This window comes from Eleutherodactylus coqui, chromosome 2, assembly GCF_035609145.1.
Source record: "Eleutherodactylus coqui strain aEleCoq1 chromosome 2, aEleCoq1.hap1, whole genome shotgun sequence".
NCBI lineage: Eukaryota > Metazoa > Chordata > Amphibia > Anura > Eleutherodactylidae > Eleutherodactylus > Eleutherodactylus coqui.
Genome location: NC_089838.1, coordinates 313,620,199 through 313,735,227, shown reverse-complemented (window position 1 = coordinate 313,735,227; position 115,029 = coordinate 313,620,199). Strand labels below are relative to the sequence as shown.

At 45.9% G+C, this 115,029-nt stretch overlaps 4 protein-coding genes and 4 non-coding genes across 8 annotated transcripts; 7 read left to right on the top strand and 1 right to left on the bottom strand.

Annotated features, from left to right (window-relative positions):
- The first annotated feature begins 4,397 nt into the window (after window positions 1–4,397).
- Window positions 4,398–26,542, top strand: AP1M2 (adaptor related protein complex 1 subunit mu 2). The gene is made up of 12 exons (XM_066593590.1): window positions 4,398–4,552; window positions 7,434–7,590; window positions 10,022–10,089; window positions 11,333–11,463; window positions 13,480–13,627; window positions 13,819–13,945; window positions 14,804–14,946; window positions 15,959–16,030; window positions 18,694–18,852; window positions 19,148–19,273; window positions 20,316–20,391; window positions 24,011–26,542. Exons 1-12 carry the CDS (start codon window positions 4,511–4,513, stop codon window positions 24,031–24,033), a joined length of 1,272 nt encoding a protein of 423 aa, XP_066449687.1. The 5' UTR covers window positions 4,398–4,510; the 3' UTR covers window positions 24,034–26,542.
- Window positions 26,543–34,329: 7,787 nt separating this feature from the next.
- Window positions 34,330–41,533, top strand: CDKN2D (cyclin dependent kinase inhibitor 2D). Its single transcript, XM_066593587.1, has 3 exons — window positions 34,330–34,452; window positions 37,430–37,596; window positions 38,457–41,533. The coding sequence occupies exons 2-3, from the start codon at window positions 37,456–37,458 to the stop codon at window positions 38,799–38,801; spliced, it is 486 nt and encodes a 161-aa protein (XP_066449684.1). The 5' UTR covers window positions 34,330–34,452; window positions 37,430–37,455; the 3' UTR covers window positions 38,802–41,533.
- An 11,197-nt stretch (window positions 41,534–52,730) lies between these two features.
- KRI1 (KRI1 homolog) lies at window positions 52,731–79,999 on the top strand. Its single transcript, XM_066593585.1, has 19 exons — window positions 52,731–52,834; window positions 56,662–56,729; window positions 57,923–58,028; window positions 60,102–60,192; window positions 60,289–60,343; window positions 60,689–60,738; window positions 61,888–61,984; window positions 62,277–62,354; window positions 63,931–64,064; window positions 67,021–67,147; window positions 68,065–68,160; window positions 71,851–72,021; window positions 72,137–72,212; window positions 73,207–73,322; window positions 74,508–74,658; window positions 75,934–76,064; window positions 76,388–76,452; window positions 77,167–77,262; window positions 79,372–79,999. The coding sequence occupies exons 1-19, from the start codon at window positions 52,759–52,761 to the stop codon at window positions 79,907–79,909; spliced, it is 2,322 nt and encodes a 773-aa protein (XP_066449682.1). The 5' UTR covers window positions 52,731–52,758; the 3' UTR covers window positions 79,910–79,999.
- Window positions 79,927–102,130, bottom strand: ATG4D (autophagy related 4D cysteine peptidase). The gene is made up of 11 exons (XM_066593586.1): window positions 102,022–102,130; window positions 100,334–100,566; window positions 99,940–100,023; window positions 94,725–94,898; window positions 88,154–88,478; window positions 87,659–87,723; window positions 87,459–87,586; window positions 85,697–85,775; window positions 85,124–85,200; window positions 83,900–84,019; window positions 79,927–83,652 (listed from the first exon to the last, which is right to left on the bottom strand). The coding sequence occupies exons 2-11, from the start codon at window positions 100,515–100,517 to the stop codon at window positions 83,479–83,481; spliced, it is 1,410 nt and encodes a 469-aa protein (XP_066449683.1). The 5' UTR covers window positions 100,518–100,566; window positions 102,022–102,130; the 3' UTR covers window positions 79,927–83,478.
- Window positions 95,153–95,293, top strand: LOC136613458 (U4 spliceosomal RNA). The gene has a single exon (XR_010790697.1). It is a non-coding gene; the product is annotated as a U4 spliceosomal RNA (small nuclear RNA).
- A 372-nt stretch (window positions 102,131–102,502) lies between the features above and the next one.
- LOC136613307 (U4 spliceosomal RNA) lies at window positions 102,503–102,643 on the top strand. The gene has a single exon (XR_010790563.1). It is a non-coding gene; the product is annotated as a U4 spliceosomal RNA (small nuclear RNA).
- Window positions 102,644–104,333: 1,690 nt separating this feature from the next.
- Window positions 104,334–104,474, top strand: LOC136613529 (U4 spliceosomal RNA). The gene has a single exon (XR_010790763.1). It is a non-coding gene; the product is annotated as a U4 spliceosomal RNA (small nuclear RNA).
- A 3,466-nt stretch (window positions 104,475–107,940) lies between these two features.
- LOC136613517 (U4 spliceosomal RNA) lies at window positions 107,941–108,081 on the top strand. The gene has a single exon (XR_010790752.1). It is a non-coding gene; the product is annotated as a U4 spliceosomal RNA (small nuclear RNA).
- Window positions 108,082–115,029: the final 6,948 nt, after the last annotated feature.

Below are 115,029 nucleotides of genomic sequence, written 5' to 3'. Positions count from 1 at the left end.
TTAAATGCCCCCCATCACTTTGGTGAAGTTGCAATCCTGCCGTGTGGCTTTTAGCCGCATCGGGGGATTGGCGGGCGTTTTCCTGCGATTCAGAGCAGTTGGCGAGGTGTTCTAAGAGAACGCCCAAAGATGGATCATGCTGCGTTTTGTTTGTTTTTTCCCGCACATGTACATGACCCTATTCAAAAGCACGGGGTTCATATTGGTGCATCACATAGTAACATAGTTCGTAAGGCTGAATGAAGACAATGTCCATCTAGTCCAGCCTGTCTATCCTACTGTGTTGTTGATCCAGAGGAAGGCAAAAAAAACCCAAGGCCAGAAGCCAATTAGCCCTTTTGGGGAAAAAATCCCTTCCCGACTCCCTAATGGCAATCAGACTGTTCCCTGGATCAACCCCTAATAGTTCCTACCTGCCTGTATACCCGGATTAACAATTAACCTAAGATTTATAGCCTATAATATCCTTCCTCTTCAGAAAGACATCAAGTCCCTCTTAACCTCCTCTATGGATTTTGCCATCACCACGTCCTCAGGCAGAGAGTTCCACAGTCTCACTGCTCTTACAGTAAAGAACCCCCTTCTGTGTTGGTGATGAAACCTGCTTTCTTCTAGACATAGCGGATGTCCTCTTGTTACCGTCGCGGTCCTGGGTGTAAACAGATCCTGGGAGAGATCCTTGTATTGTCCCCTCATGTACTTATACATGGTTATTTGGTTGCCGTCTTTTTTCCAGGGTAAATAATCCCAGTTTTGGTGCCTCTCTGGGTATTCCAGTCCCGTCATTCCATGTATTACTTTAGTTGCCCTTCTTTGAACCCCCTCCAGTACTGTAACATCTTTCCTGAGCACCGGTGTCCAGAACTGTACGCAGTATTCCATGTGAGGCCTGACAAGTGCCTTATATAGTGGGAGGATAATGTTCTCGTCCCTCGCCCCTATACCTCTTTTAATGCATCCCAAGACTTTATTAGCTTTTGCAGCAGCTGACTGGCATTGGTTAGTCCAGTTTAGTCTACAGTCCACCAGTACCCCCAGGTCTTTTTCCACCTCACTTTTCCCTAGCTGTACCCCATTTAGTGTATATTGGTGTCATCTGTTTCTCCTGCCCATGTGCATAACCTTACATTTATCCACATTGAACTTCATTTGCCATGTTTCTGCCCAAGCCCCCACGCAACACACAAATTTCGTGTGTGTTTTTTTTCTCAGCTTAGGCTGTGCTCGCGTGGCATCTGCATTTCAGCGCCTGAGCCGGGTAGGTCCTGGCATGTTGGTCAAGTTTATTCGGGTCACCTGATGGCTGGCAGGAGTTTTTGTTAGGGAGCTTTTAGCACTTGTGGAAGCCTGAGGCTGCGTTTTCACATACAGGTACTGGCTTATTGGCAAAATGGCGCTTGTACTGGCGGCCGCAGCTGGATGGAAGCACAGCCACAAGCCGCTCTGTATGTGGGAACGCACACTAAAAAAAGTTGTGATTGGTTGTTATGGGAAACAAAGGTGTTTTTTTTTTAAAAATTTCAAGCCGTGTTCCAATATTGGGTTTTAGGAGAAAAGTCACTTATTTTTTCCAAAGCCTGATGCTATCTGTAGGTCAAAAGGATTCTACAAAATGCACTACAGTGTGGGGTTTGGGGAGGTATGCCTCTCTTTTCGTGTGTGTGGGGTGGGGGTGGAAGTAATGGAATGCAGAATGTTTCTTTTTCCTCTTTGGACTAGTGTGGGACACGCAATGTGTGGGGTCCGTGGGCGGTTGTGGGATTTGCACCCACATGAATCTGGCGTAAGACCGCCTTCACACAGGCAGTAAATGCTGCAGCAGCTACAGTACAAGTGGAGGAGACTTCAGGACCCTTCGTCACCTTGTGTGGGAATCTTCTGTGACAAATCTGCAGCGGTTTAAAAAAATAATAATAATAATATATATATTAGTGGCTTAAGAGTGTTAAGGCAGCAGTATGGAGTCCTAAGCTCTCGCTCACGGCCTGAAGGTTGAGGGTTCAATCCCTGCATGGTTCAGGTTGACTCAGCCTTCCATCCTTCCAAGGACGGTAAAATGAGTACCCAGCTTGCTGAGGGGGTAATAAATAAATTACCTGGAAGCGCTGCAGAATAAGTTGGCGCTATACAAATAAGATTTATTTCTTTATTATATATAGTAAACTCTAAAACGTCCTACATGTAGGATTGGAGGAGACGGGACGAGGCCGCTTTCCTTGCATCCTGCACTACTGGAGGCGGAAGGATCTGTACCGGCCTCCCATGTGCCGGTTCTAGTACTGGGGTTGTCTTATGGGGCAGTGGTGTAGTTATAGAGCGCCCCCTATAACTACACCACTCTGCACCCCTCCTTGCACAAGCTATAACACACTGGGGGACACTATCCAAACTAGCACAAAAGTGGAAATAAATGAGGAGCTTGTGTCTGATAGGGGGCCGCAACATCACATCGGGGGTCGTTCCTCATCCAACAATCCAGAACTGCAAGGAGAACAGACGGCCGGCCAGTTTGGACACACAAGCCTCACATTCGTGGGAAAATTGCACATTCCGGGGGCGCGATATGGGCTGATTTTTCACAGCCAAATTTTGCAGTCGCCCGTGTGAAATTAGCCTCAGCGGGCTGGACCCGTGCTCGGAGCGAGGGCCATTTCTGCTGCAGTGCTACTTATGTTAAAGCTTGGCAGCTCTGTAGTGCTGCTGATTTCCAGTAGGGGGCAGCGCTCTACTCATCCAATGTCTACCTTTAGGATCCACAGTGCAATACGGGAGGGGATGCTCCCTTTAACTGCTCCAACTACCCCACTAAACAGCGCCACTTTCTGCCGCGATCACACCCTATTCCTTCCTGTCCCCGCTGCCAGCATCGCGTGACGTTCTCAGAAGTGTCTGGCGCCGTCCCAACTTGTGGTCAAATTGTACCAACTGTTAGGATGACAAACGCTGACGGACATCCTGCCGCCGATGACACAGCGCAGCCTTAACCCCTAACAGTCACTTTGGAAAAAACCTCCAAAAATGTCCCTTTTTTATTATAGAACTTGAATTTATGTCTGATTTAAATATATATTTGGCGCAGAACTCAAGAGGCTGTAAGTGCGTTTTAACCCCTTAGTGCCATAACAAATGTTAGCCTTTTTTAAGACTAGATGCCATGGTCAGCAATGACTGCAGCATCTGCAGGGTTAAACGGCATAGTGTGTGTGGGGGCTTATCTCCTTTTCTGATTGATTAAATGAACAAAAGTCCTTGTTACCCTCCCCCGGGGACAGGAGGAGAATCACAGGTCTTCTCTACTGCTTCCTTCCCCTCTGCACACTGACTGAGAAGTGACAGCTGTAATTCAGTATTCCCGGCCCTACTTCAAACGGCTGTTTGGCTTTAACATGACACCACAAGCAGCTTGGTAGCCCTATACATTTGGATGAACAGAGCTTATCCTTCTTCAATGTATAAAGTCTGACATTGACTTGCAGGAATGCTGCCTTTCAACAGGTGGCGCTGCCGAGGTATTATTCCATCTCCCTTATGTCCTAAATATTGCAATGTACGTTATCACACACGGTCGGCCTCTTGGGGACATTTCACGGAATATTCCGTCACAGCTTTAAGGAATACGCCCTCCTGCGGAATATTCAGCCCCAAAATACGCGCTGCAGATATTTGCGCACGCAATACGTAAGGAACAGAGCCACTGATTTCCTTCGCATGCGCGGATTTACCTGTACATTTCAGTCGCACGAAGAAAAAAAAAGCGCAGCACGCTCTATTTTCCTGCACCAAAAGCCCCCTAGAAGTCAATGGGGGTGCGAAAAAGCGTGCGCAATACTGTAAGAGATGCGTGAAACACTTCATAATGAAAAGAACATACGGAACTCATTAGACTAATTAGCCATTTTAATCGGAACGCGTTATTTTGCTGCGTGCAAAGGAACATGCCTTGGGGCGGAAAAAGTACAGTAAAGTACATTGATGCGCGCACAAAAAGAGGAACGTTCATTCCACTAATACGCATACGCTCACGTGAAGGGGGTAATGCAAAGCCACTATTCTCCCTTCTGTGTGTGTCAGTCTACACTGCCATGCTGGATTAATATTCACAAACCAAAATGCCATCGATAGCGAATGGCTGCGGTGCAAGGGATTGTGGGAAATGCATAAAATTCTGTGAAAGTCCATGGGAAAAGCTGCCAGCTGCTGTGCGACCTCTAGCCTTGTGGGACTACAACTCCCAGCCAGACGTGATGGGACTTATACTTCCTTCCAGGATATAAATGGGCTCTATTATAAGTCACAGTTGAAGAACTTGAAAAGTTTCTTCTCTGCAAGTACTTATTTAAAGGGGCCGCACCCGCTGCACCTGGGGGGGAGGGGCTCACCTGGCCGGTACCTGCCTGCTGACGTACGACAGGTGCTCACAGGAAGGAGGAAGAGGAGGGTGGCAGCCATTAGGAAGCTGACACTGCGGCAGTGACTTCCAGCATCTGTCCCCCTCCTGTATATTGTCACCATGTCTGCTTCTGCCGTCTTCGTTCTGGACCTGAAGGGCAAGGTAAGTAAGTGCCCCCGCCGACCTACCTGTAGCGCCGGAGAGCGCACGACCGCGGCGTCTGCTCAGGGACTACATTTCCCATCATGCCCTGCAGGGTCTCTAGTGGGTGGGGATGCTGGGAGATGTAGTTTAGGAGCCATTAGCTCTATAGAAAGTCGCAGACAACTTCTGTGTCGTGACAGGAGGACGGAAAGTAAATAGAATCGAAGTAATGGGGATTTATAATGTACACTGGACTGTAATAGGCCCCATTAAAGTGAATACAGTATAAGAAGCGGGGATGTATAATATACACTGGACTGCAATAAGCTGCATTAAAGTGAAGCTCCATTATTATGCATATAAAAGGGGTATATATTGTTTCTTTTCCATGCCCTGCTCAGTGGGCTACAGTGTGACATGCTGGGACTTGTTGTCCCCACAGCAGTACACGATTGAAACTTATTGCCTCTATTATTTGCGAGGTGAGATGCCCCCTACCTCCGCCCCCCTCCCCCCAATACCCCCAATACATCCGCTGAATACACGGGACATAAAGTGCCCTTTTACACGAAGAAGGAAATCGTTGGATCGAGCGAATGCTGACAGAATCGTCTGCCTTAAAATGCCGCTGGTTTACAAGCGCAGATAGTCGTGTACGTAATTTTGTCGCTTACTCTGTTGCTTTTTACACGTTTTTTTTCCCCGCCTGCATGAATCGACCCTTCACAAATAGTAGGTTGTATTTTCGTGTGACTTTTTTTGTGCGTCTAGCAGCGCACAGCTTTCTCACCCGCATGAATGCACCATACATAAACGACAAACCAGAAGGGAGTGAACTGTGGGTTACTGCGCCCCCCGCAGTGAGGAGAAGACTGAATGAAGCTCTGGCTGTGCTAGCGCGCTGACGCCCCATTCACTTTCAGTGGGACTGCAGAGGTACCAGAGTGACCAACACCTCATTCATTCTGACATCACAGCTGGGAGAAGCGACCTCCGCAGTGCCAAGCAAAGGGGACACAGGACCCCCATTACAGAGATCGGCAGGGGCCTCAGTGGTGAGACCCCCACTGATCAGCAAGTTATGAATTATCCCCTATCCTGTGTATAAGGAACAACTTGTTGGATTAATGCCTTAATTTAGGTGATATTGAATGGATATCGATGCCTCATCAACCAGGTCCACCCACTTGTCTGTACGGTGCACCGGAGAAGAACCCAACATGAAGCAATTCAGTGTTCTTCCAAAGCTCTTCTTCAGGAAGTGGAATGAAGAAATGTGTAGTTGTCCAATCACAGTGGACAACACCCTAAGGGTTCCTGTCCACGGGCGATAGTTCATTGCGGTCCCCGTGGCGATAATCCGGCCATGGGTAACGCAGTGAACGCTTTCCATAGCGTTGCTGTAAAGCGCAGCTCCAATGTCCATGAGCGGAGAATCATAGCGATTCTCCACTCGCAGGATTCAAACCGCAGCATCTGTCAGATGGGCTCAGCGTGGAGATCTGACAACTCTCCTCCACGGCGGAATATCACTAGCGATTCCGTCACGGCCATGGACAGGGGGCCTAAGTTACAGTAAAAAAGTAGCAAATCATAAGGCGCAATGGCGGATTTAAATTGCAGAATCCGCACGGGGCACCCACATGGAAGATCCGCAGTTCAAACTGCCCATAGGGAACCACTGATGTCGATGGAAGCCGTCCAATCCACGGCGCATGTGCAGTTGACACTGCAAACGGGTCACGGATTCCGCAGGAAAGCAGGAGTGTGCGGGGGGGAAAAAAAAAAGTATTGCGCACGTGTGCCGGCCGGCACATTTGCAGTACAGAAAAAGAAGACGCGGACATGTAAGCAGGGTCCTCAGCCGGGTGGGATTCCACTGTGGTCTCCCGCATGCAGAGTCTGACCCGCCCGTGGACGGGAGGCCTTGTGCATACATTAGCTACATTGATGAGGGTAAGGAATTAGGATACAATGACTATATGGTCTCCGGGAAATTCTCAAGGACCGTTCAGTCCAGTATAGTTGCTTCACGAGCTTCGGACTAACCGGTGTTAACCCCTGAATGACAAGTGTAATGCAGGTCATCTTTGTACTTTCACACATGTAATCTTGGTATTGTGATTTGGCTGTCCATTCGCAGCTCTGAAACCGTCGTACAACACGTGTCGCTGCGTCGCCCCGGCCTCGGACCGCTGATTGTATAACCCCTTAATAGCAGATTTCGTATCTAAAACTGCAGAACTGCAGGGCTAGGCTGCATGTTTTTGCCGCAGATCTATACATTATGTGAATGGGCCGAATCCTTGTGTGGGACTTCAGACGCGGAAAGTGGCATTTCGCTTCTTTATTTTTTTGCAACGTGGTTTTAAAAAGAAGCCGAGGAAAAAAATCTGGATTCCCGTTCAAATGAATACGATGCGGATTTTGGCACAGAATCGGCACCAAGATCCGCCTTGTGAGCGTACGCTTAGATTGGGGTCTCAGCATTCCGGATTTCCTTATCTTTTTATTGATTCCAGTGGGCCACCATGTGACTCCCCTGTAATAACCACGGATCACAGGGGTCGTTGGACTTCATGGTCGGGAGTCTTATTGTGCGGATTCTGCACCGAAATCCGCACGTATTCTGTGCCTAACCAGTTTTTGATGGGACTCCATGCCATAGTTCATCCTACATGGACTCAGGCACCTGTCACATAGTATAGTGACATGCCGCTTATTTGTCATGGATTCCATATCAAATTGGGAATCCAAGCAGAATCTGTATCAAATTTGCAGTTAAATGTGGAGATTTCTGATGGCCAATTTTCAACGTGGATTTTGCCTGTATGACTATACCCATAGTATGTGAACCCCTCCCTCACCTTGTAACTGTGTATATGTTCCTCTCATGCAGCCCCTCATCTGTCGCAATTATAAGGGAGACCTTAATATGACTGAGATCGATCACTTTATGCCGCTGCTCGTCCAGAGGGAGGAAGAAGGCAACCTGACACCGCTTCTCATCCACGGGAAAGTCCACTTCTTGTGGATCAAACACAGCAACCTCTACCGTATCCTGCTTGCAATAGTAGATTGTCCATCATATCCGGTGTACGCTGTCCTACCAAAAGTAAGTGGACACCTGAGCAAGAATCACAAGTAGTAGTCATTTCCATAGGTTAATACTTAGTGGGGCTCCTTTGGCCCTAAGGACATCGGATACTCTTCGTGGCATACTTTCTACTAACGCCTAATACACTTCAGCTGCTATTTCCCTTCATTCATCCTGCAAACATTTGGCGAGTTCTCTCAAAGAAAATGGACAAAGAAGATGCGTCGCCCATCTACAATGGTGCAAGGAGGGATGTCATTGTACAATTGAGCAATGGGAGAACATTCTATGGAGTGATGAATCGCACTACTTCATCTTCACATCAGAAGAGGTATTTGGATGTTGAGGATGCCTGGGGAATGCCTTCTGACGGAGTGTGTTATGCCAACAGGTAAGTACGGTAGATGTTTCGTTATGGTCTGGGGATGTTTTACGTGGCATGATCTCCATCCTCTGGTTGTAGTGATACCATGAACATGGAGGTGACCCTGACATTCTAGACAATAATGTGCTGCCGACAATGTGGTAATACTCTAAGGGCTCATGTCCACGGGCAAAATGTGATTTAACATCCGCAGCGGATCTCCCGCGCGCGGATCCGCACCCCATAGGGATGCATTGACCACCCGCGGGTAGATAAATACCCGCGGATCGTCAATAAATGGCATTTTAAAAAAAATGGAGCATGAAAAAATCTGGACCATGCTCCATTTTCATGCGGGTCTCCCGCGGGGACGGCTCCCGCGGGCTTCTATTGAAGCCTATGGAAGCCGTCCGGATCCGCGGGAGACCTAAAATAGGAATTTAAAGCATTTACTCACCCGCAGCGGACCGCGAAGCTCTGCTCTTCCTCACGGCCGCATCTCCCTTGCTTCGGCTCGGCGGATGTGCCCGGCGCATGCGCGCGGCACGTCGGCGACGTGCCGCCGGCGTCAGGAATTCATCCGCCGGCCGAAAATGAAGATCCGGCCGTGAGGAACAGCTGACCTTCGCCGCCCGCGCCGGATAGGTAAATGCTTTTAAATTTCTATTTTCAGCGCTCATGTCCGCGGGGCAGGAGGGACCCGCTGCAGATTCTCCATGTAGAATCTGCAGCGGATCTGATTTTCCCCGTGGACATGAGGCCTAAGAATAGTCGGCCATACTTCCAACAAGACAACACGCCTTGTCACAGAGCCAACGCTGTTTTACATTGGTTTGAGGATATGCATGTTCCATGATTGGACCGACCTGAACTCTACTGAACACCTCTGGGATGAAGTGGAACATCGGGTCAGGAAATATGAACCCCGTCCATTTTCTTAGAGAGAACTCATCAAATGTTTGCAGGAAGGATGGAGGGAAATAACAGCTAAAGTGTATCAGACGTTGGTATAAAGTATGCCACGGAGAGCATCCGATGTCACTATGGCCAAGGAGCCCCACTAAGTATTAACATATGGAAATAAATACTACGTGTGATTCTTGCTCAGGGGTCTACTTACTTTGGTAGGATAGTGTAGAAATGATTGTATATTATATATTGTATCTCCCAGAGGCCGGTAATCGCTCTGTACAGTAGTTGTGAAATTACAACTCCCAGCTCAGGGCTGTCGGGGCATGTTGGGAACTGTTTTCACAACCACTGGACAGCCGTGGGTTGGATACCACTACGATAGAGAAATTTTGCAATGACTACTTTTTGTGAGACCTGCACACGGCACTGAGTAGAGGTTGTCATGGCCAACCCAGGAAACTGTATAAGGCCCCCTGTCCACAGCGGTGAATCACGCCGTCTGAAGCTTTCTATAGCGTTGCTATGGAAAGCGCCAGCCCCGTGTCCACAAGCGGAGAATGATTGCGATTCTCCGCTCGCGGGCGGCAATTCGCAGCATGCTACAAATTGCCCCGATTCTCCACGGTCAGCATATCTTTTAGATTAGGCGGATCGCGGAGATCCTTCTGCGGCTTCCGTGGCAGAGATCCGCATCGGGATACAGCAAGGCCCGTGGACAGGGGGCCTAAGGAAGGTCACACTATTGTCTTTATCATGCCTCATGTTAGACCATTGCTGGAGAGAATGGTTTACACAGGAGCCTCCATTACTTAAAGGAGAGCTTCACCTAAAATCCTCTTCTACTATAGAAATCTCTACACAAAGGGGTTTAGTTTCAGTACATGTTGTTAGAAAAACATGACTGCTCTCTTTTGCAAACAGCGCCACACCTGTGTACGGGCTGTGTCTGGTATTGCAGCTCAGCTGCATTGAAGTTAATTGTGTGTGCTATTGCAGCTGTGGAGAGGTGTGGTGCTGTGTTTGGAAGAAAGCAGCCATGTTTTTCTAATCCTAGACAATCCTTTCTATGATGTCTGTATATTGTAGGGTTGAGTTCCTTAACTCCTCTCTTCAGTGGTTGCATTAACCAACAAGAATGCCAATGCGGCTCTAGTCTACTCCTTCCTGTATAAAGTTGTAGAGGTAAGTGATTATTATCACTGCAATAATAATATAAAGCACCAGGGGCCAACAACGAGGCACATATAGCTGCAAAAGGCTACCCTCCCTATTAGGGCGGCTTCACACGGGCCGTGAACGAGTCTTCTTTGCGCTCGTGTATGCTTATTTTACTGAGCTTTTTCCTTACATGTTTTTTGCGTGCGTGACACTACCAAGTCCCAATGGCTATTTAGCCTAATGAGCTCCAGATGTGGTGTTCTTCCCGTGGAATTGCTCAGCGTATCGCGCATCTCCTTGCGTATTGGGTGCACATTTGCACCCCTCCCCCTGTAGATTTCTATGGGGGTCATTGGTGTGCAAATGTGCACAAAAGTGCTGCGATTTTATTTATTTTTTCACTCGTGTGGAAAAAATGAAATCTGAACATACCCATTGAAATCAATGGGTTCTATTCTCTGCGTATAGTGTGTGCAAATTTTGCGTGCACAATAATGCACGTAAATACACCAGTGTGAAGCTGTCCTTTTAAAAATGCAATAATCAAAGATACTTAAAAATATCCCCAAATAGGCAAACCCATAATGATAGAATACACAACTAATGGGTATATAGATATATGACCTCTTATGGTCTTGTAGGGTGACAGCAGGGTGAGCCTCCATGGAGTAGGGTCGCTCTTGTCAGGGCGATCGCCCCACAGCTGTGCAGGGCAATTGAAGGGTATTAACATGGATAGTATTTTATCAGTGCATCGCCTGAGGCCCACGCTGATCCTTCTTGGGATGACACATATATACATTGTATGTTGAATTCCAAAGTTTGAGTCTACAGATCGTGAGTACTGCATGAACCCCTGTTGTTGTATAGCCCTAGACCTTGAGTGTATAACCATTACTAATGTATTCTATCATGTGCTTGTCTACCGAGGCGTATTTTTAAAGGTATCTTTGATTAAAGTACTGTATTTTTAACAGTAGGGGGGGTATCCTTTGCAGTCATATAGGTAGGTGATCATGTACAGAGCCTTGTGGGCAAAATACTGTAAGTCACTGAGGAAGGAGTGAATGTAGGATAACTTACTGTATTTTATACTACTATAGCCTTGACCTATAATCCAACTGCCTGTCCTGGAATGGAAGCTTCATGTTTCCTTTGACTTCTCAGAGCAGTTACTATAGTAAGAGCCCTCGCTATCGCACTATAGGATGAGTGCCATACATCTAGGATGGTCTTGTACTTGTCTACCATTTCTTCTTCTATGTAGGTTTTTACTGAGTACTTCAAGGAGTTGGAAGAAGAAAGCATCCGTGACAACTTTGTCATTATCTATGAGCTGTTGGACGAGGTGATGGATTTTGGGTTCCCTCAGACCACAGAAAGTAAAATTCTTCAAGAGTAAGTTATTGGCAATCCAAGTAAATACTCTTGGAATTGTTAGACCATGTGAGATGTCTTCTCCTTCTGAATCTTTACCCAAAGCCCTGTGTCGGACCGGTTTTGCGGTTTGAAAATACAATTGTCCATATCTCAGTAGGCTTTTCCAAAGCTTTGGACTAAATTAGTATACCAGGACCGTACCAACATGGCATTACATGGCCAAAAGTATTTGAACTCCCCTTCTGAATTCAGGTGTTTTAGCCAGACCCTGTACAAACGGCTGCATAAAATCAAGCACACAGCCTTGCGATCTCCACAGACAAACCTTGGTGGTAGTATGGGTCATCCTGAAGAGCTAGCTGACTTTATTCGTAGTATAGTCATAGGATGCCACCTTTGCCCCATGTCGGTCACTATAATTTCTCACCTTCTAAATCTGCCCCAGTCAGCTGTGAACGTAAGTGTTTTGGAGTAATTATCAGAATATAGTACATAGCTCTCATGCACACACATGGATTGGAACTTCCGAGTGCTGAAGTGTGACGCATAAAAATTGTCTTCTGCTGCATCGCTCACTATGGAGGTCCACACAGCCCTCGGGAAATGACATTCGCACAAGAACTCTACGTTAATCACTTTGTGAACTGGGTTTCCTTAGTCGAGCAGCTGTGCACAATGCCAAGTGTCGGCAGGAGTGGTGTAAAGCATGTTGTCATTGGACTCGGACATTAGAAAACGTGTTTCTCAGTCTGACTGATGGATGGATTTAGAAAATACTACATACCAGAATGTATAGTACTGACTGTAAAACGTGGTGAGGAGGGGTTATGGTCTAGGGCTGTCTTTGATATTCGGTTCCTTATTTCCACAGATGAGTAATGTCAATCCTACAGCATACACAGAGATTTTTCACAATTGTTGTTTGCAACTTTGTGGCAACACTTTGGGATTGGCCCTTTCTTGTTCCAGCATGACTGTGCCCCTGTGTACAAAACAAGGCCCATAACAATATGGGGTTGTCTATCCAACACCTTTTGAGATGATTGCAAGCCAGACCTTCTCCCTCATTGTCATCCCTCAGCTCTAAGATTTGTCCTTAGACACTTTCTTCTGAGGTTGCTAGAGTCACAAAAGGGGGGTACAACATCATATTAACACCCATAGTTTTGGAATGGGACGTCCAACAAGATCATGTACAGATAGCAGTTGTTAACATGACTGTCACGTCATAATAACGTTTATTCCCCGTCATTGTTACAAGGCTTGTATAAAGAGTCTAACTTTGACTTAAAGGAATGCTGCCTTCCAACAGGTGGCACTGTGGAGGTATTATTTCATCTTCCTTATTTGCATATTACCCAGAGGAGCATGAATGGCCTTTTGAGTCTCCTCACTCACCTTCTAGGTGTTCTCCCTAAGGAGAAAAGATAGTGTTTCTGGCCCCCATCCCAGGTCTCTGACTAGCAAAGCCAGACTCCTACTGTACACTGATGAAGGGCAAATACCCTGAAACAGCTGTCTGTACATGGAGTCTGGCTTTGCTTTCTAATTCCCAGCCACTGTTTCAAGGCTTGTATAAAGAGTCTAACTTTGGCTTGAAGGAATGCTGCCTTCCAATAGGTGGCACTGTGGAGGTATTATTCCATCTCCCCTATTTGCATAATAACTTATCTCACAGCATTGTAGTTAAGCTATGGTTTGTTACAACTGTAAGTGTGTTGTCCACATACGTTTGACCACATAATATAACTTAGAAAAACAAAAGTTCTTTTCGACCATGTAGAGCGAAGCGTTTGAAGGTGGACACCAAGATCACATTTTTTGCACATATTTAGACCCATAGGAAGCTTTTTGCCGGTCTCTAAACACAAACTCTGAACCTAGTTGGAAATGGTATTCATCGAATTACCTTGTTTTGAGAACATAAAAAGTCTTGACTATATTTCATGAACTTTAGGTTACGTAACATGAAGGTTGTCTAGTGGTTGCCTGTAGGTACGGTGGTCTTCATCCCTCATCTCTCTTCTGGTCTAGATATATCACACAACAAAGTAACAAACTTGAAACCGCCAAGTCTCGAGTCCCCACCACTGTGACAAATGCAGTGTCCTGGAGGTCTGAGGGACTCAAGTACAAGAAGAACGAGGTCTTCATAGACGTGATTGAATCTGTTAACTTGCTGGTGAGTAGATTTTATTTTGTGGAGTCTTTTTTTTTGAAGAAGCTTAAGGATATGGGAAAAGTCATGTTTCAGAATGGGAAATGAAACCATCAGCAGTGGCAACTTGTGTACCAAGCATCACCACTGCTTTGTCATGATGATGGTGAGTAGCAATTATAAAGTGTACTATGGGCCGTATGGTTGTATTTCAGGTGAACGCTAATGGTAGTGTTCTACTAAGCGAGATAGTGGGAAGTGTGAAACTCAAGGTCTTCCTCTCCGGGATGCCAGAGCTGAGGCTTGGATTGAATGACAGAGTCCTCTTCGAGCTAACAGGACGTGAGTACCAAAATGGCGAGGTTGGGGTTGTCTGAAGTCAGCAGTGGGGGGAAGAGACCACAACTAAGTCAGTGGTCATAGTAAATCTATCCATTGGCTGATAGGGTATGTAGGGAACAAGATATTGATCATATGGGTGGTCCAAGGTTATAAAAGATATGGTAAGGAAAAGTTTTTGAGAGTTGCCTCTTGACCTCTGAGAAGCGTTTCTCAGGGGTTTTTAACGGTAAGAATGATAAAGTAAACGTAAATCCAAATAGGTAGGCCTTGAGACAGAACCACCAAATGTGGAGCATGTCCGCCAGAAAATGACACTCCCGAAAATAATTTGAGGGGTAACCGTTGACCACTCTGGCATTCTGAACCAGAGTGAGGTACCATCTAGTCAACACCTGGAAGTTGGTCTTTAACTTCAAAAGTATTGAGCAGATCCCTAGAGGTGGTGCCACAAAGACAGACTCGCTATGAGGACCTAATGGCTGAAACCCCACAGGAAGTTTATCTGCAGCAACCAGCAGATTCTCTCTGAAGGAAATAGAGGGTTCGTGGTCATGAAAGTTGGGTCACAAATCATACCGAATATCAAAAATCAAGCTACAAGTAACAAAATTAGAATGCCAATTCTTCTAGAGTAATGGGATGACCCACCATTAAGTTTTACTTGCCCCAAAAGTTGCCAGCACATGTAACAATCTGCTACTCCCAGGGATATGCAACTTTTAATGCAGATTTGCATAAACCCCGCCCCTTTTTGGTCTAGTTTGTACGATTGTTCCACAAAAAACTGTTGGCATGTGTTTTATTGGGTTAAATCGCAATACCCCGACCACATTTAAATTTACTTATTTTGATGCCTAGGTAATAAGAATAAGACTGTGGAGCTCGAAGATGTGAAATTCCACCAGTGTGTCCGTCTGTCCCGGTTTGAGAATGATCGCACCATCTCGTTTATTCCTCCAGATGGTGACTTTGAGCTGATGTCTTACCGTCTGAATACGCAGGTACTAATCTGACTGACTGTATACAATCGGTCGTCTTTGCTTTCATCGGTTGTGTAACCCTGCCTGTCTAGTCTCCTGCAGTACAGTAGGCTTTACTCATATGGTAGTCTGCCGGCTTGCTCAATTACTACCTGTAAACAACTAGATGTCCCTTTATTGTATCAAGTAGTTTGAAAGTCCAGAAAGTGGCCTTGTGGGACCAGTAGATCACTTACAGATGATAAACCAACTTCATTAGTAGGATTCACTTCTTTTTTTCACTGTTTACTGCATGCTCCTCTATTGGTCTGGCTTTATAGCTATGTTCGAATATGAGGAATTTTTATACTGCCAGCCATTAGGCCAAGCTGGCAGAACACCATGCTTATTATTTATTCTTATATGTTCATCTGCACGTGTGTTCGTCACAGACTTTCTCAGGATGCCATACCCTTATGGCTGTCCCTTCAGGTGGTCCAGTTGGAGTGTTTGGCAATCACGTTTCTCTCTCCCCTGCAACTCCGAGGAACCAAACCTAGAATTTTGACTTTTGGGAGATGTTTGAGCACATACAGGGTTCCCTAAACTTAGTTGAAGAAAGGCCACTTATCCCTGATGCTTGTGGGGCCTCGAGGCTCAGAGGATCAGGAGCCCTTCTTGTTTAGAAAGAAGGCTGTGATAGATTGCATCCATGTGAGCATTTTTTAGTAGTATAATCTCCTGTTTTTTTGATTAAATGAATAGATTTTTTTTTTAATTCAGTCATTAGAACCCCAACCTCTAGTGATAATTGAAGGGCCCTTCTGGTAATATTCAGTCAGCACAACACAACTGAAAAGTGAGACCTATGAAAAAAATCTGCAAAATTAATGCATTTATTTTTAAAGGGGCCAATGACGTCACATGACTGCAGTCATAATTATTGGGCTCCAGTTTGTAGATCCCCATCTGACGTTGTATGACTGTTGTATTCTTGGAAGTCATATAGTGTGGTAATACATAGTTATTGTGATTTTTGTTTTAATCCATGCAGGTTAAACCTTTGATTTGGATCGAATCTGTCATAGAAAAGTTCAGCCACAGTCGACTGGAAATCATGGTGAAGGTAACACTTGATAAAACAATGGAGAACTTATAGAATCCGTCCTTACAGCCACAGAGTGGCATAGAGAGGACTGGCTCTATGACACCGACGGTCAGTTTTAGGGGATGGAAAACTGGTCAGTTTCCCACGGCCCTTGGTTTGCTAGGGATTCTGCAGCACAGGAACCCTATGCAGTGACACCGTGTAAACACATGATGGCAGAACTGGGCCTCACCTGTAGCAATCGCCTTTCGCTGGCACTAACAGGGTTTCCCACTACTCGGATACCCGCAAGATTTACAGTAGAGCTGAATTATGTAACAGCACAGTCGGATGAACAATTATATAAACCACGTATTAACACTACTAGGTAAAACAAAATGCAAAAATAGGAATTCGGGAAAATGGAGGTGGTAATCTGTATGGATGGTGATGGTAGTCCAGTAATGGAGGAGATGAGTGATGGTGAACAGATAACTAACTTTCCCAAAGTCTTCCCCTAATCTATCCCTCAAGGTAAGCCTAACACCAAAAGCCACTGTCCTTGAGGATTCCTAAATACATCCATAGTGCAAATCCTGTCTGAAAAGCTGTCTCTTAAAAGCAACAAGAAGGGCGCTAAGACCCAGAGACGAGAAAGCAAAAGGATTGCTGAACTAAAAAATCAAAACTCCAATACAAAGAGCAAATACCGATAATAATAATCTTTATTTGTATAGCGCCAACTTATTCCGCAGCGCTTACCGAATTACTTTGCTGTACCGTCTCCTTTCCCCAAAAACTGGAGTATAACCCAGCTTGATCACTAGCAAGGGAGATAAGATTTTAGCAGGCTTTGATAGCTGCAGTTCAGTCCTAGATTATTGTCGTGACGCCAGTGTCCCTAGATGAGTCATGCGTTACTTGTGATTAAGGGGTTCACAGACAGAGTGCTTTTTTCAAAACTGGGGACACACGGTTTCCTTTTACTCACATTTCAACTTGTACTTCTCAACATTAACATACAGACTTCAGAACGGTTTTCTAAGCGTTACCTTTCTGAACACATTTTGACAATAAAAGGTTCTTCTCTAGAGATGAGCGAGCATACTCGCTAAGGACAATTACTCGAGCGAGCATTGCCCTTAGCAAGTACCTGCCCGCTCGGAAGAAAAGATTCGGCTGCCGGCATCGGTGAGTGGGGAGTTGCAGGAGTGAGCAGGGGGGAGCGGGGGGAGAGAGAGATCTCCCCTCCGTTTTCCCCCACTCTCCCCCGCCGGCACCTGAATCTTTTCTTCTGAGCGTGCAGGTACTCGCTAAGGGCAATGCTCGATAGAGTAATTGCCCTTAGCGAGTATGCTCGCTCATCTCTATTCTTCTCTCAAAACACACATCTCAAATCGCTGTTATCTGAAGGACACTTTCTAGTGTTATATGGTCTCTCAAAATCACTTTAGCTGTAACTGGTTTCTGTGCTTTCCCCTCCAGATGCAGTTCAGCGGGGGCTCTTGCATTCCCAAACCAACTCTTAAGCAGCATCTCCTGTGCATTCGTCCCTGGAGGAGGCAAGCCTTCTAGCAGCAGAGACATAGCAGCAGCCTAGCCCTGGCAGGAGCATCAGCCCGTCTCCCCTGTGGGCACCTCCTTCACTGGCCACATACCATACTTCTTCTACTCTCTCACAAACTCCTCCCCCATTATTCTAAACCACCAATCACAACAAACTTAATGGGACAGGGAGACAAACAAACTTACTTAAAAACAAATAGACTTCCAAATCATGAAGGGACCCTACTCTGGGTCACTACAGTAGAGACCACACGAATAAAGCTACAGTGATAAGAAACAAAAGCCTGACTAGGAACAAGACACTAGAAGCAGATAAGCAATATTGTACTGTATTTCAATACACATAGCGAACGCTATAACCAGCAACACCCTGCAAAGGATAGGAATATTTAAAGGTAGGCTAACGAATCAGAAACTCCTCTCTAAAAGTGTGACAGTGAAACAAAATGGTTACTGATCTCCGGGCTTGCCCCAGTTTCTTATTATGCACAATTCTCTGCTGCCACCATTCGCAATACTGACGAAGAGGGCGTGAAACGCGTGTATCCCTGGTCCTTTTCATTAACTAAAAACAGAAGTGTGGGAATTAATCCCTTGTGATATGATTGATTTGAGAAAGATGGTTGCGCCGTTTTCTAGTCACTGTTTTGTTTCACTGTCCCTTCTCTAAACGCCTGCCTCTAATAGAGCAGCCACCATGATATTTCCTGAATTCATAGGCACTATATAGGCCATCCATCTTTTCTCTCCAAATGAGCCTAAGCAGAATCAATGTGGTCAGTTGAGCCGCTGTAATGGATTAGCTGTAAAAGTGTTGCATAAATACTGCCCCAACAGCATACTAGAAGATGGGACATGAGGAAACCATGGGAGAACTTCTGCTGGCCGTAATACCCCATGAACAACCTAAAACCACCCTGCGTTAAGGGGTATATGGTGGAACTGCCAGGCAGTGTTATATGGGAATTGTATGACGGTGGTTTGTGAAAGCATTACTTGGATATGACTCTATATGGTGGTATTACAAGAAAAATCTCTATAAAATGGCAAATTGCCCTACTTAGCTTGTTGTCCAGATAGTGTAACACCTAGCACTTGGCTTGATGCCTTTATGTCTTTTCTTTGTTCTCTATCAGGCAAAGGGTCAGTTTAAGAAACAATCTGTGGCAAACAATGTGGAGATTTCTGTTCCTGTTCCAAGTGATGCAGATTCTCCAAAATTTAAGACCAGCGTGGGCAATGCTAAATATGTTCCTGAGAGAAATGTGGTTGTGTGGACCATCAAGTCCTTTCCGGTGAGCAAGAAATAGAGATTTTTATTTTTTTTAATATATATGTGGTTTCCCTCTACTGGATCCTGAGGACTAATAACTACTGTACGTGGTTAGTTTATTTTCACAATGTAAAAATTTGGTGTCCTTACTTGACAATACTGTAGTAGATGTCTTGTTTTTCATGTATTGAGTCCACTGGGCCACCAAGGATGTCGCTGGGACATCGAGATTTACTAACTGTAAACTACTAAAATGGTCATTATATGCCGGTCCACCACAATGAAATCATGTCTAACATCTTGTCATCATCATGCAGGGTGGGAAGGAGTATCTGATGAGGGCGCACTTTGGGCTTCCCAGTGTGGAGACAGAAGAGTTAGAAGGAAAACCTCCAATCGCTGTAAAGTTTGAAATTCCTTATTTCACGGTCTCTGGAATCCAGGTACATGGTATATGAAGACCTACTGTGTAAATGTGTAGGATAATATCCCAGTGAAGTGTTCAGGGATGGGACACCCTTCAGCCAATCAGATTATGGGAATTATAGATACAACCGGACATGAGTGCTGATCCTGGGTGGGTGGTGATCCGCCAATCGTGATTATTACTTTCGGAAGAGAAGTGGATCATGGTTACATTAGACTAGCGTGCCTTGTATTCTATGGCTTCTCAGAAGGTTGAGGATTGACTTAAAGTACCTTTACGGGGACGACTGTCGGACACATATGAGTCCGCTAGCCAAGCCATGGACTACTGCCCGACTATTGCTCCTGTGCTTACAAAGTAGCAATGGTCCTTCAATGAATGGTGGTGAAGCAGGCTGGGATTGTTCCGACCCTCTGGCCTCCATTCACAGTAAACCAGAATCTCTCAAACCTCGAGCGCTCCTGTTTACACGGTTCAATAGTCGCTTGGTTTTTAGTTTTACTCAAAACAAAGCAACTCCGACAAGTGAGCGATTTCTCACTCGGTGCCCTGAAAGGGAAGCTACTAGAGATGAGCGAACCTACTCGTTTCGAGTAATTACTCGATCGAGCACCGCGATTTTCGAGTACTTCCGTACTCGGGTGAAAAGATTCGGGGGGTGGGGGGAGGCGTGGCGGAGCGTGGCGTAGCAGCGGGGAACAGGGGGGAGCCCTCTCTCTCTCCCTCCCCCCCCCCCCCCCCCCCCCCCCCCCCACTGCAACCCCCCACTCACCCACGGCGCCCCCCGAATCTTTTCGCCCGAGTACGGAAGTACTCAAATCGCAGCGCTCGGGCGAAAAAGGGGCGTGGCCGAGTACGCTCCTTCATCTCTAGAAGCTACCTTTCCAGTAGGTGGAGCTGCAGAGGCCTTATACCATATCATTTGCATATTAGTGCAATGGTCCTCTAGGAAACCTGCTTATGTCTCCTCATGCCTACTTGGCACTCTCCACAAGAAGAAACAGAATCCCTTCTGATCTACATTGTAGTAATTATTATCTTTGTCCTTTTTTTTTAAGGTTCGTTACATGAAAATTATTGAAAAAAGTGGATACCAGGCGCTTCCATGGGTCAGATACATAACCCAAAGTGGAGGTATGTGAAGGACACCTAAATGTCTCTGGAGGTCTTCTAATAGATTCTTGGACCCCAATACTGATCCGTAAACGCCAGAATGCTACTGATTTAGACTACCCCATCTCTCTCGGATTTTACATAGAGGTCTATGTCCTCTTATAGAAAGTAGATGTAATGACTAATCAGAGTTCGAATGTAAATCTAAGGAGGGCATACAGATGTTAGAGGGTGGTCTTCGCACTTGGGACCCGCTTTGCGATCCAGAATGAAGAGCTGCCCTATGAGAGGAGCTCTTGTTCTGGTAGACTCAAGCTGCCATGTTCCTCAGCAGGGCTGGCCACGGCTTCCACCAGCAAAGTCCGCCATGTCTCAGGATTGAGGACAAGGATGACCAGTTGATTGCTGCAACTACTTTATTGTGAAAGGGGCCGTCTCTGATAAGGCAACTCTTTTAAAAGCCAAAGAAACATTGAAGGGATTTGGGCCAAAAGTAGGTATAATTTTGCCAAAATAGAAGTTCTGCATCCAGTACTCCCTCTTTTATCGAAAAAGGGGAGCATCACATAATTGCATTAAAACATGAAGCCCCTCTTATGGCTAAAAGGCGTTGATAGCTGGCTGTGCGTAGAATCGTATATGGTCATCCTAATAAAGGATCTGCCTGCTCACGTAACATGTCTGCTTTAGTAAATACTTGTATTTCCTATGAAATATTCTGAAGCGTCTTTTCTCAGACTTCTGCAGTGTGCCGTTGCTCTATTATTCTTCCTGGAAGTGTATGCCTATAATGATAACTGGGTGTTACCATTCCCCTTATCAATAACATGTCACTTCCTATACACTCCAGCATTGTCCCATCAGTACTGACAGTGTGTAGGGACACACATATTTTGACAAGGAGGGGTGGAGGCATCTAGTTGTCATTCCTAAATTTCCAGGAGGAATAACAGAGGGATGACACAATGCAAAGTTTTAAAGAAAAAAATGTTTCCGTACTGTTCTTTTATGGGGAATACAAGTATTTACTAAAAACGGACATGTACGGAGAGCTGACAGGTCCTCTTTAAAGGGGTTGTGCCAAATTGTAAAGTTGTTTTCTCTCTTCATTTCCATTACACCACCAGAGATTGCCAAGTGATTGTACTTGGTAATTTCTAGTTACCCATTGAAATGAATGGAGCAGTGGCGCATTTGGGTGACCTCCGCCCTATTCATGCAGGGACCTTCAGAATCCCAAATCTCAAAATTGACACAGGCACTTTAACCCCTTCCTGTCTCGGGGTATAAATGTACACCCTGAGTGAGAAGAGTCCATCAAATGGGTGTAAATATACATCTTATGTATTGTCTGGGCCCAGAAGCTGAGCTTGCGCCATCCGCAGTAGGTGCTGGCTATGACAGACAACCTCCTGCTATAACAGAGGGGATCGGTGAGAATGCCAATCCCTGCTGTTAAGCCCTAACATGTTACATTCATTGTTGATTGCAGTATGTAAAAGATTGGCAAAGGGTTGGACACTCCCCTCTGTGACATAATGTGTCCATCGCAACATATTCACAGAGGGCTGATGGGCTGCCTGCACAACTGGACAACAATCGATGACATGCGGGTCTGCCATAGTCGGTGAATGGTGCGATAATGCACTACAGTACAGAAGTACTGCAATGTATTACCTGAAACGATTATGCGATCGCGGGTTCGTGTCACCTACAGGGACATAAAAAATGTAAAATTATTAATAGTTAAAAAAAAAAAAACCTTATTGCGCACTTTCACCTCTTCATTTAAAAAAATGTTTAACTCGCGTTTTGGTATCATCACGTCCAAATAATTAAACATCCTTTTTTTTTTTTTTTTTTTTTTTTTTTTTGTTTCCTGCACATCAAATGCTATAAAAAAAAAAAAACTGAGCCAAAATGATTTCTTGATTTGTTTTACAGCGTAACTATTACTAAAATTGTTGCTTTATTAGATTCAATTAAAAACCCCCACAGACGGACCCTAGAAGGCACTCTCAATTGGCCGGTAGACAACAAACTTAATGCACACTCAGACATAAACACATAAAGTCAATGACTAGAGGACCAGTAAGTCAAGGACACTTTAGTGGCTCCCTTAGCGGGATTCGGTGTTGTCCTTTTAGCCCCGTCTGATCTCCAGTAGGTACTGGTTCCTCTAATGTCTAGACCCGTAGAGCTAGTGTCTTACCCTAAGTAGTAGGTAGACGCATGGTCTAGATTTAATACGGTGACTCCAACAATCTAAGCTAAACACACTCAGGAGTTACTAACTCGTACCCAGACTGAGCCAAAATGATTTCTCTGTTTGTTTTACCTCCCCAGAAAAAAATGCAATAAAATATTCAAAAAAACCATCATAAAAAATAGTGCGTGACACATTAAGGAAAATAACAAGCCTTCACACAAATGTAGCAATGGAAACATAAAGTTATAGGACTGTGAATGCAGTGATGCAAAAAGAAATAAAATCTATTATATTAAACTGGAAAAGAAAAACAAAACAAAAACAATCCTATAAAAAGTGGTCATTTTGCTGTAAAACCCGTCCTGCGGTTCCATCTCAGGCAGATCTGTAAATGATGAGAGTTGTGGTGATTAGATGAACGGTCTTGTCACCGGAGGCCCTAAAAGTGGTTCCCCCCCCTTGGCCTATAAGAGGCTCTCGGAGGCTCCTTGTGTGTAGTGACCTCTTCTTCCGCTTGTGTAGAGCTTGTTGGCCACTAGACGCCTCTACGACGCAGAGAAGAGATTTCCCCCCGTTACCAGAGTCTGAGAGGAGCGCATTATTGGGATGTGAGAAGCTGGATGGTCGTATCAACGAGTTGTCCCCCACCGGCAATTCTGACCAGACTGTTAGGAGGTGTTGGGACCAGTGGATGTGTGAGGGCACACAAGGTGACCGGGCTCAGGACGCCCCCTACAGACCACCAGTAGAGAGGAGTGTCTGACCAGACTGCTAGGAGGTGTTGGGACCGGTGCATGTGTGAGGGCACACAAGGTGACCAAGCTCAGGACCCCTTCCCCCCCCCCCCCCCCCCCCCCGACAGGCCACCAGTAGAGAGGAGCGTCTGACCAGATTGTTAGGGGGTATTAGGACCAGTGGATGTGTGAGGGCACACAAGGTGACCGGGCTCAGGATGCCCCCTACAGACCACCAGTAGAGAAAAGCGTCTAACCAGACTGTTAGGGGCTATTGGGACCAGTGGATGTGTGAGGGCACACAAGGTGACTGGGCTCAGGACCCCCGACAGACCACCAGTAGAGAAGAGACTCTGATCATCTGACAAGCACCAGCAGCTCCAACTGTTTTGTTCTCCATCATCCCGGGCAGGTGGCGCCATCGTTACACTCCTGTGTCTGTCGGAACCGTTTCTAGGCACTTGGCTGAAAATTTCCAAAAGATCTTTGCGTCCTTGGGGCCAAAATAGGCTGCATCATTTAGGATTTAAAGGGATTGTCTGAGACAGGAAACCAGCAGCACCTTTGTCTCTGGACTGTCTGTTATCACGCAGTTCCACTGCAGTCATCATCAAATAACAATCTATTCTCTCCGTGTAATTGGCGCTTCGGATCCTTTTCTTAGTCTAAATCTGAGCACTTTTCTTCTCCTTCACAGATTACCAGCTCCGCACAAACTGATTGCAGCCGAGACCCATCCTGTGTGTGAGGTGCTGCCGTCTCCGTCCTCTACTGTGTTGTCATATGGGAAATAATCTAATATTTTTGTATACTACAGAGCACTTGGGTTCCGAGGACGGCTTTTATGTTTTGTGGTTGTGATATTGCAGTGATCAGTCGTATCTCGATAGTTGTCATAAATCCTAATTGCTCCGTGTGACAGATCTTGGCACTGCCTGTTATGGGGGAGGTCTGCAGCCTGCCGAGGGCACCTATGATGCGACTATGAGGTGAATGGTGCCTTCTTCAGGTTACATACTGAAAAAGGCTGTCCTGTGTGTGAAACTCGGAGATCTCTGCCTGTAAGGGAAAAGTATTTTATCAAAACTTCCGTCCATATATCAAACTGAATTAAACTTTTTAAATTAGTACGTCCTTAAAAAAAAAAAAAAAGGCTAAAAAAAACCCCAAAAAAATAGATTTAGAAAAATATACCCTTTTTAAAAAAAAGTATAAATACAAGTATCTTATTTTTATTAAATATTTAGATTTGGGGGAAAATGATGGGAAAGTAGATAAATGTGATACATGTGCAGTGGTGTGTGTTTGTGAAGAAAGTCTTGTTTTCCGAGCCATGGAGGCAGACCTTTTTTTTTTTTTAAAGGTAACCTGTCCAAGTTTTACAATGCAATCCATGATAAACCAATGAGATTTCCTTATCGCTGTTTGGTTCTGTATTCCTTACAATCTGCTTTTGGAGTTTTCTCGCACTGTATTCTGGTAAGATTTTGCAGAACAGAGTCAGACTTTTCCCTCCCGTCCCACCAGGCAGCCCCTGTTCTTGGTTGGCATGTAGACTGATTTCTCATCTTTGCTGTAATCCTGCGCAGGCGCCGCAGCGAACCCTGGCAGCGCCTGCGCACCTCCGCTCTCCCTTACTTACCGAGACTTCAGCAGCGTACTACGCTCCTTGAGGATCGTTACTCCCACCGTCATCTGAGCTCGGGCGCAGTGGGAGTAACTATCCTCAAGGAGTATGCTATTACACAGCAGTGAGACCCTCTAACGAACTGTTCTTTCCTCCCCTCCACCCCCCAGTCTGCATTCACAGGAAGCAGTCAGTTGTTCAGTCGCTGCATGCGTTTACAGAGGACCATTAGTGCTCAAATTCCCGCGGGAGCGCTTGTCTCTGATCCATAATCGCCCCGGTTAAAAGGGCTATTAAAGGTTTATCGTAGATTACATTGTAAAGCTTGATGACCAGTTCGCTTTAAACAAAGCTGATCAAATTCCTTGTATGTTTTGTAATAAAGTTAAGTAAATAATGTTAACTATTTCAAAATGGCCGCCTCCACCAGTCTTAAAGGTCTTGTTGACTTTGGAGAACCCCTTCCAAGATGAGGAGCCCCTCTCCGTCCAGAGAACTGGGGGAGCATCTGAAGAGGAGGAGCTGTCATAAGCTGACCATCCACTTTTGTGGGGGGGGTTTTGTTTGTTTGGTTTTTTTTTTTCCGCTTTTCATCTTTTTTTCGGAAAGGGATTTTCTGCTTTATACCATTGAAGCTTAATCATTTTACACTAAAATTCCACTAATCCGGCATTCTCAGGGCCACCAAGGTACTGGATTTGTTGGAGAATTGGACAATCTGGTTGAGCCTTATATCAGATTAGCATTAAAGAAAAATGATTTATGTAGCCACCATGCAGGGGCCACATAACGTCTAGCGATCACCGATAGGATGCTGGACCATCTGTGTCATGGCATCATCACTTCTGCCCCAACACCCTGATGATGACCTTTCCATGCACCGCTGGGTAATAATGTAGGACTGGATAGATTTATTTATCAGGACCGGCCTCACTTCCTGCCAGAATAGTGTTGTTATAATCTAGCATGTAATTTAACCCCTTAGTGACCAGCCTATTTTGCAACTTAATGACCAGGCAAATTTATTTTCTTTTTAGTGGTTTTTGTTTTTTTGTTTTTTTCCATCATCTACTTTTGGAGAACCATGACATTTTGACATTTTTATTTTTTCATTGACTTTTGTGGGATAAGGTGTATTTTACTTTTAAATAGCACCAATTTGGAGTACATATAATAGGGGATGAAAAAATGCTGTTTTTAATGGGGTTCCCCATGCAGTATAACTGACACGTTACCTCTTATTCTACGGGTTAACACGATTTAGGTGATACACGCAGAAAATAAAAATACAGATCTAGTATTACTATCCCACAATATAGAAATGTAAAAGAAAAAAAAAACCCCCACGTATAGCTGGTCACTGAGGGGTTAATCCTCCATCCATTTCTGGACCATCAGGTGCCCAATTAGGGCTCATTCACATGGGCGTATGCAATTTTGACCCGTGAAAAACACCATTTTTCACTGTGTGCGTACGTGTACTTTTTACATCCGTGTTGCATTCATGTGTCATCCGGTTTTCATGTGCGCAAAATAAATGCAAGAAGGCCCAAATGATGTCCGTTTAGTCACAATCCCCAGAAAACTGTGGGGGGGGGGGGGGGGGGGACTGCAGTTCACAGAGATGCTAAGGGTGGATTCACACGACCGTATGCGGATTTGCACGAGCGTATATTGTGGTAGAACTGCTTTATTTACAAATTAAGCATTTTTACAATATCTACAAAACCTCATCTGGGTACATTTTCCTGTAAAGATACCGCCGGCCAGTGAGTCTCCACCCACTCAGTGCTGCCAATAGCTGCAAGATCCCGCCTCCACTGGCGGCCACGGCTGGACTGAGTCTCAGCCGCATGTGGCACCCTGATTAGGATGGGTTTTCAGCTTCTGGATGTGAACAGGAATGTTTCTATCCTCGGGCACCAATTAGAAGTCTTGGAAAAGTTTATTAGGAAGTTGCAGAACTTTTCTTTACACTCGGATTAAGCTTATTTGCATAAAGTAGGAAATCGCTTTAACCCTTTTTGTCCTTTCTGGGATTCCATACTTTCGTGTTTTGACTGCTTTGTTACGGTTCTTTTACCACAAGGAGAATGTTTATAAATGAAGAAGTTTATCTGATGAATCAACACGTCCATATGTCTGCTGTGCAACAATAAAGTGTACCACTAAGTTACATCCCTTGTGTCCGGAGTGATGACTGATGTGAGTGACAAATGTAACCCGCCAAATACAAAAGTGGTCGATCCTGTAAGTCACAAGAAGTGTGACATGCTGGAAACCACCAGCCTGTCAATAATAGTCCTTTTTTTTTTTCAAAATTAAAAGAAAAAAAAAAAAAAACTTGCAATACCGCTTCTCACCACTGCAGGTGCACAATAATTTCCATAGATGCCAATGCAATAGCGCCTCTATGAACTATGTCTGCATTCAAGTACAGGGGTGGACCACTGAAAATGGCCAATCTCCGATCCTGGCACCGCACTCTTTATGAAAACTGTTTAAAACGAAAATCTGTCTTTGTTGCCCATAGCAACCAATCACAGCACAGCTTTCATTTCGCATCAGCAGTATAAGACAGATTTTCGTTTAGGGTGCGTTCACACAGGCGAGCGCGATACCGGTCGGAGAAACTGACTAATATCCAGCTTGTAAAATTGTGGTTGTGAGCACGATGCTCAAACGCATCCATCTACTGGTTAAAGGCTTTCAATGGTAAAAATTGCATCCGCATGCAAATCGCGCGGTACGGAGTGCGAGTTATTTTTAAGTCCTGATAGGAAATAATGGGTGATTCCTTATTAGGAGCCTTGCAGCATCGCTGGGAGAGACCAATGACCCCTGTGCATGAATGCGTTATTAACACGCGAGCGTCCGTATCGCTATCTGAGGGAACATGCGCGTGGTATTCGCCGGTGTGAATGCAGCCTTACGCAGTTTTTATAACTCCGCCCCCTGCTGTTCTTACTGCAACAGTAAATGGTTATTGGGGATGGCTATGTGTGAAGTCGATCAATTAAGGAAAGGCAAGAGGCATCTGTTAACGTGAAGAAACCGCGACCTGCGTCCGTCCAGGCGGTCGGTAGTAAATAGTCCTCAAAAACCAACCCTGGCCCCGTCCCATCCGGCTCGTGGGCAGGGAAGAATCGTTTTACACAGCATGTCTATGGACTGACATTGCTGTGGGACTCGCGGCGGGTGTCTGACCGCGATTTCCACAGCAATAATCCGTCCGTGGGAATTCGGCCTAAAGTGTGCGATCGTCTGCAAGAGATGCCCAGATTAAATCAGCATTGTCTATATCACATAGTGTTGCAGAAGATGATGGTAATATGCCACCTGTAATCTGCACAAGGATGCAGGACTTTTAATGACATCACCATCATGTGATCAGGGGCGGAGCATGTAAGTCACTGGGGATGAGTGTCACTGTCATGTGATCAGGGGCGGAGCATGGCGTTGACTCCATCACAGGTCCTTCATCTCCAGTGCTGTGCGGCTTCTGATGCCTGAAACACTGGTACTATAATTTCCTAATACTTATTAGTATAATTCTATACAGGAGGTTACCAGCATCTCATGTCCACGGGCGGATCGGATTCCGCAGGCGAACTTTTGTAGCGGGAGACCTGCGGAAACCATTTGCGGGAGATTGCGGATGCACAGCTACCCCCCACCTCCCTAATTGATTTTAAGCTTCAAATCCGCAGTGCATCCACGGATGCACTGCTGATCGTCCGCACGGAATCCGCACTGAAACGGAGCACGCTGCGATTTGTTTTCCACATCAAACGGTCCGCAAATCAAATCCTCATGCTTAAATTCAGCTACAGATGCCATTTAGAGATGAGCGAACGTACTCGGTAAGGCCGATTTCGCAATCGAGCACCGCGATTTTCGAGTACTTCACTACTCGGGTGAAAAGTACTTGGGTGTGCTGTGGGGCGGGGCATGGCGTGGTGGAGCGGGGGGTAGCAGCGCGGAACAGGTAGGAGCTCTCTCCCTCTCCCTCCCCCCCCCCCACTCCCCTCTGCAACCCCTCGCTTACCCACAGTGCCCCCGAGTACTTTTCACCTGAGTATTGAAGTACTCGAAAATCGCGGTGCTCGATTGCGAAATCGGCCTTACCGAGTACGTTCGCTCATCTCTAATGCCAATGCTTCCCTATGGGCACTGTGAATTGCGGATCTTCTGTGCGGATTCCTCAACTCAAATCCCCCCGTGGACATTGGGCCTAATGTATACAAGCTGTACATATATAATTATATACAGGAGCTACCCAGGTTATACCAGCATGGTCCAGCATGGTCCGTATCACTATATAGAGGAGATGTAGAACGTATACCAGCTGTACATATATAATTATATACAGGAGATACCCAGGGTATACCAGCTGTACATATATAATTATATACAGGAGATACCCAGGTTATACCGGCATGATCTATATCACTGTATACAGGAGATGTAGAACGTATACCAGCTGTACATATATAAATTATATACAGGAGATACCCAGGTTATACCGGCATGATCTATATCACTATATACAGGAGATGTAGAACGTATACCAGCTGTACATATATAAATTATATACAGGAGATACCCAGGTTATACCGGCATGATCTATATCACTATATACAGGAGCTGTAGAACGTATACCAGCTGTACATATATAAAGGAGATACCCAGGTTATACTGGCATGATCTATATCACTATATACAGGAGATGTAGAACGTATACCAGCTGTACATATATAAATTATATACAGGAGATACCCAGGTTATACCGGCATGATCTGTATCACTATATACAGGAGATGTAGAACGTATACCAGCTGTACATATATAAATTATATACAGGAGATACCCAGGTTATACCAGCATGATCTATATCACTATATAGAGGAGATGTAGAACGTATACCAGCTGTACATATATAATTATATACAGGAGATACCCAGGTAATACTGGCATGATCTATATCACTATATACAGGAGATGTAGAACGTATACCAGCTGTACATATATAAATTATATACAGGAGATACCCAGGTTATACCGGCATGATCTATATCACTATATACAGGAGATGTAGAACATATACCAGCTGTACATATATAAATTATATACAGGAGATACCCAGGTTATACCAGCACAGTCCAGATCGCTATATACAGGAGATGTATAACATATATCAGCTGTACATATATAATTATATACAGGAGATACCCAGGTTATACCGGCATGATCTAGATCACTACATACAGGAGATGTAGAACGTATACCAGCTGTACATATATAATTATATACAAGAGATACCCTGGTTATACCAGCATGTTCCATATCACTATATACAGGAGATGTAGAATGTATACCAGCCGTACATATATAAATTATATACAGGAGATACCCAGGTTATACCGGCATGATCTATATCACTATATACAGGAGATGTAGAACGTATACCAGCTGTACATATAATTATATACAGGAGATACCTAGGTTATACCAGCATGCTCCATATCACTATATAGAGGAGATGTATAACATATACCAGCTGTACATAGATAATTATATACAGGAGATACCCAGGTTATACCAGTATGCTCCATATTACTATATAGAGGAGATGTATAACTTATACCAGCTGTACATATTAGTAACCATACTGAATAATAGGTGCGGGAACTGAAAGAGCTTGACAAAGCCAAACGCGTAAATTTCTGTACGTCATTTCTGACTATGATTGCTGGAGGACTTTTGGACCCATTGCTGCACTTTATGAGGGGCGAAGCGTAGTTTCATGTATCAGGTCACGTGAATTCACAGAATACGAGGTGCTGGTCTACTGAAAATCCCCCCTGACTCATGTTACAACACTGCACGACCAGAGGATTGGCCTTTGGTACACAGCGTCAGGAACTCGAATAGTGGGCCTAATGTTCTTAGAATCACCTGTGAATACCGCGGGCGTGTATGAACAGTTTTACAATTAGCAAACACCAGAAGAATGAATGTAATGCTTACTCCAGCATGATGGCGCAACATGCCGCAGCTCCCGCGACTCACTGACACAAGTTCATGAACTGTCTATGGAAGAGCTAGCAGTGAGCAATGAGTTATGGCCACCACGCTCCCCAGACTTGTCCACATCACATGCGATTCTTATCTGGGGGGAAATTTAAAGCAGAAAATGTACACTGTTGAAGAGCTGCAGCTAGTATCAGCCAACATGTTGCGAGATGCTCGGAGATGCAGAGTAGTGAATGTGGACTACTTCCAGCATCTGTTGTAATTTGTGGGTAAATCAATAAAGCTTTGGAAAAAAACAATCCACTTGCTTGTTCTTCTTGTTGCAATATTGTCAGAGGTGGGCTATTTTCCCATGGCCCGCCCTATACATATACCAATCAGCCATAACATTAAAAACGTGAGGAGAATAATATTATCTGGTGGCATTGATCCTGATCAGTGGTGGGATATAGTAAGCAGCAGGTGATCAGTCAGTTTTTGAAGTGGATTTGTTGGAAAGTGGGAAAATGTAAGGATCTGTAGCAGGGGCGTAACTATAGAGGATGCAGGGGATGCGGTTGCACCCGGGCCCAGGAGCCTTAGGGGGCCCATAAGGCCTCTCTTCTCCATATAGGGAGCCCAGTGCTATGAGTAAAGCATTATAGTTGGGGGCCCTGTTACAGGTTGTGCATTAGGGCCCAGAAGCTTCAAGTTATGTCTCTGTGCAGCATGGTTTAGGTATGGGTACAGATACAGATAGACGGGGGGCCCCAGCTCACGTTTTGCATCAGGGGCCCTGAGCCTTTAGTTATGCCCCTGATCTGTAGGGCCAGATTGTGATGACTAGATGACTGGGTCAGGCCGGTTTCACGTCTGCGTCGGAACCTCCTGTGAGAGGCTCCATCACAAAATACCGGAAGAAAAGTCACTGTATGCAGCGCTTTATCTTCCGTCCAAAATGGGCAGCTGACGGAGAGCGGACCGACCCCATTGGAGGAAAGTAGAATCCCCAACGCAGGTGTGAAACCACCCTCAGAGCATCTCCAAAACAACAAGTCTTGTTGGGTGTTCCTGGTATGCACTGGTTAGTATCTACCAAAAGCTGGCCAAAGAGGGACAACCTGTGAACTAGTGACCGGGTCATGGGTATCCAAGGTCTGATCCGACAGAAGAGCCACAGTAGCACAAATTGCTGAAAACGTTCCTGCTGTCTCTGATCGGTGTCAGGTCACACCAGGCGTTTCGGCTTACTGTACATGTGTAGCCACAGACCATTCAGAGTGCCCGTGCATCGAAAAAATCTCTCGATGTCGGTTCAGGCGTCCTCGGCATTGGCATCAGGAGGCGGTCGGTCTGAGTAAGGAGAAAACAAGGAGATTCGTGAATTTGAAGCGTTTACGATCACCAATATTTAGTCGGAAGAAGTAGCGAAACCAGCCGGCGCCCAAAGAGAACTCCTCGATGTAGAAGCCGTGACCTCAGCATGCCAAGATGGCGACTGGATTTTCGATGCTCTTTGTAGCTTCTGCGGTGCGTCCGAACAGTCAATGATTTACCAGCCAATGGTGGAGCACTGGTGGAGGCGTGTAAAAGTAGTTGCTTTGTTGTCCGGACAGCCAATGGCTGTGCCTTTTTGGACGCAAGCAAGTGCGCCCCCCCAAACGATAACCACGAATCGCTGAACGATTGTCATTCAAACCAACTGCCAGACTAAACGTCAGCGATGAACGAAGAATGCAGAACCGCCCGCGTTTACGCGGAATGATTACTGCTCATTTTCGGCCGTTTGAATGAATTTAGAGTGATAATTGTTGCATGTAAAAGGGCCTCAACAATGTACAGACTTCAATGGGAGCGCCGGAGATTGCCGAACGCGTGTATTCAGAAATTTTACAACTTTTCCATTGAAAGGAACGGCGCGGCGTCACAGCGGTCGGAGCAACGATCCACCCGTGACCAGAAGATAGGAAAAGGTAACCCCCATTCTCAGGATCGGTGGGGGTCCCAGCGGTTTCACCCCAGTATGAAGCAGGTGGAGGTGTAACATGGTGGGGCACGTAGTACATCCAGGACGGTGCCTAGTCCTGTTCTCTGCACTATCCCTACTATAGGGGGCGTTCTTCTGGGTGGGGGTGAGTCATACGAGAGTCTCCCCACAGCCCTTCCTTCTCCCCTGGCTCTCACAGGCAGGGGGCGAGGCTTGAAACGGCGCCTCTGTGCGCCTTCAAATCTCCCTTCCAGCAGGGCGGCTCGCAGCGCTCGCTCTTCTAGCGGACATACAAATGTGGCGCTTGGCGGGTCTTCCACTTCCGGGGGGGCGGGTCTTAATGCGGCAGGCACAGCGGCTGCATGCAACTCAGGGCAGGCTCACACAAGCGTAATTTAATCGCATAAATCGCGGTGAATGGATTATACACACCGTTGCTAAGCAACAGAGCAGGAAATAAAAAAAAAGAAACCAAGAAGACTGCGCATCCCAGCGGCTGCGAGATAGACGGCCACACCCAGTCCGAAATCACTGCCACGTGCAGCGAAACGCTGCGCCATACACGTCTACGCTCGGCCTGAGGGGAGCGCGGTCAGTGCCAACCCATTACATGAGGATGGGTGAAAACTGGGAAAAAAACGTTCCCTTTAAATAACTCTTGGAAGGCGAGGGAGAAAAACGCACAAAAAAGGTGCTCCTAAAACGGTTATGGAGAAAGGGGTTAATAACGCAACCGTTCTGTCCGTGTTCTTGGGCGCAGTCACATGCACTATAGCCTGGTCAAACTGGTCATGTGACTACTCAACCATGATGCCCTCTTGTATTTCTGCCACTGTAGTGTGGACTACAAGTCCCAGCATGCCCAGACCTGCCTTACAACGGGTTTCCCTGCCATTCATCATTTTATTAACCTCAAAATCTGGGCAAAAACGACTTAAAATGCAGCAGCTATTATCAAGGAGAGTGCCTGCTTGGCACGGGCAGCACTCTGGTGCCCGCTGTGCCCTCCTAGCTTCCATACGTTAGAAGCAGAGGATTTTCAAACGTAAACACAGGCGGCCGGGGTGACGGGGAGGTGCCGGGGCGCCGCTGACACCGGGCTGACCCCTCACCTCAGGGACACGGCACTAACGAGAAGCCCGCCTTCTGCGCGTTTAAAAAAACACCACAGCCCCGCCCACGGATATCTTCACTCTCTGATTGGCTTCTCGCTAACCAATGATCTCCGCTCTGGCTGTCCTTCCCTGGGCTAGCTCCTAGCAACGGCGAGCCCTCTCTCCCAGCTGCTCCTGATTGGTCGCTGGGCGTGGCTTGTGGTGACAAGTGACGGCCCGCTGCGTGCGGATACATTGTTGCATTTTTGAAAAAAACACTCGTACCACGTGGGGCGGTGACGTCACGCACACACAGAACGAAACTGAGCCGGTCGGAGAGAAGAGCTCGGCAGGCGCTCCGGCCGTTTGTCGCCTCCAGCCTTACGGGTCACCGGGAACGCCAACTGTAGCAGAAGGTGAGGACGTGGGGGGGCTGCGGCAGCCATCTTTATCGTACTGAACGTTAATGATGTCACCAGGTGTCTCCGAGTGTCACCTGCGGCCTACAGCTCGCGTTACTAGGCAACCGCCCTAAGTCATATAGTGCTGTGTAGAATATCACAGTGCCGCAAGGCGGGGCAGAGCTCCTGGGGCCCCCCTAGTGGAGGGGCTCTACTATCTGCAGTGATTGGTGACTATGGCTGCTGTCAGGATGGGGGGGGTTATAGTGGAAGCAGGAAGATGAGCAAGCGTGTATATATATATATATATATATATATATATATCTGTGCCAGCGGTGCGGCTGCATGTCTTGTGGTCGTCAGATGAATAATAGGAAATCTCAAGAGGAAATCCCCCCCCCCCCCCCCCTCTGCATGAAACCATCAGGGGGTCCCGAGTCTCTATGCTGCCTGAGGTCAAGCGTGAAATGGCGCCCCCTCCAGGAAAAGCACACTTTATTTTACAGGCATTGAAAGTGACTAAATACAAGATTCCCAACATATATTTGATCCATTCCTCAAAAGAATGTATCCCCCTTAGTGGCCCCCAGTAGAAGCCGTGGCCTTCTAGCCGGGCAGCAACCCAACAAGCATTGCACTCACTCTGTATGTCCATTCGGGCGGCCTCTGTCATCAATGACCCAATCCCGGCGTCTGCGTGCAAGAACCCAGACCCCGGGGAAAGGGAGAAGCCGGAGATCACAGACTGATGACAGCAGCGATGGCCGCCTGACCTGAGCTACAGACCCAGTGAAATGCTTGGGGTTGTTGGCTGGCCGGTCCACAGCTGGCAATTACTTGTTACCAGCCAATAACAGTGTCCGGATTGCACCCCGCCCCTATGAGGTCCTGCAGACTGCTGCCTGAGGCGACAGGTGGCCTCCTGGTGGGGGTGTCCCTGGCATAACCGGAATGAAACCCGCCGCTGATAGATGGTGCCGGATCGGGAGGGGTGTTGTCTCCCGGCAGGTATGGGGAGTGGCTCAGGAGGGGCATCGTCTCTCCCTAAGGAGTGCACCCACTGATAAGGGGCAAACACCCCGTAACAGCTGTCTGTGTATGGTTCTCTGGTTTGGTTCCCTATTCCCAATCAGTGTTTCAAAGGCTTGTTTAAAGTACATTGATTTTTCAGGATTGCTGCCATCCAATAGGTGGCGCTGCAGAGGTATTGTTCCATCTGCCTTATTTGCTTATGCTCCAGGATGTGATATGATAACACGGCCAGACCTGGAGTGCAGACAGAATGCTGGAGGGGTCCCGTGTCTGTCATTGTAGGACCCCCACTGATCCCGGTGATATCATTTGGTGTCACATTTGAGCTGATCTGAAGGCATAGCCATCATTTACTCTTCGTTTGTCACTCGGTTTCAATCAGCATGAAAATCCTTGCTGGTTCACTTACTTCTCGCTGCGTGTAAACGCTTCCCGCCCCCATAGAATCTGAAGCTGTGAACGATTCTCAGCGGTGATCAGCCTGTCTAAGCGTTGTGCGCGAACAACTAAGGATGACGTCACCCGCTCGTTTAGATGAGTCGTCCCGTGTAAATGTCACATTTATGGTAAACTATCAGCCAAAAAGTCGCTTGATGGAACTAATGTGAGCGACAGTTCCGTGTAAACGCGGCCACCAACTGCCTGACGAGCGAGAATTCGTTCACTGTTTGCTTCGTTTCAGCTCCCCTAAAGATACTCGCTGGTTGATCAACAATCATCTGCCATAAACCAGTAATCGTTCGTCTTTCTATGAGCGGCCGACAGCGTTACAAGGAGGTTTGCGCTTCAGCGCCCGCGTAATTGAGCAAGCGAACGACGATTGTTCTGTGTAGAAGAACACAAACACTTCGAACAAGTTTTTTGAGCGACTGTTCGGACAATAGTTGTTCCGTGTATAGCTGCCCTAAGCAGGCAGTTTACAGACCGCCCCCTAGTGGAGACAAGAGTCAGCGGAGATTTTTGGGCTACATCCTATAATAAGGAAACGGCACTCTGCCTTTGGCTCTTAGAAAAAAGGTTCTGCATCAGCAGAGGTGGATGGTAACGTGTGTGTGACGTCTATGATGTCAGCGCCGAGCAGCGCCAACGTCTCTTGAGCTCCGCCCATAGACAGCTGGGTTCTATTCCTGGTACGTGCCAGGTGCCAGGGACTCAGCGCTTCTGCCTACTTTTAGGAATACACTTCAGGGGGGTTTGCCATCATATGCAGTGCCTAAAGTTCAGTGGAGACGCTCCAAAATAACATCCAAAGTTTTTTCAGTAACCGTGCCAGCTGAGTGCCCCCTCCCTTCGTAAGGGGTGTCAGAAGAGAGGCCGTCCGCCCTATCATAAGCAGTGCTGGTCACCCCCTGATAACTGATGCTGACTGGTTGCCGATCCCTCTCATCATGTGCGATGCTAGCTGAATGCTACCCGCCACCCTCCACCCCCCCTTCCTCCCTAATAAGCAGTACCAGTCAAGGCCCCCCCCCCCCCTTCCTCCCTGATAAGAGGTGCCTGCAAAGTACCAATGTCCCCCCACTCCCATGAACATAAGTTTACAGAGTGCCAATTTTCACTCTCATAAGCGGTGCAAGCCGAGTACCCACCTCCTTACGCCCACCCTCTCATAAGTGGGGCCAGGCAGATGCTGATTCCACCCACTCACAAGCAGTGCTGGCTTCCACCTCAATAAATGGTGCCAGGAAAGTTGCTCCCCCCCCCTTCCTTCATAAGTGCCACCAGTTGAGTGCCCCCTACCATAAGCAGTACTAGGAGTGTGCCCACCCCTCCCCCCAACAAGGGGGCAGGTTGCTCCCCACATATAGTGTAGACTCAAGTAAATTGAAGCAAATGGGTTTGGGCTGCAGTACCAGATACGGCCACATGGCTGACATTCCGGCAATGTTTTATCCCATGGTTATCCCCTATACCTGTAACATATGGCCACTGCTGACCCTGATGTGCCCTTTTCTCACAGATCGCACTGCCTCATCCACATCCCTCATGTTGGTGCACGAGACCAGCGCTGGAGACCTCCTAGCACGAGCCGCAGCTCAAGGAGACCTGGCAGAGGTGAAGCGACTGCTCTACCAGGAACGGATCCATCCTGACTGCCTGAACCGCTTCGGGAAGACCGCCCTGCAGGTGTGTGCCCCTCTTGTGTCAGGGGAAAGCTGGCTGATGTAATACATCTCAGACAGACCAGTATCTACTCTCTTGGATTGTCCAGGGGTCTCCTGAAATGCTGTAGGTCTCCTGCACTCCTGACAGCTGCCACTAGAGGGTGCTGGTTATATAGTGTTCTTATTGCGTCTGAATAGAGCTCCCCCTAGTGGCAGCTGCGGGAAACCAAAATGTTAAATGAGTTTTCCAGGCAAAAACTATCTTGATAACCTACTCTCAGGATAGGTCATCAATATTTAATTGCCAGAGAGCCGCCGCACAGGACCCCTGGCGATCAGCTAATCCTTCAGCCCACTGCACCATCGGGGTCGCGAGCAGAAGTGCCATAGCCAACTTGATTCCCATTGAAATCAACGTGAGCCATGGCCACACTTACAAGCGCCGGCCATTTCACGGAGGTCTGAGTAGGGACTTCTGCTGCTTCCACTCCGACCTCTGTGTAATTGCGGCGCTGTCAGCGGGCGCACAATCAGCTGATCAGATGAGGTCCTGAGCGACTGACCCCAGCCGATCAACTATTGATGACAGGTCTTTAATCGTATTCTCCCTGGAAAATCCCTTTCATTCCAATGACATTTCTGCTCCCGACCCCAATGACTACTTCTGGTCTGCAGCACTGACGGAGGGCTGGGCAATCAGCTGAGCCCCGGGGTTCCCAAGTGATTAACTATTGATGACCTATCCTGAGATGGTGGCACCCTAATGATTAAGCGGGCACTATATAACCCCGCAGAGCTGCGGCCACATGTGGGTGTGTTGGTGGTGATAAGACTTACTGTGGTGAGGACCCCATTTCACTAACCCTCCCATTATCCTTGCAGGTGATGATGTTTGGTAGTACACCGGTGGCATCCGAGCTTCTAAAACAAGGCGCCAGTCCAAACATCCAGGACTCGTACGGCATCTCCCCAGCTCATGATGCCGCTCGGACAGGTTTCCTGGACACCCTGCAGGTCTTGGTTCAATATGGAGCTGATATCAACACTCCCGATGCCTCGGGCTGTCTCCCTGTCCATGTAGCCGTCCGAGAAGGTCATATACCCGTCATCGCCTACCTCGCCTCACGTTCCAACTTGCAGCATCGCGACCGAGAGGGCAGAACACCCCTGCAGCTCGCCTCCCAATTGGATCCTAAACTGGCAGCTATCTTAGAGCTGCATAGGTAGAAACAAAAATGTATGGGTATGGGACAGACCAGCAGGAACAACTGGCACAAGGTCTCTCGTTACATGATGCCAACCGCTGGCAGCCAATAACACTCGCTGCCATCTTTATAGGGTTTTAAAGGCATCTCTTCATAATTGGGAGCCAGGTATATCAGTAAAGCTGTGATGTAACTGGCATCCAGTGATCTGATTGGCCATCGCTTCAAATATGGCTTCTCCTGACAAAAGAACGGCCGACTTATGTGTCAAAACATGCCCGTTATATACATACCCGTAATACCTATACGAACTGTGCGCGTCGGAGCTCATGCATCAGGAGGCTCACCGACGCACGACTCCCTCTCTAGTTGTATGTATGGCCGGTTATGTGCAGTTTTTTATGTTAATACTCAGGTAATATTGTTTTTGTTTTTTTTTTCTGTTTTTACATTTTTTTTAATTTATTTTTTTGAGGTTCCTATGCATTAATTAAAGGTACAGTAATCTGTACGTCACTAATTATGACTGTATATAGGTTTTATTTGTCTAGTTATTAGATGCACTCCGTAGCCTCAGTCAGAAGATCAGAATTCGAGGTGGGCGGAAGGAATTTCTCGTTTTCAATAACCCTCCTACTAAATGCCATTCTGAGATTTGCTTAGGCAGATAAATTACTAAGGGCCCAGCGTGGGAGAGCCCCAGACGGGTCAATGGGAATCCAGGGAGCTGTGTCATAGAACTTAACCCCTTGTTTGTTAGTCTAGGGAGAAAAAGTGAAATTGAAATGTGCCGTCAATCGCCCACAGCTCCCGCTTCGGTGCCTGGTCTCCTGCTGCTCTCTACTTCAGCTTCCGGCGTTGACCTGTCGTCAGATGGACCACTGTGGCCAGTTATCGGCTGTATAGAATGTGGGTTTAGTCAGTAACTGCCAACTGCGGTCACACGTTCTTATGCTGGGATGTTGTCAATGCAGCAGGGGATCGGGCACCATCGGATCGGGTGAGGCAAGTATGGTATTTTTTTTCATACCCTGCTGAGTCGATGATTTATTTTTTCTCTGCAGTCTACCCCTTTAGGGCTCCTGCACACTGGCGAGGGCGAGGATATCGCCCTCGCATACTTCTGAACACCCCTTAATGCGAGGTGTTTTCAAGAGGAAACAGCCTTGCATCCTTGTGGAGCTGAAGGAATCCCCCATAGCAAGGAGAGAGGGAGGCGGAGCTACAGGGGATCTCCTAGAGATCTCCCGTAGCTCTCAGGGGCTAGAGGGGGTGGAGCTAGAGAGGGTATTCTCATAGTCATTCCTCTCTAGCCAACAGAGGGGTTGGGGCTAAAGTGATCTGTCTAGCCCTGCCCCCTATCTCTCCAAATATGGAGAGATCTCTAGGAGATCCCTTGTAGCTCCGCCCTCCTCTCTATGGGGATTCCAAGGCTGTTTTGCAATCTTCTCCCATTGAAATCAATCACAGGATGCACAGTGTGCGTCAGGTAGTCAAGAGAAGTGGTTCGGCCACCTTTGTTTGTCCAGGACCGGAGTGTCGCTTTAAATCCCTTTTACATGGGCCAATGATTGGGCGTGACTGCTCGTTTGCCTGACCATTGGCCCATCTTTAACACACATAAACGATGTGATCAGATGAAGAGCATTCACTCATTGGTCAGCTGATCGCGGGCATATTTAGACGGGTCAATGAAAGTTGGCAGTCCCCTGCCTTGTGGGAAATGGCAGTAACGGGCACTGATCGCTACTTGCTGTGAAAGGCAAAACCTCTGCCTGCGTACGGTGAGGTCACACCGCGGAATCCTGCAGAATTCTGGCTGCAATTTCAAACCCCATTAGTAGCGGACGCTGCGGGGTCTGTCAGCTGCGGAAACAGTGCGGATCTTCACTGCGGAATTCATTTGTTGCAGTGCAGAGAGTGAAGTCTGTGCTGAAGCCGCGCCAATGTCTGGGATCCTTGCAGCGTGTGAGAAATACTTGAAAGCGCATGTGGGCCCGCCATTCATCCCAGCGATGATCGCTCCGTGAATGGAGGCGGGGCGCACCGGAGATGGTTCTGGCACACCGCCATTTACAGTAAACGGACCGTTCATGGCTCACACGGCCGATCATTGGTCCGTTTTCTTTGCTTGTATAAACTGAATGACGAACGATGGGAGAATGAAGTGTTGCTCATTGTTCAGTCGGTGCTTGCATCCACACCGAGCAAAATGATCATTGGACCGTGTGAGAGGGCCTTCATGGACGCGGGATGGAATATGGCAACCCTGAATTGCGCATCAAAATACGCGTTGCTAATTGCAGATTTTGATGCAGAATTCTACATAGTAGCACTGAAGGTTTTGGGGCTGAATAGTCCACAGCGCTGTTGCGGTTTCTTCCGTTCCGTGCAAAAGGCCCCTTAGAAGACAATATTTTACTTGGGCACTAATGTCTTTATTTGCAGTGTATTGTTCTCAGTTATCAGCCATTTCCTGCTGCGAATTGGCAGACTGTAGGGTTCCACATTCAGGATGCGGCTGAAAACTGCTGCTCCAATGATTCCTTATGAAGGGGGTCACAGTGGATTCCAACATGGTGGGCGTTGTTAAGGTTTTATGATGGCAGTAAAGTAATTGCAACAAGCCACCAAGGGAAAAAAAACAACAACTTTTTAAAAGAATTATTTAGTCTTTTTAGCTCATTTCTATGCAAATAAGTAGAACAGAACTTTTTTAAATATTACAACTTGCTTGTTTAAAAAAAAAAAAATGTAGCCCCTCCCCCCCCCCCCCCCAACCTGTTACAGTAGAACAGAATCCGCTTTTATAATATTAAAAACGAGCAAACATCGGGGTTTATTTAATAATGTGGTGCAATACTTAGGCGTTCGCTGTAACCCATCAGAAGTAACTTCTTTTTTTTCGCGCAATTCAATAATTGGGATAACGGGCTGCAGCGGGAATCCATTTATCTCATCTTTGTTTCTGAGTGATTTTTGTTGTGTGATGACTTATTAATTTATTTACCTCAATTTTGTGGTTTGAGATTAAAGTTTTCGTTTTTGCGACTGTATAAGAGAGACTTGAGTATCTTTACGCTCATGTACGGCCCGCCCGCGCTGCAGACTGTATCTAATGTCTTTTTATTGCTTTTTTTTTTTTTTTAATTTAAGACAAATCTATGAATTTTCCATTTTTAATCTGTAGGACTTGTGTATTTATTAAACCCTTGAAGGATTTGTTTCTGGTGATTTTTCATGTTTTTAACTATTAAATTAATATTTGACTTGAATGTTTTTTGTTTATTTTTACTTTTGTTACATTTAATGTTTTTTAACTTGAAGCGCAGTCTGTGAAATTCTTGTATCGTTGTCATCGGCCTTTTGCTTACTGTTTTTCAGATATGAAATAAAATATAAGAAAATATCAGCATCCTGGCCTCCCTGTGTCTCATTTTCTGCAGGACGTCAGAGATGATGGGGATGTAGTAGATTTGGAGGTTATTAGATCTCGGAAACTTATGATGTCACATCCGGCAGGCAGTGATTGGTCCCTACAGTCATGTGATGTGTTGCCGATGTAAATGACATCATGGAAGCTTTGTCAATTGTAGGAGAAGCCGGAAGGGTTGGTAAAGTAGAGCTGCAATACCGGACACAGCCATGTGGACAAGTAGCGCTATTCTAGACTGGGAAAAAAGAACCCACCCTTTTTCTAATCTACCACACGTGGGGTATCAAAGTCCTATTTAATTGCCCACGTTGTGGCTATAAACTCCGGCCTGTTCAGTAGAATCCAGAGAGACCCGCCAGCAGAGTTCACACGTTGGGGCAGACATCTGCATCCGCTTCACGTGCAGATCTTAGTGAGGATTTTAATGCTGTTTTCCTTGAGAATTCACGCACTGTACTGCAATGAAAATCTGCGCCATTTCTACAACAAACAGAGCGTATTACAGATAACTAAAAAATCGCCATCATTATTCTACACTGAGAAATTTTTCCGCTGTAAGTGAACAAGGTTTGTTAAACTCCCCCATTGACTTGCATCGTACTGGACGCTGCTGCGCAATTTTGTTGAGAAATCTGCAACAGACATTTCCCAGGTCGTCTCCACGACAGCACCACCTGAGATCGCCTCCTCCTGATAGGACAGGAACACACCGAGAGGTTAAATTCCCCCGTCCTCCCCTCCTCAGTGTTTTCCTGTACTGCCTGCAGGATCACCGAGAGGGGCTGGTGGAGACGCCAGCCTGAAGAACTTACCAGCGAATCGGAGGGCAGTGGTTCAGCCTCTCCTCCCTTCCTGCAGAGCGACTCCCGGGGACGCCACATGGGGTGGTTCCCCCAGGCCAGGTTCCTCCCGCGGCGGCCCATGGGGGGTTCAAAGCGGGGCTCCAGCTCTCAGTGCCAGATTAGGACCGAGCGCGGCGCTTCCTGCTGCTCCTTAACGAGTGTGGAGGGGGGCGGGGCACCGCGCCATGTGACCAACGCGATGGCGGCATCGCGGCAGGCTCGGCCAGCGCTCGGAGGGGGCGGGGCTTAAAATTAAAGGCGCCAAATTCAAAAAATTAAAAAGGAACCTGAGAGAAGATGGCGCAGAGCAAGTAAAGGCCATGCAGTGAGTATTTGGCTTACTGCCCCAAGAGTGTCTGCAACACCAGTAACAAGCAATGAGTGCTCCAGCACCAGAGGTTGCGGAATGTTCAGCCGCAGCGGGAACCGTAAGTATCCAGTGGGGCAAAACAAGGCATGCATATTCGTGTACGTTATTTGTGAATGTTGCATCCTTACACGCAAAAATTTTGTTTATCTGCCAGGGGGATAAAAGGGATGCCCCTCCCAGAACCAAAGTGAAAAAGTGCGCAGAATGCGGCGCAAGACTGCCGGCTTCGCATGTGAGGTCATTATGCAAAACATGCATAGCCAAGCTAGTCAAGGAGGAATCAGGGGGATTCCTCTAGGACGTCAGGAAGCTTGTCCGAAAGGAAGTACGGTCAGCCCTGACGACTCCCAAAACGCCACCAAAGTGGGCATCGGGGGCGAAACGCCGAAGAAAGGCGTATAGCCCAGAGGAGCACTCAGACTCTGAAGAGAGTTCGGGATCAGAACCAGAAGAGCTGGTGCTCGAGGAGTTCTCAGAAGAAGAGGACTACAAAAAAAATACCTCTTCCACAGAGAAGACCTAACGGAACTTATCAAATCCGTTAGAGCCACGCTAAAGATGGAAGAACCCAAGGAACCCTGCACCATACAGGACGAGATCTTTGGGGGATTAGGGGAGAGGCGGAAGCATACCTTCCCGGTCTGCAACAATATATCCAAGATAATACACAAGGAGTGGAAGACACGACACGCGATCCTTCTTCTCTAGGGGGGTTAAGAGGCGCTATCTGTTTGAGGAGGAGGTATGCGCAAATTGGGAAGAAATACCCAGAGTGGACGTCCCAGTGGCTAAGAGGACAACCTTGCCCTTTGAAGACGCCACACAGCTGAGAGACCCAATGGATCGGAAGGCGGAGGGCCTATTAAGATGATCCTGGGAGGCAGCTACCAGTACGCTCAGACGGGGGGTCGCAGCCACGTGTGTCGCTAGAACCTTGGGGGTATGGCTAGAGCAACAGGAACTGCATATCTTAAAACACAGAGGGAACAAATTATAGATTCCCTCCCTATACTAAAAATGGCCACCAATTTTTTGGCGGACGCAGCGGCGGAGTCGGTGAAACTCTCGGCAAAAACAACGGCCCTAACCAATTCTGCCAGAAGAGTCCTGTGGCTGAAGTCATGGTCAGGTGACCTGGCATAAAAAATAAATTATGCTTGCTCCCTTTTCATGGCCAGTTCCTCTTTGGTCCGGATTTGGACAAGATCCTAGAAAAGGCATCCGATAAAAAGAAAGGATTCCCGGAAGAGAAACAACGTAAAGGGAAGACCTTCTTCCGGGCCCCAGCACAACAGCCGGAACCGTATAGGGGCAAGGGCAAGACTGGCCGCTGGAGTTACCCCAAGGGGGGCAGAGGGAGGAAATTCCTCTTCAACCCTCACCAGGGGGATCCAGCCAAGCAGAAGCCCTGACACCATCCCAGTGGGGGCGAGGCTGCAGAGCTTCGCGGATCGATGGGCCTCAATTTGCAGGCGCCTGTGGATCCCGGAGATCCTGCAGCAGGGATACCGAATCGAGCTGGTGTCCCTCCCCAGGAGAAGATACATTACCACCAGAGGTCCAGCGCAACAACTGCACCCACTCCAGCAGGCGGTTCGGGACCTACAACGTCTAAAAGCAGTGTCCTTCGTACCACAGAGAGTAGAGACCTGGGGGCATTACTCCAGACTCTTCCTAATAAAAAAGCCATGCGGAGGCTCACGCATGATAATAAATCTAAAACCCGTGAACACCTTCGTCAAATATCGAAAGTTCAGGATGGAATCGATCACTTCAGCAGTGAGGTTGATCCCCAAGGGAGCCTACATGGCATCGATTGACCTGAAGGACGCCTATTTTCACGTACCAATCCACAAGGACTCACGAAAGTACCTAAGGTTCGCGCTAGAGATGGGCAAGAGGACAAGACATCTCCACTTCAGATGCCTGCCCTTTGGAATCTCCTCAGCACCCCGCATCTTCACGAAAATCATGGCGGAGGTCGCAGCCTACCTGAGGCAGAGGTCGATTCTGATAGTCCCCTACCTGAACGACATCTTAATTATAGCAGAGTCCAGAGAACTCCTAGCAGAAAACCTGGTAACGGTGCTCAACCTACTACAGTTTTTAGGATGGATAATAAATTGGGAGAAGTCCAGCCTAAACCCCAGCAGGGAGAAGGTGTTTTTAGGCATAACACTCGACTCAGAAGCTCAATGCTCCTTCCTCCCTGAGTCAAAAGTGCAGAAGATTTGACAGATAGTAGAATCCTTCCTTTGGAGACTGTCATGCTCAATCAGGGAGGCTGTCGCTCCTGGGAAGCCTGACATCATGCATCCCGGGGGTAGCATGGGCTCAGGCGCATACCAGACCTCTGCAAGCAGCAGTTCTCTCAGCATGGGACGGCAAGCAATCCTCACTAGAAAGGATAATAATATAATAATAATAATCTTTATTTGTATAGCGCCAACTTATTCCGCAGCGCTTTCAGGCATGGATAAATGCAAAACAATTGCAACAATTACAATGTGAGATACATTGGGTTAGACACAAATGGGTTGCGGGTGGTACAGGAGGTGCAGGGGTTGGGGAACACAGGCAATAGGAAATTTTATGTACAGATCATTTATCAGAAGGCAAACAGGGTGGAGCACCATAGGGAGGGGCGAGGGACTAGGTCAGGAGATTTGGTATGCTTCCCTGAAGAGGTGCGTTTTTAAGGCACGTCTGAAATTTCGTGCATCGGGAATTGTCCGGATGCCTTGGGGTAGAGCGTTCCAGAGGATGGGGGCTACTCTAGTGAAGTCCTGTAGGCGAGCATGTGAGGTTCATATTACAGGGGTGTTTAGTCTGAGTGTGTTAGCGGATCGGAGTAAGCGCGCTGGGTGGTATACTGACAGTAGGGAGGCGATGTATGGTGGCGCAGCGCCATGCAGAGCTTTGTGAGTGAGGTAGAGGAGTTTAAATTTAGTTCTGCAGTGGATGGGCAGCCAATGCAGCGACTGGCATAATGCAGAGGCGTCTGAATAACAACTGGATAGAAAAATGAGTCTAGCTGCTGCATTTTGTATGGATTGGAGTGGAGCGAGTCTAGTGCGGGGGAGGCCAATGAGTAGCGAGTTGCAGTAGTCAAGCCGGGAGTGGATGAGCGCAACCACTAGCGTCTTTAGCGTGTCCGTGGTTAGGAACGGACGTATTTTAGCAATATTTCTGAGGTGCATGTGGCATGTTTGGGCCAGAGATTGGATATGGGGGGCAAAGGAGAGGTCAGAGTCCAGTGTAACCCCAAGGCATCGGGCCTGCCATCTGGGGGTTATGATGGTGCCAGACACTGGAATGGAGATGTTGAGGGGAGGTCGGTTACAAGGTGGAAAGACAAGGAGGTCAGTTTTAGAGAGGTTTAGTTTGAGAAAAAGGGAGGACATAGTGTTAGAGACAGCGGACAGACAGTCGGTGATATTTTGGAGGAATGGTTCAGAGATCTCACAAGAGAAGGTGTATAGCTGGGTGTCATCAGCGTAGAGATGGTATTGGAGGCCAAATCTGTGGATGGTTCGTCCAATTGGGGCAGTATAGATAGAGAAAAGAAGGGGACCAAGGACCGAGCCCTGGGGTACCCCGACAGCGAGAGGAAGTGGAGCAGAGATAGAACCAGCAAAGGAAACACTGAAAGAGCGGTCAGAGAGGTAGGAAGAGAACCAGGAGAGAGCAGTATCCTTTAGACCAATAGAGCGGAGCATAGTGAGAAGGAGATTATGGTCGACAGTGTCAAATGCAGCAGACAGGAAGGAGAATGCAGATAAAGAACTCGGTGAAAATATCCTTGCGCTGGTGGACGTCCCCAGAAAATCTGCGAAGGGGGGTCCACTGGATATTGAATCCGGCCGTGCAGGTCACGACAGACGCAAGCTGCTGGGGGTGGGGGGCGCTCGTCGGAGAAAAGCTCCTACAGGGCCCATGGCTGCTGGGGACGAAACGCCAGTCCTCAAACTACAGAGAACTACAGGCGATTTGGAAGGCCCTACAGCACCTGGGGGACACAGTAAAAAACCAGCACATAAGAGTGCTATCGGACAATACCACGGCAGTAGCCCATATTCGGCACCAGGGGGGCACGAGGTCGCCAGCTCTACAGACCATCACACAAAGAATCTTTCGCTGGGCGGAGGGCCGCATCCTCTCGTTATCAGCAGTACACTTGAAGGGATCCCTGAATCAGAGGGCAGACTTCCTCAGCCGAAGGTGTATAGACCCAGGGGAATGGTCTCTATTCCAGGAGGCATTCCGAATTGTGACGGACAAATGGGGTCTCCCACAACTGGACCTGTTCGCATCCAGACAAAACGCCAAGGTAGAGAACTTCTCCCACAGACGGGAGGACCGGCCAACAGCGGTGGATGCCCTGACCCAGGATTGGGGAGGAGAACTGGTGTACGCCTTTCCCCCAATTCCATTACACCCAAGGGTGTTGCAGCACTTCAGGTCACAGGCATGCACCCTGATCGTGGTGGCTCCCTTTTGGCCAAGAAGGAGCTGGTTTAGCCTCCTAAGAAACCTGAGCATCCAGGAGCCTGTCACCCTTCCGGCTCAATCGAATCTCCTAACACAGGGGCCCCTGAACTACCCCGACATAAGCAGACTCCATTTAACAGCCTGGTTACTGAAGAATCCATACTGAGGGGCAGGGGGTTCCCGGACAAGGTAGTCAGGATGCTAATGTCAAGTAGAAAAGAGACAACCAACCGCATCTACCAGAAAATCTGGAAGAGGTTTATCTCTTGGAGACAGGGGAAGGACTCCTCAAGCAGTGGTGCTGACATCCCATTGATCCTGGACTTCCTGCAGGAGGGCCTGGATATGGGCCTCTTCCCAAGTACCCTAAGGGTCCAAACGGCAGCCTTTAGCGCCCTATTCGACACTAAGCTAGCAGGGGACAGGTGGATCAGTAGATTCCTGACAGCGGCAGATAGGTTGCGACCTAGATCCACCAACATATGCCCAGACTGGAATCTGAATTTGGTGTTGGGGCCATGTCAGGGGAACCCTTCGAACCAATTGAGGGGCTCTCAATAAAAATGCTCACAATTGAAACAATCTTCCTAGTGGCCATTTCCTCAGCCAGACGGGTCAGCGAGCTACAAGCCCTATCCATCCGCCACCCGCTCCTTAAGATAACGGACACCAAATTAGTCTTCAAAACAGACCTGACCTTCTTGCCTAAGGTAGTGTCCCCATTGCATAGGGCCCAGAACATAGTAATCCCCTCGTTCTATAATCACCCAAAAGACGAGAGAGAGAGAGCCCTGAATTGCTTAGATGTCAGGAGAGTGGTCTTGATGTACATCAAGGCCACAGGCCCATGGAGGCAGGACGACAACCTATTTGTCCAGTTCTCAGGCCCTAACAAGGGCAAAAAAGCGGCTAAAAGCTCTATAGCCAGGTGGATCCGCCTGACCATTAGTGAATCATATAAGACATTGGGGAAGGAGGCCTCCTCGGCTCTTAAAGCACATTCTACGAGGGCAATAGCGACCTCATGGGCTGAGCAGAGCTCGGCATCCGTAGGCAGATATGCAAGGCAGCAGTGTGGAAAAAGCCACACACTTTTTGTCAAACATTATAGGGTAAAAGTGCAGCTAGATGAGGACATGACCTTCGGTCATAAGGTCCTCTCAGCGGCAATCCCACCCTAAAATAACTTTAGTTGATACGTCTCAGGTGGTGCTGTCGTGGAGACGACCTAGAAAAAGGGTGATTATACCTACCCGATAATCGGGTTTCCAGGAGTCTCCACGACAGCACCCGTACATTCCCACCCTAATAATTAAAAAAAAAAAAAAGAAATACCAGATAGGTAAAACATTTTTAGTTAGCTCCTACCCCGGCAGTTTCGTTATAATACACTGAGGGGGCGGAGGTGGGGGGGGATTTTAACCTCTCTGTGTGTTCCTGTCCTATCAGGAGGAGGCGATCTCAGGTGGTGCTGTCGTGGAGACTACTGGAAACCCGATTATCGGGTAGGTATAATCGCCCTTTTTGTAGCAATTCCATGATGTATGAACTCTGCCTTAGGGTAACCGCACAATCGTTGCAGGTGTTCCGCAATGTAATACCCACTGGAAATCTGCGGTGGCCAAATCCAGCGAGAATCTGAATGAGAATTGTCTCGTATAAAAAAGGCCCTTGGGGTGCGTTCACACAGGCGATGCCCATAGACTCATAGAATGGTAGTTGGAAGGGACCTCCAGGGTCATCGGGTCCACTAAATCATTCCCAGAGATGTCTGTCCAGCCTTTGTTTGAACACTTCCATTGAAGGAGAACTCACCACCTCCCGTGGTAACCTGTTCCACTCATTGATCACCCTCACCGTCTAATATCTAATCTGTCTCCTCACTTTCAGTTTCATCCCATTGGTTCTAGTCTTTCCTTGTACAAATGAGAATAGGGCTGATCCCTCTGCACTGTGACAGCCCTTCAGATATTTGTAGACAGCTATTAAGTCTCCTCTCAGCCTTCTCTTCTGCACGCTAAACATTCCCAGATCCTTTAATCGTTCCTCATAGGACATAGTTTGCAGACCGCTCACCATCTTGGTGACTCTTTTCTGAACTTGCGCCAGTTTGTCTGTCTTTTTTAAAATGGGGTGCCCAGAACTGGACACAGTATTCCAGACGAGGTCTGACTAAGGAAGAGTAGAGGGGGATAATGACCTCATGTGATCTAGACTCTATGCTTCTCTTAATACATCCCAGAATTGTGTTGACCTTTTTTGCTGCGGTATCACGTTGTTGACTCATGTTCAGTCTATGATCTTTTTCACATGTGCTGCTGTTTAGCCCAATTCCTCCCATTCTGTATGTGCCTTTTTCATTTTTCTTGCCCAGATGTAGGACTTTGCATTTCTCCTTGTTAAACACCGTTCTGTTAGTCGCCGCCCACTGTACAAGCTTTTTTAGATCTTTTTGAATACTTTCTCTCTCTCAACGAGCATTTCATAATCGGGCTAAATTAACACAGGCGAGCGCGATATTAGGCTGAGAAACTCAATATCGTGCTTGCCAACGTGCATTTTTCACGGTGTCTGTGAAATCGTAATCATCAAAGGATCCCAAGTGTCTACCATTGATTTCAATGGGAAACATCACATGGCATGGAATTTGAGCGCCAGGCTGTGGCTTTTAAGGCCCTTTGGAGAACAAGGGGCGAGGCGTTTCCCAAAGCAATGAGAGGACTCTGCGATCCTCTGCAGCAGCTGTAACAACTGCTCTGGGGATTCCCTTCATCCTCACAGTGAGACGATCCACGGGGCTTTCACATGGTGGCGAGTGTGATATGGGGGTCGGGAATCACAGCCTGAGGCTGCATTCACACGAACGTATATCGGCTCGGTTTTCACGCCGAGCCGATATACGTCCTCCTCGTGTGCAGGGGGGGAGGATAGAAGAGCCCAGGAGCAGGAACTGAGCTCCCGCCCCTCTGCACTATTTGCAATGGGGAGAGGCGGGGCTAATTCGCGGACCTTAGCCCCGCCTCCTCTCATTGCAAATAGTGCAGAGGGGCGGAGAGGGGGCGGGAGCCTCAGTTCCTGCCCCTGGCTCTTCCATCCCCCCCCCCCCCCCCTGCACACGAGGTGGACGTATATCGGCTAAGCATGAAAACCAAGCCGATATACGTTCGTGTGAACGCACCCTGATAGCGCCCTCGCCCGTGTCTGGCTAGCCTTAGGCTGCTCTCATACAGCCCGCTTTTTACACGATTAGCGCGGCGTTTGAAACTTGGCACTTATCGCGGTACAATGCCGTGATTTCAATGGGGCTTCGCCGACCTGCTGTCGAATGCGGTGTTTCAAACTCTGTAATTTTTGAGGGCTGTCTGCTCTGTTTTCGCGTTTTTTAACGCACCTCATCACCCATCACAACGATGCGGCGCATTAATAAGCGCTGTCAGACGCTGTGCAATGTTACCAAAGGCCACTGAAAATCACAGAAAATGCGATATCGAATACGGTGTTTTGTGAACGCATGTGTGAGTGCGGCCACGTATACGGCACAAAGCCGTGACGCCCTCAAAGACACAGAGCAGACACGGCGGGAGATGTCACATTAGCGCATGTCTTTGCCAATATGCAGGCGCCATTTTCAGCAGATGCTTTGGGCAACATACAAGCCGTACAACGCACGTGCGATACACGGTGAAAACACAGTCGTGGACGCGAGCCGATACACAGAAAACCTGCGTTTTTGCTGCGCATAAAATCAATAGCTGGCTGAAATACGGTTACGCCCGGATGAGCCCGCAGATTATGTGCGGATTTTTCATGTGCGTAAAATACGCGGTACGCACGCAAAATACTTATTTTAGATCCCCGCAGCCTAATACACTCCAGAAGCCAATAGGCTTTTGGCGCTGCGTATTATGTACGTGAAAAAACCACTGGAGCACAGATGCCATTAGCGCTTATTCACGCGGCCATATTTGCGCACAATATGCAGAGAATGGAACCCATTCGTTCACGTGCGCAGATTTTACAAGTGCACTACATTGGCACAAAAAATTGGCGCAGCGTGCTCCCTTCCTGCGCACAAAATAGCACATATTGAACTAAACTTTTTTGCCCATTTTTAATGAAGGGTGGGGTGTTTCTGCGTATGCAAAAACTACAATAAAACACGCATTTCTGCGCGTAAATACGCAATCCGTAAAAACAGCACAAATGTGCTAGTAACTACGCATTCGCCGTGTGACCCCGGGCCTAGGGTGTGATCACAGGAGGAAACGGACGTGGAATTGTCTGCAGCAGATGGCACCTAAAAGATTTTGGCGCAGATCTGCATGTAGATTGCGTTCTGTCTTTGGGAAGAGTCCACAGGTGCAATTCCAGCACGTAAACCAGCGCTTCCGCATATTCAGGGAGTGCAGAATTTTGTATGCAGATTTTGCCCAAAGGTTGGGGTCTCCTATGAGAAGTATCAGGGTGTTACACCTGCAGGGGGCGCCTCTCATACAGACTAGCTACAGCTGCTCTATGAATGTGTCTGCGGAGAGCTCCCCCTAGTGGCCGCGCGGTACATTGTAGGGCTACAGAAAACCCACGGACCCACAATCACTGTGAATCAGCCAACCAAAACAAGGAATCGGGTTGCGAATCGAGCAGAAGTCTTGCGGAATATGATATGTACCCGGGCGCCTCACTAGAAGCACTACATTTGCGGGGAGCCACGCCCCCCACCGAGGCCATTGGCTGAGAGCTGGAACGCAAGAGGCCAACTCTGGATTCGCTAGTATTGGAACGCATGACGTAAGCAGTGTGCGTCAGATGGGACGTAACGTGCTTCCGGCTCGGGTTCAGCATGGATGACCTGAGGATAAACCGCAAGTTCGCCGAGCGCTACGACCGGTACCGGGAGAAGGAGGAGCTGCAGCGCTGTAAGTGTCCTTATAGCACATGACTGCCGGCCTGCAGGGACTACAACTCCCAGCGTATGGAATGTTGCTGAGACTTGTAGTCCTGGGGGATGTGCTGGGGTTTGTAGTTCTCCATCAGTAGGGAGTTGTTCTGGGACTTGTAGTTCTCACCTGCCAGCTGCAGTGCCCCATCATACATGATCTTCCCTCTAAATGTGGCGCTCTTATCCTCAGCGCCGGTCACTCTGGGACCTTGCAGACCGGCGGTGGTCCCAGCAGCCCCTCCAGTCAGCTGACTACTTATCCTTTGGCCATGTGATGGCGCCATATGTTGGCACGGCCCAGTCACAGCTGCTCGCACACAGGCCGTGGTTTTCAGCGTTTTTAACCCCTTCCCTCCATATGACGGAAGGGTACGTCCTGGAAGTGGGGTACTTACCGCAACTGGACGTACCCTTACGCCGTGGGGATAGTGTGAGATCATAAGAGATCTTGTGCGATGTAGATCGCGGCATGGGAAGGGTTCACGGAGGGAGCGCTCCCTCTGTGACCTCATCGGGCCCTCGCAAGTTAATCGCAAAGAGCCCGGCTGGTTGCCACGGTAACAGGACACCACCTACAGGCGTCCTGTTTTATCACTGCCTGTGATCGCTGTAATAAGCGATAAGGCATTGCAGGAGAGAAGTCCTGCAATGCCTTTTTATAACGATCGTTAGTGCTGTAGTGTAAGTCCCTCAGAGGGACACAAATGGTGTAAAACAAACAAAAAAGTTATAAAAATGTAAAAAAAAAACACCTATTTTGGGGCTTTTTCTCATATTGGCATTAAAAAAATTCCCACGTATTCGGTAACGCCGTGTCCGTAACGCCGCGTACAATAAATTGAACATGCTTTTTATTCTGCACAGCAAAAAGCGTAAAAAAAAAAATGCTAAAAAAACTGAGGCAAGATGCTAATTTTTAGCATTTTGCCTCCCAAAAAACACAATAAAAAATGTAAAAAGCCGTATGTACGCCAAAATGCTACCAATAAAAACTACAGATCGGCTCACTGAAAATAAGCCCTCCCAGAGCTCCGTCCACGGAAAAATAAAGATATTACAGGACTTTGAATGCAGCGATTTAGGAAAAGAAGATTTCCAAGAAAAGGGTTTTTATTGCAGAAAAGTCGAAAAAACTAAAAAAAAAAAAAGTAAGAATTTTGGTATTGTAACCGTACCGGACCGCAGAAAAAATGTACTCTGTCGTTTATGCTGCATGGTTAACGCTGTGAAAAAAAAATCTGTGGCAGAATTTAAAAAAAATACGATTTAAAAAAAATAATAAAAGTTTTACAATATAGTTAGAGATGAGCGAGCGTACTCGGAAAAGCACTACTCGCTCGAGTAATTGGCTTTATCCGAGTATCGCTGTGCTCGTCCCTGAAGATTCGGGTGCCGGCACGGAGCGGGGAGCTGCAGGGGAGAGCGGGGAGGAACGGAGGTAAGATCTTTCTCTCCCTCTCTCCCGCCCGCTCTCCCCTGCTCCCCGCTGCGACTCACCTGTCAGCCGCAGCGGCACCCGAATCTTCAGGGACGAGCACAGCGATACTCGGATAAAGCAAATTACTCGAGCGAGTAGTGCTTATCCGAGTATGCTCGCTCATCTCTAAATATAGTCTATGTACCAAAAATGGCGCCGATTAAAAACTACAATTCGACACACAAAAAACAAGCCCTCATACGGCCGCGTCGACGGAAAAAAGTTATGGCTTTTGAAAAATGGAGATTAAAATCCGACAAAAATTGTTGCGTCCTTAAGCTCAAAATAGGCCAAGTCATTAAGGGGTTAATGAGCAGCAGATTTTCCAAATTTTTTTTTTCCTTCACTCTTCAAGAGCTGTAAGGCCTCCTTCCCACGAACGGATTTCCGCCGCGTAATTCGCGGCGAAAATCCGCTGCGTTGCCCGCTGCTATTAGGTTCTATTGAACCTAATAGCACAATGCTCACGATGCGTAATTCCAGCGCGGAATTACGCACCGCGATTTCTCCCGTCCTCACCCGCAGCATGCTCTATTTTCTGCGGGTGAGGACGGGCTGTACGCACTGACGGCTTCCATTGCAGTCAATGGAAGCCGTCCGTTCACGCTATCTCCCGCTGTAACCAGCGGGAGATAGCGTGAAAAAACGCTTTCCCGCCCACCGCCGCGCGTCATCTGACGCCAAATGACGCGGCCGGCCGCGTCACGTGACACGGCCGGCCGCGTCACGTGACACGCTCGGTGACGCGGCGGTGGTGGGCGGTGACGGGCGGTGACGCGGCGGTGGTGGGCGGGGAAGCGATTTCACGCTATCTCCCGCAGGTAAGTATAGGGGCTCTGGGGGGCGCCGTGACGGGCTTCACAGCGTAATATTACGCGGCGGACCCCGTCACGCTCGTGGGAAGGAGGCCTAAGTCTTTTTTTTTTTTCTTCCCCGCTACCGTGCCCGTCTGAGGGCTTGTTTTGTGTTTTGCGGGGTTTGTTGTATCTTGTAATGGCGCCATTTATTGTATCATATGAAGTAGTGAAAAATGTTTAACATTTTTTAAGTGGCGGGAACAAAAAAAAAACAGCATAATTGCGCCATTGTTTTTTGGGTTTTGTTTTTTTCCGGTGTTCACATGTCACACATGCCGCATCGTTAGCTTTATTTTGCTCGTTATTACAGATATGGCAAGAACAAATTTTATACAATTTTAATTTTTTTTGTTAGTTTTTAATGTATTACTACTTTTTAAAAATCAATAGGAAGCTGTGGGGGAAGGGATGTTGGGGGTGGGGGGGGGGGGGGCACAAACCCAACCCCCTCCTGGCATATTCTGAGACCCATGACATCTTTTTATTGTTCCTCTCATGCTCCTATTTTTGGTGGGTTGCGCTATAACTTCTATTAGAGCCTTTTTGTGTGGATCTGACTTTTTGCTGACTTTTTATACTATAGATAGATTTTTATAGCAGGCAGCGGTGACCAAAGAAGGTTTTTGAGTATTGTTTTTTTATTTCTCTTACAACATTCACATGGAATAAATAATTCAATTTTATTTATTTTCTAAGTTAGTTCCGAATTTCACGGACGCGGCGATATCAATCCGTTTATTTATTTTAATATTAAAAATGGGAAAACTGGAGATATTTGTACTTTTTAAATGTTTTTAAAAATGTTAATTTTGTATTCTTTTTTTTTTTTTTAAGTTCCCATAGAGTACTTTCACAAGTGATTGCTTTTACAATATACTGCAATACAGAAGTATTGCAGTGCATTTCAGTCCTAGTCCAGTAAGTGCTGCCACGGGGATTTAAGGGGTTGTCCACGACTTTTACTATGGATGACGCGTCCTCAGGAATACTTGATTGGAGAAGGCCTATCTCTCAAGATCCCTGGCAATCAGCTGATCGCTGACGGTGCTGGCGGCGTCCACATTGCAGCAGCCGGGTTGGTACTGAATACAATGGGAGCTGCACCCGTACCAACCTGGGCCGCTGCATTGTTGACACCACCTCCTGCTTCCAGAGCTGTCCATGCTGACAGCAGCTCAGTGATTGGCGATAAGCGGTGGATCTCCGCTGATCAGCTATTGATGATCTACCCTGAGGAGAGGTCATCCATGGTAAGTCTTGTACAACCCATTTAATAAACCGCAATACACGGAGTCTCCACATGAAGTTGGACAGCCATGTGACTCCATTGGCACCCCAAATTTGTTTTCTGGGGGCTGATGGGGTACCAGAGGAGGCCCCTGCCTATAGCTAGCTGGAGCTCCGTGTAGTGGGGGGTCGTCATGGCCTCGATGGAGGAGTCATCAGATTGTTTCTTTGTGTCTTTTGTAGTGAAGGATCGTTATGGTGACAAAGGCGACGATGAGGACAGCGACTCCTCCAGCTCCGAGTCAGACCTGGTGCGTACCGAGCAGAGATGTGCTGCAGTGAGGGGATAGTCTGCATGTTCGTGAACCCAGGAGACATTGGCTGGGACATCAGGACTGCACTGCATTTGTGTTTGTTTTTACTTGTGCTAGATAGAAACAGTCAGCAAGCAGGTTAGGTGGGGATGTATTGTTGGTGCTTTGTGTACATAACATGTCGGTCTGACGGGTTCAGGAACATCTTGAAGGGGTTCTGACACGAATCAGATTTTTATGCTTTAGCAGCCATTGTTCCCTGGTCTGCCTAATGGACACAGGGAGCCCACGATCAATGGCTGCTAAAGCATAAAGATCTTACACTTACCTTGGTTCCTGATGTTGTTGTGCAGCGGGGTCATCTCCCAGCAGGCTCTTCTTCTTCCTCCGACGAGCTGCCCCCCTCCGGGAATCCGCGAATGCGCAGAAGACAGGAGTCAGGACGGGCCGCCTCTCTACTGCGCACGCGCAGCACTCGGGAGTTCAGCCAGGACGGACGGGCCGCCCACAGCAAGCACTGCTTGGGACGTGGCGCCCGTCCGTTCATCTCGGAAGTGGCTGACGGACAGAGCAGGAAGCAGTCGTTTTGACCGCTCCAGCTCTGCTTCTAGAAGCCACAGAAGATGATGCCCGATGGAAGGGACATGCCTGGCGATCGGTCCTGGCCAGGCAAGGTGAGTTAAACTTTTTTCTTTTTCATGTCAGAACCCCTTTAATAACTGTGTAGACGCATCTCTAGCTGAAGATACTGATATGTTTAGGCCCTTTTAGACGGGATGAATGTCGAGCAAACGATGCCCGACACTCGTCCCCGCACATGCTCGCTCCCGTGCTGCACAGGAGCGAGTATCGCTGGCTCACAGTGGGGAGGCTGCAGGAGATTTCTCTACTCCCACTCCCCCGTCCCTCTCCATTCACTTAACTTTAATGCTGCATAAATGATGGACGATCAGCTGATCGTTCAGTGTAGAAAGCAGCTGTTCAGTACTGAACTGCTGCTATGTTATGTCATTGGAGAGGGGCGGGGGAGAGCGAGGAGAGAAATCTCTTGCAGCCTTCCTGCTGTGAGTCAGCGATAGTAGCTGCCTTGCAGCAGCACAAGAGCCAGTATGTACGAGGACGAGTGTCAGGCATGGTTTGCCCAACATTCATCCCGTCTAAATAGACCCTTTGTCTTCTTTGTTCTGCAGGAGATCGACCCCCAGTTGGACAAGGACTTTTATCGTACTCTGTCCCTTCTCAAAAAGAAAGACCCCATCATCTACAAGGAGGATGTTACTTTCTACAAGGAAACTGGTAAGAATATCAGGCCAAGTGTTCTGTGTAGATACGAGCCATCAGCATTACTTGCCACTCTATCTTAATGGGATTTGGATCCTCAATGAAAAATTACTTGGTGCCATTGAGGACCATCCATGTAGTGCACGGGTGCATGCTGCTACTACGGTGCATGGAGGAAGGGGCGTTCACAGGAATTGACTACAATTGCATAAAAAGACATTGTCAATAAGAGGTTAAAGGTTATATTTGTCTGTGTACGTTTAATTTGAATAGAGCTGCACTCACTATTCTGCTGGTGGAGTCACTGTGCACATACATTACTTATCCTGTACTGATCCTGAGTTACATCCTGTATTATACTCCAGAGCTGCACTCACTATTCTGCTGGTGGAGTCACTGTGCACATACATTACTTATCCTGTACTGATCCTGAGTTACATCCTGTACTGTACTCCAGAGCTGCACTCACTATTCTGCTGGTGGAGTCACTGTGTGCATACATTACTTATCCTGTACTGATCCTGAGTTACATCCTGTACTGTACTCCAGAGCTGCACTCACTATTCTGCTGGTGGAGTCACTGTGTACATACATTACTTATCCTGTACTGATCCTGAGTTACAGCCTGTATTCTACTCCAGAGCTGCACTCACTATTCTGCTGGTGGAGTCACTGTGTACATTACTTATCCTGTACTGATCCTGAGTTACATCCTGTATTATACTCCAGAGCTGCACTCACTATTCTGCTGGTGGAGTCACTGTGTACATACTTTACTTATCCTGCACTGCTCCTGAGTTACATCCTGTATTATACTCCAGAGCTGCACTCACTATTCTGCTGGTGGAGTCACTGTGTACATACATTACTTATCCTGTATTATACTCCAGAGCTGCACTCACTATTCTGCTGGTGGAGTCACTGTGTACATACTTTACTTATCCTGCACTGCTCCTGAGTTACATCCTGTATTATACTCCAGAGCTGCACTCACTATTCTGCTGGTGGAGTCACTGTGTACATACTTTACTTATCCTGCACTGCTCCTGAGTTACATCCTGTATTATACTCCAGAGCTGCACTCACTATTCTGCTGGTGGAGTCACTGTGTACATGCATTACTTATCCTGTATTATACTCCAGAGCTGCACTCACTATTCTGCTGGTGGAGTCACTGTGTACATACATTACTTAGCCTGTACTGCTCCTGAGTTACATCGTGTATTGTACTCCAGAGCTGCACTCGCTATTCTGCTGGTGGAGTCACTGTGTACATACATTACGTAGCCTGTACTGCTCCTGAGTTACATCGTGTATTGTACTCCAGAGCTGCACTCGCTATTCTGCTGGTGGAGTCACTGTGTACATACATTACGTAGCCTGTACTGCCCCTGAGTTACATCGTGTATTGCACTCCAGAGCTGCACTCGCTATTCTGCTGGTGGAGTCACTGTGTACATACATTACGTAGCCTGTACTGCTCCTGAGTTACATCGTGTATTGCACTCCAGAGCTGCACTCGCTATTCTGCTGGTGGAGTCACTGTGTACATACATTACTTCTCCTGTATTATACTGCAGAGCTGCACTCACTATTCTGCTGCTGGTAGTCACTGTGTACATACATTACTTCCCCTGTATTATACTCCAGAGCTGCACTCACTATTCTGCTTCTGATAGTTACTGTGTATATACATTACTTATCCTTTACTGATCCTGAGTTACATCCTGTATTATACTGCAGAGCTGCACTCACTATTCTGCTGGTGGAGTCACTGTGTACATACATTACTTATCCTGTACTGATCCTGAGTTACATCCTGTATTATACTGCAGAGCTGCACTCACTATTCTGCTGGTGGAGTCACTGTGTACATACATTACTTATCCTGTACTGATCCTGAGTTACATCCTGTATTATACCCCAGAGCTGCACTCACTATTCTGCTGCTGGTAGTCACTGTGTACATACATTACTTCCCCTGTATTATACTCCAGAGCTGCACTCACTATTCTGCTTCTGATAGTTACTGTGTGTTCCTTGCATGTCTCTGATTTGTAACGTACGTCTGACATTCTGCTTCTTTAGAGCCAGCTGCCCCCAGCCAGAGTAAAGCTTCTAAGGATAAGCCGATGTACCTAAAGGACTATGAGCGGAAAGTCATCCTGGAGAAGGAAGGGTGAGGACGCCACGTGGCGCTGCTCATCTTCTTGGCATTGGGTTATGGCGGGTGGTTGGTTTTGGGGTCGCTCATCTCCATTTTCTTTTCTTGTAGTAAATATGAAGATGAGGAAAGCTCGGATGGAGAAGAGCAGATTGTGCAGGACCAGGTACTGTTGTGTCCGACGGCATCGGCTTCCTTCTCGCTGGAGTGGTGGGCAGGAACATTACCGCAGTCTGAGTGACGGGGGCTCGGGGGCCCGATTCATCTGACCGGCCTGCTTATAGGGGGATGTGCATGTTTATACATACACAGCTTGTTCTTCCAAAACATAAATACCGCAGCGCCACCTTTGTCCGTCCGCCGGCATAGCGGCTCAGCTGCATTCACTGCTACCTGTGCAGAGCTGGGAACTGTTTCTGGAGAAAAGTAGTTGTGTTTTTAAAACCCTTTTACTGAAAGACCTTTTTAATGTATTTTTTAATGTAATAAAAACTGATTTCTTGTTTTCCAGAGAGCGCTATCCCCAACATATATGGAGGAGCAGAGACAGATCCGAGAAAGGTGAGCAATATATAAGACATGGGGTCTGCCGCTCCCACTACAGGGTGATACATGAGGGAGGAGCTGTGTGACATGGGGTCTGCTCCTCCCACCGCTGGGTGATACAGGAGGGAGGAGCTGTGTGACATGGGGTCTGCCCCTCCCACCGCTGGGTGATACAGGAGGGAGGAGCTGTGTGACGTGGGGTCTGCTCCTCCCACTGCAGGGTGATACATGAGGGAGGAGCTGAGTGACGTGGGGTCTGCCCCTCCCACTGCAGGGTGATACATGAGTGAAGAACTGTGTGACGTGGGGTCTGCTATCCCAACGCTGGGTGATACAGGAGGGAGGAGCTGTGTGACGTGGGGTCTGCCCATCCCACTGCTCGGTGATACAGGAGGGAGGAGCTGTGTGACATGGGGTCTGCCCCTCCCACCGCTGAGTGATACAGGAGGGAGGAGCTGTGTGACGTGGGGTCTGCCCATCCCACTGCTCGGTGATACAGGAGGGAGGAGCTGTGTGACGTGGGGTCTGCCCTTCCCACCGCTGGGTGATACAGGAGGGAGGAGCTGTGGGACGTGGGGTCTGCCCTTCCCACCGCTGGGTGATACAGGAGGGAGGAGCTGTGTGACGTGGGGTCTGCCCCTCCCACCGCTGGGTGATACAGGAGGGAGGAGCTGTGTGACGTGGGGTCTGCTATCCCACCGCTGGGTGATACAGGAGGGAGGAGCTGTGTGACGTGGGGTCTGCTATCCCACCGCTGGGTGATACAGGAGGGAGGAGCTGTGTGAGGTGGGGTCTGCCCCTCCCACGGCTGGGTGATAGAGGAGGGAGGAGCTGTGTGAGGTGGGGTTTGCCCCTCCCATGGCTGGGTGATACAGGAGGGAGGAGCTGTGTGAAGTGGGGTTTGCCCCTCCCATGGCTGGGTGATACAGGAGGGGGGAGCTGTGTGAGGTGGGGTCTGCCCCTCCCACCGCTGGGTGATACAGGGGGGAGGAGCTGTGTGACGTGGGGTCTGCCCCTCCCACTGCAGGGTGATACAGGAGGGAGGAGCTGTGTGACGTGGGGTCTGCCCCTCCACAGGGTGATTGACAAAAGGGAGAGGTATGTAACAAGCCCCTCCTACCCGAGTGAAAGTCATACTTTTTTTTTTTCCCTCCAAATCTGCAGTTTCCGTAAGTTTGTTGATGACAGCGACGACGAGGATGAAGAGGCGGAGTCTACAGCAAATCTGCTAACAAGACGAACGAAGACCAAGAAAGAGCAAGTAAGGTCATAGCTGTGAAACAATCGCCTTCTGGGATTCAGTCTCCGATTACTTGGGCTGAGGGGTAAAACTCAAGTGCTAAATCTCATCACCTTGGGCTTAATCTTGGGACTTCAGTACTTGCCATTCTCCCATGGAAGTGGATGATGTTCTTCCTGTGGGTGCAGCTGTGGCGCTGCAGCACTAGGACTCGGGCATGCTGGGGATTGTAGTTCTGCAGCAGTTGTAGACCATGGCTCTAGACAGAGGAGCTGATCTACTCCTCCTAATATTCTCCATGATCATCTCGCAGGAGCAGGAGGAAGATGAATACATCGATTGGCTTAAGGGACAGAAGAATATAGAAAATGAAGATGAAGCAAAGGAAATGGTGAGTAATCTGCCGGGGATGAAGTGGAGGAAGAAGAAGCTGGCTGTATCCCCACATTAAAGGAATTGTCTACTTGCAACCACCGCCTTCCCTGCTAATTGTAGCACAGTAAGTTCTATAGATCGCTCCCAATGGTGAGCAAGATACTTCACCCCTTACTAATGACCCCATTAAAGTGGACTTTAATCCTAAGGGCCGTAAAAACATGCATCCTCCAAGGATTAAAGCTCCTCCATCAGCATGGAGCCCCCCGCCCCCCCCCCGTTATGTGATCGGCGCTATCCAGTTATGTCGACACATGTCAAGTTTCCAAAATTTGGCTCCGTCACTAAGCGCAAACAGGCTTTGTCACTAAAGGGTTAATAGTCCTGCATAAAGGACTTGGCCTGCCACCTCTCCTGAGCCTGTGCAGCAGCATGCGGGCCGTGTACAAACCCCAGCCCGCTGCACGTAGGGGCAGCAATGACATTGATGGCTATAGAATCATCTACAAGAAGTGGCCTGTAGGAGATTGTAACAACCACAGCATACAAGGCATGAAGAAGCTGGATGGTTGCCCCCCCACCCCCCCCAATCACATTAAAGGGGTATTCCGGGCAGCACCCACTCTCAGTGCCAGGATACACCGGGGCCAGTAGTTGATTTCAATGAGGGATGTACCTGCAATTTACAAGCACCTGCCACTACACAGGGGTTGAATACATTACACTGCGTTGTGCAGAAGTTCATACGTTTGTCTCCTATGGGGGCTAAAAAAAAAATTAGTAAAACTTAAGGTTTTAATGAAAAAAAAATTAAGTAAAATATTAAGAATAAAAAATCTAAAATCTACCAGCACTAGGAGGCAGAAACTAAGCAAAGAACGTGTTAGCTTGTCCTACAGGTTATATCCTTCCCCCTCTTCCACCAATAGGGGCTTTTGTAGCCTAGAGGCGGGTTTCTGGTGCTGGGGGGAGGGGCTTCCTACTCTTTCTCCAAACTTTTGGCTTGGCGCCTGAACCCGCCCTCAGGTCCTGTTTGTTCCTCTCTGCTGGGATCAGTTGTGCACCTAAAAACCTCCGGATTCCCGCTCCAGGGTATCATCGGCATCAAAGTAGTATAACATAAAAAAAAAAAATTTTTATTTGATGTCGTAATCTGATTACCTGCAGAATAAAGTTAACGAGTCATTTTTATTGAACCATGAACACCTTAAAAACTAAACCCAAACAACCGTGACGGAATTACATTATATGGTACCATAGCAAAATACAACCCGGCCCACAAGACACAAGCCCTTGGATGGCGGAGAAAACAGAAAGTCGCTCATGAGTGAATCTTGAGTGGCTTGCAGGTTGTACAAGTTCCTAACTAGGGATACAAGTTGGCTCTCCTCCAGAAGGAATAGAACTGTCTTTCTAGTATTGCATGCTCCCCGGAAGGCCTGGTGGCAACACCCGGCAGAGCCGTACGGTTAGTCACAACTCCAAGCCTTCTATTGCCTGGGGATTTTATAGTTTTTCTCCCTATTCAGAAGCCATATTGCCCGTGGGCAGTGCCAGGGGCCTCAGCACTGACAGTGATGTCTTCTCTGTAGGGTTATCTGAAGGAATACTGGAACAATCCTTCTCTGGATGCAGGAGAGAAGTTCTTGAGGGATTATATTCTGAACAAGGAGTACAAGGAAGACGAGTCTGAGGAGGAGGAGGAGGAGGAGGATGATGAAGAATGGTGAGTCTAAGGGAGTGTTCCAACCCTTATAACATATGCATGTTCATAGGTGGGGTCCAACCACTGGATACCCATCAATCACAAGAACACCCCCCCTTCTGCTTGTCCTGCCAGTCAGCAGAGTGGTAAAGGGGAATAGACAATTTGCCCCTTTGTGGGCACTCTCCATTATAGTCAGAGATGTAGCGTCATAGTGATACATGTGACACCAGAGCGCTAATGATTAAAGCTAACTTCTTGTCTATAAGTTCTAATGTCCATATAGATTAAAAGGGTTGTCTGGAAAAACCTACTTCCTGTAATCCGGTCTGGGTTCAGTGGTGCTGGCACCATCACTTCTCTGTTCCAACATCAAATTAGGTATTGGTATAGAGCTTCATCCCCTCCACTTCTGGGGTCAGTGACCTCCTTGCTGGCTGACCCATTTCAATAACTTATAGGGAACCTGTACGTTAGGGGGCTCAAAGGGGAGTCCAGGGAGCTGTATTTCATATTCACCCCACCCTGTTCTAGCTCTGCTTTGCGTGAAGTTGGCATGCTAACAGACTCTTTCTGCGGGCAAATCTCGCATTCATCTCTATAGAACGTAAGCGCAGAAAGAGTTAAGCTGCTGGCGTGTGCCAAAATCACAGGTACACAGTGCTGGAATGGGGCTTCCAATGAATATGAAACGCCACTACCTGGACTACCCAGAACGTCATCTTTGGGCTCCGTAACATAGTTTATGGGGCTCATAGGTGATGGCAGGTTCTCTTTTACGTTACTGAAAGGGGACAATCATCCAGCCCCCTGCAATGATGCCACTGACCCTGGAAGGGCTGAGGACGCTCTACACCATGTGACAAGGAATCGGGACAGAAATTGGTGTGCGGCACCACTGGACGGAGGATGGATTTGGGTAAACATGTTTTTCTGGACAACTCTTTTACTTCAAACTGTTTTTCTTAGCTTTTTTCCTAAGTAGGGTAAGGCGTAGATGCCTGTTATACAGTGATGGAGGTACAGTAGGGTACCAGATCCTTAGCAATCACTTCCAAGTATTATGGTACATACTCCTGCTTCTGAGGATTCAACAAACGTTTATAATATATCTTGCATCTTAATAAAGGAGACCGTTTTGGGAAGAGTTGGGGGGGGGGGGGGGATTGGGGAAGAAGGAAGGCGAGGTATGAAGTCTTGTGACAAGACGGCTATAACAAATATAAACCGAACAGCAAACTTTGTTGGCATGAGTGATTTAGGATTAGTTTTTAGAGTCCCTCTCCTCTATGGCAAGAGTAGCTCCCAGGGGTTTTGTGTAGTGGCTGCACACGCGGGTCCCAGGATCACATCCGTTACAAGACTATCGGGGGGTTTCCTGCCGTTGCTCTCTCTATATACTCAGATGTTAGTTTAAAGGATTCATTAATAGCATCTCCACTCGTCGGGGCAATATGTTAATAAAGCTTTCCCAGCTTTTGAAAAACCTCTGCCCCCGGGTTCCCTTTGCTGATGAAGCCTCCACCCAGTCCATCTGCATGAGAAATGTGAGTTTATCTAAAAAAAGCCTAAAGGGAGGTGGGTTTGTGTCAATCCATGTCTGCAGGATCGTTTTGACCCCGGCCATGGCTACCATATGTAGACGTTATCAACTTCCTGGTGTTCATCTTTGTTCATCTTGGTCTATGTAACCAAAAATCGCCCAGACGGGATTGAGGGGGCAGCCGAGGTCAGATGCGTGGTGGGGAACCCTAGTATCCTGTTCTACAGGGCAGTCCCACAGAGAATGGAGAAGACCCGCCCCCAGCTCCCGACATCGGGGTATATTCCCATTCTGAATCCTCTTTGAGGAGTGATATACGCCCAATGATAGAGATGTAGTCATTTCAACGTAGCGACTCAAAGGGAGGAAGCGCCAATTATACTTAGCCTTCAACAGGCGTTGGATGGTTAATCCGGGAATAGCAGGCATTTAATACTAACTTCCCTTGTCTGCCATTGATGGAATTCTCTGTGGGGCGCGTTGTTGAAAGTTCGGGTTTTTCAGCATTGTTGGGTATATTGAAAAATTGGGGTGCAAGGAGGTTGCTTTCCGCAGTTTTTGCCATGCCTTCCACGCCTCCTCTTGCTAAAGGGAAGGTGCGCGTCTTATTATAGCTGGGCGGAGTCATTACCCGGTTAAAGCTATTATAGTATCAAGTGGGGGGTCCTCAATGAATTTTATTTTTACTGCCCCTGGGGGGGGGGGGGGGGGGGGGGCTTGTATGTATCCAAGTGCATTATATGTCTTTCACACTGATAGTTCACTGCCACTCAATTTGTGGGGGTTTTTTTTGTTTTTTTTAAGTTGAGGGCTCTGTAGTAGAAATGCAGGTGGTGTTAGAACAAAAGACCACTAGATGGCGATAGAGTACAGCGAAGAGTCCTGCTCATAGTCTGGCAGCTATGTATGCACTTCTCCCTCTACACATAGGATCGTGCATCTCCCTCTCTCTGGGCCACTGGTTTTACTTGAGTTAGGTAGGTGAGCAAGAAAAGCAAGATTAGGAGAGGAATGGACAGCTTCACCCCCCCCACACTGGGGTTATTTTACAGTCAGGCGCACTCTTTTTTTCCTTCTCCTCCACCTCCTCTCTCCTCTTTGATCTTCAGCTCCCACAGTAGAGGGGAATCCTTCCTCTCTCTCCCGGTCCAAGATCGCGGCCGCCCATCGGGAGGTATGTGTCAGTGTCTCAGGCTCTTAGGGAGCGTCGGCTCGGTTGTACACACCTGTGGGGTAATGGGAGCCAGTAGTAGCTTCACACCTGCAGGGGCCTCCGCCTTGGTCCCCCGTCCGGAGCGCTGTTCAGAGGGCGCTGTTGGTGTGGCGATTTGAGGACTTGCCTCCTTATTATTACAGTTGAATTGTGTAATAATCAGTAGAATCACATGTGGAAGCGTAGCAAGATGTTGACTATATTCTATACTCTCCCCTCAGCCCCCCAGCATTAGAGGAGGCTCCTTGCGTCTCAGACTCGGAGGATGAGGGTGAACTTTTCTTGAAGAAACAGGAAGATTTTGAGAGAAAATACAATTTTAGATTTGAAGAACCCGATTCAGAGTTGGTAAGTTGTGACTGTGGAAGCCATCTTTCCTCAGCATGGAGAGAAACGCTAAGATGGTGATTTAGGGTGACTACCCACTAGCGTTTTTTTTCCGCTGCAAGTTTGCCGCGTTTTTTTTCCAGATGTCTATGGGGCTTTCTAATGTTAAAATCGCAACGCACCAAAAATGGCAACTAGCGTTTTTGGTGCGTTGCAATTTTAACATTAGAAAGCCCCATAGACATCTGGGGGGGAAAAACGCAGCAAATTCGCAGCGGGGAAAAAAAAGGCTAGTGGGTAGTCAGCCTTAAAGGGGTTTTCCGGTTCAAAACTATTGATGACCCATCCTCGGTCACCAATAGATTGGTGAAGGTCTTCCATCCGGCACCTCTGGTAATTAGCTGATGTGAAGGAGCTATGACTGGCTGGAAGACTTAAAGGCTATGGAAACCTTTTTGTGTGTGTGAAATACATGCACACTTACTTGGTCCCTGCAGAAAAAAATGATGCACTTATCTGTGTTTGTATTGAGTTTTCCATCTCATTTATTTAGAAAGCTTCATACTTGGTTTGCCAGCTCTCCCACGTTTTTGGCTCGGGTGTTCCAGCATTGATCAGCTGGCCTTTTGTCATGATTACACACAAGCTCAGCTCCCCCTCCCCTCTTTCAGAGGCTGTGTAACATAACCATGGCCACTAAATACTACACAGCTATCGCTCCTCGTCCCATTCACTGCTAAGAGCAGAAAATGCACTTGTTGAGATAGGTCATCAGTGTTGTAGGACTGGAAACCCCATTTAAGGTTTCGAATATGGTGACTTGAACAATGGCATTCTCATTCACTTTCATGAATGGGAGAGGGTTGTCACTCTGTTAGTAAGCATTTGTGTCTTCTATAGAACTTTATGACAGTCTGTCTTGTGCATTGTTTATTCAGATCAAGACTTTCCCCAGAACTATTGCACAATCGGTAAGAAGAAAAGATGATCGGAGAAAGACAAAACGAGACGAGAAGAAGGAGAGAAAGAAGAAGGTGAGGACCTACAAACAGAAGTGAGGTGTTCAGTAAGCCTATGTACAAGAATATAACTACTATAATACTGCCCCCTATGTACAAGAATATAACTACTATAATACTGCCTCCTATGTACAAGAATATAACTACTATAATACTGCTCCTATGTACAGGAATATAACTGCTATAATACTGCCCCCTATGTACAAGAATATAACTACTATAATACTGCCCCCTGTGTACAAGAATATAACTACTATAATACTGCCCCTATGTACAAGAATATAACTACTATAATACTGCCCCCTATGTACAAGAATATAACTACTATAATACTGCTCCTATGTACAAGAATATAACTACTATAGTACTGCTCCTATGTACAAGAATATAACTACTATAATACTGCCCCCTATGTACAAGAATATAACTACTATAATACTGCTCCTATGTACAAGAATATAACTACTATAATACTGCTCCTATGTACAAGAATATAACTACTATAATACTGCCCCCTATGTACAAGAATATGATTACTATAATACTGCCCCCTATGTACAAGAATATAACTACTATAATACTGCCTCCTATGTACAGGAATATAACTACTATAATACTGCCGCCTATGTACAGGAATATAACTACTATAATACTGCCCCTGTGTACAAGAATATAACTACCATAATACTGCCCCCTATGTACAAGAATATAACTACTATAATACTGCCCCCTATGTACAGGAATATAACTACTATAATACTGCCCCCTATGTACAGGAATATAACTACTATAATACTGCCCCCTATGTACAAGAATATAACTACTATAATACTGCCCCCTATGTACAGGAATATAACTACTATAATACTGCCCCCTATGTACAGGAATATAACTACTATAATACTGCCCCCTATGTACAAGAATATAACTACTATAATACTGCCCCTATATACAAGAATATAACTACAATAATACTGCCCCCTATGTACAAGAATATAACTACTATAATACTGCCCCCTATGTACAGGAATATAACTACTATAATACTGCCCCCTATGTACCAGAATATAACTACTATAATACTGCCCCCTATGTACAGGAATATAACTACTATAATACTGCCCCTATGTACAAGGATATAACTACTATAATACTGCCCCTATGTACAAGAATATAACTACTATAATACTGCCTCCTATGTACAAGAATATAACTACTATAATACTGCCTCCTATGTACAAGAATATAACTACTATAATACTGCCCCCTATGTACAAGAATATAACTACTATAATACTGCCCCCTATGTACAGGAATATAACTACTATAATACTGCCCCTATGTACAGGAATATAACTACTATAATACTGCCCCTATGTACAGGAATATAACTACTATAATACTGCCTCCTATGTACAAGAATATAACTACTATAATACTGCCCCCTATGTACAGGAATATAACTACTATAATACTGCCCCTATGTACAGGAATATAACTACTATAATACTGCCCCCTATGTACAGGAATATAACTACTATAATACTGCCCCCTATGTACAGGAATATAACTACTATAATACTGCCCTTCTATGTACAAGAATATAACTACTATAATACTGCCCCTATGTACAAGAATATAACTACTATAATACTGCCTCCTATGTACAAGAATATAACTACTATAATACTGCCCCCTATGTACAGGAATATAACTACTATAATACTGCCTCCTATGTACAAGAATATAACTACTATAATACTGCCCCCTATGTACAGGAATATAACTACTATAATACTGCCCCTATGTACAGGAATATAACTACTATAATACTGCCCCTATGTACAGGAATATAACTACTATAATACTGCCTCCTATGTACAAGAATATAACTACTATAATACTGCCCCCTATGTACAGGAATATAACTACTATAATACTGCCCCTATGTACAGGAATATAACTACTATAATACTGCCCCTATGTACAGGAATATAACTACTATAATACTGCCTCCTATGTACAAGAATATAACTACTATAATACTGCCCCCTATGTACAGGAATATAACTACTATAATACTGCCCCTATGTACAGGAATATAACTACTATAATACTGCCCCCTATGTACAAGAATATAACTACTATAATACTGCCCCTATGTACAGGAATATAACTACTATAATACTGCCCCTATGTACAGGAATATAACTACTATAATACTGCCCTTCTATGTACAAGAATATAACTACTATAATACTGCCCCTATGTACAAGAATATAACTACTATAATACTGCCCCCCTATGTACAAGAATATAACTACTATAATACTGCCCCCTATGTACAAGAATATAACTACTATAATACTGCCCCCTATGTACAAGAATATAACTACTATAATACTGCCTCCTATGTACTAGAATATAACTACTATAATACTGCCCCCTATGTACAGGAATATAACTACTATAATACTGCCCCTATGTACAGGAATATAACTACTATAATACTGCCCCCTATGTACAGGAATATAACTACTATAATACTGCCCCTATGTACAGGAATATAACTACTATAATACTGCCCTTCTATGTACAAGAATATAACTACTATAATACTGCCCCTATGTACAAGAATATAACTACTATAATACTGCCTCCTATGTACAAGAATATAACTACTATAATACTGCCCCCTATGTACAGGAATATAACTACTATAATACTGCCTCCTATGTACAAGAATATAACTACTATAATACTGCCCCCTATGTACAGGAATATAACTACTATAATACTGCCCCTATGTACAGGAATATAACTACTATAATACTGCCCCTATGTACAGGAATATAACTACTATAATACTGCCTCCTATGTACAAGAATATAACTACTATAATACTGCCCCCTATGTACAGGAATATAACTACTATAATACTGCCCCTATGTACAGGAATATAACTACTATAATACTGCCCCTATGTACAGGAATATAACTACTATAATACTGCCTCCTATGTACAAGAATATAACTACTATAATACTGCCCCCTATGTACAGGAATATAACTACTATAATACTGCCCCTATGTACAGGAATATAACTACTATAATACTGCCCCCTATGTACAGGAATATAACTACTATAATACTGCCCCTATGTACAGGAATATAACTACTATAATACTGCCCTTCTATGTACAAGAATATAACTACTATAATACTGCCCCTATGTACAAGAATATAACTACTATAATACTGCCCCCCTATGTACAAGAATATAACTACTATAATACTGCCCCCTATGTACAAGAATATAACTACTATAATACTGCCCCCTATGTACAAGAATATAACTACTATAATACTGCCTCCTATGTACTAGAATATAACTACTATAATACTGCCCCTATGTACAAGAATATAACTACTATAATACTGCCTCCTATGTACAAGAATATAACTACTATAATACTGCCCCCTCCCCATCCCTCTGTGTACAAGATTAGAACTGTTGAACCCCCAACTCCAAAAACTAAGTTAGGACGCTGTGCAAAATGTAAAGGGGGAAAAAAATTGCAATTTACCCATCATTGCATTATTTTCCATCTCACACAGCGGCCCTGATCTCTTGGGATTGCGGTTGTATAATACGGCCCTCTGGGCAGGAATATGAGCAGAACTTTATCTGTCTGTTCTTACAGGAAAAAGAGAAGATACAAGAAGAGCTGAAGCAGATGAAGAACCTGAAGCGGAAGGAGTTGCAGGAGAAGCTGCAGAAGCTGCGTGAGCTGACGGGGGAGCAGCGGCTGGGAGTGACGGAGGAGGATTTGATGGCAGATTTTGACCCTGCGAAACACGATGCGATTATGCAGGTAATGACCCGTCCTAAATCCCAGGCTGAGCGGTCGTTAGACCCATGGCTGCCACTACATAGTTCCTCCTGGCAGAGTTGCCGCTGAGTGATATTTGATCGCTTCTCCCTGGCAGAAATGTTTTGGTGATGAATATTACGGTGTAGAAGAGGACCAGAAGCCGCAGTTTGAGGATGACGACGCAGTGGAAGGTGAATATTTCTAACCAGTCTCTCTATAGTTAATTATTCAACTACCATTTCTTCCATTATCTTGTACAGATCCTAAGTCACAGTCAGTATTATATGCCAGAGCTGCATTCAGAATTCTGTGAGCTTCAGAGCTGAAATCTTCCCCAAATTCCCTGCTAGTTCAGTGAGCTTGGTTTAGAAAATCACATTCTAGGAACTATATAATGCAATGGGCCATTCCCTGTTTCCAGTTACAGCTGGCAGAATTGTGAATGCAGCTCTGAGGTATACTACAAGCTGCAATGCAGGATGAGTGCACAAAGTCAAATAAACTGAAGATCTGTCTTTGTTGATATAAACACTGAATGGCCACTTTATTAGAGACCACCCCCCTCCCCCATCTTGTATAGTGTTGGACCTCCTTTTGGCTTTCAGAAGCTGCACCAAATCATCATGGCGTCCATCCACACGTGTCTGAGGACCCAGGGTGTGCCAAGAAAACCTTCTCCTCTACCACCCTGAACTGTTGACACTTGGCAGGAATAGTTCATTGATTCTTGTTGCTTGTGACAAACTTCCCTCGATCACACTATTCTCTGTATACTCTCCACCCCGCTGCAATGTAAAACCCACATGGTTGGCAGTGACGACCTGGCTAGTCTAGCACCGATGACCGGCCTCGTTGGAAGTCGCTCAGATCGCTGGATTCTCCCATCTAATGTGGATTCACACTGAAACGGATCGACGGAAAACTTGTTACATGATTTTATGCTGCAGTCCGGGGTCACGGGGGGAATCTCCATACAGGGAAGCCCCAAACATGATAGGGATAGGGACAGGGGCTCTAATAAAATGGTCCGTCAGCGTACATCTACACCATCATAAAGTAGATAAGGTCTTCTGATGACAACTGATTGTGAATTCCCCGTCGCCTGCCCCAGCACATCGGTAAACCTTTGTGTAGCTTCTGTAGTTCTTGGTGTTGAGCACAGTGTCACTTATGTTTCCCTCACAGAGGACTGGAATTGGGATAACTGGACAGGAGAGGAACAGCAAGGAGACGGTGCCAATATGGAGGTCGGAGACGGGGAGGAGGATTCCGCGTTTCATTGCGATGACCCAAACTTTGTGGTAACCCTTCTATTTTGAGTTTATTTGCCGTTCGAGGTTCTCTCACAACAGCCCATACTGGTAATGTAGCTCTGGCCATGTCCCGAGGTGTGGGGCAGCGGAGGAAGCGCATGCTCGCCCACACGGTCATGGATTGGTCATCCCTGGTGGTCCTATTGAAGCGGATGGTAGTGGAGGTGCGCATGCGCAGTCTTCTCTGCCACATTTAAGCACTTCAGGCTGTCACCTGGCCCTCACTTATCCCAAAACCTGGGGTTTTATTCCTCCTCTTTTCCTCACTGGGGGCTCACTGCATTCCCCGCAAAGAGGAGGATCTTGTGCATGCACGGCGCCGCTTCAGCCATCCATGCACTTGGCTATTTCCGTCAGCCCCACTGAAATGAATGGAGCAAAAGCTGTTTGTGTAACCGCTGCTACATTCAGTCTGACATTACTGCAGGGGGTGCTTGGAGCCTTTATTGACAGAAGAGGGGACCCTGTTCTCATAACTAGTGGGGGTCTCGGCTATGAATCCCCACCGATCAGACTCTTATCACCTATTCTGTGGATAGTATAGATGAGCGAGTATACTCGCTAAGGGCAATTGCTCGAGCGAGCATTGCCTTTAGCAAGTATCTCCCTCGCTCGAGACCGCAGGTTCGGGTGCCGGCAGCGGGCACGGAGCTGCAGGGGAGAGCGGGGCGGAACGGAGGGGAGATCTCTCTCTCTCCCTCTCTCCCCCCCCCCAGCTCCCTCCTGCTGACAGCCTCGCCAGCACCCGAACCTGCAGTCTCGAGCGGGGGAGATACTCGCTAAAGGCAATGCTCGCTCGAGCAATTGCCTTTAGCGAGGATACTCGCTCATCTATAGTGGATAGGTGTTAAAAGTTTACAGGGTCATTCCACTACTTAAATCTGCTTCACAACCCCTCTGTCCTTCTTGGTTCATGCTGAACATGTGACTGCTGCAGCCAATCATTGGCTGTAGAAAGTCACTGCTGTGACCAGTGATTGGCTACAGAGGTCACATGTCCAGGTCCGCAACAACCAGGAAGGACAGAGGGGTTGTGAAGCTATTTTAATTAGTGCGAAAACCCCTTCTAAGCTCTGGTGTTTGGTTGATTCTGGGCCACCGCGTAGGACTTACTGTGTGTTTGAATGAGATTCGTCATTCCAGGTCTTACTATAGACCTCTGCTTGCTTTCAGATGGATGCAGAATATGACCCGGAGACGGCGCCTGTTTCATCACGTAAAGAAAGGAAGAGAATGCGATTGGAGCAAGAGAAGAATGCAAAGAAGAAGAGAAAGTCAAAGTTTGCAGAAGCTGTGAGCAGACAGAAGCCTCTGTTCCAGCCAGGTGTGTGCTACCTCTTCTGTTCCCTGTTATCAGCAAGGTCATTAGTTGTGGAATAGGCATAATTTGAAAAGGTGTGCAGCCCCCTACATGGTTTGAGAGGTAGCCAGGAGAAGCAGTCAGTGACCATGGAGATCATTAGTTGTCACCCATACCCATTGGACTGTGGGTATGTGACAAACGAGGAACAGATCTGATCTCGTGTTGGAAACGGTACAAGCTTCAGGTGTGATTCTACCTGTGAATTATCACACGATGGTGATGTAATCCAAGATCCTTCATCCCCAGTGAGGGAGTTACAACCTCCACCCCTGATCACATGACTGTGACAACACAGGTACTATACGCACACGGCTGCTTTCCAGCTAGGTGTTCATTAGTATTTAATAGCAACTGAGGCGCAGGGGGTTTGTAGTGTAGTCTGCCCGTAATCCTGCACTAGGATGCAGGACCTTTGACGTCATCCTTGTGATCAGGGGCGGAGCATGGAACTCCCTTACTGGCATGGAAGTACCTTTAATTACGTCAGTCATGTGATCAGGGGCGCAGAGTATGTTAGTCATTCACTTGGGATGAGCGTCACTGTCATGTGATCAGGGGCGGAGCACGACAGTGATGTCATCATGGGTCCTTCAGCTCCAGTGCTGTGCTGCTTCTGATCCCTGTTGTATGGGATGAACAATGTATGTAGCAGAGCTGTATGTGTGATGTGCATGTAACACAGCTGTGTGGCGCACTGCACCAACAGAAACACTGGTACTATATAATTTCCTAATAATTACTAGCCTGCATCAAATACGCTTTAAAGCACAGTGTCCAAATCTACACCAAAATGGTGCGGATTTGGTCCTGGTTTTAATTGCGTAAAAGCTGCAAATTTGAACCCTTGCAGTATAAATAGGCATGCCGCAATTAAAGGTGTTAGCCAGGAACCGCCAAAAATGGCTGATGTCAATGGAAACTCATCCCGGGATGGGAAAATTCAGGCGCAGATCTTCTCACTACACTGTTGTGGAGGCTCCACCCTCACCTGTGCCACCATTCTCTCAGTGCATTGTTAAGCTCCGCCCTCACCTACAGCTCCACCTCTTCCCTCTCCGGTCTGCATATGAATTTTTTTTCATTCTAGCTGGGGTTCTCACAGGCTACGCTGGCAGCAGACATTTTATACCAGACGGCCCCTTTTAAGGGTCACATGTCTTGTTTTGGTACAGTCGAGACGAAATTACAATCGAACCGCTACGTGCGGACTCACCCTGCCCTTCGTGTAATCTACAGGTGACAAGAGCTTCCAGGAGTACGTGGAGGAGTATTACAAATTAGATTACGAGGATATAGTGGATGATCTGCCATGCCGATTCAACTATCGGACGGTGGTTCCCTGTGACTTTGGCCTCTCGACAGATGAGGTAAGTGTCTGTGACCTAGGTAATCGCTCTGCTCTCTGGCTGCTGATAGGAGCGGTGGTGTCCCCAAAAAGGTTCCTTTAATCTAAGACAGATGATCAAACATTCCAGATTAGCAGTTGGATATAGAACAAAAGCAGTAGTCCTGACACCTCGCTATACAATACTCCACTGTAGCAGGTTTATGGTTGGGGGTTCTTGTGAGAGTCCAGAACGGGGAGCTCTGTGCCAGATTACTAGATGTCTGTCCCCCAGAAGGGCAGGTCTGAGTGGAGTTCTTATACGTGTGCTGCTTGATGCTCATCTCTGACGGCTTCTTCCCTCAGATCTTGACCGCCGATGACAAGGACTTGAACAGATGGTGTTCCTTAAGGAAAACCTGCATGTACAGGTGAGTCCCAGAATTCATTGGAACGGAAATAAGACGTCTTACAGTATAAATCGGAGAGGGTGCTAAAGGGCAATCTTGTCTAAAGAAAACCTCTCAAAGTGTAATGAAGATAATGGCCCCGGTTGGCCCGGCTAAGTAAGATTTCCTTCAGTGCACGGTGCGCTGAATCCCTGCATCGTCTTCAGGCATGTACCAGGCCTACATTTCTGACATAAATTGCGCTGGTTTGTGGCATAAATTATACATAAATCTTTTGCCCCCTGCCAATAAGTCCTGCCCACCCCAAAAAGCGGTGAGGCCGGCGCACAAGGCTGAAAAGTTACAAACTTTTTGTGTAAGTGGCCCTTGAACAAAATTTTGTGACTCTACAAGAAAACTGGGGAAGCAAATGTCCCCCAAAATGTATGAGAACGTTGTAGAGATTTCCAGGAACAGAGTATCCACATTAGAATATATGACAAATGCTAAACTATCAGGTGCAGCAAAGTGTTGGCAGAGGACCACAAGCGTTGGTGCGCTCAGTGCCCCCTAGTGGGCAGCTCTCATGTGGTTAATCCTTCTGCTTCATAATACTGTAGCCCATAGCCCAAATAGTAGGGGGCAGGGAGACCGTAACTCTCTGGGATCTGTGGAGGGACCACAAGAGGATTTGTCTCTAGAAATGTTGAGGTATTGCGGCCAATGTCAAATCAGGAAATACAATTTGTGTTCCAGATCAGAAAAGGAGGATTTGTACGATGAAAATATCTACAATCAGAAAGGACAAAACACCTGGAAGAAGCAGCAGATCTTGAAGACTTTATTTCAAAGGTGAGCGCATTGTGCTCTGTCTAGTCTGTTCCCAGATTCTCGGCTTAAAAGGAACCTGTCACATCTGTGTGTGTCGGACCACCTACAGATGAGTGAGGTAGGTAGAGCTGGTTTCAAGTCTCATCTGGTAAGTTTCTACAGCCGTCATTCCTCCAGCAATTGCCTTTATAAATTTCCTGTGCAAATGTCAGCCCACCGGTCTGTAATTCCTTGTATAAAACCTCTCTCCGATATCAGCGCCCGATCGGAGATGCATCCTTACCAGCGCAGATGACTGAGCAAAATCTGCGCACAAAAGGATCTGCCGATCTTTGTGAGATTTCAGTCATCCTGTGGATGATGTAGGTGACTTCACACAGTCCGAGAGAAGAGGGTTTATGAAAGAAACCAGAGACAGACCAGTCGGCTGACAATTGCCTGCAGTGTGGGAAAGTTTAAAAGGAAATTTCTTGGGGGGGTGATGGGGGCAGAAACGGAAGCTGGATTAGATTTTGTACAAGCTCTACAACATGCTCAAAAGTGTTGATCGGGTCCCTTTTAAAGGGGCTTTTCACTTTGGACAATGCCTACTTGTCAGAAGGTATTTAAAGTCCCCTGGTGCAAGCACCGAGTCATGAATGACGCCTAGGGTGACGTCACATAGTGATGTTTTTGCCAGTAAGTGTTCACAATTTCTCTGCAGTGTCCCCATATGAAAAAAAGAAGCATTACATGGTTGTCCATTCACAGAGGAAGCTCTCTTAACTCAGAAATAGGGTGTGAGAAAATAGGTTTTCTCATCTGCATCTTTGGGGGACACGGCTGAAGACCATGGGTGTAGCTACTGCCACTAGGAGGCGGACACTAAGCAGAAAAGTGTGAGCTCCTCCTACCCTTCCTGCAGGCACCAATATATAACTAGTTTTAGCATAGTGTCCCATGCTGTACCTTTCGCTGCTCCAGTCCCCGAAATTTGGATAGTAAAAAGGGCGCACAGGAACGGAAGCGAAGGCCCTCTGTGAATCAGAGACCATCCTAGTGTCCCCGTTCTCAGATCTCTTCTACTAAGTCTTCCACATAAAGAGCGACCGTTGAACCCCCCCACCCCTCCTCCAACCCCACTACTCGATTGGTCCAGTGGGAGGGGCGGGGCAATTATCCCTAAATTCAGGGAAACTTGGTTCTCAGATGCTTTGGGAAGTCGTGTCTTCAGGCTCCACCTCCCAGATCATTCTCCAGTTCCAGAATTCCAAGGTCTCCCCCCAAGGCCAGAGCTTTTCTTTGGGCAATAGACAACCTATACTCAAGGCGTCGACGTTCCCATGCTTCATCAGTGTTTTGCAGGTTTCTATTCAAATATTTTCATGGTATCCAAGAAGGATGGCTTTGTCAGACCAGTTCTGGATCTGAAGAAGATGAAGCAGTATGTAAAAGTCTGGCATTTTTGCATTAAGTCACTAAGATCTGTCATTACTTCCATGGAACTGCAGGAGTTTATCATCCGCTATGCAGGTGTGTAAGGTCGCTACGTGGACCTCTTTGCACACCTTCTCAAAGTTTTTGACCGAGGGAGGCATCTGCAGATGCAAAGGTATACACCCAGTAAGAGTTTCATAAACCCCTCCCGAGTCTTCTATAATTTTCCCACCCTCAAGGAACTGTTTTGGAACATTCCAAGATCTTCCACTGTGTCCTCCAATGATACGGACGAGAAAACAAGATTTTTGTACTTGTTTTAAAATCTCTCATGTCATTCATTGGGGGGCACAGCACTCACACGTGCTATTTTTTTTTTTTTTACTGATATTCCTCCTTGTTGGAGAGTTCTCTTTGCAGTTGTACATGGGGTGTTACATTTAATAGTTCTGTTATATTGAATTATTTTGGTATCCTACTGCTTGCATATAAACTGGTTAGCTTGGTGCCTGCAGGAGGGGTATAGCTAGTGGGAGGAGCTAACACTTTTCTGTTTAGTGTCCATCTCCTAGTGGCAGTAGCTATACCTAAGGTTTACAGCTGTGCCCCTCAATGACCGACACGAGAAATAGATTAAGCCAAGTACAAGTCGTGGTTTTTTTTTGGTTTTTTTTAATACGGGATACCACTTTAATCGCTCTCTTCTTCCTATAGTAATGATGACGATTCAGAAACTCCAACAACTTCCAAACCTAAACTGGGGAAGAAACAGCGAGACAGGTTGATAAACCAGGCTGAGGAACAGAACGATGACCTCGAGTCGGCTGCAGTGTCACCTCCACCCAAGGTGGAAACTGATGACCATAAGATATCTCCAAGGGCTGAACCATCACCCAAGAAGCTGGCAAGTACAGAGGAGAAACCAGTAACCGTAACTCCACAGTTAGAAAAGGGTAAGCACAAGAAGATCCTGCCAAAACAGAAAAAGGACTCCGCCGTTCTCTCTGCCGGCACAGCAGCAGAAGCCAAGGCGACTGACTTGTTCTTGAAAGACAAACGAAAGAAAGTGAAAAGGAAGGGTGGACAGCTTTTGGGTAGCAAAGTGCGTTTGGGTGGGCAAGAATTCAGTGGGCACAGGCTGTGGGCATATGGCTTGAACCCTAAGAGGTTGAAGTACAGGCAGCTTGGCCGGGAGAGACGAAAACTGAAGGAGAAGCAAGAAAAAAGGAAGAAGAGCGGCAAATCTGAGTAAATGCTGTCATTCAGTACAAGGACCAGAAGAGACTTTTTTTCAATAAAAACAAAACTTTATTTACCAGATAATAAAGTGATTTCCACAATATACAGATTTCATGTTTCATTCCAGTTTATGAAAGTGACCCTCTGGTCTTAGACAAACCAAGATGGCTGCACGGCTTTGTGACAACCTGACGCACGCCTGCATTGATTGATCAAAGTTGCCCATGTGAGCAGCACAGACTAGTCAGAGCAGCATGGAGGGTCTTGGATTACCAGTGTAGACTAATGCACAGTGTACATCATGGAGCCGGAAGCCGTGCGGCCATCTTTGTCCAGGACAGGGGAGTTGCTTTAAGGATTTGTCACCAGACAGATCTTTGTATTGGGACATTTATAATGGACACCATCTTGGCCGGGGGCTCACTGCCATACGCAGGATGTTGGGCACAGACCATGGGCATCCATCTGTGTGCTGTCCAATCCCCACACATTGAATGCCCTATTATCTGCAAAAAACTAAAAAAATAGGACATGCTACAAATTTCACTGATCTGTATGGAAAAATTGTGCGCGTGTAACGCAGCGCAAATTTTAAGTCTGCCGTAGGGTAATTTAGGCTGCGGACTATTAGTGAGGATTTCACCTCTTCAAATAAGAGGGCAAAATCCGCATCTTACATGTGGATCCACGCCAGAATATGAAGTGGACTTTGTGCTGAAACAAACATGCTACATGTAGACATGAGGCCTATAGAGCAGCCGTAGCCTCCACCATGTCTGTCCTAGGAAACCCTTGGGATGGGAAGCTCTGCATCCTGCGGCTCCTCTGTTATTCCTCTTAAAAAATGTGTCACCCTTGTGAACGGCTAAGCATCAGTGCTAAGCATCCCAGATCTGGACACACCATATGGACAAGTGGAGTGGTAAAATCAAATTGTCAATTAGTAATATATTTCCAGTAGCAATCACAGCATTGACTTCAAGAAAGCTGGTAAGGCCTCTATAAAGGTGACTTATAAATGCCTCAACGAGGTTGTCTGGTTACCGGACAAGCATACTTCCACAGGGCTGTAAGGGTTAAAATAACCACCTGAAACATACTTACCCGCCGTGGTGGTTGCTGTGATGGCACAGGAACTCAGGTGCCCCACTTATAGCATTCCTGGCATCACAGCGCTCTGATGCCGAGAGAACGGCCGGTGATGCTGCAGCAGTCGCCCATCACAACCACCATCGGGGGTGGGGGGTGGAAGATGTCTGTGTTTCAGGTTATTCTTTTAACCCATCCGGCCCTAGTGAAGGGGGGTGTTTGGTTAGCAGACAACCCCTTTAATGTAAAGGCATCTGCCTGGTGACCCATTCACTCTACAACATCCAGACTTACATGTACAGTGCATTTCCCATAAACCTTCCACAGCAGGCCAGTGCCAAGACAACAATGAGTCTCCCCCCCGCAGGATCGTATGTATTCCTTCAACCCCACAACCGGTGTATATAAACACATTAAATAGAGCAATTCTCCTTTCGACAACCCCTCACTGTCCACTCTATACCCAAATGTCCAGTACTACTACCCTTGAGCCTCGGCCGTGGCCCCTTTGAACTCTGCATCCTTTTCTCCACAACAGTCCAAGGCGGCCACTCTTCTAGAAGTAGGGTGGCCCCGGCCGCATCCGTTTTACAGAGGTCCCCATTTTCTTCAGGTCTTCTAGCTGCCCGGTTCCGCTCTACAGTGTTTTAGTTTCTTTGCATATTGCTTATTTCTTGGCAGAAACCAGTATCTATAAGCCAGTAAAGTCACGGGGCGAGGTGAAGACGTTTAGGGTGCATCAAGTAGAACTGGGGTTCAAAAGATGTAGAAAATGAGTCAGCGCAGGCTGCTTCTACATCTAGGGAAAGTGACCTGGCACCCCGCCAGTACCTGAGGTTTGACCCCAACAGTGTCTATAAAACAGTGAATGGAAACCCCCATCAATTAAGGGGTTCTATGAAATAAGAAAAGCATAGCTGATTGATTGCAGAAACAGAGCCATTCTTGTGTTGTATTGCAATGTAGCCGCATAGAGTTGAGCTGCAATACCACATACTGCCCTTGGGTTGGGAGTGGCGCTGTTTCTGGAAGAATGCAGCCATGTGTTTTTGTCTACTCTCCCTTATAGCGGCCGGTTGTCAATGAATGGAGCATACATTTTCTCAAGTCTGAGCTCAGCATACAAAACGGATAAAAAGAATTAAAGGAGCCATCTCATGATAGGTTTTAGCTGTCATACAGATTATGGCTCATCCTGAAGTGTAGGGCAGCAGGAGCCACACATGCGGACCACCCCCTCCATTAATTGCAATGGGACGGCCAGCTATGTCCAGCAGTCCCACCTAAAGGGGTATTTTTGATGTTTTGTGTCAGGAGCAGGTTGACACTGTATAAAATAAAAATACACATAGCCCGCAAAGGGTGGTATCTGCTGCTGTGATGCTCTGTTTACATTGGAGGCAGCGGTCACATGAGTTGTTCACCAATGGGTGGTCGGCAGGGGTGTCATCAGTGATGTCCCGTAAACCTGACTTGGGACTTGTACATTATAGGTCCACATGATAGGTTTACAGGATGTCACCAGACCTGCTTGCCAAAAGACGTCACATGTCAAATGCAGCACCGGACTGCTGAACCGGCGGTCCGGCACAGCGGAGAGTATATTTCTTATACATAGTTTTAGGCACAAGGGGCCCACAATTAAATAAAAGTAGTAACTTGGATAACCCCTTTAAGTGAATGGAGTGGTAGTGCGGCCATACACTTCAGGATGAGCCAGAGCTAGACTCTACATCTCACCTGTCGTGCGAGAACCTTTTAAAGCAAACCTGTGGCCGGGTTTTACTCTTCTGTACTATTTACAGCAGGATATCAGTCATTAATGAAGTTTTCCATCTATGTTACTTTTGTTGCACCTACGTCCAGCATACTTGTAGAGAACTCCAGCATGGTGTGTTTATTAGGTCCGGTGTGCATACTAGACCATTCCAGCCGGCCAGGGTCTCCTCTATAAACATGGCCCTCTCTCTTTGATTGATGGGGATGACATCCCTATGCCATCCATGAATCCTGGGAAAAGCACGTGCACCGTTGGCCTTGCCCTGCCGTGGGCAAAGACATCAGCGTGCAAAGCACACATGCCAGATGTGACGGGCCTTGTGGATGATGTAGGGACATAATCCACACAATCAAAGGGAGACTGGCATGTTTACAGAGGGACTCCAGCCAGCCGGAATCATTAATGATTGATTTACTGCCATAAACTGTTTAGGAGGGTAAAACCTGGTGTGATTTCCCTTTAATTGGTTCCAAGCTAGACAAGGATTTGTGCCACGGCCCACAGCAGTGCACTGATTCTGACATGACATTCCACACCAAGTCATATCACGGGGCTGGCCATTACCCAGGCGGAGACCGTCTAGACAGTGATTCGACACATATTGACACGTTTAAAAAAAGATCAATGTAACGGCAAGCATCAGAAAGCGAGGCCACCTCTAACACGAAGTGCAGCCCCGTACAGCAGGTCTTAGGAGGTCCCCGTCCCCCAGCTTATATGAACTCAAACTCATCTGAACTGGGTCTCTTCGCCATCGTCCACCTCGTGCGATGAGCATGGGGATAAGAGGAGCGCGGCGGCACCTCCGGCACGTGGAATTCCTGAGCGTGGCTCTCTGAGATACTGAACACGGGATATTTCTCCTCTGCTGATGGAGAACTTAACACCTAGAGAGGAAAAAGGGAGTTATATACAGTGATATAGGAGCAGGGGGTGTATTTTATGTGAATTGTCACCTAGGAGTCTGGGACAGCGGGGTGACACAGATGACGAGCATTTGAAGAAGCAGACTAAAAGTCTAGCAACTCTCTGTATGTCTGCTATAGATGCAAGCAATGCGGGACAGTGAGCATCACATCTGTGTCAGGCGGGCACCGTAAAGCAATGCATCTATGGATCATGTACTATACGCACCTTTGTCAGATGATCACAAAGTGCTCCAAAATCTGCTCGGTTTCTGGCGTAAAAAGCGATTGTGCAGCTAGGATCCATCTTAACGATAGACATCTTGCGTGGGGAATTACAGTGAAAAGTCTGTGGAAATGAAAAGATGCAATCTTCAAGAGCGCCACCACCTCTAGCCAACGTTTTACACTCACTATTCTGCTGGTGGAGTCACTGTGTGCATACATTACTTATCCTGTACTGATCCTGAGTTACATCCTGTATTATACTCCAGAGCTGCACTCACTATTCTGCTGGTGGAGTCACTGTGTACATACATTACTTATCCTGTACTGATCCTGAGTTACATCTTGTATTATACTCCAGAGCTACACTCACTATTCTGCTGGTGGAGTCACTGTGTACATACATTACTTATCCTGTACTGATCCTGAGTTACATCCTGTATTATACTCCAGAGCTGCACTCACTACTCTGCTCAGTATCAGTACAGGATAAGTAATGTATGTACACAGTGACTCCACCAGCAGAATAGTGAGTGCAGCTCTGGAGTATAATATAGAATGTAATCAGAATCAGTACAGGATAAGTAATGTATGTACACAGTGACTCCACCAGCAGAATAGTGAGTGCAGCTCTGGAGTATAACACAGGATGTACCTCAGGATGAGTACAGGATAAGTAATGTATGTACACAGTGACTCCACCAGCAGAATAGTGAGTGCAGCTCTGGAGTATAATACAGGATGTAACTCAGGATCAGTACAGGATAAGTAATGTATGTACACAGTGACTCCACCAGCAGAATAGTGAGTGCAGCTCTGGAGTATAATACAGGATGTAACTCAGGATCAGTACAGGATAAGTAATGTATGTACACAGTGACTCCACCAGCTGAATAGTGAGTGCAGCTCTGGAGTATAATGCAAGATATAACTCAGGAGCAGTACAGGATAAGTAATGTATGTACACAGTGACTCCACCAGCAGGTAGTGAGCGCAGCTCTGGATTATAATGTAGAATGTAATCAGGATCAGTACAGGATAAGTAATGTATGTACACAGTGACTCCACCAGCAGAATAGTGAGTGCAGCTCTGGAGTATAATATAGAATGTACTCAGGATCAGTACAGGATAAGTAATGTACGTACACACTCCTGAGATTAACTGTACATGCAGAATGTTGCTGAATATACCCCTTATATATACTGTATATGTTTGCCAGATACTCACATCCAGAGGAAAGTCATCTGTACGGGTGTCTACATACGCCTGGCAGTAATGTGGATCCAAGTATAACAGATGGTTATCTGCCAAAAACCAGAATGTTACATTAGACACAGGAATATGATGTACAGCTGGCCATACATGAGAACAAACAAGTTCAGGTCCACTGATGATATAACGTGAGCGGGCACAGGTATCTACACTCAGGGGGGGATCACTATTCCCGTATTACATATATCCTATTTCCCAGCTGAACTTGTCTGACTACTGGTTTAAATTTTTCTGCACCATTTTTCCCTCCATGGTAGAAACTCTCTCTCCCTCTGCTACTAGGCGGCACCATCGCCTTCTCATCAGTGGGGGTCTGTCTGCGTGGAGCCCCATTATTGTGTCTCCTGCAAACAGTTGATTGGCGGGGTTGTCAGGAATCGGACCCCCAACAATTGGATATTGATCCTTAGGGTAGATCATCAGTATAAAGGTCCCGGAATACCCCTATAAACTAAATGTATGTTAGTGGGGGGAGCAGGGCGATCGCTCTGATATGTATGACTGGAGTAATCGCATGGAAGTACAAACCTTGATAACCAATGAAATACAGCGAATGTTTGGGTTTTCCTCCTATAATCCCCAGACAGGACGGCATCTGCAGGAAGTCCTGAAAAGAACGACAAGATCATTAGCTTATAGTCACTGACTGCTCAATGTATACCGACTACCTGTAAGAAGACCCCACTATTACAAATAGCGAACCGAAATTACATGTAATGTCAGACCAATCTGATCAGCTTCTATGATGATGTAAGCTCTAGGCTGGACCTGGGAGAGTCTATTGATCTCCTATATCTGGACTTCTCTAAGGCATTTGACACCGTGCCGCATAATAGGCTGATATATAAAATGAGGCAGCTCGGATTGGGCGAAGACGTGTGTATCTGGGTAAAGAATTGGCTCAGAGATAGAAAGCAGAGGGGGGTAATAAATGGTTCGTACTGATTGGGCCGCCGTCACTAGTGGGGGCCACAGGGTTCAGTATTGGGCCCCATACTGTCCAATATATTTATCAATGACCTGATAGAGGGGCTGCACAGTAAGATATCAATATTTGCAGATGATACAAAATTATACAATATAATTAATGCAACGGAGGACAATGTGCGGCTACAAACGGACCTGGATAAGCTGGGGGCTTGGGCAGGAAAATGGCAAATGAAGTTCAATGTTGAAAAATGTAAGGTTCTGCACATGGGCAGGAGAAACGGATGTCACCAATATACACTAAATGGGGTACCACTGGGGAAAAGTGATATGGAAAAGGACCTGGGGGTACTAGTGGATTGTCGACTAAACTGAAGTAACCAATGCCAGTCAGCTGCAGCAAAAGTTAATAAAGTCTTAAGTTTGCATTAAAAGAGGTATAGGGCCGAGGGAAGAGAACATTATCCTCCCACTATATAAGGCACTTGTCAGGCCCCACATGGAATACTGCGTACAGTTCTGGTCACCGTGCTCAGCAAAGATGTTACAGTGCTGGAGGGGGTTCAAAGAAGGGCAACTAAACTAATACATGGAATGAGAGGACTGGAATACCCAGAGAGGCATCAAAACTGGGATTATTCACCCTGGAAAAAAGACAGCTAAGGGGTGATCAAATAACTATGTATAAATACATGAGGGGACGATACAAGGATCTCTCCCAGGATCTCTTTATACCCAGGACTGCGACGGTAACAAGAGGGCATCCGCTACGTCTAGAAGAAAGCAGGTTTCATCATCAACATAGTAGAGGGTTCTTTACTGTAAGAGCAGTGAGACTGTGGAACTCTCTGCCTGAGGACGTGGTGATGGCAAAATCCATAGAGGAGTTTAAAAGGGGACTAGATGTCTTTGTAGAGCGCTATGATGATACGGGATATAGACATTAGGTGACCCGCGGGTTGTTGATCCGAAGATCTTCCGACTGCCAGACTTGAAGTCAGGTAGGAGCTTTTCAAATGTTGATCTAGAGATTATTCTGAAGGAATTTTTTTCCCTGAAAATTGGGTAAATTGGCTTCTGCCTCATTGATTTTTTTTCCTTCCTCCGGATCAACATGGAGGGTTAGGTGGAAACAGGCTGAACTGGATGGCCATTGTCTTTTTTCAGCCTAACATACTATGTTACTATGTAATATATACTCCAGTCACATCCAGAGCTGCATGCAGCATCCTGCCAGCATCTTGATAGCTTGTATCATCTCACATCCCTCCTGCTGGTTCAGTGTCTTTACAGAATATACCCCAAGGCCTCCTATAGAGGGACACAGAGTGTTGACAACAGTAAGTTATGCAGGTTCTGTCACCTTAATGCACTGCTTGTATACTGGGTTGAAGGCCTCTCCCCCGAAGCGTATAGGTATGAGGATGATGACTGCTCTTACTGCACCAGCTTTGACTGTATCCAGCAGCTGCTCCACATCAGCCCTGTACACTGAGTAGATACAAAGGGTTAAAGATGGCATCAGTCATACCACTCAGCCCCCTTCCCCATCGCACCTCATACCTGTACAGTCCTGAGACACATACACGGACAGCTCCGGGACTTGGGGAGAGGTTTCCAGGGCTTTCCTGAGGATGCAAACACAAAGTTACACAGAAACTGGAACCGCAAGCTGTGCATTAATCTCAGTGGCTGTGAGCAGCTCAACTCTGGAGCTCCCCCTACTGGCCAAAAGGTAACACTAGTGAAGACTATGAGCCAGGACTTCCCTCACCCCTTCCCTCTCCAAACATCCTCAAAATGGAGGAGTTATCTTCAAAAGTGGGAAAGGGGTCGTCTGCTGTGACTACTGGGGAAAATGTGGAGTAGTGGCCTGTGGCCACTAGGGAACCTGAGGGGGTATCAGCATTACTGGATAATTTAGGGAGGGGTGGGGTGGCCTACGGTGATTACTGGGGAATTAGAGAGGAATATACTGCCATGACTGCTAGGGAATGTGGGAAGGTATGGCCTGTTGTAACCACAAGCTCTTTACTGTGGAAAGAAGGTCCTCCTCACCTCATGATGTGAGCCACAATACTAGGGCTGTACCAGTCTCCTGCCTTCTTCCCGAGGCTTCCCCCTAATTTCACCATCTGATGGAGACCAAAAGGGGCATCAGGGTGGTCTGAGAGCCATCGTAGGATGTCCCTATGGATATGCTCCTGATGAGGATCTTGTGCATGAGGTTTAGAAGGACAGGATGCAGAACGGGAGTGCATGCGACTTGAAAGAGAGGCAGGTGAAGACATAGAAGACAATGACTTAAGGGCTGGCGGGGAGGAGGACCGAATGGGTTCCATCTCAACGATAAGGGTGTCCAATGCTTCTGGCCAGAACCAATCTGAGTGACAAAGACATCAATATATAATGTATACAGTGCTAAAGCGTCAGATGGAAAAAAAGGAAAAAAGGAAAATAATTTTTATATAGCCTTGTACAATAGGGGGCAGTATTATAGTAGTTATATTCTTGTACATAGGGGGCAGTATTATAGTAGTTATATTCTTGTACATAGAAGCAGTATTATACTAGTTATATTCTTGTACATAGGGGGCAGTATTATAGTAGTTATATTCTTGTACATAGGGGGCAGTATTATACTAGTTATATTCTTGTACATAGGGGGCAGTATTATAGTAGTTATATTCTTGTACATAGGAGGCAGTATTATAGTAGTTATATTCTTGTACATAGGGGGCAGTATTATAGTAGTTATATTCTTGTACATAGGGGGCAGTATTATAGTAGTTATATTCTTGTACATAGGAGGCAGTATTATAGTAGTTATATTCTTGTACATAGGGGGCAGTATTATAGTAGTTATATTCTTGTACGTAGGAGGCAGTATTATAGTAGTTATATTCTTGTACATAGGAGGCAGTATTATAGTAGTTATATTCTTGTACATAGGGGGCAGTATTATAGTGGTTATAGTCTTGTACATAGGGGGCAGTATTATAGTAGTTATATTCTTGTACATATGAGTAGTATTATAGTAGTTATATTCTTGTACATAGGAGGCAGTATTATAGTAGTTATATTCTTGTACATAGGAGGCAGTATTATAGTAGTTATATTTTTGTACATAGGGGGCAGTATTCTAGTAGTTATATTCTTGTACATAGGGGGCAGTATTATAGTAGTTATATTCTTGTACATAGGGGGCAGTATTATAGTAGTTATATTCTTGTACATAGGGGGCAGTATTATAGTAGTTATATTCTTGTACATGGGGGCAGTATTATAGTAGTTATATTCTTGTACATAGGGAGCAGTATTATAGTAGTTATATTCTTGTACATAGGAGGCAGTATTATAGTAGTTATATTCTTGTACATAGTGGGCAGTATTATAGTAGTTATATTCTTGTACATAGGGGGCAGTATTATAGTAGTTATATTCTTGTACATAGGGGGCAGTATTATAGTAGTTATATTCTTGTACATAGGAGGCAGTATTATAGTAGTTATATTCTTGAACATAGGGGGCAGTATTATAGTAGTTATATTCTTGTACATATGAGTAGTATTATAGTAGTTATATTCTTGTACATAAGGGCAGTATTACAGTAGTTATATTCTTGTACATAGAGGGCAGTATTATAGTAGTTATATTCTTGTACATAGGGGGCAGTATTATAGTAGTTATATTCTTGTACATAGGGGGCAGTATTATAGTAGTTATATTCTTGTACATAGGGGGCAGTATTATAGTAGTTATATTCTTGCACATAGGGGGCAGTATTATACTAGTTCTATTCTTGCACATAGGGGTCAGTATTATAGTAGGTATATTCTTGTCCATAGGGGACAGTATTATAGTAGTTATATTCTTGTACATATGAGTACTATTATAGCAGTTATATTCTTGTAGATAGGGGGCAGTATTCTAGTAGTTATATTCTTGTACATAGGGGGCAGTATTATAGTAGTTATATTCTTGTACATAGGGGGCAGTATTATAGTAGTTATATTCTTGTACATAGGGGGCAGTATTATAGTAGTTATATTCTTGTACATGGGGTCAGTATTATAGTAGGTATATTCTTGTCCATAGGGGACAGTATTATAGTAGTTATATTCTTGTACATATGAGTACTATTATAGCAGTTATATTCTTGTAGATAGGGGGCAGTATTCTAGTAGTTATATTCTTGTACATAGGGGGCAGTATTATAGTAGTTATATTCTTGTACATAGGGGGCAGTATTATAGTAGTTATATTCTTGTATATAGGGGGCAGTATTATAGCAGTTATATTCTTGTACATAGGAGGCAGTATTTTAGTAGTTATATTCTTGTACATAGTGGGCAGTATTATAGTAGTTATATTCTTGTACATAGGGGGCAGTATTATAGTAGTTATATTCTTGTACATAGGGGGCATTATTATAGTAGTTATATTCTTGTACATAGGAGGCAGTATTATAGTAGTTATATTCTTGTACATAGGGGGAAGTATTATAGTAGTTATATTCTTGTACATATGAGTAGTATTATAGTAGTTATATTCTTGTACATAGGGGGCAGTATTATAGTAGTTATATTCTTGTACATAGGGGGCAGTATTATAGTAGTTATATTCTTGTACATAGGGGGCAGTATTATAGTAGTTATATTCTTGTATATAGGGGGCAGTATTATAGTAGTTATATTCTTGTATATAGGGGGCAGTATTATAGCAGTTATATTCTTGTATATAGGGGGCAGTATTATAGCAGTTATATTCTTGTACATAGGAGGCAGTATTTTAGTAGTTATATTTTTGTACATAGGAGCAGTATTATAGTAGTTATATTCTTGTACATAGAGGCAGTATTATAGTAGTTATATTCTTGTACATAGTGGGCAGTATTATAGTAGTTATATTCTTGTACATAGAGGCAGTATTATAGTAGTTATATTCTTGTACATAGGGGGCAGTATTATATTAGTTATATTCTTGTACATAGGAGGCAGTATTATAGTAGTTATATTCTTGTACATAGGGGGCAGTATTATAGTAGTTATATTCTTGTACATATGAGTAGTATTATAGTAGTTATATTCTTGTACATAGGAGGCAGTATTATAGTAGTTATATTTTTGTACATAGGGGGCAGTATTATAGTAGTTATATTCTTGTACAATAGGGGGCAGTATTATAGTAGTTATATTCTTGTACAATAGGGGGCAGTATTATAGTTATATTCTTGTACAATAGGGGGCAGTATTATAGTAGTTATATTCTTGTACATAGGAGGCAGTATTATAGTAGTTATATTTTTGTACATAGGGGGCAGTATTATAGTAGTTATATTCTTGTACAATAGGGGGCAGTATTATAGTAGTTATATTCTTGTACAATAGGGGGCAGTATTATAGTAGTTATATTCGTGTATATAGGAGGCAGTATAATAGTAGTTATATTCTTGTACATAGGAGGCAGTATTATAGTAGTTATATTCTTGTACATAGGGGGCAGTATTATAGTAGTTATATTCTTGTACATAGGGGGCAGTATTATAGTAGTTATATTCTTGTACATAGGGGGCAGTATTATAGTAGTTATATTCTTGTATATAGGGGGCAGTATTATAGTAGTTATATTCTTGTATATAGGGGGCAGTATTATAGCAGTTATATTCTTGTATATAGGGGGCAGTATTATAGCAGTTATATTCTTGTACATAGGAGGCAGTATTTTAGTAGTTATATTTTTGTACATAGGAGCAGTATTATAGTAGTTATATTCTTGTACATAGGGGGCAGTATTATAGTAGTTATATTCTTGTACAATAGGGGGCAGTATTATAGTAGTTATATTCGTGTATATAGGAGGCAGTATAATAGTAGTTATATTCTTGTACATAGGAGGCAGTATTATAGTAGTTATATTCTTGTACATAGGGGGCAGTATTATAGTAGTTATATTCTTGTACATAGGGGGCAGTATTATAGTAGTTATATTCTTGTACATAGGGGGCAGTATTATAGTAGTTATATTCTTGTATATAGGGGGCAGTATTATAGTAGTTATATTCTTGTATATAGGGGGCAGTATTATAGCAGTTATATTCTTGTACATAGGAGGCAGTATTTTAGTAGTTATATTTTTGTACATAGGAGCAGTATTATAGTAGTTATATTCTTGTACATAGAGGCAGTATTATAGTAGTTATATTCTTGTACATAGGGGGCAGTATTATAGTAGTTATATTCTTGTACATAGAGGCAGTATTATAGTAGTTATATTCTTGTACATAGGGGGCAGTATTATATTAGTTATATTCTTGTACATAGGAGGCAGTATTATAGTAGTTATATTCTTGTACATAGGGGGCAGTATTATAGTAGTTATATTCTTGTACATATGAGTAGTATTATAGTAGTTATATTCTTGTACATAGGAGGCAGTATTATAGTAGTTATATTTTTGTACATAGGGGGCAGTATTATAGTAGTTATATTCTTGTACAATAGGGGGCAGTATTATAGTAGTTATATTCTTGTACAATAGGGGGCAGTATTATAGTAGTTATATTCTTGTACAATAGGGGGCAGTATTATAGTAGTTATATTCTTGTACATAGGAGGCAGTATTATAGTAGTTATATTTTTGTACATAGGGGGCAGTATTATAGTAGTTATATTCTTGTACAATAGGGGGCAGTATTATAGTAGTTATATTCGTGTATATAGGAGGCAGTATAATAGTAGTTATATTCTTGTACATAGGAGGCAGTATTATAGTAGTTATATTCTTGTACATAGGGGGCAGTATTATAGTAGTTATATTCTTGTAGATAGGGGGCAATATTATAGTAGTTATATTTTTGTACATAGGGGGCAGTATTATAGTAGTTATATTCTTGTACATAGGGGGCAGTATTATAGTAGTTCTATTCTTGTACATAGGGGGCAGTATTATAGTAGTTATATTCTTGTACATAGGGGGCAGTATTATAGTAGTTATATTCTTGTACATAGGGGGCAGTATTATAGTAGTTATATTCTTGTACATAGGGGGCAGTAATTATAGTAGTTATATTCTTGTACATAGGGGGCAGTATTATAGTAGTTATATTCTTGTACATAGGGGGGCAGTATTAAAGTAGTTCTATTCTTGTACATAGGGGGGCAGTATTATAGTAGTTCTATTCTTCTACATAGGGGGCAGTATTATAGTAGTTATATTCTTGTACATAGGGGGCAGTATTATAGTAGTTATATTCTTGTACATAGGGGGCCGTATTATAGAAGTTCTATTCTTGTATATAGGAGGCAGTATTATAGTAGTTATATTCTTGTACATAGGGGACAGTATTATAGTAGTTCTATTCTTGTCCATAGGAGGCAGTATTATAGTAGGTATATTCTTGCACATAGGGGGCAGTATTATAGTAGTTATATTCTTGTACATGGGAGGCAGTATTATAGTAGTTATATTCTTGTACATAGGAGGGCAGTATTATAGTAGTTATATTCTGGTACATAGGGGACAGTATTATAGTAGTTATATTCTTGTACATAGGGGGCAGTATTATAGTAGTTATATTCTTGTACATAGGAGGCAGTATTATAGTAGTTATATTCTTGTACATAGGAGGCAGTATTATAGTAGTTATATTCTTGTACATAGGAGGCAGTATTATAGTAGTTATATTCTTGTACATAGGAGGCAGTATTATAGTAGTTATATTCTTGTACATAGGGGGACAGTATTATAGTAGTTATATTCTTGTACCTAGGGGGACAGTATTATAGTAGTTATATTCTTGTACATAGGGGGCAGTATTATAGTAGTTATACTCTTGTACATAGGGGGGCAGTATTATAGTAGTTATATTCTTGTACATACAGGACAGTATTATAGTAGTTATATTCTTGTTCATAGGGGGCAGTATTATAGTAGTTATATTCTTGTACATAGGGGGCAGTATTATAGTAGTTATATTCTTGCACATAGGGGGCAGTATTATAGTAGTTATATTCTTGCACATAGGGGGCAGTATTATAGTAGTTATATTCTTGTACATAGGGGGCAGTATTATAGTAGTTATATTCTTGTACATGGGGGGGTAGTATTATAGTAGTTCTATTCTGGCACATAAGAGGCAATATTATACCGTGTTTTCCCAAAAATAAGACACTTTCCTGTCTTTTATTAATTTTTGCAGTGGTGTGGCGGGGCTTATACTCACCTGGTTTGCAGCGTCCCAAGGCCTCTCGATGGCAAAGCGTCACTGTGATTGGCTAATCAAGCCCCAGCCAGGCAATCACAGCCAGAGCCTGATGAGCCAATCACAGCCCCTCAGTGATGTCAGTACCTTCTTTTCAGTCCCACCTGATGCATCAGACGTCATTGCTAGATACTGCTGAGCTCCTCATAAAATTTTTGACACCCCCTCTGTACCATTAAAACAGAAAAAGAATATCTTGCGACTGCCTCTAATGCCCCAAAGAGTAGCAGCATGAATGAAACATTGTGTATGTGAGGTGTAGGGACTGTGCGGACGGCTTCTTGTCCTGCTGTACACATCTTATGTATAATTTTGACGAGTTATTGTAATTATACGGTCATAATGAAGTGAAGCGGCAATGCTGACCTCTGCTGAGAAGATGCATGAGAAGAGCTTGCGCCAGCAGCATCTGAGCGCTCCTGATCATACAGCCCCATCCACAGTCTGTAGTGAGCTGGGTCCCTTCCAGCGCAGGGAAATCCCGTCTGTAAGTCAGCCACATCCTGGAGACAAAGTCCCGCTGAAATCGTTCGATGTCATCTGTGAGCACAAAATGCAACAATCAATCAGATACTTTGTGTGTCAGAGTTTGTAGTCATGTGGTTCTGGTGCAGCCAGTCCTACCTGACTGTTTAATTAAGGAGGAGGCAATGTATTAGCATAAGGTTTCCCATGATCCTCGGCGAGCTTCTCAGTGTGCTGTTGTATGTGTAACAGCCTATTAAGCAGCGGGTCACCCTAAGCTTTCGGAGTCGCACTGGGCGGGCGGCTGCAGCTTCTTGCTTGTGCAGGTTAGCTTTGCGCAGTGGCAGTATCATAGCCAATGAGGTTTATCCGAGGCGTGATTATTGCTAGTTGAAAACTTTTCCCAATACCCCGCCATGATGACTTGAAATACAGTCAGCATTGGCAATTTTTGACAGTCTCTCAGGAGACTGAATCACGTGGTCAATAATAGATACAATGTAGCTTTTTGAACTATAGGTAGAATGTTTGATGTTTATTAAGACTGGAATGTTAACTCCTTCAGTACCAGAGATTTTTCACCTCATTTTTGGTTTTTCTTGTCCCTGCAGATGTTATGTTTTTAATTTTTCCATTGCCATAAGAGGGCTCATTTCTCTGAATATTGAGTTGTATTTTTTAATTGTACCATATAATGTACAGAATCGTATAAAATAGGTCGTAATGAAAAAAAATGCAATTGCGCCATCTTTGCTGTCAGTAGGATTCACACGGATGTTTATGCACACAAACAAATTGCAACAGCAGAAAACAGAAGCCATTGATTTCAATAAGTTAGTTCTCACGCGTATTTTTTATGCGCAATTCCGTTATACAAAAAAATACGTCCCATGTTCTATTTTACTGAGCGAGGCAAAGAATACGACTTGAACTCATTAAACTAATTGCCTCTTCTTAATGGCTGAGAGCATCGGTGCCTGTTTTTTTGACATACGCAAAAAAGCATAGTAAAAAACAGTTGCACGCGCAGATATGTAACACTTGATGCGCAAAAATGAGGCGCAACTGTGTGCAAATACACAATCGCGTGAATCCAGCCTTACAGAGATACAAGTTTATAGATTTTTTTTTTGAAGTTTTTATCTTTTTAAAAAGTAAATAACATTTTTTATTAAAAAAAAGTGCTTTCGGAGACTTGTAACTCTTATTGTTCGTCAGTCGGGCTGTGTGAGGACTCATTTTTTGCGGGGTGAGCTGGTTTTAGGAGAGCCATTTTGGGGTGCATACATCTTTTTTTAATCACTTTTTATTCACATTTTTGGGAAGCTAAGAATCAAAAAAATCTCATAATTCTGGCATTCCATGCTTTGATTTTTTACAACCTTTGCTGTGCTGGATAAATACTGTGATATTTTAGTAGTTCGGACTTTTACGTGCACAGGGATACGAAATACGAGGCGGTTTCATTGTTTAGGGTTTTTAAAAGGAAAAATGGTAAAAGTTTTTTGTTTTTTTTTAACTTTAATATTTTTTTAACTGTTAATAAACCTTATTAAATCTGTTTTCACACTTTTATTTAGACCCCGCAGGGACTTTCACTTACAATCATTTGATTGTTTGTACTGTATACTGCAATTATTCAGTATTGCAGTATACAGCAATTTGTGATATTGCCTATTAAGTCCTGCCCTGGTTCTGTCATTAGAAAAAAAAACCAAAAAACTATAGTCACCTACTGTAAGGCTGAGCGGGGAGGAATGGATTCTATAATTCTATTCCTCCCCCCCCCCCCCCCCCCTCAGTCTTCTCACTGCATCTTCTCGCCACCAATCCACTCCTGGCTCCTGCAGCACCCCGGGTCACCTCACCGCAAGCCGGACAATTCTTCATCTTCCGGTGACAAAGCATCCATTCTCTGCATTCTCCTTCCTGCTGGGCAATGTACCCGGTCACTAGTGACCTAGTATTCACAACCTAGCAGGGAGTGCCAAGCTAATGCTAAGACTGTGCACGCACGTTGCCTCTATACTGCCATAGTATATGAACACTTGTGGCAACACTCAATGCATAGGCAGTCTCTGCCATAGATCGGCATTCCTTCCTAGGCAGTGAACGTTACATCTCTAGTGAGACTAGTACACTGCCTTGCAGGAAGGTGAGTGCCGAGAATGGACGCTCCAAAACAAGAGGAAGAGGATCCGGACGGCCTGCAGTAAGGTGGAGAAGATCAACGGGGAGAAGATGCGGTAAGAAGATCGACGGGGGAGGAATAGGTAAGTATTGATTTTTTTTCTAATGTCAAAACCCCTTTAAGGCCCTTTTACACAGGAGCGAGTATAGCTGTATCGCTCACAGCACGGCCCAGCAGGCGTCCAGGGCGGCTGGAGGAGAGTTCTCTCCCCGCCGCTCTCCATTCACTGTAAGCAGCAGTCACTCAGTACTAAATGATGTTTCAAGCATGCTGAAAAGTGAATGAATGGACGACCCTCGTTCAGTCTCTGCATGCATGTACACAGGATGAATGTTGAATAATCGTCCTGTGTAAAAGGGCCTTTAGGATAGACCATTAATAGTTGTCAATTGGACAACCTCTTTAGGTTCGCCATAATAAGAGGAAATATGGTCAGAAACTTCTGGCATCCTTCAGAGGACCCCGTGCGGTCTGCCCATACATAATAGGAACCATGAGAAGTTTAAAAGGGGTTGTCCAGTTAGTCACAGGGACATTTTAAAACTTTTGATCAGTGCGGTTCTGGCTGTCAAGACCCCCACTGATCACTAGAAAGAGCCAGCTGAAGGACTTGTCCGAGCGCTGGCACTGCTCACTAGCTGGATGGATTCAAATGGAATTCTACTGGCCCGTCTTCAGTTAGTAAGCAGTGACAGCGCTTGTTCTAGCGATCGGTGGGGGTCTCAGCAGTCAGACCCTCAGCAATCAGAACTTTTGACGTGTCGCTATGACAAGATTAGCCAGAACACTCATAGCCTCACATTCCTCCCCATCACTGAACATTGATGATCCGTACATGGCACAATACATTGCCGGAGCCTGCGGAGGTGAGTAAAACCACCACATACTAACTTTATTCTGTACTCCAGACCACTAGGGATTGAAATATGAACCCCTTTACTACCCTAGACCACTAGATATTAACTCATTCTTCCAGCCTAGCCCACCAGGGAATAGAATATACCCTCTTCTACCCTAGAGCACCGAGGAATAAAATATTGATCCTGCTTTTACTCTAGACTACTAGACATGAACTCCCCCTTCAATGCTAGACCACAGAGAGGATAGCTTGCTGATCACCACTGAGACACCCGCCGATCTCAATATCAGGGGTCTTGTGTCCCTTTCTGTTGATGCAACTAGTGCTCCATTCAGTCTCCTTCTCACTGCGGGGATGCAGAAAGCCCACAGTGAATGGGACAGGGGACACAGGACCCCCGTTCTTTGCATCAGCAACAAGAGCCCCACCAATTAGCAAGTTATCCCCTCACCTTTGTAACCTTTCTTCTACCCTAAAGGATCAGGAAATAAAAATATTACCCTCGCTTTTACCCTAGACCACTAGGGTTTGACAACTTCTTCAATCCTAGACCACCAGAAATTCAGTTTTAACCCCATTTCTACCCTAGTATATGATATAAGTGATCAAACGACAGCAAGTTCAGGTCCCCTAAGGGGACTAAAAAACAAGAGTATAAATAGAAGAAAAAGGAAAAAAATTAAAAAAGAAAAAGCTAAAATATATTTAATATTACTAGGGCCATAAAAGTCCAAACTATCAAAATAGCACAATAATTATCCTGAATGTAGTCATTATAAAAAATGCACATCTCCAGGATTGGGCTTTTTTGCTCCCCCATCTCCAAGAAAAAAAATAGAAAGCAATCAAAAAGTTGTGTGCACCCCAAAATGGTATCAATAGAAACCATGGGTTATCCTGCAAAAAACGAGCCCTCAAACGACCCCATCAAGGAAAGATAAACAAGTTATGGCGATCAGAAGACGGCAGCAGAGAATAATTTTTTTTTAAACATATTTTATTTTTTTAAAAGCCGCACAGCAAAAAAACAAAAAAAAAAAAACACTGAATAAATTTGATCTTGCCATAATCGTACTGACCCATGGAATAAAGTTATGTCATTTTGCCGCAGTACATATACCATAAAAACAAGACCCCCTCCCCCAAAGATGGCGAAATTGTGGGGATTTTTTTCCATTTTACTCCACTTAGAGAAATTTTTAAAAAATTTTTCAGTCCGTTATATGGTACATTAAATAGTGCATTAAAAATACACCTCGTCCCGCAAAAAACAACCCTCAGACAGTGGGGACGAGAAAATAAAAAATAGAAGGGCCGCGTCATTAAAGAGGTAGTCTGGTCTTTCTACAACTGATGACCTATCCAGTAGTTGAGGGATGACGTCCGGCTCTCGGGATCCTTGTTCATCAGCCCATGTCCAGAGCAGCGGACCTGAGGTCATCAGCGGTCGAGGGAGGAGGTGTGAATGCCGGCTTCATTCCCATTGAAGTCAGTGAGAGCCCCGCACTGCTATCCCACTTCCTGCCCCTGTAGCTGACATTCTGTACTGGGCAGGAAGTGGATCATCAGTGTGGCGCTCCCATTGAGGTCATTGGGAACGAAGCCGGCACTCCCACTTCTCCTGACGACGCACTTCTACCCCAGACTACAAGGGAATAAAATATTAATCCCTTCTCTAGCCTAGACCACTAGGTATTAACTCATTCTTCAACACTACAGCACAAGATATTAAAATATTAACCCCTCTTCCACACTAGACCACCAGGGAATATATAAAACGTCTCTGTCCCGCAACAGTGCAATAAGGCAAATGATGCAATCACGTAACTCCCATGCAACAAATTATGTTACAATGTGGCAAATATCTGAGGAGTCACAACTGCAAAAACAAAAAAAGTTCGACCGCTGGTCGGATGGGGGAGGGGAGATGCAGTTTAAAGTGCAGCTGTGACCTTTTTTGTGTGTGTACAAAAGCTTACAGACATCTAGAACAGATCCAAGTGCCAAAAGCCGGACGTGTACTGACGGGGAGCGCAGAAACTGTTATTTGGCCGCACTGCGCTCACCTTCATACTGGAAGCAGTAGTGTTTGCCCAACACGTATAAGAGCGACGACCTGTTGAAACGCGTCTTCACTTTCACCGTCCAACCTATAAACAATATCAGAGGGGAAAACAAAGAAAAATAATTGAAATATCGCAACAAGCAAAAACGTTAATTATCAGTAAATACGCAGCCTTCAGTCGTTATTATGTCTGCTTCTGGGAAAGCTGGGTGACAACTAATATGGCCGCCATTATTGCTACCCTGCTGTTTTATGCAGCGCCAAGGTCGGGCCCTGCTGCCGTGTTTGGGACAATTGGGCGCTTCGCAGTGGGAGCTGCATGTACATTGGCACCCAGCTTTCCCGGATACAGATAAATCCGCACAGCCGGCGTCAACGTCCATGGGGTCTCGTACCGTATTTGACACTGTTCCATGCTGTCAGTAGTTTGGTCTTTATTTTATCCACCTCATCCGTCACTCCGTCTTGTCCGGCTCCTTGGTACCCCATCTGAGGAGGATCATGGCGGCTGCTCAGGTTCCTGTGCCGTCGACCCTCCGGGCTGCCGTACTGCGTGGACGCTGGGGATACGGAATTCATTTATCCGGTCTGTTTTCTTGTACAGCGGGACAGCATGTCTGGAGCCACTCTAGAGGGTGGGGGAGAAGTGCGGATCAGTGATGAAAGCAAAATGGGGGGACAGGGCCAATCGCCCCCAGGTGTTGTCCCTCTACAACATGCTTGACGGGACCCCCAATGATCAGCACAGCGAAGGGGCCATGAATGAGATGAGCTCTTATGGATGAGCCACTGCGCCAATTTACACAATGAAGGGGAAGCGGCGCTAGTAAAAAGCACTGCGGCCCCCATCATCGTGCTAGTTGATGGAAGACCCCCACACCCTGCAAGGAAGCATCGTTACGGTACTTCATGCTCAGTGGATCTGCATCAAGAAAAATCCCTACCAAAATCCACCATACCATTTGGTGTGGAGTTTGATGTGGTTTTTAGCGTGGATCCACAGCGGATTTAACCCTTTCAGTTGAAGCGCTGCAGTCTGCTGTGGATCCACGTCAACGACTGAGTCAACGATGTGAACTTTGGCGCAGATTTTGATGTGGATTTTTCCACTGTTGGAAATCCCCACCAAATCCGCTATGTGCGGGCCATCCATAAGACACGCTCACCTCGGAGTCTGCTGCAGAACGGTCCATGCGGAGTCCGCCTCTAAAGGCCACCCTCACGCAGGCGCTAATCGCGGTACAACGCTCCCATTGTTTTTAATTGGACCGCTCACACACCCACAGAGTTTGCCCATTGACAGGAATAAATCCACATTGGCCCTGTACATTATCCCCTATCCGATCAGTGGGGGTTTCACCGCTGGGACCCCCGCCAATCATAAAAATGGGGTTCCTGAAGGATACTACAGGAAACGGCGTACCGCAGCTCCACTCACATCAATGGGATGCCGGAGACGGCCGAGCACTTGAATGGAGCCGTCCCATTGTAACAAATGGAGGGCGGCAGATGTATTCACCCACGGCTCCATTCGTTCTGGAACCTTCAGGACCCCCATGCTCATGATCAGTGGCGGTCCCAGAGGTCGGCCCCCGAATCAGATACTTATTACCTGCGTATAAGGGATAACTTTAAAACTAAAGCAAAACCCCTTATAGCGCCTCCCTCTCCTACAGGGACGTACAACATGGGGCCGTCCAAGCAGACATGGCTCCTGGTCACACATCATGGACCCCCGTCCCTCACCTCCCCCCAATGCTGCCGAAATAACGGCTTCACAAAAAGTAGCGACACTGTATAGGTTGTGCTAAAAAGGCATCAGAAAGGAGATATTTAAATACTAGACAAGCCCTTTAAGGACTGTACCATCACAAAAGCCGCACTGAAAAAGAGCCGATTCCATTACAAGGAATCTCTGCTGGACAGATAAGACCTTTAAAGAGATCCCCATGGAACCTGTCAGCTCTACAAAGCAGCCTCCTATCTGCAGCCCCTCCCAGCCTGCAGCAAACACACCAGCACCAGACTCAGCACATACTATGCAGGTCATGTGACCTTTGAACCCACAACAAGCCGATCTTACCTCATCTCTTCCCAAAGGAAGCCCCACCGGAAATCACATGCCCATATCAGCCGGGGCCACTTCCGCTTCACTTCCGTCCTTCCATGTCTACAAAGACACTTCCCGGTTGTTAATGACGTCACACGCTAGCTAATCAGGTCTCCATAGCGTTCTACGGAAGCCGAGTTGCAGCAATCTGAATAACTTTATCGGCAAACAACACGCGAGCACGCGGGATAGTCGCCTGAGTGCTGTACAAAACTCCCGTCATGCCTTTCTCATATTTGCATACGACTTGCGTTTTCACACACGTTGGTCTTCGGTAAAATGGATGTGGGTTAATTAGTGCAGAAGGCAATGTGGTAAGCATACGGTTTTCCATGATCCTCGGCAGGCTTCTCAGTGTGCTGCTGTATGTATAACGACCGCCGTAGCAGCGGGTCACCCTAAGCTTCTTGAGTCGCGCTGGGCGGGCGGCTGCAGCTTCTCGCTTGTGCAGGTTAGCTTTGCGCAGTGGCAGTATCATAGCCAATGAGGTTTATCCGAGGCGTGATTATTGCTAATTGAAAACTTTTCCCAATACCCCGCCATGATGACTTGAAATATAGTCAGCTACGGCAATTTTTGACAGTCTCTCAGGAGACTGAATCACGTGGTCAATAATAGATACAATGTAGCAATTTAGATTATAGGTGGAATGTTAACTCCTTCCTTACCAGGCATTTATCCTTGCTTTTTGACTCTGAAGAGTCTTCATTTACTCATTGATGTGAGCGTTGGTTGACTTCATTTTTTTAAATGTACCTTATAGGCTGGGGGTCACACAGGGTGGATTTGCTGCGGTTTTGCCGCGGATTGCTGTTGCATATCCGCACTGCGGCAAAACCGCTGCGTTTGCAGTGCAATACAGCACAAATGAGATTTGCCAAAAAGCTGTTCTCACAGGACCGATTTTTTCCGCACAGCCGCAGTGCGGAAATGCAACTGCGTCGCGGTTTTAAAAGATGCAGCATGTTCATTCTTTGGTCGTTTCCGCAGCGCTTTTTTGTCCATAGACCTCTATGGACGCAGCAAAATAGGCGACAAAAGTAAAAAAGCGCTGCGGAAAAAAACGCAGATTTTTCCGCACGAAAATCCGCAGCAAAATCCGCAAGCCCAAATTAACCTTTGAAGCGGTTTTGCCGCAGAAGCAGTTCTTCTGCGTCAAAACCGCAACGGAAAAACCGCAGCAAAACCGCAACAAATCCGCCCTGTGTGACCCTAGCCATAATGTGCAGAAAAAAGTGATTGCGCCATTTTTAGGTTGGGTTAGTTGTAACAGTGCGCTAAAAATAAAAGTGTCAAGTACGATTCACACGGACGTATAGGCACACGCAATACGTAGAAAATAGAACCCATTGATTTTAATAGGTTCGTTCACAAAGGCGTATTTTACAATATGTAGCATGTTCTATTTTACTGCGCAGGAGAAGAATACACTTTGGACTCATTTAATCCATTGTTGATTTCAATGGCTGAGAGCATCAGTGCGTTTTTTTACGTATGTTAAAAAAGTACAGTAACAAAAATGCGGTTGTGCGTGCAAATACACGTACCCTCGTGCGAATCTGGCCATATGAATGTATAGTTTTTAAAATGTTTTTTTTTTTTCATCCATTAGGCTGTATGAGGACTCATTTTTTGCAGGATGAGCTGTAGTTTTTATTAGCACAGTGCACTCGTACTCTCCAAGTGCAAGGACACTCAGTGACAACCTGTAATCTCATCCTCAAGGGCGCTTTCACACTGGCGATAAAATTGCGCGATTTTCACGCCATGCAAGAGTGCTTGAAAACGCAGAACTCTAAAACTAATGATTTTCCATTGTTTTCTTCACATTTGCGATGTTGCAATTAAAAAAATCGCGGCATGTCCTATCTTTCTGCGTTTTGCGTTTCCCCTATGGAGCCTCCTTTTTTATCACATCACAAAGCCCAAACTTGCAATTATTGAGTGAAGTGCTTTTAATATTGACTTTCGTGCTAAAATATCACTACAAAATCGTGCAAAAAATGCAGTGATGATTTTGTGAGAAAAAGTTGCGCTGATGCTAAAAAATTGCATTAAAAAAGTCACAAATTTCTCGTGGCGATATTGCGATCGGCAGTGTGAAGGAGCCCTCAGTGTACTTCTCTCTTCTCCAAACCTGCTTTTTGTTTTCTTTGATTTCTTGAGGCTTAGGGGCGGGACTTATTAGCATATCCACTCCTCCCATAATCCTTTGCACTTATGCCTCCACAATGTTGAAGGAGTCCCAGGTAAGGACCCTACAGCCCCTCTCACAGGCTTTCTTTAGCTTTGCGCAGTGGCAGTATCATAGCCAATGAGGTTTATCCGAGGCGTGATTATTGCTAGTTGAAAACTTTTCCCAATACCCCGCCATGATGACTTGAAATATAGTCAGCTACGGCAATTTTTGACAGTCTCTCAGGAGACTGAATCACGTGGTTAAAAATAGATACAATGTAGCCTTCTGAGCTAAAGACAGATTGTTTGGTCAATTGTGGAGTCAAGATGATTAACGCTGGGGTCACACAAAGCGGATTCCCGACAGAAATCCCGCGGTTTGGCTGCAGCGAAAAACCGCGAGATTTCCGCCAGGAGAACCGCGGCGGCTTTGAAGCGGTCCGGCCGCTCGCTCTTCCGCTGCGGACGGTGCTCCCATAGAGGAGAGCGCGCCCGCAGCCGAAAGAAAAAAAGAATGGACATGCTGCGGTCGGCGCAGCCGCGGCTTCTGCCAGGTTAACCGCATCGGATTGGCCTTCCCGTGTGGACGAGATTTCTCATGGCTGGCTAATCTCGGGATTAGCGGCCACAGGAGGTTCTTCCGCGGCGAAATTAATTTCCGCGGCAAATCCGCCCTGTGTGAATCCAGCCTTACGCTGCCTGCGCACAGGGGCAGATTAGCATTGTGGGATCCAGAGCAAATACCGCCCATAGTATGCTATGGGAACGTGATTCTTTCTGCACACGGGAGGGCAAAAACCACAGCATACTCCATTTTTGTGCTGATAGTTTCCATTGTAGTCAATGGAAGGTGTCTGATCTGCGGGAAAAGCAGAAGTTAAAAAAAAAATCTGTACTGCGCATGTGTGATGGTGAGCCGTGCGGACCATCCGCAGTACAGAGAAAAAGAAACCGGAATGCGCTGATGCCGCTGCTGCAATGGCCGTATTTCGCATACAGAATCCGCCCTGTCCGTGTGCAGGCAGCCTAACTCCTTCAGTACCAGAGATTTATCACAGGTTTTTGTTCCCGAACAGCCGTAACCATACAAGGGCTTGTATCTCTGCAGGACAAGTTGTATTTTGTGAACTGTACCATTGAATGTACAGAAAAACTTTAAGAATTTTTTTTTTACGTTTAATGAAAAAAAATGCAATTGCGAAAGTAAAAATGAAATGAACTTTGCTCTGTCAGTACGATTCACACGGATGTATCTGCACAAAACATTTGCGCACGCAATATGCAGGAAATAAAACTCATTGTGAACGAATCTATTGAAATTAAATACGTATATTCTGCGTGCGCAATTCCACAGCACAAAAAAATCTATAGCATGTTCTATTTTACTGCGCAGGGAAAGAGCAGAACTTGAACTCATTAAGCGATTGTCCTTTTCAATGGCTGAGAGCGTCAGTGCCTGGTTTTTGTATGTGTAAAAAAGAACAGTCAGAAAAAGCAGTTGTGCGCCCAGATATTCACCGCCTGGTGCGCAAAACTGAAGTGCAAATGTGCGTGCGAATAATAATAATCTTTATTTGTATAGCGCCAAACAGATTCCACAGCGCTTACAAAAACAGGGGGATACAGAGAGACAAAAGCACAAAAATACAAAAACCACAGTTATATAGTAATCAGTTGATGGAAACAATAGGGGTGAGGGTCCTGCTCCAACGAGCTTACATACTACAGATAATGGGGTGATACAGAAGGTAAAGGGGCTGGAGATGTGCACTGTATGGCGAGGTGGAGAGTGAGGGATGCTATACACATAGACAATGGTCAGACATTAGGCTCTGTGATGGCTGAATCAGTATGACTGCAGGGGGCAATTAATAGCGGGAAGCAGAGATTGCAGTCAGTAGGACAGGGAGCATGTTATCAGGTGGAGTACAGAGAGGTTTGGTTTAGGATATGTGGTATGCTACCCTAAAGAAGTGCGTTTTTAGAGCACGCCTGACGTTTCGTGAATCAAGGATTGCGCGGATAGTTTTGGGTAGCGCGTTCCAGAGGACTGGTGCTGCTCTGGAGAAGTCTTACAGGCGGGAATAACCGATTCGAATTAATGTGGCACTCAGTCTGAATTCTTTAGCAGAGTGTAGGGCCTGGACTGGGTGATGGATTGAGATGAGGGAAGCATTGTAGGGTGGCACAATGCTATGGAGAGCTTTATGGATGAAGGTAGTGAGTTTAAATTGAATTCTGTATTTAACGGGCAGCCAGTGCAGTGACCGGCACAGGGCAGAGGCGTCCGAGTAGCGGCTGGACAAGAAGATGAGCCTGGCTGCCGCGTTCAGGATGGATTGGAGAGGGTAGAGTCTGGTGCAGGGGAGGCCGATCAGCAACAAGGTGCAATAGTCGAGCCGAGAGTGGATGAGGGCAACAGTAAGCGTTTTTAGCATGTCCACGGTGAGAAAGGGGTGGATTCTTGCAATGTTCTTGAGGTGCAGCTGACATGTTTGGGCCAGAGATTGGATGTAGGGGGTAAAGGAGAGATCAGAGTCAAATATAACTCCAAGGCAGCGGGCACGCTGGGAGTTATGGTAGCGCCACACACTGAGATGGAGATGTCAGGATGAGGGCGGTTAGTGGAGGGTGGAAACACTAGTAAGTCCGTTTTAGAGAGGTTTAGTTTTAGGTAGAGAGAGGACATGGTGTTAGAGACAGCGGACAGACAGTTGGTGATGTTTTGGAGGAACGGGGCTGTGATGTCACGGGCAGAGGTGTATAGCTGGGTGTCATCAGCGTACAGGTGGTATTGGAGGCCAAAACTCCTGATGGTTTGTCCTATAGGGGCTGTGTAGATAGAGAAAAGAAGGGGGCCGAGGACCGAGCCCTGGGGGACCCCAACAACAAGGGGAAGAGGAGGGGAGGTAGAGCCAGCGAAGGAGACACAAATACACATATGCCCTTTGAATCCGGCCTTATGGTGATACAAATTTACAGGGTTTTTTTTAACATTTTTCTATTTTTAAAAAGTAAATACAATTTTTCCTTAAATAAAAACTGCTTTCTGTCACCATATTCTGAGACTCGTAACTTTATTTTTTTGCCAATTGGGCTGTATGAGGACTCATTTCTTGCGGGGTGAGTTGTAGTTTTTATTAGTACCATTTCGGGGTGCCTACATATTTTAAGACCTTTTTATTAAAATTTTTTGGCAACCCAGATTCCCAAAAAAATTGCAATTCTGGCATTCCGTCATTTTTTTTTTTTTTTACAACCATCACTGTGCTGAATAAATAGTACAGCGCATGACAGGTACATTGCGTATGGGCACGGGTATATCAGCGCCCATAGAGGACAATGGGCTTCTACGCATGTATACACGTGCCAAAACAGAACATGCTGTTTTCTTTTCTGAGCTCGCGATATTATGCAATTCCGCCCTTCAAATGTGATCTAAATTGCATTAGGCAATGTAATTAATTGCCTGCTAATTACTGTGTATCACACAGGTGTACAGCGCACGAGTAATACACGATAACGATGCGCACATTTGAGCCCAGCCTCAGAGTCCTTCTCTTTTCCCCAAACTTGCTTTTTGGTTTCTTTCTTTGAGGTTTAGGGGCGGGGCTTATTAGCATATCTGCTCCCATAATCCTTTGCACATATGCCTCCACAATGTTGAAGGAATCCCAGGTAAGGACCCTACAGCCCCGCTCACAGGCTCTCTTTAGCTTTGCGCAGTGGCAGTATCATAGCCAATGAGGTTTATCCGAGGCGTGATTATTGCTAGTTGAAAACTTTTCCCAATACCCCGCCATGATGACTTGAAATATAGTCAGCTACGGCAATTTTTGACAGTCTCTCAGGAGACTGAATCACGTGGTCAATAATAGATATAATATTGTTTAGTAGGTGTGATTAATCTTTTTGTGTTTAGGTGATTGAACCAACTTTTTAGGCTTCTGTGTGTTGTTGTTGTTGTTGAGGGCCAAGTCTAAATGTTGGATCTTTTTTGTTTTGTTTTTCAAAGTAGCTGTAAAAAGAGTTTGCGTATTGTGGGTTTAGTTGCACCACTTTGGGGTATGTATATGGCGAACCTTATTGAGACCGAGTGCCCAAACTGTAACCCAAACCCACCGTGTTTCCCCGAAAGTAAGACAGTGTCTTACTTTCTTTTTATCCCCAAAAGCCCCACTATGTCTTACTTTTGGGGTATGTCTTATATATACAGCGATTATAGGCACAGGCAATACAGGACACCAGTGTCTGCCATGGCGACAGGCCGGGCTCTCGCGATGACATCGCGAAAGCCGGCCGGAGACACAGAAGGATCGCGATTCCTCTGTGAACTCTTTCCCTGCCACGATCTACTTAGATCGCGGCAGGGAAGGGGTTAACAGCGGGGCGGCGCATCTCTGATGCCCCCCCGCTGTTGCAGCGGGACGCCGGCTGTGAGTGACAGCCGTCTCCCGCTGCGGGATAGCACGGGATCTTATGTGATCTCGCGCTATCTCCAGGACGTACCGGTACGTCCTGTTGCGGGAAGTACCAGGCTCCCAGGACGTAACGGTACGTCCTGGAGCGGGAAGGGGTTAAGATCAGAGGGAGGTGGCAGACGCGGCGACGTATGGAGAGGGGGACGGTGCGGACGTGGGCAGGAGGCGGCGCGCAGCTAGATGAGAGGGAGGCGGCAATACCCCCGTGTTTCCCTGAAAGTAAGACATATGTGCCGACCCCCCTGAAACCCCCGATACGTCTTACAATCGGGGGTGTCTTACTATCGGGGAAACATATTCATGATGAAGGTCTAACACCGCAAGATAGAATACTGAGGTTTCCGATTAGGTAAAACAACTCATACGACGACTTCTTTTGTCTTCTGCCACGCTCACACATGCTGTTATTCCACACAGCAATTTTATTTTGCCGCTGTTTGCCTGCGTTGTTACTCTGTTTTTAGTGCAGTAACGTGTGATTGTTCTCAGTGAGAGACACCAAGTAATCTTGTAGATATGATACCTTTCAATGGCTAACAAAGATACATGATGGAATAGTGAGCTTTTGGGGATATCTTACCCCCTTCATGACAAAGGGATCTACTAGCTTCAAATTAGAATTTGCATGTCTAATTTTTCTGCTTGGCCAATAAAGCTGTCGCCTCTATAAGGCCTAATTCCCATGGGCGGATTTCCGGAAATCTGCGGCGTTTCACTGCAGCTATTAGGTTCTATTGAACCTAATAGCTCAATGTACATGCTGCGGAATTCCACCGCAGCATGAAATTACCCGCAGCATGTCCTATTCGCCGCGGGTATACGTGCGGACGGCTAACATTGCAGCCTGTCCCGCTATACTTCCACTGTAGCACAGCGGAAGTTTAGCTAAGGAGGTCTGGAGTTTGTATGTCTCTTGACCCTTCAGGAAAGTTAATTGTAGACTCTTTGCTCACGGTGGAGAGGTTGTACTCTGCTGATGGATGCTTCAGGTCCCACAAACCATCTCTTTGTTGTGATAGGGAACCTCATTGACCCCAACCTGTTGTATAAGGAGATGGTAGTTGAGGGCATCTGTTACTGAGAGGAGTAAATGGCTATGTTGTTGTACAAGTAGTAGGGGAATAGATAAGACTTAAAAAACTGATGTGGATTACAGTATCCTTACTATCGGATGGATTGTCTACCTGGACTAGACCTGCAGAGTCCTCAGTCTCAGGATTGCAGACAGCCTTTTGCTCATCAGAGGGTATGGGAGGGAGAGGAAGTGCAGAGCCGTCTTAAAAAGATTAAAATAGACAAATCGCTGGGTCCTGATGGCATACACCCCCGGGTTTTAAAGGAATTAAGTAATGTGATAGACAGACCCTTGTTTCTTATATTTAAGGACTCTATAATGATGGGATCTGTTCCACTGGATTGGCACATAAAAAGGGTCAAAAAATGAACCTGGAAACTACAGGCTGGTAAGTCTGACTTCTGTTGTGGGTAAAATGCTTGAAGGGTTTCTAAGAGATGCTGTCCTGAAGGACCTCAGTGAAAATGGCTGTATAACTCTGTATCAGCACGGGTTTGTGAGAGATCGCTCCTGTGACACCAACCTGATCAGCCTCTATGAGGAGGTAAGTTCTAGACTGGACCGGAGAGTCACTGGATCTTGTATATCTTGACTTTTCCAAAGCGTTTGATACTGTGCTACATAAAAAGTTGGTATATAAAATGAGAATGCTTGGTCTGGGTGAGAATGTGTGTAAGTAACTGGCTCAGTGATAGAAAGCAGAGGGTGGATATAAATGGTAGATACTCTGATTGGGTCACCGTTACTAGTGGGGTAGCAGAGGGGACAGTATTGGGCCCTATTCATTTTAATATTAACTCGCATTAAAAGCTAGGGCTAGACAGATGCACACACACATAGAACAGACCTCCACTGGGTCTGTGAGTGACAGCAATTAGTAGAGCAGTTACGGTAAAGTTGGAGAGGTCCAATTAGAATTGCTCCAGCACATCAAATTGATCTTGAAGGTCTAGATGCTTAGAAGAGACCCCAATGAACAGACCAGGGGCGTGCAGTGAGACGCACCTGTTTTGTGAGGCTTTAGATGAGTCAATACCCAAGGCATGTGTGCAGCATAATATCGTGATAGTCTCAATGGAATCGGTTTCAGACTTCACCTGACATGGATATTATCAAAGTTCAGACTTTTTTAGCTGTTTAAGGCCGCCTGCAGACGGACAGAATTCTTGCAGCGGGACCCGACCCGAGCCCCTGCAGGGACCAGCGCGGTACTCACCTCTCCCGCGGCTTCGGCTCTTTGATGTGCCGGCTGCCTACCAGCCAGCGCATGCGCAGAGCGGAGCCAGCGGCTGGGAAGTGACATGGAGCATGCTGCGATTTGTTTGCTGCGCGTGATTTCACGCGGAAAGATTGCAGTCGTCTGCCTAGGATTGCGTTTTCTAACGCAATCCTATGGCAGCTTCCTCGGGGGGGAAATTCTGCGGGAAATCTCGCCGTGGAATTTCCGCCCATTTGCAGGGGGCCTTAGTGTAAGCTTGAGTACCCGGTTTCCCTGAATTTTTTGAGGATGCAAAATAATTTTTCAGGATTTTTAAGAATGCTTGACATATAAGCCCTCCTCTAAAATTAAGCCCTAGTTATAGTTAATAAAAACGCCAATTTAAATAATGTCCAGGCAGCTATATATGTAAAAAAAGTAAAAACTTTAGGAGCAAAACCATATATAAGACCCTGTCTTATTTTTGGGGAAACACGGTAGATATAGAAGTAAAATATCAATATTAATACAATAGGAGATTGTAAGAGATTTTTGATAAGTTGGGGGCAGAAAAGTGGCAAATCAGGTTTAATACTCATAAATGTAAAGTTATGCACATGGGCAGGGAAATACATACATCTAACACTGACATGGAAAAGGACTTGAGGATTTTAGTTAACTGTAAGCTAAACTGGAGCAACCAGTGTCAGGCAGCTGCTGCCAAGGCAAATGGGATCAAGGGGTGCATCAAAAGAGGTCTAGGGGTGCATGATGAGAACATTGTTCTTCCTCTTTACAAGTCACTGGTCAGATCACACATGGTATATTGTGGACAGTTTTGGGGCACCGGTGCTCAAGAAGGGCATATCAGAGCTTGAGCGGGTGCAAAGGTGGCAACTAAAGTAATAAATGGAATGAGCGGACTACAATACCCAGAGAGGTTATCAAAATTGGGGATATTTAGTTTAGAAAAAAGATGGTTGAGGGGCGACCTAATAACTATGTATAAGTATATCAGGGGACAATACAGAGATCTCTTCCATTATCTATTTATATCCAGGACTGTGACAGTAATAAGGGGGCGCCCTCTAGAGGAAAGTTTCTATACTGACATATAGCAGTAAGACTATGGAACTCTCTGCCTGAGGACGTGGTGATGGCAAATTCGATAAAAGAGTACAAGAGGGGCCTGGACGCCTTTCTTAACTATTACAATATATGTTATAATCATTAACCCTTTGCAATCCAATTTTGGATTCAGGGTTTCCTAGGGGACTTTCTCTTTCTGCCATTATATAATGGAGCCGTCTGCTGGATAGAGCCAGTACTGCGGTATGGGACATGCTGGTGAGGCCCCCCCAACAACAGAGTGGCCAGTAATATACAGTAAGAATACCCTGCCGGACGTCTTACGACATCGGCGCTGTACAGCCTTCAATCAGAATGTCTTCAGACGTCAGACAGTGGATTGGAAAGGGTTAATAACTGCAAAATAGATTATTTGATTGCCAGATTGAAGCCAAGAAGGATTTTTTTCCCCTTAAATGGGAAAAATTGTTTTCTACCTCATAGTTTTTTTTCCCTCCTCTGGATCAATATTCAGGAGTAATAGGCTGAATTGGATAAACATATGCACTGACACAGAACTGTCCTTCTGGTGACGGGGCTTTGAATACTCTGCTTCTAGCAAGCAAGTGCTGTGATTAGATCGAGCGCCAGCCAATCAGAACTGGCGCTCGATCATTCACAGCTATTCATTGAATGACATCACTTCTGTGTGAACGCCGAAGACACTGCAGCCTGCCTCACGCCGCAGGAGATCAGCAGCGCCAGGGACCCAGACACCGCGGACCAGGTGAGTATAAGCCCCTCCCGAAAATAAGACACTGTGCCCCATTTGGGGCAAAAAATTATATAAGACAGTGTCTTATTTTTGGGGAAACACGGTATGTTACTATGATCAGCCTAGACCAGGAAAAGGCTTTGGACTGTTGTTTTGCATGTGTTCATGAGCAGGACCCTGCAAAGGTTCGGGTTGGGGGAAATGTTCTGCTCCTACGTTAATCTGATTTACCTCGATATTTTCAGTATGGGGCGGGTGAATGGCTGGAAGATTGACCCCTTCCCAGTCCTCTCTGGGGTCAGACAAGTCTGCATTCTTTCAACTCTCTGTGTCATATAGCTCTTTGCGGAGTCTATTTGGCAGAATACAGAGATCAGAGACTAGACTGTTAAGTGGTTAAGACAATGTAACAGACTTTTGCGAGAGATTCAGCCAAGGTCAACTTCGGGAAAGGCCCGTTTACACGCAACAATTATTGCTCAAAATTCATTCAAACTGGCGAAAGTGAGCGATAATCGTTACGTGTAAACGCGTGGCCAACGTGCACTATTCGTTCACTTGCAGCTTATCGATGAGTTACGTCAGTTCGTTGACTATTGGTTCCATTCAAATTGCAGCAGTTCAGTCTTTTGAGCAGCTGAAGGACTGGAGGGGAGGGGTGTTTGTTTGCCATGTTAAGGACAATGCGTACTTGTTTACTCATGCCAGGAGAGGACAATGGTTTTTTTCACACTAATTAAAATCTCGCTGGCTAGAAACTCCACATATAAACACCCACCCACCTGAGCAAACAACATATGCAGTTTGTACTTTAGCTAATGCGGGTAATAAAGGATTTCAAGCGATAATCTGTACGTGTAAATGTACTGCATTTTATGCAAAAAAAATCATTCTTTCGTTCTGTCTTTCAGCTGTTCAAACGATAATCGTTGCGTGTAAAAGGGCCCGAAGTCGAAGTCTATACTATTCACGCAGTGGGCCCTGTCCTCCCCCTTCCCATTCTACATCCAGGCAGACTTCATCAAGATACTTGGAGTCTGGTTTGGGGGTGAGGGAGCAGCCCTAAAGTCTTGGCAGGATGGTTTGGCAAAGCGAAGCCTCAGACAGTTCACCCTGCAGGGAAAGACTCTCGTACTGTGCAACAAACTCCTACTTGTGCTCCAGTACACGGCTCAAGCCAGGCCATCTCACCTCACTGTATGTCAGACCATTACCAGGACTGTTTATACATGGATTCAGAAATGGACAGAATACAATGGACGATAATGTAGACGGAGCCCCGGATGGGTGGGAAGGGAGAACCAGACATTCCTACTCTGCGTTGGGGCTTCTATGTGTGCGGCTGGATTTGCAGTACTCTGACAATAGCAGACGTGGCTCAGGGACCTGGTCCAAACCCTGCTTCTTTTTTCTGCCCCCCTGGGAGAGGCTGGGTTGGGAAAATTCATATCCCTACAAGTGGGACCCCCTTGGTTCTCTTAGGATATTCTCAAGTTTGTAAGGGAACACCAGCTGAAAGGACTCAAGCCAGACCTGTGAAAACCGAAGTCCATTCCCAAGCTCTTCCGAGTAAAGGACCCACTAGAGGCCATCCCAGGGCTGCCCACGATCACAGCTAAGACTGCGTTCTTTCCTTCCACTGATCGATCACAACTGCAGTCTGTCAGTGCACTGCCGGCCGCATGATTGCTGCATATGTATATTTATCGTTCCCTTGTGATACATACTTGTACAATGGATGTCAATGGCAGACATACAGAGCTGTATGGCATACTGGTGCACACTGAGCGGTAGACCTTCAGCTTCTATCTCAGAAGGTTTTCCCAGCATATATGCCTATGTGCACACCAAGCCTTAAATAGCTGCCCTTGTTAGGTGGGCGGATAACTTTCCTTTGTTCCCCATGAAGGGATATGAGTGCAGCTTTCCTTCATACATCCCGGGAGCAGAGAAACATATCTGTATAGTAGAGAGCGGCAGTGCTGCACAAGTAAAACTATCAGTCGAAAGTTCCAATCATTACAGTGGAGCCTGCTAAAAGAGGCTGGATAGCTCAGTTGGTAGAGCTTCAGCTGTTTAATCTGAGGGTCAGGGGTTCAAGTCCCTTTTGGGGTGGAAGATTTTAATGAAACAAACCAAAAAATAATGCTTGGAAAATATCATGTATTGTACATATTTATACCACTAGGCAGAAAAGTACTACCCT

Coding starts and splice junctions, on each gene's coding strand:
- AP1M2 (XM_066593590.1), top strand. CDS start 4,511: ATGTCTGCTTCTGCCGTCTTCGTTCTGGACCTGAAGGGCAAG. Junction 13,628..13,818: donor TTGAATCTGTTAACTTGCTG/GTGAGTAGATTT, acceptor GTTGTATTTCAG/GTGAACGCTAATGGTAGTGT. Junction 18,853..19,147: donor GGACCATCAAGTCCTTTCCG/GTGAGCAAGAAA, acceptor ATCATCATGCAG/GGTGGGAAGGAGTATCTGAT.
- KRI1 (XM_066593585.1), top strand. CDS start 52,759: ATGGATGACCTGAGGATAAACCGCAAGTTCGCCGAGCGCTACGACCGG. Junction 52,835..56,661: donor GAAGGAGGAGCTGCAGCGCT/GTAAGTGTCCTT, acceptor TGTCTTTTGTAG/TGAAGGATCGTTATGGTGAC. Junction 67,148..68,064: donor AAGAACCCGATTCAGAGTTG/GTAAGTTGTGAC, acceptor TTGTTTATTCAG/ATCAAGACTTTCCCCAGAAC.
- CDKN2D (XM_066593587.1), top strand. CDS start 37,456: ATGTTGGTGCACGAGACCAGCGCTGGAGACCTCCTAGCACGAGCCGCA. Junction 37,597..38,456: donor TCGGGAAGACCGCCCTGCAG/GTGTGTGCCCCT, acceptor TTATCCTTGCAG/GTGATGATGTTTGGTAGTAC.
- ATG4D (XM_066593586.1), bottom strand. CDS start 100,517: ATGAATTCCGTATCCCCAGCGTCCACGCAGTACGGCAGCCCGGAGGGT. Junction 100,024..100,333: donor ATGGAACAGTGTCAAATACG/GTACGAGACCCC, acceptor TATTGTTTATAG/GTTGGACGGTGAAAGTGAAG. Junction 87,724..88,153: donor ATTGTGGCTCACATCATGAG/GTGAGGAGGACC, acceptor TTGCATCCTCAG/GAAAGCCCTGGAAACCTCTC.